The following is a 144,179-nucleotide window of genomic DNA, read 5'->3' as shown; positions in this document are numbered from 1 at the left end:
TCAAATTGCAAAATTGCGCGTCGTTTTTTTTTTCGTTGTTAGTTCGAGTACCACAGACGTTGCATGGTATTTGCGCTCACTTCAGAATTTATAACAAAATGAATTCTGCAATTGCGACCGGGCAAAGAAGGAAGACTACGTTTTAATCCGTAAATGCAATGCTTGCCAACATTCAAATAAATTTGAAAAATGCACCTAAATGTCTATAATAATTTGGCTTAGCAACAGGAATGTTAATTAGCCAAGTATCTTTCCAATGTGAAACGTTTTGTAGAGTCCACTGAACTTCATGCTCCACAGCTGAAGTATTTCTTTACCTTTATAAACGCAAGGTAACAAAAAACACTTTATAATGAAAGAATGCCATTTTCGTAATTCATTTATACAAATTTATAATATAAATAACCTAAAAACGAATGTCCGACCGATGCCTAAAGAACGAGTAAAACGCAGCTGTAAATTGTGGCTGGTACAATGTGGGAGCGGTGAATGAAACGCATTTAATTCGTTTTAAATTGTCAACACTTTAGGACATACACGGTATTCAGCCAGTGCAAACTGCAAAAGTGAATGAAATGGGGATGGCGACGCCAAAGCCCTGGTACTGACGGGCCACAAAAGAACGATAGGCACCCACTGCTGCAGACAAAGCAAAATAACGTCACCATGTACTCGCCAGAGTAGATGTGTCTGATTAGAACATCACGTTAAATGAAATGAATAAATAAAACTCCAAGCAAAGACAGCACACAGAAAAAACGAAGACGCGTTTTGCGCACCCACCCAACCAGGCTTCCCGCACCGAATGCTCGAAGTGGGAGAGCCAGCGCGCTCAAGGATTCAGCAAATAAAAGCTTTACAGCGGATTAACGGCAAAAGAAATCCCTTGAAGGAGCTTCGTCCAATGGTCCTCGGCGCAGAGAACTGTGCACCCTCCCGTCTTGAAATCAGTCGTCCCATCAGGCCTCGCAATTGCGCATGTGTGATTCCAAAGCAGCTGCATTTGGGACGGCAACAGGAGCTGCGTGACGACAAAGATTGATCTCGCCGCCACACGTGAAGCTACTCGCATTTTGTGATCTACAGGTTTTAAACGTCTTGGCAAGAAACCGTGGTAAGCTTGTGGTAAGCGAAAGGTATTCGTTTTTAATTCGCGGAGGCAAATTAGGTTGCCCAGTCTTACGATTTGACTAAAGAGTCATTGGCAAGGTGCAAGAAAACGCCATTCAACGATATTGTCGTTGCAATGTTCGAGCGGCAGAAGGACAGTGATCTAGTCTTGAATCCAAATCTACAGTGCCAAACCTAAAGTGTTGCTGGTAGAAATAAAGGGCCGTGACCTTAGACAAGAAGCAGCCGTAAGCTCCAGTGCTACAGCAGTCGATTTTAGCGCTATAGCGTTCCAGTGCTTAGTTTTTAAAATTTTCTGCTACAAGCCAAGTTCATCAATCGTCCGCAAATGGTATATTATCGCTTAGTACCGAAAGGCACGACTGGTCCGGCCAGATGCGAAAGCTGGTTCGATTCTGGAGTGTTGGTACTACCTTCTGAAAGGGCAAACGCGGACAATAAAGGTACGGCCTACACAAAATAAAAAAATACGTAAATTCATCAGGCGCCGCGATGACTAAATCGTTTTATTGATCATCGCAGCGCCGAGTCAATTATCATCATCGGTGCCCGTCATTACTCGTGAGCAGCTCTCTCTAGAGCTGCTTTGTCCTACCTCATCCAGTCACATTCTTTGTAAAATACAACACCACAGCATCAGAGGATCGACTCAGGCTTTGGTCTTTCCTCGTATTTTATATAGTACCGAAACCCGGGAAAAAGGCTTTCTGCGATTTGGTGTCATCCGAACTTTTACCTATAAGAAGCAGGATCCCTAGATGCCGACGACGAACCCTGGTGATGGACAGATCGATGGTGGTGCTACCCGAAGCCGAACGACGCGATGGGAGTACGAGACGACGATGACTCCTCACCTGTGACGATTTTCGGCGATGACCTCTGGCAGCGATATTCTAAACATTGAGAACTCCTCTGCTGATCGCGCAATGGAAGACTCAGCACCTTTTACGTACGAGCAAAGTATTCCTCTGCCTACGATCTGCCGTGACGAGCTGAATACGCAAAGAGGAAAACCACGATTAATCGCTCGAGAACTGTGCCTAGACGTGAAAGCAACGTTATACTTGCCCATACAGATCAGTGATGTTCGCGTTGTGCTGATGAGCTTTCTGCGCCAGTTACGAAAAAATGAAGTTGAATTGAGATTTTTGAATGATGAAATCGAACAGTGGACGGACATCGGGCACTTAGACCACGCATTTGCTCACGACATCGAATATGAAGAAGAAATTATGCATGTTATGATCCCATTGTCCTACTGATTGAAAGACAAAAGGTGTTAAACCATCGAACAGTGTCAAATCATGGAGACATTGCGTTCAACAAACTTCAGTAAGATTTTTACAATGACCGAACAGTGCTGCCGCCCATGCAATTTAGAGACCCCCGCGGAACATGCGTTAATTAGAGTAACCTCACCTCAATCATATTTCCAATCGCAAACAGGACTTGAGAGTGCGACACGTTTATTGTCTGGACTAGACCTTCAAACTCAAGGCGTCGTACTCTCGCGAGCGCTGAAAGAGTCGGCTGAGATGTCCAAGAACAAGACAGGCGGGAGATCATTGAATCTCATGACACAAGCAGAATCTCGGTATGGTGAATATATTAAGCGGAGACCATGGATTTAAAACCTGGAGAACTTCAAAGACAAGACAAGACACAAAAAGGAGGAGCAATGCACAGCGCTGAATTGTGGGATGCTGATTTGTTTAAGAGATATCGCAAGAGGATTGCTTATGTTCCTACCCGACAATCCTGTGTACAAAAGAAAGTTCGAGGAAAGCACCCTTTAAAGAAACAGTCTGATACCTGCAGCAGAAATGTCAACGTACAAAGCTACAGAAAGACGCAGAAATCTTTGGGAAACTGTTCTACGAGCAGGCAAGCTGCATTCAAGAACTCACATCTCAGCACAAAAGCGTCGAAGATTGTCTATGAATTTCGACCTGGCTGTATCGTCTGCACCGAAACTTCCGGCATGTGCTCAGAAGGCGGCCCCTGGGAGAGTTTGCCTTCCGATTACCTCAGCGGATCTCACAGAACGTACTTGATGTGCCCACTGGACTCGGACTCACCAAGCCTTCGTTGTTGCGGGGAATATGTTAAATCTTTATAAGCATCATTGCGGTGGCGATTCGATTATCATTATTGATGCCCGTCAAAGTCGCGAGCAGCTCTGCCTAGAGGTGCTTCGTCTTTCTACATCTAGTCGCCATCTTTGTCAAATAGAACACACGGCACCACCGGGACGTCTCTGCCCTTGGTCGTAACTCATTTTATAGCGATTGCGCAGTGAAGCTTGTTCGATTCTTCTTCGGTGATAGCAGGCTCGAGGGAGAGCTGCCAGCAGTTTCCGCAAATTATGTCAACGTTTCCAGTCAGATCTCTTATGGGATCCTGTTCCTGACAAGTGCCTGAATGGCAAGTGCCAGCAATACCCTAGAAGGCATATATTGTTACCCCAGATGAACTAAGCTGTCTCCGAGTATAACATAGATACAAGCATATGTGTTTATTTGATGTAGTTTTCAAGCTACTATTCGAATTTTTGGCGGCTCTCTCATCCCATCAAGGTGGATGGGGCATAGAATTTCGCCACCACGCAGCCAAGTTCAAAAATCACAAACAAAATTGTTGAGGATGTCAAGTCAGAGAACACTGACCCAGGAATCTTCAGTCGTTTTTCTGATGGATGCGAAAAGCAAAAACGCCCGTGTGTACGAGAATACGGCGCACGATAAGGATTCACAAGTGGTCAAAATTATTCCGGAGCCCTCTAGTATGGCGCGACTCATCGCCTGCGTTGCGTCGGCACTTTAAACCCTACAATCAATCAAATGAAGGAATCTTCAGCACGGTCATAGTAGAAAGGCGGGAGCCGTTCTCACGCTCGCCAAAGGCAGGAAATGTTTAAAGCTTGACCAACATTATAAAATGCCTAACCAGAGGAACAGCAGGAATAAGAAAAAGCTATAAAACCAATTCAAAACCTTATTTAGAACCAGATATCGTGTTGTTTGCTGTAGAACCAACTTACCCCAACACAGAAAACAAATGCCATCGTCAGGACCGGATATAAGGAAGTCCTCAAGTGCTCACTTTTTACCGTGGACAAAAATATCCTACAATATTGTGTTCATAATACTCAGTATAAATCAGGGAAGCCCATCCCTAATTGCAAAGGACGCGGCTGGAAATAAGGAATCTGGTAGAGGCCACCTCTCTGTAAACGAAACAAAGTGACGCCTTGATTTACATGTCACCGATAAGCGACTCGCCATAAATACTTTTCCTTGCGGAAACCGTTGAATCGAAACGCACGGAAAAGCGACAAGCGATTATCAGATTTCTTTCAGGAAAGTTCCACAACCGTTCCAACAGAGTATACACCGGCGCCGAGAACAAATACTGTTGAAGTCTCTCATTAGAGCATTCAAACAATATTACGCACCCAATATCTAAACTCTTCCTAAATATTCTGCTTACGCAACGAATTTCAAAATACGTGAAAACCAAGACGTGATCGTTCGGAAGAGAACGAGGCAGCCCACAAAGCCTAGAGGACTATGTACCCTGCTCACTGACACCACGATTACACACTTTCATCACCCCAAAAAATTTGAACCTTCTTTTTTACGCCAGTATCTTTCACGTGCAACAAGATAGTCGCAACACCAAAGAGTCGCGAACTGTGCTCAGGATAAAAACCAATGCTTATATAAACACATATCATCATCATCATCATCATCACCAGCCTATCTACGCCTACTGCAGGGCAAAGGCCTCTCTCATTATTCTCCAATTACCTCGGTCCTGTGCCAACTGTGACCAATTTATCCCCGCAAACTTCTTGATCTCATGTGCCCATCTAACTTTCTGCCGCCCCCTGCAACGCTTGCTTTCTCTACGTGGGCGAAAATGTTTGGTAGGAAATATGCGCCGTTAGCGTGCAGCTGCGCTAAATTTGGGAAAGAATGCTGCCTCTTGCACGCAACCACGTCATGACCGAGGGTATGTGCAAGCGATAACAACTGATCCATTATTGATTCTCCGTTTACCGCTAAATGTGGCATGCGTTAGACCAGCTACTCATCTCAAAGTGAGCGTGACATATTTTAGGGGGCAGGAAATGACCTGCGGCATATTGCCGCGAACCATGCATTGGGTTTGTTTATATTTGTTTTGTTTTTATATCCCACTTGCACCGTGTGTTGTGTTATCTCGGTCCCAAGTGACGCCGGCGTTCCATTTTTTCTTTCTTATGCCGCACGAGTTATCTCATTTAATAGGGATAATGTTTCGCCCTAACGTCTCTATTCTAGAATAGTCTTCTTTGATTTGCAGCCTTCTCGGTGTAATTTGACGGTTCGAGATACACCGGCGCCGAAAGGTCAATTGCCGCAGAGCAGACCCCGCAGAATTCTATTCGCCGACCCTCGCCTGCACACGTCCCTTTGTTTACTGCTGCTTCACCGTCTGTGGTGAATTAGTTATTCTTAGAGTGGTTAGGGGAGCACAAGTTCGGTCCAGTAAACTTGCTTTTCCTTCAAGGTATCTGCGTTTTCTTTGGCTAAGCGACAAATATGGAGCTCTGGAAACAGGGTTCATTTCTGTTCAACGTACGAGTATTTCATACTAAACAAATGTCATCTCACTCTATGTAGGCGGGGCTTTGTATCTTTCTCTTAACCAAAACAACAACATTCAGTGCAGAAAAAAGATTTAAGAACAATCACTTTGACACTCCGACACGATAGCCTTGTCTCCCAAGCTGACAAACATCGAGCACCCGAAATGTTTCCCGCCTACTTTAAGCCACACAAGTACAGATGACATCTGTATTTCCTGTGCGATCACAATTGAAAACTGTTGAGGCTAGTCTTACTCTATTCGCTGACTTGCAGTGGTTCGAAGGCCGGAGTCGCAAATGCAGCACGTATTTTCCGAAATGTTCCCTCACCTTCGAAGTGAGAGAGAGAGAGAAAGACTTTATTTATGGCCAGCAGGGAGTGGGAGGTCGGGATGCGCAGAGCCTCCACATCCCACCCACGTTCACTACGTCTTCGGGACTAGGCCCCGCCGGCGTCGGCGTGAGCGGTGCGCGAAAGGTACTCGGGAGTTCGTCCCTTTCCCCCCCGTCTGCGACTCGCTCCGCTTCTGCCTGGCGACAAATTTATCCCGTCAACCTACTAGATCTCCTCTGGCCTTTAATATACTGCTGCCCCCTGCCACGCTTGCATTCTCTAGGTATCGTCTGTTATCCTTAATGACCAACGGTTATCTGGCCTTTGCATTGCATGCCCTGCCCAAACCAAGTCCTTCTTAATTTCTAGTAATATGTCCTTCACACGCGTTTGTTCCCCGAGCACTCCGCTGGGTTGTTATCCCTTAATGTTACAGTGATAATCTGGTGTTCCATCGCTCGCTGAGTTGTCCTCAATTTAAACTGCACGCTCTTACTGAGCCTCCAAGTTTCTGCCCAGTAGGTTAGTACCGGTAAGAGGCAGCTGTCATAAACTTTCTCCTTCAGGGACAATAGTGGGCTGCCATTCGTTATCTGAGAATGCCTGCCGAATGCACTCCACCCCATTCTGACCCTTCTAATTAACTATGCCTCATATTTGGTATCCGGGGTCACTACTTGGCCTCAGTAGATATATTCGCCTACCACTCCCACTGGCTTACCACCTATCTCAAACTGCTCTGCTTCCTTGATAATCTTGAGCATTATTTTAGTTTTCCGCATAATACTTTTAGGCCTAGGATTCTACTGTGCATGTCCAGTGCGGTAATAATGCTTTGAAATTCCTCCCACTTGTTAGTTAGCAACGCCACGTCATCAGCGAATCTCTGGTTACTGAGGTATGCTGCATTAACCCTTTCGCCCACGTGTTCCCATTCCAACTTTCTGAATACCCGTTCTAAAGATGCTGTGAATATAATTGCAGAGATTGTGTCTGCTCCTCTGACGCCCTTTATTATTGGTATTTTACTGCACTCCTTATAAAGGATGATACCCCTGCTCTGCAGAGGTATCTAATGTACTCTCGGTGAGGAAAAAAAACGGACCAGATTTGGAGCAGCGTTATGCAAACACGTTTGGTGTGAAACTCGGTAATAGGGGGTCGGAGACGCCCGAAAGGCTTTCGGAAGCCTCTTCTGAATACTCGATAAAACAAAGGCAAACTTTCTTGTGTTATAACCGGTTGCATGAATGTCATGAGTTCGTTGACTGCGGACTCACGACAAGACTGGCTTCTCAGCAACGACTTCTCGGGACTTCCGCGGTAACACAAACGGACTGCTCGGTGCGAAAGGGCGTGATTATTTGGACAGTTACCGGTGAACAAGTGTTCGTGTCATGTCAGAGAGGCGTGAAATACCCAAAACAATTGTTCATCGCATTTAACCAGAGTATCGTCAACATGGAAAAACCTGAGATGGACTGGTACGAATAGTCCTGAGGATAATTTGGAGGAAGAGTGTTTGTGGGAGTGCCAAGGATAACATGAGCGCTACCGACCTAGAATTCTGGAGACAGGGGTCACAGGGGACGTGACCCAAAATTTCCCTAAAACTAGCTCGGCACAAGACGCTGGACACGGTACATGCCGCTGCGACGACCTCACTGAATGAGATTCCCGTTTACGACATCCAAGGTGCGTTCTTTGATTTGGTGAAGGGTTGGCAACGGTGCATCGACGCAAAGGAGCACATTTGGAAAATTTACGAAAAGACTGTAGTCTGATAACAAATAAAAAAAGAAAAAAAATCCGGGAACCTTGGGGACCTGCCTTGTGTTAGTACCTAGACGTAGGTGCCGCAGGAAACTTTTTTACTGAGTAAAGGAGCAGTCGGGGACAACGTAAATTCCTTCACGAACGACCTCTCCAGTGGTTGCGGAGACGACCAATCGTTCTCCGTGTTTAGAAGAAGGGTATTTTCTTAAAACACTGGAAATTACAAATACACGGTGGTATTTGTCATAGGCATATTTTTAATAAGCATCATAAGTACTAGATCTCTTCTTAGCTGCCATTTATGCAGAGTCGTTTCATTGCGGGGCAGTCATAACTACGTGGTGAGTTACTCTACTGATTCACCCTGCTTGGGTGTCACTGTGCCGTAAAAGTGTGGGTTTTCATTCAAGGGACTATCAATGCTTCGTGAACCCTTTTGCGGAATGTAGCTCACATGGAGGGACGTGTGATGTGATCAATTGAAGGGAAATACCACAGAAAATTTAAAAGATAATATCAAAGTAAGATGCCACACGCTCGCCACATCGCTACCACTGTGCTCCCTGTTGTCTCTTCAACTGTGCTTCAAGCAGTATCCCCTACCCCGCAGTCTGCTGCGGCACACTTTTTCCCTCCCTGCGAAGCACCGTTCCAACTTACTAGGGTCGACGGATGCCCGAGTGTAGCTACGTCTTCAATAAACAAGGTGTTCTTACGCTTGTGTTTTAAATCCCCTCCAACGTGGTATTATCGCGCATGCGCATGGGGCTGCGCTGGGAAGTTTCAATGCACATGGGACTGGAAATTTTCTTTTCGCTTAGACCTACAAAGTGTCGCTTTAAACCAGGCACTTACTACTGCCTAGGATTCTTCGAGGCAACAGTTTTGCATACGGATTTTCCTCTACAAGTACAAAAATTAGCATCGGTTGTGGCTTTTAGATTAGATAGATGCTTTATCGTCCGTGGCAAGTTATTCCGTTTGGGCATGAAAAAGGTGCCGTTGGAATACGCCTCAAGCACCAGAAGTTTGCAAACTGGCCGTAAGCTGTTCAGTGCAGGTGACATAAACACCAGGATCTCCTTTCTTGTGCATACATCAGGCTTATACTCAGGTATGGTAGTTGCTACCTTTAACGTTGATCGTAATGTCGATAAAGCAAATCACATGAAATCAACTTATTTTCAGTGGTAGAAAGCGACCAAGTTAGAATAAAAAGATCGCGTGAATGTTGCCGCTACACAAAGTGGTTGATTATGATAATAACTCAAAATTTGCTACCGGCTGTGAATTCGCGTCGGCAGTTCTTATCACCACTGAGTAATGTATCTGAATCCATATATTAGACTTAATAATATAGTAAGGTGCGGGCCAATAACGTTAATTGTAACAACGTGATTAGCAGTGAGAATTTATTCTGGTGAAGGCTGTAGGTGCTAACTGACCTTATACCTGAAACCACACTTCAAGCTTTTCAGCATATGGGGCCGTTCTACTGTACGAATTTTTTTTCAACAGGATTACTTTAAAACCTTCTATTCAGCTCATCAGTTGCTTCGGTTCGGAATTCACAACTTGCCTTTGTTGAGCTCAGTGTGTCTGGTTCCAGGATGGTTTGCGTAAGATTGTGGCAGGCCTGAAAGCTTGATCACTTCGTGTGGCTCAATGAAACAACCTTCTTCCGTGCGTAATTCTTACGTGTCCGCCATTGCCTTGATGGAACAATAAGAATACAATATCATGCTTTGCTAGCTTGATGTCATGATATTCTCCACACTATTCTTCTGCTCCAAACAGTAATTACGATGGAAACACGTTTTACCCATTAAATATGTACTTTTTCAGCATTATTTCACCTCAACCACCTTAACGAGCTGTGGACCCACGCCTCGCCAAAAAAATGGCCAGCCATGTTTGTTCAAAACGGACCGCAGTGATGCCTTAATGTATCCTCTAATGGGGCCAGAAGCACCGTTTGTCAATAAAGAGAAAAAAGAATTTTACTTGCACTTTTTGGAACTTTTCTGCCCGGAGAGGGCGTATTAGGCTGAAGTCATATCAGCTCACATCACATTGGAAAATTTTATCACCCGTGTGCCTGGCCTCAATTTTTCACCGGGGAGTTGTTTTCTGTTCTGCCTTTTCTTTTCTGCAACAGTTTGTGTGTAGTCTGTTTATTGATAAGGCCAATCTCTCCCGTTGGCTTGTCACGGTATTTTTTAAGCAAAAATGTATGTAGAGTCTACTAACTCATTCTTGTCTACAGTTTCTGGCATCCAGAAACGCAACTGTGTACATGGATAGAATTAGCGGTTTCAAACCGCCTTCATCTGGGCGCCTGCGGAAAGTTTCGTTTCTTTCTATCGAAAATATTGCTCAGTAACTTATAGAAGCGTCGGTTATCATGCTCCACTGGCTAGTGCGAGACGTTGGTTGGATAATAAAAACTCAAAGTTTCTTTATCCAGTTTTAGCATTCACAGAAGTTTCGAACGCGTTGCCTACCAGAATACGACCAGCCTACTGTTAGCGTCGGCTAATTTTGGGGTGCGGGTTGTATACACCGTGGCGACAGCGGGTCTGGGCAAGATTTCAGACAGTGTTGTGTATGGAGATAGAAAAAGTCGAGTGGGGTGAGAGCGAAAGAGGTTTGACAAATGAACAGATGTGAAAACTCACTCTGACATCAACTTAATACTTGAGCCCAGTTTTGCAAGCACTGAAAAGAACGCGGCGTGTCACTACTTAAACATGCACTCTAACTGTTGGTTTGGCTCATGGCACTTATTTAAGCACCTTTTCCAGATCTGTGCACCCCCACAGACCACAGGGGACTTTTCTTGACTCAAAGTTATCTTCCACGGTACCTCCACGAACCGATCATGACCGCACCTTCACATAGCTAAGCTCAGGCGGAGGTCGCTGTCCTTCCGTCCACGCGTTGCGTCTTCTAGAAGAAAGGTTTCCTTCCAACGTTAGTGTGCACAACGACTCACGCACAGCCGTCCGACGGTTTGGTAACAGTAAACATCACCGGCCTTGCAGCTACCATTTTCCAACAACGACCACAGCTGCCAGAACCCAGATTGCATAGATCTCAGCCTATAGATTGTTATTGCGAATGAAGAGACGCAGGCCACTATCCTTCACCTTTCCCAGCAAACATTTAGAGCAGGTGAGGGAGACGGACCACTTGGTCGCCGTCCGGTGTTGCAACCCCTGTCAATAAGCTACTATCCATGTTCCCGCAGGGCCATACCGCCCAACCTTCATTTCTAGGTGTAGCCTACGCGCAGTTTTGGCGCCGACTTCAGACCGAACCTTGCCACAACCAAACCGTCCTCCATTAAATGTACCCCATCGCATACATCCCCAATACTACCGAAACTGCCCCGGCACTCAATATACAGAAAGGACGTAGAAGGGGGCTAGTTGGTGGTTCTTCATGTTTAATTGCGCTAAGTATAGAGACGAACGGACAGTTACTGACAGGAACGAGGCACAAACTTGCAACTGTTTATTTAAAAAGACGACAGAAATAGGGGACACCTAAATGTACACGTATGGGCGGCACTTTGTGGTGGCAAAGTAAAACCGATAAAAACTAAAACGATAAAATTAAAACCAAAACATGAAGCTGCAGAGACAAATCTACTCAGCCTACAACAATACACGCAAACACTGGCAGGAAAAAGGGGGGTGACGGCTTGCCGTATCCTATCTTTCATATCATGGTGGCTCTCTCTGAATGAATCTTCGCTCCTCACCAGAAAGCAGTATTAATGGAGTGCTAACGCACCCTTCATCTTCTGTGAATATGTGAAATGTTTCTATGATCTAGTGTGTGATCCTTTCTTTAGCGTGTGCCAAAATGTGCGCGTTCTGAAACTGCGGTCCGCACTCGTGTGATTCCCAAATTTTCGCGTGATACACTCGCGTGATACACTCATCGGTTCCCAATAGACAATATGGATGCAGGATATTACATGAACACTTCGTGAATTTCTGGTGGTAATTGAATATACGCAAGAGAAAAATTACACATGACAAGATTCCGCCATCTACAGAGACACTGATGCAACGCCAATGGGTGCTACTTCTCTCGAAGTGTATACGAAGTAAAAACAAAATTTAACCATCAGGTAATAGTAAAGATGTGTGCCGCTGGTTCTCGGCATGTTCTGGGGCTACCTGGAGCTGGGGACTCCGTTTTATCAAACGAATTTAGCAACCCGTCGCAATTTAAAATGCATCTGGTGAAAGGCTATTGAACAGCTAAGACCATAACTCTGGCCTTATTGTCTATGATGCGGCCACCATGGACCTGCAACATATGTCCCGTAAACATGGTTGGACGGTACGCTTGCAAGCAGGAACAATTCAGTGAGCAGAGGTTCGCTTGCCGGCCGCGGCGGTCACATTTATGATCGAAACAAAAAGAAAAAACATCCGTGTGTACAATATTTCAGCGGACGTTAAAGATATCCAGGTTGTCAAAATTAATCCCGAGCCATGCTCTACAGCGTGCCTCATAGCCTGCGCTGCGTCGGTGCGTTCAGCCCTACATTCAATTGAGTGAGCAGAGGAAACGCAATGTTCAGCGGAAATTTATTTTTAACTATTATTATGGACCTTTACGGCAAGTGCATGACATCCGCAAACCAGGCATGTTGAACCTTTGCGTGTCCAAGCGTATGAAGCAACACAGGGACTGCAAACGCTACAAAGCAAACCCCCAAGACTCCTAAATAAACTCAATCGCCATCATATTAAACTCCCCAAAACGCCTTTTTAATAACTGCGACGGTTTATTAAAAAAAGTTTCGAGTGGGCTAATTGTTCGCTGCACATCGGAACACATAAATGCCAAAAAGCCTACTCTTTGCCCTAGCGATTGCGTTGTAATAATTTCCCGACTTAACTCGTATTTACGTTTTATTATTTTTCTCTCTTGCTTTCCCTCCTGCATCGTCTTGTCTTAGACTGTGTTATAGTTTGTATATTACATGAAAGGCTGCACGGTTTGTATAATGCTGAAGTACATGTAGTAGTTATTATAGTTTCTGCGTATTTCTTTTAAAAGTAGGTAATTTTGTTCGTTTTCATTTGTTCTCCTCCTTTTAAAGAAACAAGTTGTATTTAATGTGACTGTAATACTGTCCAGTGGACGAGGGCTTGCAGCTCTGTCAAGCTGTCGATTTCTGGCAGCTTTTTTGCTTGCTCCCAGCGTATTCTGCTTTGTGCGAGATGCAAATATTGGCAAACAAACAAACAAACAAACAAACAAACAAGCAAACAAACAAGAAAACAAACAAGCCAACAAATGAGCGAAAGGGCCGGCGTCGGTCTACGGACCGTCTTGTGAAGGTGGAAGTGATTGCTAACACACCTCACGCGAATGGGTTTATGGACTTCCATCGAAAACTGGCCGTCCAAGAAAATATAGGACATTGAAATAAAATCAAGAAACGATGCTAAAATCTTGCAAAGAAGCAGTAAAATTTCTAATCGTAATCGATGCCCCAATTAAACCACTGTGACATGAAGCAGTGGCGTTGTAAGTCATATGTATTTCGAAGTCGTTCGAAAGCTTCAAGCGGGAGGAGATCGGGAACCAAACATGTCCCAAAAGACTAGATAGAAAAGGCCTTTGAAAAAGCGTCTTGGGTTTAAATCGTTGTAGGCATTTAACTAAGCTCTGTTACTCAGATAATGGACTTACTAGGCATAGGAAGTGTTGAGGTGTTCTCACGGGTTTTTTAATAAACTAAACATTCGGCCAATAAGACATCGGAAAAGGGGGGTAAAATAGCAGATATAACGAATAACAAATATATTTCAACCTACAGCCACAGTAATGTGCAGCACTTCGCACATCCTGAGATTACGAGTTGCAAGTAACTCTCCATTATATTAATAAAGGAAGAAAAAAGTAATTGCTAGCCCCTTTTTCCACATTTGTTCAGACCAAGCACTGAGGTCAGGCTGCATAGCACTTGATGGCATCAAGAAAGTCAATGCAGGATGACGCTTTTTTGCTTGCAAATTGCATGCTGTGCGTACAAAGGAACCAAGTAGAATTGGGATTCGGTTCTCTAGCACCAAATTAGCGAACACTTCCACAGAGTTAAAGAGCGCGCACACAACGCAACTTTGATTAAGCTTTTCTGAAATTCTTGGTGAGAGTGTACGCTGCATCGCTAACAGATTCTTTTACCGCATTCCAGGCCCGAAAAAGCAACCCCAAGTTTGTACCAGGCGTCAGTTTTCTTAATATACACCCTGAGGCCAAGGACAGCGTCGTGGCACTTCTCCCGAGCCATAAAAATACGATTGAAGCTCTCGTTACTTCTGGAATTTATGCACTCGGGTTTCTCGACGTGCCCTTCGTCGAAGGATACGATGCCGGAGAACTGAAAGCTGCTTTGGAGGTAAGGGATGTGACTGTACTAAAGGCGAATGTCTTTGCTTTTCTTTGCGGGGTGATCACTTTGTATTAGAGTGATGACGCATCACAGCGGTAAATTCATGTGTACGACACTATACAAAGGCTCACTCATGTGCAGCTTTCCGGTTCATCGCTATTCTTCCAGAAGTAATTACTCGAAGTCCTTTAGCGAAATGTAAAGATTTTTAGCACTACTAATACTAAGGACAACAGCTTGCATTGGGCGAAGTTTGAAGTTCTCTGCTGAACTGTACTACGTTCCAGAGCCCAGGAAACTATCTCGTTAAAATGTATGGGCGGTAACCTTTGAGATCGAATAGGCAAATACTATTTAGAGTTCCCGAAAATTTTTTCACAGTGTTCATGTACAGTTCAACTCTCTGCTCTTTTCGAAAAAACTCTTTCCTGCAGCAATGGTTTCAGTAGGTTCCTGCCAACGCGGAATTTTCAGCCAAAAAGCTCGGGACGCAAGAAAAATGCGCTAAAGCATAGTATCGGTAGTACAGGAAGCTGGAAGAATTGGGAAAGGTAGAAAGAAACAGAGTAGCAGACCTTTCGCCAGAGAAACAAAACAAGTATTCGACTATCTCTTCGGCTTTCAAAAAATATGTAACACAATTTGAAAGGGGCAACCACAACTGTTCAAAAGGACGTTTTAAGAAACCAAAGACTAAAAGCTATGGAACAAATCGCCGGTAGTTAAGCATATATGCTGAGAAAGGGGGCCTCAAAATAACCCAGTGAACAGAAATTTTTAACCTGAAAGACATAACTTACCGCTCTTTTTTGGGTTGACACTCTAGCTGGGTGATAGAAAACGCTTGGAAAAATAAAATACGGTGAACAAACTCTTTCACCCGCTAATATATCCTAAAAGCATTTATTATAGACCAAATGACGAAATCTACCTATTGTTTATCGCGCAGGTATTTTAGAAGTAACATCCCTTCTTGTTGTCTCACAATAAAATTGCAGATCGAGTGAACCAATGAGGCGATATTCGACCCCAGGAAATATCACCCACTTTTTGTGTAAGCTATGCCTTCACCTGTGTGCACTAACGGCGCAACGTTACGAATTGTGCGAGTCGACAAAGCTGCCCTGGCCACGTTTCATATTTCGCCTTTCCTCATCCGAGGAAGCGGGGCCACGTGGCATCGGTGCTCAGGCATATGATAAGTAACAGCATAAGTCCATAAGGGTTGACGTATGGGTGGGCTCGGGAATTTCAATGTTTTATTTGGCGCTCCATACACCAGTAGACACGCTTGCACTCTGGCTTTGGAGTTTATTGTTGGAGTCATATATTTATAAATATATATATATATATGTATATATATATATATATATATATATATATATTTATATATATATATATATATCTATATATATATATATATATATATATATATATATATGTATTGTGTTGCCGGACATTATGCCCAAACGCAGAATATAAATCATCGCTTGCATTATGGACACCAAGGGGTGTGTTTCCCGTTTAGTCATGTCTGTGCACCCATCGTCGTTATCATCTATAAATGATCATCATCATCCCCTCGCTTCGACTGCGGACGAACGTCTGTGCTCGGCGATCGAATAAAGGCCTTCTTGCGAAACGCCGTCTCTCAATATATATATATATATATATATATATATATATATATATATATATATATATATATATATATATATATATATATATATATATATATATATATATATATATATATTTATATATATATATATATATATATATATATTTATATATATATATATATATATATATATATATACAATAGAGAACCCACATTGAAAAACATAACCATGTCTATTCTAACGTTTGGACGTCGGACCCATATTTTTCAAAAATACAAATAATGCAGATCAGTTGGGTTAAAATACATTTTAATTGTCGGCGGGGCAAGATGTTTAAAGCAAAATGTAGGCTTTACGCGACACAGAAGCATGCGAAGCCCCAGAACGCACCCCCTCCCCCTTACGTACTACTTGAAGCGACCGGCTTAAAAATTTGTTCACAAAAGCACCAAAGGTTACCTACCGAAGGGAGACGAATCTAAAAGATATTTTAGTGCATGTTAAAACAGGGCCTTCAAAGTAACCAGTCAAAGCCAGCTGCTCCCGTCGCAGATGTAATACGTACTGCAAGGCACCTGCAGACAGACTGCATTGTAAAAAGCACAGCCAAGTTTTACGTGCACTCCATTCAACATTGTGTATATGTTGGAATGCTCAATGTGCCACAAACAGTATATAGGCGAAACGAGTCAACCTAAGAGCCTACGTCTCAGCGGTCACCGGGCAGATACAATTACCCATTCCTCCATAGCTGTAGCGCAGCACTCCAACCAACCAGGCCACAATTTTAATGCCCTCAAGTTGTATATACTTCAGACAAACTTTAACTCTCCTAGGTACCGGAAATACGGAGAATCCTATTTATTTCACAAATTCGACGCCATGGAACCTGCTGGAGTTATTGCGTCTAGGGACAACTTGTAATCCTTGGGATATTCACAGATAATACAGCATTAGGCATTGTATTGCATATAATTTATCCAAAGTCTGTCATAGGAATAGGGGAATGGTTAGACTATATTTTACCGTTAGTGACGTTATATTAATATTTTTTTATTAATTACATAAGAAAGAGCGAAAAACCCGCGCCCAGAGTGGGGACTGAACCCACGCCTTTCAATTAGATCTCGTATGCTTTACCAATTCGGCTTTCTGGGCGGCTGTTTTCTGCTTCACTTTTTGGGGTAATTATATTTATAACCATTTATAACCATTCCCCTATGCCTTCTTTGGCATTGTAGACTGCCGGCATTCTTTCCTTTATTTCCTAACGAGCCCCTCATTTCCAAACCCTATTATCGGGCGAAAGCTTAGCGAGGGCCTCAGTTCTGGCAGCCTTGATGCCAACGTAGCATAAGAGAGTTTCCCGCCAGTTACCCGCTTATGACATGCTGTAGACGTTCGCGTCACGCCCCGGGGGTTAAAAAGAAGGTCCCCTTCACCCCGTGTAGTCTGAGTGGCGCTAGCTACCACCTTCAAGCGTCAGATGCAGTTGCAGTAAATATAAATACCCCAGAAAGTGAAGGAGAACACAGTCTCCCAGATAGCCGAATTGGCAAGGCATTGGAGATCTAATCGAAAGGCGTGGGTACGGTCCCCACTCTGGGCGCGTGTTTTTCTTTCTTTTTATCTCACGTAATTAATAAAAAATTATAATGTAACGTCAGTAACGGTAAAAAATAATCCAGCCATTCCCCTATGCTTTCTTTGGCGTTGTAGACTGCCGGCATTTCTTCCTGCATATATATATATATATATATACATATATATATATAGAAAAAGAAAGACACACGTCGAAAGAGGAATGGTATAACGTTTCGGCCGAGGGACCGGCCTTCGTTCGATTCTGACGAAGGCCGGTCCCTCGGCCGAAACGTTATACCATTCCTCTTTCGACGTGTGTCGTCTTTCTTTTTCTTGATATTTGCCGGTTTCTAAGAAACATTTGTTCTTGCACTTATATATATATATATATATATATATATATATATATATATATATATATATACGATAGAGAAGTCAAACTGAAAAACATAACAACATTTATTCTAACGTTTCGACCGGGGGCCGGTCTTTTTCAAAGATACAAACAGTGCAGATCAGTTGGGTTTAAATACATTTCAGTTGTGGGCGGGGCAAGAAAAACGTAGGCTCTACGCGACACAAAAAAGCCGCAGAACGCAAAAGGTGGAAAAAAAACAAAAAAAACGGGGGGGGGGGATAGAGGGCTGTTGGAGTGCTGCCGGGGCACAGAGGGGGAAGGGGCCTAATGAAGGCAGGCGAAGCTATAGGATAAGAGGAAGGCATTGCAAGGTACTGAAGTCACGACGGGAAAGCAAGAAGGTGAGAACTAAGGAGGGGCTCGTGTTAGCTCGTTTGTTGACCTGTTTCTGGCGGCAGGTGCCAGGTAGGGCAACCTGCAGGGTGTGAGAGTTTCAAAAATACAGAAAATATGCAAAGAACCAGAGGAAACTGACTGGTGAGGAGAAAAGGGTGGGAGAGCCCAGAGGTAATTACGGATGCCTAGTGCAAGCGTTAACACACATAAACAAAGGGAAAAAAGAAAAAAAGAAAACGAGGGAAGGAAGAGGGGGATTGGGATTAGCGGGAGGGACGCGGAAACCGCAGAGGGAGGGAGGTGCGGGGATGAAAGAGGTGGGGATGAAACTTTGACTGTGACAGTGCAAACATTGTCTACCTTCTTGAATGCACCATATGCCGCGCCCAGTACGTTGGTCAAACTGAGAATCCGTTTAGAATGAGAATCAACAACCACCGAGCACACATAAAGTCCCTACCACACCTTCCCCTATCTAAACATGTAAATAATCTAGGCCACCCTTTCCACGCATTCACAGCCACAGTGCTTCAGTCCAATTTCAAAACGCATTATGATCGTGAAGCCCGCGAATCGTACCTTATTTACAAGTTTAACACTGTCTTGAGCGGCATAAATGAAAACACAGGCCGATTTTCTTGCCTGCCCAATCAGGCACCAGAGAAGGCCGATGCAGCGAGCAACTGAGAAACTTTGTTCTGAAAGAAAAACGTTCTTACTTTTTTTTTAAATATGTGTACATATCTTACTTTGACTGTGTCAGTGTATTCTTGTGTGTAGTTGCCATACCACATGTACATAGATTTCACCATAGTACCCCTTGCTTTATATTTTTTTCTTTATTTGTATGATTATTATTTTGTGTCCTTTTGCACTGAACAATTGCTATCGGGTAGATAAAACCGCTTGTCTTTTCTGTGGTGATATTCTGTTTATAGTTTTTTCTGTGTATCTGTATGCGGGTATGCAAAGAAATATGATCTTGCGTGAATGCTCTTCAAAAACTTCATGTGGCACTGTATATTTCCTTTTTTTCTATGTGTTTTTAGCCTTATGTCCATTTATTTTCGGTATTTATGTGATCAAGCTTAAAATAGCGTTACTTTGCATTGTATTGTCCTTGCATTGCATGACCTCGTGGACGCCTCGTGGGCGGCTGCCACGTTTTTCGCAAGAAAACGTTTCCGCGATTTCACGCCATGTGAAACCACGTGTCGCTTGTTCTTTTCTTCGAACCTCTTTCATCCCCGCACCTCCCTCCCTCTGCGGTTTCCGCGTCCCTCCCGCTAATCCCAATCCCCCTCTTCCTTCCCTCGTTTTCTTTTTTTCTTTTTTCCCTTTGTTTATGTGTGTTAACGCTTGCACTAGGCATCCGTAATTACCTCTGGGCTCTCCCACCCTTTTCTTCTCACCAGTCAATTTCCTCTGGTTCTTTGCATATTTTCTGTATTTTTGAAACTCTCACACCCTGCAGGTTGCCCTACCTGGCACCTGCCGCCAGAAACAGGTCAACAAACGAGGTAAAACGAGCCCCTCCTTAGTTCTCACCTTCTTGCTTTCCCGTCGTGACTTCAGTACCTTGCAATGCTTTCCTCTTATCCTATAGCTTCGCCTGACTTCATTAGGCCCCTTTCCCCTCTGTGCCCCGGCAGCACTCCAACAGCCCTCTATCCCCCCCCCCCGTTTTTTTTTTTCCACCTTTTGCGTTCTGCGGCTTTTTTGTGTCGCGTAGAGCCTACGTTTTTCTTGCCCCGCCCACAACTGAAATGTATTTAAACCCAACTGATCTGCACTATTTGTATCTTTGAAAAAGACCGGCCCCTGGTCGAAACGTTAGAATAAATGTTGTTATGTTTTTCAGTTTGACTTCTCTATCGTACAGCTAACCTCATAGCCAGGAACCTTTTCTCTTAACTATATATATATATATATATATATATATATATATATATATATATATATATATATATATATATGTATATACATATATATATATTGGATATGTGCCATATCCAAATGTTCAAATAACCCGGAAAATAAGCAATACAATTCTGGGGTCAGCGTTATTACTCGAGCACACATATCTTGGCCGCTGTTATCACTTTTCGCCCCCGCGGACTGGTTACATTTTTGACGGCTTGCAAATCTATTTTTCCCTCCCTTGCACCTACAGTCGTCTTCTAAGCCCGGCTACCGAACCATCGGCGTTTATTTTCTCCGTTTTTCACTCTATTCCCTTCAGCAGCTTGCGTTCAGGTTTGGCTGTCCCCAACCCCCCCCCCCCCCCCCAATCACCCACTCAGCGGGAGGGAGACACCGACGACGCACGGGTTGTCGCTGAGTTGCAAGGTGGCAGCTCTTTACAAGGACCTGAAAACTCAGCCTAGCGCCCCGTTCTCGGAAGGCGTCCATCCGGCGAAGGAACTGTGGAAAGGTGGCGGACAGTTTCCTTTTGCACGACCACAAAACGTCCTTTAATTGCCTCAGCTCCGGGAACGGGCCAATAAACGGACTGTAAAATGCCTTGTTCGCACTTTCCGAACATATGGCGGGACACTCGCTTTCAATCAACGGAAATGCGATCCCCCCGAGCGTCTGGGCGTTTGCAGAGTGAGGGCTAGCCGCGGAAGATATGTTGCCTTCTCACCTTTGTTCTACAACCCCACTTTCGGACGCTGTTGAGCTTTTCGCGTTTCCGCCACCACTCGAATTCCTGTTCAGTGCTCTTTCTTCTTCCTTTTTTCCTTTTTCCCTCCAACTATCTGGGCGTCTCTATCTTCGTTGTTCATTTTTTGTTCATTCTTTTTTCATTCTTCTAATGAGGAAGATTCAAGCTTCATGTTTGTGTTATTGACGTATGTTTGTGTGTGGTATCGTTGGCCATTCGTAAACCCGCTTTCCACTTTCGACATATATGCTCTCTTCCGAAGCGACCGAAGCCATCATTCCTGTAGAAGACTTGTCTCGAAGTCGAAACGTCGAAATAAAGCCTCCGCTGTTGCTGTTACCGAGATTTCTTACTTTGGGTTCACCACGCCTTCAGCCCCATCGCCAGCATGCCAGTTATATTTATATATATATATATACATATTAAATTAGAGTCACCACGAAAAACATAACAATATTTAATACGACGTTTCGGCTGGGAACCATCCCTTTTCAAGTGAAGTACATAGGCCGAATACAGGGTATATGTAGGCTCGCAGGGAGCGCTGTGAGCACGTGGACACATTATTTCAAAAGTGTACAAGAAGGAAGTACAGCAAGAAACAAGTGGAAAGAAACGGCACTTTTCTTTGAGGACGCGGCCCCCTCGCTAATCCTCCCGCCTGCATTCTTGAACTTAAACGTCGCCTTCTGCCATTTTGCGTTCCCCAGTGTCTGGATGACTAATTGTCGATTCTACGCTTCCGCCTTATGCAGCAGGTTGTTTCCGCTTCTTTGGAGTGAGATGCCCAGTACCCCTTCCTTTTTTGTTTACTTTTCTTAATATTGCTGTGCGTGGGCGGGCGGTGGGTGAATGAAATACGCTTCCTAAGTGCCTCGCTTTTGCTTTTCGCCGCGTTGTATATTGAGATGGATTACCTGCGTGCCCAGTCATGCAGTACGTTTCTTTCCACTTGTTTCTTGCTGTACTTCCTTCTTGTACACTTATGAAATAAATTGTCCACGTGCTCACAGCGCTCCCAGCCAGCCTACATATACCCTGTATTCGACCTATGTACTTCACTTGAAAAAGGCTGGTTCCCAGCCGAAGCGAACGTCGTTTAAATATTGTTAAGTTTTTCGTTATATATATATATATATATATATATATATATATATATATATATATATATATATATATAAAGGTTAGTAGAGGCAGAGACAAACGAGAAAGACTTAGAAAATAAATATAAGTTTACTGACGTTTCAGAGAGCGGACTCCCTTTCTTCAGAGTACAAAATAAGTTCGTTTCAGAGCTATATATATACAGAAAATGTAGCAAGCGCGAGGGCAAGGTAAGAGGAGGGAGCGTTTGTACAAATGGATGATGGTTGGTGGGTAGCAAAAGAATGAAGGGAGAGCGGGAAAATTAATTACAACAAGGATAATAAGAACACACAGTCACGCGGTACGAACTTGGGAAAAAGAGAGAGAGAAGAACCAAACACAGAGAAAAAAAATAATAAATAATAAATAACAAGGTAATTTTCCTCCCCCGTGGCAACGGGGGTAAAAGAGGCGTCAAAACAAGATATCCCCATGCCCGTGTTTGACATGGGCAAAAAGATTAGTCACGCGGAACGAAGACGTTCCAAAGAAGATATGCAAACAAAGGGCGAACATCTGCCCATTCACACCCGTTCTAGGAATCCAAGTTAGGTCATTGAAACAAGAGACACGTGGCTTCTGTTGGTGGGAGGCGGGGGTCGCGCCCAAAAGCAGTAGGACAGGCAGTTTTGACAGGAAAGAATGTACATTAGTATACAAAGAGCGAAAAAAATAAATAAATAAAAAATAACCAGGTAATTTTCCCCTCCCTTGTGGCAATGGGGGCGAAAGAGGGGTCAAAACAAGATATGCCCATGCATGTGTTTGACATGGGCAAAAAGATTAGTCACGCGGAACAAGGAAACGAAGATATGCAATTGCACACAAAGGATGAACATCTGCCCATACACACCCGTTCTAAGAATCCTGGTAAGGTCATTGAAACGTGAGACACGTGGCTTCTGTTGGTGGGAGGCGGGGGTCGCGCCCAAAAGCAGTAGGACTGCAAAATGGCTCTGGTCTGTGCTAGTTGGTACATCTTCGGTGGGAATCAGCTTGAATACAACGAACACAAAAGAAAGAGGGAGTAACACGACACACTGCTGACTATCAACTGGAATTTTACTGACGAAAACACAGATATATACATACGAAAAAACACGAAAATTATAAAAAGCTTGTTCACGTCAGTCAGTTAAATGATTAGCGAAGATTACTGCGCAGAAACTCTTTTTTGGTACGTGACAGTGCTACAGACGGCACACTGACGCAGCTATCTCCAGCTTCGTCTATCGCCAATGCTTCAACTATCTCCCGTCCGATTCTACTTCTCTTCGGTCCGATAACTGCGATTTTGTTCACGTAGGCTTCGCAGGGGCAGTCCCGAACGTGGGTGGCAAGGTGGCCGGAAGGGGTTCCTTGGAGCGAAGCAGCATGCTCTCGGGCCCTGTCGTTCAGGCATCGGCCGGTTTGTCCGATGTAAACGGACCGGCACTTCAGGGGAATTTTGTAGACGACATTTTTGCTGCAATCTGCGTAGCTTGTCTGGTGTTTTTTGTCACAAACTGGCAACGGTGCGCACCTGTTAACCTGACGGCACATGCCGTAGGCCTTATTGGGGGCGGAGAATACGACCTTGATGCCATGTTTTTTTGTATGCATATATCTGTGTTTTCTTCAGTAAAATTCCAGTTGATAGTCAGCAGTGTGTCGTGTTACTCCCTCTTTCTTTTGTGTTCGTTGTATTCAAGCTGATTCGCACCGAAGCCGTAGGACTGGTAGTTCCGACTCGAAATGAGTGTACATTGATAGGGGAAAAAAGACAAGGTCAAACAAGTCATAAAAAAAAGAAAACAGGCAGGTGCTTGCGTATGACGCGGCAGCAAGTGGTATTCATCTGCCCGACGCATGGTGCCAGTTCAGGGAATGCCGAGGCGGTCAGCAACGAATATTAGAAAACAACAATATAAAAAAGAAAGAGGACACGAAAACAATCACACACGCTCGCGTTCACAAATTAATTACAAGGTGAGAATATCAAAGCTAACAATGGAACTGCAGCCTTCTACCCAGAACACAATGTCCAGACTTGTTCATCAAATTTGGTTCAGTGAAGCCATTGTGCTAAAAAACGTCGTGCTAGCACGAAACTATACCCAACTACGAGAGCTCGCCAACTAATGGGAGAATATTATTGAGGGAAAGAAATCAACAGGCATAACACTAGCCTGAGAAATGCAGCCGAAATTTTAATCGGAGGAAAGACAGGTTAATTTCCCATAACTTTAATTTATGCCAAACGACGCTGATTTAAACTTATAGATAAGGTAAGACTCACAAACCTCGCGATCGTGATGCGTTTTAAAACTAGATTCAAAAATTGTGGCCTTCAGTTGTTCACAAGAATGACCAGGAGTGTTAACATGCTTTGAGAGAGGCAAAGAAGGGCAGGTTTTTGCATGGGAGCGGTGATTGTTAAACCTCAAACGAAAGGGTGTTTCAGTCTGGCCAATGTATTGTTTGCCGCAGAGGGTGCATTCCAGCAGGTATACGACGTTGGCGGAATCACAGTTAAAGTTCCCTTTTACATTAACATAATAGTTTGAAGCTGTGCTGGCCGCGCGCTGTGTGGTGTTCATTTGTGGGTATACCTTACACCGTGGTTTGTTACAGGGCATGCAACCAGTAGTCTGTGGTCGGCTGATGCTGGATTTAGTGAGAACGTCGCCCAAATTTTTGCTGCGTCTATAAACAACACGTGGTGGCTCGGGGAATATTCTCTTTAGGCGTTCACTGTGAGCGAGGATATTGTGATGTTTGCTTAGTATGGAAGCAACTTTCGGAGAAGAGCCCGAATGGGTCAAAACGAGGTTTGTTTGTAGATTGGGTTTTGGAGCTTTTTTTTTCGGAGAATTTCGGTGCGGTTTAACTAGTTAGCTCGTGTAATCGCGTCATCGATCACCTGCTCTGGGTATTTTTGATTTAAGAGTGCGGTTTTAAGTTCTCTGCAGTTAGAATCGAAATCCGCCTGGCTTGTGCAGATTCGCCTAAAACGGTGAGATTGGCTGTAAGGTATTGCAGTCTTGCAGTGCCTGACATGGCTGCTGTGGAAGTGCAAATACTGGTGCGCGTCCGTAGGTTTCCTGTAGAGATTAGTCTGAAGTCTGCCCTGAGAAACTGTGACAGCAACATCAAGGAAATTTATGCTGTGCGTAGAGTAGGAATGAGAGAGGGAGATGGTAGGAGGCGCAAGGTTAAAAGCCTCAATAAACGCAAGAAGTTCCATTTCACCGTGCTGCCAAATCATGAATATATCATCTATATACCTTTTGTAGTACAATGGCTTCAAACTTTGGGCTGCGAGGAACTTTGTCTCTAGACATCCCATAAAGATGTTCGCGTAGTTGGGCCCGATTTTGGTTCCCATTGATGTTCCGCTGACTTGCACGTAATTGACACCATCAAACTCAAAATTGTTAAGTTCAAGGATAAGGTGAAGGAAAGTTTGAAGGGTGAGAGAATCGATAGGTTTGTCACCCGCCGACCCCTCATACGCACATGATACAGCGGTGATCCCATCGGCATGCGGTATGTTAGTGTACAGCGACACGACATCTAGGGTAACAAGTAAACAGTTGTTGGGAATTTCCATCTTCATGATATCTGAGAGAAAATCATTTGTATCCTTAATGAAGGATGGATAGCTGTGGGGAATGTCGCGAATGAGAGAGTCGACTTACCGCGAGAGGTTCTCGTTAACAGTACCAATGCCAGAGACAATGGGGCGACCTGGGTTGTTATTTTTATGAATCTTAGGAAGAAGGTAGAATCTACCGGCTACTGGGCTTAAGGGGATAAGAGAACGAGCAGTTGTTTCAGTTATTTCCTGATTTTGAACAAGTTCAGTGAGTTTTTCTTTTACAATTAGCTAATAATCATTAGTGGGATCGCTAGGGAGTACTTTGTAGAACGCAGATTCTGATAGTTGTCTATGAGCCTCGTTGACATAGTCAGCTTTGTCGAGGATCACGATGGCGCCTCCTTTATCGGCTCCCCGCCTCCCACCAACAGAAGCCACGTGTCTCTTGTTTCAATGACCTTACTATACTCGGATACAACTCAAGAAAAGTGCGGCTTTTCCTCATCAAAGGACCCCCTTCCAGCCAATGGTGTCGCCGTATCAACGTGACGTCGCGGTAGACCGCCTCCACGCCGCGCTCACGGAAGAAATCACAAAACATGTTCTTCCGCGCTTCCGGACTTCTACCAAAATGGCCGCCTCCGCTGTTCGCGTCAAACCGTCGGCGTCGTCGGGCTCTCTGAGGACGATTTTTAGTGCCGTTCAGTCGTATTCATTGTTTGCGTGTTGTGTGCAGTGTTCTTAACATGCTCGGTAATGACAATCGCTACGGTGTTTTTTCTTCTGCTTTGTGAGCGCTCGCGTTGCCGGTAAGCAGCCGCCGCTGCAGTTACTGCAGTACGCTGTATGATACGAAGCGGTCGTCGTCATCCTGTGCGGGCGTTTGGCCTTGAGCGTGAAGTACCGTTCTACCGTTTAGTACCTCCTGTGTCTGTGCTACCCACGTTATCGCACCAGTGTCTGCGACAGGGGGCGATAACTCCTTGTTTATTTCTCGTAGATTGCGCCAGCAAGTTATTAACGCCATGGACAGTACGCACGGGGCGAAACGCAAGCCACGCGACGGCGCGCGCTGCATTTCGTTAAAGCATATATGTCGAGCCGTGTGTCCCAAGTCCATGTCGGGCGCAAGCGTATTCGCCCAAATTGTGATCAAGTTGCCAAATACAAGAAGCAGAATTTTCGCACTTTTTGACCGTGAATGCGTACGAGCTGTAGCTTAGCTACGTGATGGGATTTAATATGCCACCTTTTCTATTTTTTTTCTCGGTTACGCTGAGATACCATTGTTAAATGTGTTAATTGCCACAAGTATGTTTTTGTCGCCTGTTTTTTGTTGGAGTGCCTTAAGTTGTTGTTTCGGACAAAAACCTTTGTGAATTAAATACGAATAGGCATCTGCTTTGAGTTTGCATTGTCTATGATAATTAAGATTCCACAGGAGTGTTACCACTGTAAGTTCAATTTCATTGTCCCGTTTATGCTTTGTGAATGAGCTGTGGTTCGCGATAGTGACATTGCATTAGCTAGATTTCACCGGTATGACCAGCTGCAACAATGCATGTGAAGACATGAAACGCAGCACTGAAATCAAATAAACCACCTTTCAGCTTTTTCTACACATGCGCATGCATGTTGTTCACCAAATCAAATTCTTGCATGAGATGTGCATTATTGAAGCTATATAGACACTGCCCGCCTTGTGTTTGTCTCTTAAGGAAGAAGCTGCTGCTGCAATGGTCATCTGCATGCACGTGCTCTAAATTCAAAATAGAGCATTCAGGGTGGAAAACAGCTCAGCATTTCATCCATTCTCACTGTTGCGTCACAAGTGGCCGCTGGAGCGAGAAGCTCGCTGCTCCAAGTCAAATAGCAAGCTGCTGCTTGCCACAGGACTGTTCGCAACTCAACTCGTGCAATGTCTACACATATATTAGGAGTGTAAATCACAATGACAGAACATGAATTGATGCCCACTTCATAACACAGGCAATGAAGTCTGTTTGAAGGGTTACGTAGTGATCTGCACTGATTGATGACATGTCGGTTGAGTTGATGCATGGAACCACACATATGGTACACATCGCTGCACTGAAACTGGTCAATGCATATCATACTTTTCTTGCTACGCAAAGGCAAAATCGGATCATATGTTCAGGAGGAAATTTATAATCTCGCCAAATATGCACTACATGAAATGATTCCCATACATGGGAGGATCGATTGAAACCAACCTTGTTTCCCCTTCCCAAAGCTTTGGGGATTGTTTTTAACATTGTGATTCTGCATTTTATCCAGTGGAGTAGGCAACAGATAAAACCTATTTATCCTAAGTCGTGCGTAAGACAGCAGATAGCTAAATAGAATCAAATTAGAAATAAAACACCGAAGCAACGTTTCTTGTCCTCACTGCTGTATCCTGTCAGATTTGGCTCAGACAGCTAAACAGACGCACTGCTGAATTATGCGTAGCAAATGAAACGAGCAATAAGACACTTAAACAGATTTATTTGTTCTCAATGTTCTACAAGAAGACAACTTGGCTCAGCCAGCCACACGGACACACAATGTTCAGTTACATGCTTTCACGTAGGCATTTAATTTGCAACTTTGTTTCTGCATCCAATACACGCATAAGTGTCCAAACAATGTAAAAAACGTGGGGTGAAAACTCGAGCTAGCGTCTTTTCCTGTAGGTGAAACTTGCCTTTATAGCCATTTATATAGTGTCGCACAAGGAGCCGTAGAGCCACACACTGCAGATGATTCTGCTTGAAGTGAATTTGCGAACTCGCTTGACTCTGCTTGCACACACCTCATGCTACACATGCGAATAGCCATCCTCCCTGTGCAGCGAAAACTATCGCATAGTGCAAGCGTGGCCCTGCTTCCAGAAAATAGTTTGGAACAGTGTGGGTTTCCTCTAGCTCGAGATGTACAATTTTTTTTTATGGATACGTCTGCCACGCAGTGTCTTGTCAGGACTGCATTCATTCGGCCTAATTCCTGCACCACACTTGCAACAAATGAAATCAGAAACCAAGCACTGCAACAGCCTTTTCTGATTCTCATAGCTACATATCAAGGCAACCAGTCCTGAGCCAGCACCACACAATACACCGCTCGGTTCACTACAGCAAATGATATCATGCATCGATTGTTGAAATAACTTGTCACCCTCACTGTCATACTGGAAAATCCCTGTCGACTCTACAACACAGCATACAACATTCAGTAATGGCAAATGAAATAAAAACCAAACACTGCAATTCCATCTTCTGATTCTCATAGCTACATATCAAAGCAATCAACCATGAACAAGTTACGCAGCACACACAGGCAGCTCAGTTAACTCCAGAAATAAGTCTTAATAACGCACACAAACAGCATGTCTGGTCTTCTCTGCTGTCTGATGGAGTTTCTTGCTCCTGCAGCTATGGAAACACACCTACTTAAGCTAAATTGCGCACTCCACACTAACTGAAAGGGGCAAAGGCGGCACTGGCGAATAGCTGGCCGCCTTACACATCTTCAAAGGACTCGATACCAGATAGGTCACTGTCGGAGTCCATGTCATCTTCATCCAGATGGATTATAATAGGTTGAACATGCGCACTTGCTCCACCGTCTCCCCTGAACTTTGTTTCAATGCTGATCACATGCTGAACTGCGTTTGCCCAGTGTTGAGCTGTTACCTTGGCAGCTTCTTCCCTCAGGAGCACCTCTACATCTGCCAGCTTAAATGTGACATTTCTGGCTGCGACACCTCGTTTCATCTGAGCCCATATGAGCTCAATGGGATTGAGCTCACAATGGTAGGGTGGGAGCCTAAGCACAATACATCCTGCCCTTTCAGCTGCACCGTCAACACGATATTTGATGTACCGTGTCTTTACAGAGGTCACAAGGCTGAGGAGCTCCTTTTTGAGCATTTTTTCATCCCAAGCAAGTCCTTTGGACGTCAGCCAGTCCTGAACGACCTGTTTGCGCGAAGACGTCGTAGGCACTGCTTCTTCCAGCCGCGAGTGGTACGAGGCATTGTCCATGACAATTACACTACCTTGTGGCAGTTGCGGCAAAACGGCGCCAAACCACCTTTCAAAGCGGGTGCCGTCCATCTCCTCGTGGTAGTCGCCGGTCTTCGTACCCCGAAAGATATCCAGGCAACCACTGACGAAGCCGTCCTCGCTGCCGATGTGCGTTACAATCAGGCGCTGTCCTTTCCCTGACGGCTGCTTCAAACCTGTCGTCAGACCACGCATGAAGGCGTCGTGGTGGGAAGCAACCGTCGTGTCCGTCCAAACAGTCGATAGCGTGTGTCCCGCATTCACCCAGGTTTCATCAAGGTAGAAGATTTTTCGACCTTCCATCCTGTACCTGGCGACGTCGTAGAGGTACTTCTGCTGCCACGCGACAATGTCGTCCCGCTCGATCAGCAGCGAGTTCCGGCCCCTCTTCTCATACCTGAACCCGATGTCATTCAGCAGGCGGCGCACAGTCCATGGCTTGAGAGGAGTAACATCGCCGCTAGCGTTGAAATCCGCAGCAATTGCCTTCACTGTCGGAATCTCATTGCTGCGAAAAAAACGATGCACGGACGACCGCAATGCGCACTTCGTGAAGTCGTCGTACACTTCTGTGCGTCGTCTCTTTCCGGCGCTTCGCGGGCGCTTTCGGGAGGGCGTCGCAACATTTCCGTCGTTATTTTTCATCTCCTTCTTCACGTCCATCACCAAGCTCACGCTGACTCCAAGAAGATCGCTCACGGTCGCGGCCGTTTCTTCAACGCTGCGCTCTGGGTGAAGATGCCGCAAACGAACGTACGCGTTCCGGATCATCTCCTGTCCGCAGCTGCAGCTGACACGGCCGCTTTTGTTTTTCTTGTACCATCGGCGTGGCGTAGATGGCAACGCACCACAATTCTCAGTCGAGAACGATGAAGCACATTCAGATGCGACTTCTTCGGGATCCATGGCGGGAAATGGGGCCGGCAATGCATAAAACCAGAAGCTGCCAGAAGCAAGCGGCTGAGGGAAAACCCGGAAGAGCAGAAATTCACCATCAGGAATATAATTGAAACTCGCTACTGCAGCTGACGATAAATTCTTTCACGCATTGCATTAAAACGGGCACATAAAAAATTTTAGCTAAGGTTTTTATCTCCGCTCAAAGTGAAGGCGCCCTTACGAACTACTTTTCGGCACGGACGCATTAAGGAAAGCGTGGCTCCGAGTGCTGCCCGCAGGTGCAATGCGGTCACCTTGATAGAGCGACGTCACCTTGATAGAGCGACACTATTGGCTGGAAGGGGGTGGTGGAAGTGGGGGATTAGGCGACGCCCCTTTTTTCTTGACTTGTACCCGAGTATAGGATTCCTAGAACGGGTGTGAATGGGCAGATGTTCGCCCTTTGTGTGCATATCTTCTTTGGAACGTCTTCGTTCCGCGTGACTAATCTTTTTGCCCATGTCAAACACGGGCATGGGCATATCTTGTTTTGACGCCTCTTTCACCCCCGTTGCCACGGGGGAGGAAAATTACCTTGTTATTTATTATTTTTTATTTTTTATTATTTTTTTTTCTGTGTTTGGTTCTTCTCTCTCTCTTTTTTTCCAAGTTCGTACCGCGTGACTGTGTGTTCTTATTATCCTTGTTGTAATTAATTTTCCCGCTCTCCCTTCATTCCTTTGCTACCCACCAACCATGATCCATTTGTACAAACTCTCCCTCCTCTTACCTTGCCCTCGCGCTTGCTACATTTTCTGTATATATATATTGCTCTGAAACGAACTTATTTTGTACTCTGAAGAAAGGGAGTCCTCTCCCTGAAACGTCAGTAAACTTATTTTTATTTTCTAAGTCTTTCTCGTTTGTCTCTGCCTCTACTAACCTTATTTTTTTCTGCTCTGTGTGAGTTTTTATCTTTTCATTCTATATATATATATATATATATATATATATATATATATATATAGCGAATCAGAAACAGACATGAGGGCTCGTTAAGAGTAGGCGGTAAAGGCCAAGGAAACCAAAGGGGAGATTGTTGTAGTTGATTTGTTATTGTTAAAACGGGTACAAATTTTTGAAAGGCAAAAAGAAAGTGGATAAAAGTATACCCGCGAATGTGATCCTACCCGGCGGGTAGTGGAAAAGAGCTTGTAAGCAACTCATAAAAAGTTTGAAAAAAGTCATCAACAGCTTGTAAACAACTGAAAGTTAGGTGATCGGTCTGCAATTCGTGAGGTCCTTGAGATCTCCCTTGTTGTGAATCGGAACAATGTTGCCAATTTTTTATGCTATGGGCGCTTTTTGATTCTTTAAGCATTTAGAAAATAGACAGGTAGCTTTCCCAGTACAATACCTCCAACCGCATTCGAAAGATTCGCGTTTATGTCATCGTTACCTGCCGGTGGTTCTATTTTCATTACGTTGTGAGCCTTTCTACCTCTTCTTTAGTTACTAGTGGGGCATCGCATGTTGGGATTGTACTGTCAGTAGCTTCATCTGACCTGATGTCGCTGACACACAGCCTGGTGTAGAATCGTTCTGCCGCCTGTATTACCTGGCACTGATTGTGCGTGATGTTATCCTGCACTCCTATGAGTACGTACGTATTGTTTTTGCGAATGACTATTTTATATTAGTTGCTTTGAAGGTTCCCCTATTTGCACCGCTACCTCGGCCACTGCCATGTTATATGCACGTCGTTTGTGTGAGTTCTGTAAGACATTGACAGATCGGCTAATTCAATCTGATCCGCAACGCGGGACACTTTCATGTTCTTACTTTTTTCAATGACAAAACCCGTCTTAGTTTTCCACTATTCCCTACATGTTGCTTCTGCCGTAGCTGCTGCTGACTTACTGAGTGCCGACGGTAGGTTGTCAATTAGCTTGACTACACTGACCTGGCTCGGCTCGTTTATTTCTTTTGAAGAGGTGCTTTAAACTCCTGCATTCTGGATTTAAGTTTATCCGGGGTGATGAGTTTTCACGAGTTTTCTTCTTCCTCCTATGATACTGAGCATTAGTTTGCATCTAACCATCGTATGATCCCTGCTGCCAATATTACGGCGGGTATCCGTTTTGCCAAATACCCGGGTTTTCACTGAAAAGGAAGTAGGAGGATGAGGAATAACATTTATTTTCTAAGGAAAAGGGCAGGGGGAAGTAAATTTTGTTTTTTGTGTACCATCAGGTCTTATATATGTCCATTTGCTATTATTTCGTTTGTAGAAGTCTGTTTTCATCAACCTCAGCTATTTCTATCCAAAACGTACCTGGGTGTCTTCTCGATTGTAAAGATTGCGCATTACAGATATTCCAACTTACAATTATCGTGTTTGCTTCTTAGTGACCTTTGCGTTAAAGTTTTTCATCACAATTGTGAACGCTGTTGTCTTCTTCATTGCTGATTCCACGTCTTTGTAGAAGCTTCCTACGGCCTCATATTCATAGCTGGTTGTTGGCGCACAGGCCTGTACTATCTGTGACCTGTACAGCCTGTTGAGATTGGTCAAAACAGCCGCGACTCTGTTGCTGATGACAAAAGCTCATGTGCGTTTCCTGCTATTTTTCTGTTGACGAAAAATCCCAAGCCCTGCTCTATCTTCTCTAAGGATCCAGTGCAGCCCAAATTATCACCGCTAATGAGTTCCATAAAGCATTATTGTGGCCTTCTAAGTTCGCTGGACCTCATATATTCCCCATAATGTCCGAAAGCTACTCTAGTAGTGCAGCTGAGCTTCCCTCGATGGACAAGTTGCGTGCATTGAACACTGCCAGAGTCAGGTTCCCATGGCGGCCTGTCCGTAGCACGAGATCCTTAGCACCCTCAGTCTAATTGCTATTCTGACCGCCGCCAAGGAGAGGTGCCCTAAGGCTGCTAGGGATTTATGGCCGAGAGTTGAGTTGGTGCGTCATAGGAGGTGGCGGCTTACTACTACTCCAGAGTGGCCAGATTCTTCGCTGGTGAGGGAGTGCTGTTTATATTCTTAAGAGCCTTCGTAGCATTTCTGAGCCTTTCTAATGTAGCTTCTTATCCTGGTTTGTGGTTACTTCCGGATCAGGCGGGACTACATACCTGCATGTGTTGGGCACAGTGACGCAGACGAAAATGAGAGAGAGCAGGAAACACTTCCCGCGGACGACGTTGCCGCGCGCGCCTGCAGTGGTATTTAGCCAGTGTTTGTCGGGTTTGCTTTTTATACGCGCGGTTTTCGAGGAATAAGCTGAGGCACTGACTTACTCATAAGAGATCCACTGACGCCTGGCCATTGTAAATGTAAGCCACTGCTATGCTCGAAGTATACAGGTGCCGGTCACTTCCCAAATGGCAGCACGGAGCCAGTGACACGCAACGCCACCGTGGGCAGGTACGTGCAAGACTGAGTAGGTTGCGTGCGAGAGCGCATTCGTGACTGGGGAGCACTGCTTTTTTGCCGCACAAGAAGAATCATATTAGTAGCCTGTTTTATGTTTAAACTAAATTGCGCTATTCTATATTAGTTCTGTCGCACAGTGCAGGATGATAAGACTGATTTAATATTGTAAACTCGTGGATGAGATGAATGGCCGAAACAAATTAGCGTGAAGTACAGAAGGGAAACCTATGCAGTAGTAGCTCACGCTTCCTCTAAATTGGCCGCACAACTTTCGCATTATCTGCATGTTTCGGGTAAAATGAAACAGCGATTTCTTGTTCTTTAGCCCCTAAAGAGGATGTTTTGTTGGAAATCCGATATCAGACGTTGAGTGAAACATCAGACGATGTTTCCACGCATTCGCCGATCCCTATGAGCGCACTTGCCGAAATACATTGCTGACTGCAGATCTACTGACTGAGCAACATGGGCGTTACATAGTGTTATGATCTGAATATGGCGCTTGGCAAATGCAAAAGTATGCAATTCACATTTCTGTGTGTGTATGAGGAGCGTTTATGTCAATGAATAGAACGCCTCCATTGAATACGACGTCTGGAGAGCTGAAAATCCATTGCTGATTTTGAAGTCAGGACTTCCTTTACAAAATCGAAATAATAAAAGGGTGGGCATGAGGCACACTGTGTCATCTACTTTTTATGTCACCGTGTTCGCTTCGGCAGAAGCACTACACGGTAGATATCACCCTCTTCAGCATGACAGATTAGGACAAATACGCAGCTTAGTCTTTGTGTTTGTCCCTCCACCACTAACCTTTACTGCTTTCTAGGTCAACCAAGGAAGCCAGATGTTTAAAAACACACCGCGAGGAAGGGAAGGAGGAAAAACTTTATTTCATTCGTTGAGTCAGTCCACGAATCCCTGGCTGTAGCTGGCCTTACGTGCCCTATTCACCAGCCGAAGCTGGAAGCAGGGGTCGGAGCTGGCTAGCGCCACCGCCCACTGTGAAGGGTTAGGGTTGGGATTGGGAGATAAGTCTGGGATGTTCAGGCATGCCCACAATATGTGGTACAGTGTTCCTGATGTGGGGCAGAAGATGCAAAGAGGGGAGTATTGCGTAGGGAATATTTTGTGCAAGAGCGTGTTGTGGGGGAAGGTGTTAGTTTGGAGCTGGCGAAGCATAACTGCTTCCTCTTTGGTGAGTTGTTTAGGTGGGGTAGGAAACTGTTGGCGGCATAGTCGGTAGTGAGAGAAGATGTCGCTGTACGTTAGCAGGGCTTGGCGCATATATTTAGTGTGGGTGGTTGGCAGAGGGTTGTGGCTGTCCTTAATGGCCTGGTGTACTGCTTCTCGAGCCGCGCTATGTGCGGCTTCATTGCCGAATATGCCTGAATGATTTGGTGCCCAGATAATGCAAAGGGCAGGTAGGTGAGTTTTGTTTTAGGGAATATGGAGGGCTACTGGGGAGAGAGAGCCTTGCAGGAAGTAGCGGGAAGCCTCTTGAGAATGGGTCAGTATGGTATTGTAGTCGCTCTGTGTTGTGATGGCTGCCATGGCTATTGCTGCTTCCTCTGCAATGGCGTTCCCAAGGTGAGGACAGTGGCTGTGGCTTCGCTCTGGAGTGTATTATTTACCACTGAAATCGCATAGGCGTTTTTGGTTGCGTTGGGAGAGGCATCGGTGAAAGCACACCATTTTGATTTGAAATGGTGCCTGAAGATAGTTTGCGCGGGCCCTTCGTCTTCCAATGTGATAGGCAGGCTGCCTATTTCTAGAAATTGGGGTAACGCGGATCTGTTTTCTTATAGACAGTGGATTACGTATTCTGCATCTGGAGACAGGAGGCGATGAATATCCAAGGCGCACAAGGGTCGCACGTCCAGCATTAGTGAGTTGGAGCCGTTTGAATTGGGAAGTGCGTTGCGCCTCACAGAGCTCTTCCCAGGTGTTGTGTAAGCCCAGTTGCAACCTCTTGGCGTTCGATGTGCATGTAGGAATTCCGAGGGCCCTCTTGTGTGTTTGTCGGATAAGAATATTTAGCTTTCGCCGTTCGGCTGGCTTGAGGGACAGGCAAGTCATACCGTACGTAACACGGCTGATAAGCACGGCTTGAATGAGTCGAATGAGGTCTGGTTCTTTCAGTCCGGTCCGTTTGTGCGTGATACGGCGAAATAATTGGTTAGCTGAGTCACGGTGCGTCAAAGTTGTAGGATTGTATGGAAGCCCGATCCGCCCTGTGGGATGGTGAGTCCGAGTATGCGCAAGTTGGTAATAGTTGGAATAGAAAAGATTTAAATATGGAGTTTATGGTCTGGTACTGGAGAGGGTCTGTGCTTTGTGCGTTGTTAAATGGTAGGGAGGGCCGATTTTTCAGGGACGCATGTGAGACCGTGTTCCTGTAAGTATCTGCAAGTGCAATCAACAGCTGTTTGAATGGCTTCTTGCTGGTCTCCAATGGATCCGGTTGTTGTGCATAAAGTTAAGTCATCTGCGTACAACGCATACTTCAGGCCGGGTATGGTAGAGAGTTGCGTAGATAGATCTTTGATAGCTATGTTGAAATGGAGGGGGAAATGACACACCCCCGTCGGGTACCACGTGGAATAGCGGTAAATTTAGGGGAGCGTATGTGTCCAAGTCCCATTCTCGCCGTACGCTCTGTTAAAAACGCTTTTACGTAGTTAAAGATGTTCAAACCGGGGTTGAGGGTGGCGAGGCCATGTAGGATGGCGTCGTGAGTGAGATTATCGAACGCGCCTTTGATATCTAAAGCAAGAATGCAGTATTTTTTTGGTTTTTGGGAATACGAAGGTTGATGTCTTCCTTTAGTTGAAGGAGAATGTCCTGAGTGGACAGGTGTGGTCTAAAGCTGTACATGGTATTCGGTAGCAATGCGTTGTCTTCTATATAATCAGTCAATTGAGGGTGAACGAAATGTTCCACGAGCTTACCGACGCATGAGGTAAGAGAAATAGGACGCAGCTTTAAAAGCGAGACGGATTTCTAAGGTATTGGAATAAGTGGGATGTCGGAATGGCGCCACTGTGGTGGGAGCGTGCCGTGGGCCCAGTGGTCATTAATGTATTGGAGGAGATTCTCAAGAGCCAAGTCGTCCATATTTCGGAGGAGCGTATTGGGGATGTGGTCGTGTCCCAGCGTAGTGTTGTGGATGAGTTTGCTCAGTTCGGCTTCGAGTTTGTCAAGTTCGGGTGTGTGTCAAGTGTCAAGTGCGGCATTGTGACTGCCCGAGTGCACCAGATATTAAGGAGAAAGTTGTTAAGGGTCACGTGCGATTTTATTTTGTAAGCTGTCAATTAAGTCTTGCTCGGTGCCTGGGTGTTTGTGTATAAGGCGGTGTATGCGCTGTTCAGTGGCCGATTTAGTCTCTTTTGTTCCTGGCCTTACGTGCCATGTTTTACGGGTGCCCAAAGTGCCCCGCAAGCAATCGCAGAATTGCAACCAATTGTGTTGGCTTAAGGGTTGTGCGTATTCTTCAGCTTGCCGTGTAAGGTGTGCAATGTGTCATTTTATTTCTGATTTGTTTGTTGCGGTTCCAACGCTTGATGAGGCTGTTTTTCGCAGTCCACAAGTTGTTGAGGCGTTGGTCGACGGCTGGATAGTCGGTAGTGAGACGGAATTCTTTTGAGTGGGCTTTCAGTACCTCCGAAAGAGCGGCCGTCCATCTGTAAATGTCTTTTATTTCTACCCACGTTGGAAAGAAGCAATCCATCCACAAGAGGTGGATGCAACAACGACACAACAGGAAGCTAAGGCAAAAGGTCGCCGATCTCAACCGGACCATACAGAAACACTGCACCGCACTCTGCCGCCAGCGGTGGGCAGAGGTATGTAGTGCGGCGGACAGACAACTTCACACAGGGAAGACGTGGTCGTTACTACGCCACCTATTGGACGAGACCAAAACTAGATCCCACCAGCGCGACAACCTTAGCAGGGTCTTGAACAAGTCAATCAGAGGGCTTGGTCAGGAGGAGACGTTGAAGCGGATCGGTGACAAGTACATACCGGCCCACCCAGACAAAATACATCCCGACAACCAGGGTCCCGCAAACGACGAGTTGGATAGATACATCGAACTCTGGGAGGTTCGTGCAGAGGTCCAGGAACTGAATTGCCGCTCGGCAGCAGGACCCGACCGGGTGACAAATAAGATGCTCAAACACCTCAACGAACCGACTTTAGCTAGCCTCACGGCCCTGTTCAACAGGTGCTCGAAGGAGGGCAAACTACCCAAAAGTTGGAAAATAGCAACGATACTGATACCCAAACGAGGCAAGCCCCCAGGTATCGAGAACCTACGAGCAATTTCCTTGACATCATGCATAGGGAAGGTGCTTGGGCACGTTCTCATGATTCGATGGCAAGCATACTTGGAAGAGAACGACCTTTACCCCCATTCGATGATCGGATTTCAAAGAAAATTAAGCACACAGGACGCCATGTTACAGATCAAGTCGGAAGTCATTGACAACAAAACAAGGAACAACTAAGCCATAGTTCGATTGAACTTAAAGAGCGCCTTTGACAAGGTGAAGCACTCTGTGATCCTTTCCCACATCAGCGCCTGGCGGATGGGGGAGCGCACGTACAACTACGTGCGCGACTTCCTCTCGGGGCGCACAGCACATATTCAAGAAGGAGACCTTACTATGGATGAACGGAAACTAGGAAGTGTGGGTACCGATCAAGGATCGGTGATATCACCACTGCTTTTCAATGTAGTTATGATTGGAGTGGCAAGACGACTGGAATCAATACCCGAGGTCCGACACACCATTTATGCGGACGACATCACGCTATGGGTGCCGGGTGGATGTGATGGCCACATTGAATCCTCCCTGCAGCTAGCGGTGGATGCCATAGAACAGCTACAAGGCACGGGTCTGGTTTGCTCTCCGAGCAAATGGGAACTACTAATCGTCCCGCCAATGTCAAGACTCCGGCAAGAGTGTACAATCAAATTACGGACCAGCAACGCGAAAACGATCCCGGAGGTGGCTAAAATGAGAGTGCTGGGCTTCCTTATTGAAAGGAATCGCAGAAACTACGACGCGGTTACCCGCCTGGTGGTCAAGGTCACGGCTGCCTCGCAGCTCATCGAACGAGTGGCAAACATAAAATCCGGCATGCGAGAGGACAGCCTACTCAGGTTGATCCAATCTATTGCAATAAGTCACGTTGCTTACGCCGCGGCCTTCCACAACTGGCTACTTTAAGAGCGTAACCGACTGAACGCTGCCATAAGAAAGTCATACAAGGCAGCCATCGGTGTTCTCGACATCGCAAACACCGAAAATCTTCTCAAGCTGGGAATCCATAACACTTTGGAGGAAATAATGGAAGCCCAGCAAGTAGCCCAGATCGAGCGGCTCTTAGGATCGAAGACGGGAAGATCCATCTTTGCCCGACTCGGAATGGAAACGGCATCCACCACTCGTAGCCCCGGCAAGCAAGAAGAACGAGACATCCCGGCTGTCATGCGGAATGCTACCAGAGTCTATCCTCTACCCAAGAACATCGACCCGACTCACAACAAGGATAGAAAAAAGGCCAGGGCAAAGGCCTTGTTAGAGCAGCACCTGAGCGCTCCCGGCCCCAGATTCGTAGACGCTGCAGAGTACAGCGACCGCCGATGCTTTGCAGCAGTAGTCATCGACGCAAGGACGGGAGACACGGTGAACGCTGCAAACATCTTTACACGAGAAGCGCAGTGTGCAGAAGAGTTGGCCATCACCCTGGCCATCACGGACCCAGAAACAACGACCGTGCTAAGTGACTCCAAAATTGCAGTGTGTAACTTCTCCAAAGGCCGGATATGCTGTGGAGCTGTGTGCTTGCTCGAATCGGTGAACATCGATGGACGTAGGTTAGCAGTTAAGTGGTTCCCCGCTCACGCAGGGAACGATGTGTCAGAATCGGCTGCCAACCACAACGAGACGGCAAATTCAGTGGGGCGAGAATTAGCAGGCCGCGCGGCTGTAATGGATTCGTCTGTAGAGGGGTAGACGGAGACAAAGGATAGGTACGATACCTTTCAGGGTATCACTAAGTATTACAGGAGTAACAGGAGGGGGCAGGCACCACCTCACCCCGAGTTGACTAGAGAAAGAGCGTCCACGTTCAGACAGCTACAGACAAATTCATTAATTACCCCGGTCATTAAGAAACATATCCAACCAGAACTCTACACGGAGCACAAATGTGTGTTGTGCAATAACACCAGGGCAACAGCCACCCATTTATTATGGGATTGTGAAGGGCGACCAGACGAAGCTTCAACCAGGACCGACAGTCCGCCATTGTTACAAGACGTCATACGCAGTTACCACAAGGACATTGAACTCTCAGCCGTCCAGCAGGTCCTAACGGCTCTCGAACGGCAGCACCCGTGACAAAGCTGCGGGCCGACGCCCTCCCTTCGGGGACAAGGGTGTCTACCTCCGCAATGAGTAGCGAAAGTGTTGCTTAGTAGAATGCCACCAGGATCGACGAGTGGCTACGTCCGGGCGTAGTGGAGACATTACGCCTGTTGCCAGCGATCATTAAAGTCTCTTTCACTTCACTTCACTTCCGCGGTTAGATATTTGCGAAGGGCGTTTCAGTACGTGAGTCTGACTGTGCGATACTTTTGAAATATAACACATAGAAATCAACCCTTAGAATCCTGCAGCGCAGCTCGGTGACAGTCAGCTCGCATTGCCGAATACCACAAAAAATCAACATTCCACCCGAACTTTAAACGTTGGTAGTCTTCAAATGATAAAAGTGAGTCTGAACGAGTAGCGTCTATATGCCAATATCGTCTATATCTTCAAGATGCAAATAGAGCCAGATTAGGCATTCCGAATTGAATGGGAGATGTGACAGCGATATTAGCGAAATGGTCCGCTAGCTCGTTGCCGCTGATGTCCGTATGGCCAGGGAGTCAATACAAGCGTACCTCTTTCACGCGCCTAGGAACAAAAAATAGTGTGCGGTACAATGGAGAGTCGGAAGAGGAAGGTAATGCCGATATAACTGCAACCAAATCGCATAATATGATGATTTTTTATACATGCTGTGGTACGTTGCATAGAACGAGAGCTATTGGTAAAACGTCGGCCGTAAAAATGGGTGTGTCATCCGGGATTCATAGCGAATAACTCCAATCTAGAGAGCGTGAAAAAATACCAATTCCAGCTCGTGCACTCGCGTTACATGAGCACGTCGTTTCCTTCGTCGTCTTCTTGATACTTGATGTGAATAATATACAACAATATCAGCAATCTGCTTTTGGAGGCACTGGGGAGTGCACGCGATCACTCGGGAGAGCACGCTATCTCCCAAATCGCGCGATGGAAGTCAGAATTTTGTTGCTCCTTTCAAAGCAGTGTCCGCAGAATTCCAAATTAGCATTGAACTTTATAAGCACCTTTCTGTGGTGGAGCAGTTCCACAATACGCTGGCCGGGCAGAATCGCGTGCCATTCACTCACTACATGAGGGCCTTGTTCAGCGAAGCCCGCTTTAATTCAAACATCACCGGTTGGTTCTGCGTCTACCACCATAGGCGCACACCAATCACTCGACAAGCCTTTAGAAGATAGGCTCCAAATGTTTTCTGTTTGTGGTTGTTCAGGCCGCGTTTTCTCGTAGCACGGAACTGGAAGGCCACCGCAAGAACTGAAAGCAAATGGTTTTCCGCGCAAGCAAATGTGGTCCTCTCTCCAGGTTGCCGGGGCGACTCTTTGGCGCAACAAGCGTAATTCGTTTTTGAGGGACACCTTCCCAGCGATGGCGTCGACGAAGCGTCAAATCGCCGATGGCATGACTGGTTTATGGAGCAAAAGTGTGCGATCATCTTATCGCACGGTGACTTCTTTATTCTGGCATACATGGTTCGCGAGTGAAGGCGGCCGGCGCTTTTAGCTGCGAGAAGCTGTTCCTTAAGACCGCAAAGTGACGAACCGTGCATGACAGTGAAGTCTGATGTCTAAACAAGCCACATGTTACGGTTGGTAGGACGGATTCTTCAGCGCCCACACCAATTTTGAGCTTCACAGGGAGGAGGTGTACCAGGACGGTCTTCTCCCTGGCCGGCGAATCTTAGTGGCAGGGAGTTCCAAGGAAGGCCTGGTAGCTTCCAGACCCTGATGCTTCAATATTGTTCAACTGATTTTATAAGGAGACCGAAGAAATAGCATCCTTATTTGTGACGTGAGTTGCAAATAGTGATTCGGCAGGACCGAGTCACCATGGCTTTCCATCATTAATACACCACCAACAAGGTTTCGGAATATTGTCTTGCTCTGCACGTGGAGGTAACCTGCATTCACACTGCCGTCGGCTACGAAAGTTGGTTTGCAGTAGGCCTGAGTTGCGGTCTCCCTGATGAAACTTCGTGGAATTTCAGCTGGCCAGGCTGTAGCTGCACCTATTGGTGACGTATGCTTTCGACCTGTTGGATAGACTCAAACGCTTCCTGAAATATAAGGCAGCCGTCAATTCGCAGTCGCAGTGACAGTTTGTGTTATTGAAGTGCAGACTACCATCCTGTCGTAGAGGTTGGCACCGTAGGGTCTCGTAGGGTGAATAGTTTAAAGCACATGTACAACACTCAGAAAGTGTTCCACGGACTTGCAGTCTTGTTGGAAGCGCGTGTCAATAACGGCTAGTTTCAATATGGGGTTTCACCGCAAAATAGAGTAACTGTCGAACTGCTGCGGCACGACTTCTATGTTCCCGGATTTGTCTTCAAAATGTTGAAGGCTTCTAAAAAGCCTTCTTTGTGGTCGCCATCAAGTAAAGAAGCGCATGGACATTGTCAAACCTGGCTTTTGTTAGAAAAAAGACGCTATGTGGAAACACACCAACAGCTTTTTCCGGTTCGGCCATTCTGGAGGAGCAGCACAGTTGAAAGGTTTTAGCGAATAGATGGCGAAGGACCCACTGTGCAAGGCCGGTGTGCAGGGCCACGCCGGTGTGCGGTGGCGCAGATTGCCATAGAAGTGGTAGCCTCGCGATAGGGAGCTGTTCCCGCGAGTTCACAGGGTAGATTACGGTACTTTTGGCAGCATGTTTAAAATCGCAACGTTGGGTTTACTTTACCCTGGCGAACAGTGGCCTGAGCTGGCTCTCAGCTCACGGGAGCGCCTCGCGCGGTGACGGCTTGTGAAGCTAATTACGCTAGTCTAAAGAGAACGCTTCTGCATAGCAATTCCGCGTGGGTATTCCGTACAACGGGTACCTTAATAAACTCTCAGCAGCAGTTTGTGAAGCCTGACTTTAAGAATAACAGCGCTGAGTCTAACCACATGGTAATGGCATTTTACTATGAATGCTAATGCTTTTTATACGCGAAGTTTGCAGCCAAATAGCTGTCTCACTCGGTCACTAAAAACTTATCGAAAACTGCGACATATAGCGAAGCCTTCTTAGACCCCTAAGTAGTGGTTTTGTTAAGTTACTACTATCACGCACATCCCGATTCTGATCCCGGTCGCCTCACCTCCTGTAAAATTGCCGTCCTTTCTGTGTAGTAGATGTGCTCCACCTCGCGGCGAGCTGCTCAGACGGACATCATACTGGCTCCACAAACGCAGACAAATTTCTTCGGAAATTTGTGACTCCGACCTACTTCAACGCACGCATCATGTTCATAACGTTACCAGGAGCACGAGAACATCCAATGTGAAGGTGTAGGTTCAACATTTTTCCTTTTACTGCCGTTGTTTCGAAGAGATGCGGATCTGCCAACCCTAAAACGCTATCGGTTAGGCATTTCCACGACATCAGCTACCTCACAGCCGGAGATGGTCCCTGCCCCGGCTCTCGCTACGCCACCCAAACTGACCGGTCATCTATGGCACCTTCGAAAGATACTACTCTTCCTCTACGGACGGCACATCTGGAAGTCGTCTTAAGAGGATACAACTGCTACCGGAGATAACAATAACACCCCAAATGGGATCATAGTAACAAGCCGGGCTCAACACTGCAGAATAAAATCACAAGCGATCACGCCAGCGTTGACCTTGACACCTCTGAAATCAACTTTTCGCCTCAGCCACCCGCCGCCCAAGCAGGAACTGCCACCGATGCCCGCCCATGAATACAAACGGGCCATCAGACCTCCCGAGGCCTTCCACTAAGCCAGGTAATCTCTATGGCTTTCGCGGATCGTTCTTGGAAGCTGCAAATTCCCTCCTAGAAGACACAAGAATGGGAGTCCGCATCAACGGAGAAGAGAACAGCCTCACCGTAAACACCCTTCTCAAGACTATGTGCGGCCCTGGGCAAGATAAAAGACTTCCATTTGGTAATGACTCCTTTGAAGTTTCGCCATACGAGATCTCCCCAGTTAATTTCTGCAAACGTACTTACCATGAAATTAACCTTGATGCCACGCGCGATGAAATATTATAAGCCATCTGAACTCCAGCATTCGAACGACTAAATGTGCGCATGTTGGACATTTCTACAGCCATCGTAATAACATTTCTGGTGGTGAAGGGGTCGTTAATGATCTACGTTGGCGGGGTGGAGACGAGGTGCTACCTCTACAAGCGAACGGTCGCCGACTGTCACGTGCGCCACAATACCGGCCACAGGGCAGGCGTGTGCCAAATACCCCCATCAACGCCAAAATGCAAGGATTGCGGTGGTCAGCTGGCTTGACAACAGCGCGAGTGCTGCCCCCCATGTACTCTTTGCGGGGGCACCAATCTAAAAGCAAGTAAGTCATGTTCAAAGAGGTTCCGACCACCGACCAACCTGTCTGCCCACGAGTGCCAGACAGCCGCCCTCACCGTCCGTGGATACTTTTGGAACGAATCCAATCTCCCGTTCTGAATCCTAGAACAGGTGAGACAATTACCAGGCACCAACTAAAAGCGCAAGACAATAAAGACTTCGCTCCCGCTCCCTATCCAAGCATGCCGCCGAAACAAGGCCACCAAGCACAACTAGAAGTGGGGCATTGCCGAGGACTACAGTCACTATCTCAGGTGAGCCTGGCACAGGGCGACTCTTCCAAAGATCAAACCCCCCTTTACCACTTTTACATAACACAATTGCAGGTGCAGAATGCTGGCCTAGTAGAGGAGAATGCTAGTGTAAAAGCTTAACTTCCGTCACTCACAGTGGAAATATCTGCGATGCCGGGTTTCTTTTAGCACACGCAGCATAATCAAATCCTGCATGCAGTCTTCCCCACCCGAGAAACGCAAGCGGTCTGAAAAAGCTTCAGTCCCGCCGAAAGAGCAGCATCACCACCATAACGAACAAGCCAGATCTTGAATACCGTCCCTCCAGCAGACAGAAGAATTAACCCGAGCGACCCAGTCTATCTAGGCTACTCTGTGGACAAGTGACCGCATGCATAGTTTGGCTAGAGGCACATATGACCCCGCTCCTACTTCCTCAGTACTGGCACAGCAAGTAAACCGGCCAAACGGCTGACCCTCACCTAAAAGTCACCCCTCTCCTCCCCTCATAAGGCAGCACAACGATGCAGTTGGTAAACAACCTTTTGTGTCGCAGTGGAACTGTCGCGTATTCAAGGTTAAATAAGGTTCACCCACCCAGGACTTTGCGGCATCATCGACCCCACTTGAAGTCATCGCTCATCGCAATTCAAGAGACTAACACTTAGGTCTGCCTTCCTAGCTTCATCCTATAAAGTACACAAAAAGGCAATGGTCTCGATTTCCTTTTATGCGAGCGACGTGTTGCCATTCAACACCCCCTTTAAAAGTCAGAGCCCTTCAGAATACTTCTAGAGTTAATCCTGAAAGTGTTTAGGTGAAAACGCACTTTCTTTCTGCTTAACATCTATTGTAGATCGAAGAGCTCTACCGCGCCCTGAAGCACGTCATAGAGCAAGTTGCCCACACGGTGGCCAAACATCCGCTCCTAGTAGTGGATTACTTGAATGTTGGTCACCCCGTCCGGGGATACACCTATACCAACCCCTAGGGCAGAGCGGCGCAAGCGTTTGTCATGTACCAAGATGTCACCCTTATAACTGACCCTCACCAAAGCACAAGCATAAGCAGCTGCGTGCCCAGAAAATACCCCTTACTAAATCTTTTCCACAGTTGTCCCCCATGCCAGCTGACCCCACCTAGGTGAACATATGGAATGTTTTGAATCCATCCGGTCCACTACAGTGGACGGAGCAGATGATCAGGTAAGGATAGGAACCGCGTGGATCGCTGATTGGACGACGCTGAGAGACTTTCGAGGGCAACAAAACCAACCGAAGGTTCCCACACCCCACCCAGCATACAAGACTGGATCGCGGCAATCCCGCTAAGACGTGTAGGAACACACCACACCACACGTACTACAACCACTAAAAAGTGCATCGACCGTCAGCTTCTCCACATGTGGGAGGCCCGCCGTAGACGCTTAAGTAGGCGGATAAACAAAAAGTAGTTAAACCTGGATGTAATAACCACTATGTAAGGAATTCCTGGTTTTAACAAAGTTTTTCAATTCCTCACATCCAGCCACTTTGAAACTCTTGTGTTTGTGACCTCTATATAACTAAGGTGCTGCGACGGTTAACCTTGATTGATTTGATTGATTGTAGGGTTTAACGCGCCGACGCAACGCAGGCGATGAGGCCCGCCGTAGTGGAGGGCTCTGGATTATTTTGACCACCAGGGGATCTTTAACGTGCGCCGAAATCTCGTACACACGGGCGTTTTTGCTTTTCGCCTCCATCAGAAAAGCGGCCGCCACGGCCGGGATCCAAACCCGCGACCTCGTGCACAGCAGCGCAACGCCTTAGCCACTGAGCCACCGCGGCGGGTCACGACGGTTAACCTTGAAGTACCGAATTTGATACGCATATCAGCCGCCATTTTTTTGCACTTACATGTAAAATCGGCTGAAGAAATGCAATAATTTAACGAACATAGCCCTACCCAAATCTACCAAGCGTTTCCAGTGGCGGTGTGGTGTTAGGTGCTAGGACTGCCTCTCGGTGTGTAGTCGCACTTCCCTTTACCATCTGGGGTGTCGGTTGGTGAGCAATTAGTTCTGCTGCCAGACAACGGAAAGGTTTCACAACGAAAGTGTCTCATGCCAGGATCCACCAAATCTGAATGACGTCACTTCCGTCACGAAAATGGCATCGCCAGAAAAATGTGGCTGTGCCAGGATTCCAGCGGGGTGCTCCGTCGCCGCAACGGGAGGTTCCGAACTCTTTACCCACTTTGCTACGAGCTCAAGCACAGACAGCCGTATGAACGCGCGATATATCTTTCCTATTTCGATGGTGCTGCCGTGTAAGGTCAGGTGAAGGGAAGTAGCACATCACGATGCTAATGAGCGCTGACAGTTGGCGCCAGCTGAGCTCGTCACAACGGCACTGTCTGCCGTACACTCCACGGAGCTGGACGAAGTTGTCGCAAATTTGCGAAAGCGAGCCGCCCACCCACACCCACAAGAGCGCCCCGCAAATCATGTTCTTACGCTGCAATGAACCGTGAGTTCACCAAACGATTCGCTGGAAACCCTTCCGGTTTTCTTGGCATGGTTGGCAAACGCGAGTGGTTTCATTCGGGTTTACGCAATGCTCCGGTGCGTGCAATCCAGTGTCTACTGTTGATAAGTCTGAAGGTGCCATACGAGGAAATATAAATAGCGACATGCAGGTTCATATCGAAGCAGACGAAACGTTTAACTGATCCTGCAAAAGCACATCTCACTTTCGTGTTTTATCGATTCTTATGAATCAACCACATTTTGTATTTTCTAAAGACAAGCTAAGAATTTTAAATGGCGTCGCCGCTGCGAAGAAAAAAGAATGTCGCCGCCCCTTAGAGTTTTACAGTTGTACGTAGAGTTGTACGTAGAGTCGTACAGTAGCGCCCTCTCGCCGAGTTTGAGTGCCTCAAAAAACATCAGGTTCGCGATAAGGCACCTTTCAGCGTGCGTTTGGTCCTTCAGGTGGTTTAGGTCACGAAAAAGTTTCAAAAGAAAAAACGTATCTTTCAGTTACGTCTGTAAATACTGGAATAAGCGCCTGATTCTTTAGAGGGCCGTGTAGTGACAAAATTCTTGGGTAAGTGGCAGGCTCAAATACCGCTGTGTTTCACTGCGAAATATGTCCTTTAGTGGAGGTCACCATCACTGATGTGTACCATTTTCGTTTTATTTCTGTTTCATTCACGCGAGCCTTAACGCAAAACCTGCATGTAACGAAAAATTTCGAACTTTTGTCAACTTTGTTATATCCCGCTTTACCTGTATAACCGACATGCATTAAGCAGATCACACAGCTCACATCCGACGCGCTCCGATACGAGGCTATGCTCTGGCGAGAGAATACGGTCACGCTCTGCGACGTGCCAAGGGGAAGGTTGAGCACTCTCTGAACCTGAAAACCGTTTTGTTACCTCTTTAATCTAGCTACCAGCAAGACGGAATCACACCACCTTATAGCCTGAATCATCCAACACCCCGAATAATGGCGAATCTCCTCTATATTCTCTGGACTTGATACCTCCCAAGCAATTCATCAGAGTCTCTCCCACCATATATTGGCAGCCCAAATCCCCTACTCAATGAGGACATCTATTTTGATGTGGTCCCGCCAGTCGTGAGTGGTGTCTGCATGCACACGGCACGGGTAATGGACCAAATCTCGAACGAAGTTCTGGTCAGTTTCGACGATCAATCTCTGTTAGACCTCACCTGCTCCATTAACCAGTAATTGTGGGATGGTATTCTTCCAGCTGAAATGAAAATGGCAATATTCGCCTAATGCTGAAGACGGAAAAACCAGCCACCACAAAAAAATTACATCCCATTTTTCTAACGTCCTGCTCAGGGAAGCTTCTACAGCATATAATCCTCAATGAACACCGAACACCAGAAAGCCTTCCCGGGATCATGGTAGACTTAAGCCCCAATCTCCCCACGCAGGACATCTTGCTTCAAATCTAAGAGGAGGCAATGGTGACGGCCCCACTCCTTCTACTGTTATTTCGGCACTAAACCTTATATGCGTACTGGACAATTTAAAGCACACCTCCATCTTACTACAACCAAACTCTCGTCTGCGTAGCAAGAACCTGCTAGTACGTCCGACACTTTCTCGACTACAGACAAGTCATCCTTAAGGTCTGCGACCACGCCACACATCTTTATTCTCTGGTTGGGTTCGGCACATCTCAGGTTGCACCCTATCGCCCCTACAACATAACATCCCCTGCTCGGCCTACCTTCCCTCCTAAAGAACGTATCGGGTATCCGCCACAGCCTGTATGCGGACTACATCACCATCTGGTCTGCCACAGAATCTATTGGGGAAATTAGGAAGTGATAGCAGACGGACGCGGGCGTAGTGAACCGCTACCCGAAATCATATCTTAGATGTGCCTACATGAAGTCTTTAAATGCTGCTGGTCTCCCCCCGAAAAGGTCATCCACCTGCATCTCTGACAATCAACATCCACATACGGGGCCCTACCATCACCCCCTTCCAACAAATCAAGATCCTTGGCGTGACGTTCCAATCTGGCCACACATCCTATATTATATTCAACAAGCCTAAACCCACCAAAGAACAAGTCCCCCAGATGATCAGGTGCATTTCCTCCAAGCTGACCACACATCTTATATTATAATCAACAAGCTCAAAGACACCAGAGAACAAATAACCCGGAAGGTCAGACGCATTTCCTTTAAGCAGGCCACACATCCTATATTATAATCAACGAGCTCAAACCCACCACAGCACAAGTAACCCGCATGATCAGATGCATTTCATCCAAAGTGTGAGGAATGGTGGAGGGAGACACGCTTCAACTATTCCAAGCATCCGCTATATCATGGAACACCTACTCTGTACCATACGCTCTTTTGTCCAAGACAGAACTCCAGAAAGGACAAAAAATATTCCTTAATCGGACTCCCCGTAAGCACCTCCACAGACCGGCTCCTCAAACTTGGCGTCAAGAACAATGCAGACGAATTAATCAAAACCCACCTCTAAGTCAGAGTGAAACTGGGAGCCTCAGAAGTGGGCAGAGCCGTTCTCTTCGGCTTGGGACTTTCAGTCCAACTTCAACATTCACCTCATGACTTACAAAGTATGCCACACACAATCCGTCAAAGCCTGATTGCTCCCCCTATTAAGGGCAACGTACCCAGTGCACCATGCGGCGAACGAGAGGCCAGGGACAGAGGAGTTTCGAAACATTGCAGAAACAAACGCGACACTGTCTAAAGATATGCTGCCATACATGCCGGAATTAATGGCACGACCGATGTTGTACTGATGAAGAGCACCACACCACTCTCACTATACCACAGCACAACCCAGTACAAGTGGACGAAGTGGCCATGGCCCAAGCCTTGTGTCAAACCACAACTACTGTCATCATCATTGACCCACGGCCGACTTCCCGAAATTTTGCCAACAGGAGAATTCATCCCTCAACACTCAAGATGTTTCTCGCCAGTCTTCGAAACGTTCCATCGAGATCATTCACGCTCGTGCTTACCATCCGGGTAACGATACCGCCCATGAGCCATCGCGCGAGAGCGATGTGATAACTCTAGCGAACACCCAAGCACTATTAGCCGAGAGGCTTGTCCGCAAGGGAGCCTGAGCTCATGCACGCGATAGTCACGTATCAAGAAATCACACAACACTGCCGACTCGAGAAACATTACCCCCTTGGCACACATACCTGGCGAAAGAGCTGGAGAGATTCGCCTGTGCTTTTTAGATGAACACTTCCCCGTCAATCACAATAAGTAGCAATGGTTTCGTACCTGTTCCCCCTTTAGTGTGCTTCTGCGAGGAAACCGGGACACTATCAATTTGTGAGAGGTTGCGACGAATCCTCAAGTCCTGCCCCGCCCGCCCCTCAATGCTTATCCCTCCCATGAATTTTCGGAGGGAGTCTTGGCCAGCTCCACAATTGAGAATCAGCGTCAGCTGGTCGAGATGGCTCTTGGATGCGGCCCGAGGTCAAGGTGTCCTGGGCTGAGTTTACCACTGCAATTATTCCAGTTTGTTTTTTCTAAATAAACCTTATTTTACGAGTAGAAGTAAACCCATTCATGCTCCCGCCTTCTTATGTAATCACGTATTTAAGATGCGATAACTGTAATGCTCCAATCGCAGAGCACTCTTATCATATTCTTTCCTGTAGCATTTTGCAATTCATGGAACAGCTTTTCTTCGTACGTAATCCACGTTGCACAGAGAAGATGCCTGCGTCTCGTCCGGCCATAAAGGTTTTGTTGCGGTGAAGCCTCTTTATTCGGCACTCACTCTCCACTACTTGTCGTAACCGCCGACGCGTCTTTCACACGGTTTTATATTGTTGCCAATGACCGATATCTCTTTCACATTGTCCGGAATCGTCTTATAGTAGTTCAAACGCCATTATCAGCGCATGCACTATCGACTCGCTATAGAACGGGCACGCGTAGTTTGCTTAGAGAAAGCAAGGCGCGAATCGAAGGGGCTTTGTCGCGTAGAGAAGTTAGAGTGTACGGGAAATGACTAAATCAACGACATTTTTTTAAGAACAGGCCTGAATTCCAGTGGGGTTGTTAAGAGGCGATGAACGAGGAGCCGAAAGCCTCCCACGACAGCAACGTACGGGAAAGCGCTACAGGAGGACGTGCAATCCCGTTCTTGCCGCCTCTGGTTCCACCTTACCCAGAAGCTGCGAAATCTTTCTGTATAGTGAGAAACTTTGCCTTATGGAACGTATATGTGAGGCAGCATTGTGAGGCCAGTCGAAGATTAGAAGTGTTATGTTTTGGGCGGTCCTTCGACTTCGAGCAGCTTCGCCAGCCGTCCTTCGTAGATTCAGCTTGGATGGCTTCCGGAGGGACATTTTGTAGCATAAACTAAACTGGGGAAGGTTGAGCAGTTTCGCGTGGTTCCTGGAGAGCCGTTCCGTGCTTGCGCGAGGAGCAGTGACGTCACAAAGAGAACAGAATGTTGCTCACTGCCCGGCATCTCTCACACACCCCACGCGCCCACCGTCTTCGCCGACCCCCATTGCGCACGTGGCAGCCCGGTACACTCGGTGATCATGCGATGTTGGGCCAGGTGGGGAACCGATGGCTCGTGCGTCGCAGCAACTTCGGCGTGCGCTTGTGGAACCAGTTTAGCACTGGGGCAATTGGTGAGGCTGGGCCAGAGCCGCTTGATAAATATACGTGTGTCACATAATGCGTATACCGTGTGTCTTTCATTGAAAGAGAAGTAAGCATGGTAATCATGGTAATCCCCGAAAACCAGGAAAGCTAAAAATAACGAGCTGAACATTAGCTAACGCTATCTATATTCTGGCATAGCTGAACTAAGCCACTGCTAAGTTTTTCACAGGGACTTTTACGTCTACGCAGGGAGCATCGCTGGTTGCCGGTTTTTGTGCGTGCACGAGTGTGGGTGAAGAATGGAGGGGGCGTGTACGTGCAGGGAGGCTGCTTGCGTTCACCGTTGAGATGCCCGTTGTGCACGTGGGAAATTTAAATGTGCACATTTGACGGCCCAATGCGACGTGTTATCTGTCTTCTGTGGTTGAGTGGATCGCGTTGGTGTATAAAAGGTGCAATACCTACGTCGTGAGAGGGAACCGGGCAGGCCTATGATTTTACGCCAGAATAAAGCTCCAGTCCCTCAATTTTCTATTCAGCTAATTGGCTAGGAATCACGGCCAGTCGAAGATTAGAAGTGTTATGTTTTGGGTGGTCCTTCGACTTCGAGCAGCTTCGCCGGCCGTCCTTCGTAGATTTGAGAGCCATAAATATTTTAGTTAGGATGAAAAATTTAGTTAGTGCGCAGTAGTTGTTTCTTTGGAGAATGTCGAAATAAGAGTATGGTAAAATAACCGGTACAAATATTTCAATCTGCAAAATTGTGTCTACCTCTAGTCCACCTTTAATCTACCGGACAGGTTGCGCATTTTTTGTTTAGTTATGAAGAATATACTCATTTTAGGCATTGTGGCTCAAAGCTAAAGTATCAAATGTCTGTTTTTTTTTTCCTTTTGCAGGTGTTTTCACAATCCCTTAGTAAGGCTCCAAGCAGCAGCAGAAGAACGTTTCTCGGTGTACGAGTCCGCACTGAAAGGCAGATAACGGCCTTAGTTAAACTCGTTGACGACATCAAGTAAGTTTAATTTGTAAATATCGAGGATAATAGGAATAAGCGCTCAATTTCCTCGCTTGCTTAGAGGCGTAGTTGAAGCTAATAGCGTAGGATGTTAGAAAATAAGTCAAGAATGGTTTAAAATACCGTCAAAGGTATAAAAAAGTAACCGAACTGGAACTGGTCGTTCTACTTTTGTGAACAAAGAACAATATGACAGATATTTCTATTGAGAAGAAAGTTTCGTCACGTAATTCGCTCAATGAGAACGAATTATAAAACAAAGTAGGGTCGTCCGTCACAATGGCCTCTATCCCTATTATCTATCCTTCGATCTTATCCCTTTAATCCGCTTAGTTAGCGTAATTCCAACTCAGGACTCACACAAACGAAAGAAGCACAAAGTAACCACTGCGTCGGGTAGGCTAACCAACAAAGAAAAAGTGTTTCTGCTCACTGTTGCACTATGAATACGATACTAGAGAGTTTATGAATGTACAAGAAGGAGCGAAATAAATTTTATTTGATAGAGTCAGCGTTGTGATTCGTCTTTGGCTGGAATGGTCGGTGATTAAATTTAGGGTTAGTTGTATAAAAGTCATGAACATCCAAGTAGCTATTACTCTGCCTACTGGATCCCGCTGTGTGAAAAGAATTGAAATTTCTATTTATGCCTAGATGTGAGTTTACGGTTCGACGGCTTATTATTACTGCTAAGCAGTATATGTCTAACTGCCCCCCCCCCCTTACACTTTTCCTTCCGGTGTGATCTATATACTCGGCGCCGCTCCGGGGCTCCTCCTCAACACCTCTGACACCTCTTTCACAACTATTTTCCCCCACGCCCATACCAAGCCAGCTTTATCAATTTACGCAGTCGGCCGGTAACGGCTGTAGTTCGATTTTCAGATGATTGCGACAAATAAACACAAGCACGGATGAGCGTTAAAAAATGCATTGACGATTACCACACTTATAGATATTAAATTTGTGCGCAGCGTGAGCTATAGTCTTCTAGGTCACGGCGCATTTCTGCGGAGTCTCAGGAAGTGTTCGCGTGATCAGCCAAAGCACGGCGGCGTGCGATACTCTGTTACTTCTCAGTACACCACCACCGCTGGCCACCATGTTGCGAAGGATGTTTGCTCCTTCCGTACAAATATCACGTGGGGAGGATTAGCCCCGCACATGGGAGACGCGAGCATTTTGCTGCATATCGCTTTTTTACCTTCCGCGCAAACGTCACGTGATTTCGGTAGCGGAGAATGGAACAGTATCTGGGGAAAGCGTCAGCGGGATGGCGCTCTTTGGTCGTGACGCATGAGAAGAGTGAGGGCAAGGCAGTGACAGAGATCAGGCCGTAGCACACGTGTCATAACCCACCTCACCTTTCTCTACACGCTAATCTTAGTTTTCCTCTTTTGTTGCTGCATTGTTTGCTCACTCGGTTACGCGGACATAAACATAAGCGGCTCCTGCGAAGCACAGGTTACGGCTTCCTAAAGGCTGCCCGCTAAAACTACCGAAACCCGCCATCGCCGTTTCCGCTCAAACTTTACTTTCCCAAGCAGCTGCGAATCCCTCCCGCTAAAAGAGAAACTTCCCCAGTTGGAACACCGGCTTGTCCGATATTTCTTTTTCAGCTTGGAAGGCCTCATGAGCGATACTTTCGCAATTTTCTTTCACACCTATGTACGCGCCATCACCGGTTGCCCGTTTATGCGTGCACGGTTGGCGGGTAGAAAAACAAGGGGCGTGCACACACAGCTTGGCCTCAAGCCGCTACCGATAAAATGCCAGTTGTGCTGGTTGGAGAATTAGGAGTAGAAATAAATGGCTCAATGTGGTTAGTCATCTGTCGTGTTTGATGGAGTGGTTCAGACGTGGGTTGATGCGTTACTCAGACATTTTATACAAACAGTACGATGCATACGAGGGGAAAGTAAAACAGACATCCACATGTTTATACACGAGAATACAGCTCAAGGACTTCCAGGTTTCAAATCGTTATGGAATGGATGCATGCCCTTCATTTTGAGGAAGAACAAGAATTGAAGCGTTGGCCGGAACACAAGCGCGAATGGGCGCAAAAAGAACGGAAAGCTGGCGTAGCTGTTACCGCCTCATGTTCAGCTCGTCGAGTACCGGCGAATCCTTCCCCGGTGAACAGGAACGTGCCCGCTTGGAACGCCCGCTTAGAACGCCAGTGGGAGTCAATAATACTTCTTCATACGGCTTTCAGGGTATATTTACGAACGCGTGTGTCACTTCTGAGCACGCGCACATGGCCGGTTGGTGGTTTGGCGTGCGAGGTTTGTAGTTGAGAATAGTGCCACATAAGAGGGTGACGTGCACGCGCAGCCATAGGTTCCTTGCCCGTTCTGATGGATGGCATGCCCGTTGTGATGGTGCGCGGTTTAAACACGGACGTTAAACAGGCCAGTGATACCTGTCCGGAATACTTCGTGGTAGAGCGCATTCGGTTTGGGCGCTAGGCTATGCTCAGACTATCGACACAAAAGTCATATCGTGATCTATGGACGTAACAAAACGGCACGTCACGCATTTTAGTGGGGTGAGACGGGACATGACGTCGTTCTTTATAGTTATTACGACAGTTGCGGCAACAGTTCGAATGGGACCTTACGCAAACAGTACGATGCTAACCACGCGGGAGGGACGCAAGCAGCTCCATGTTTATGTGCAAGAACAGAGCTTGAATCTTTGAGAGGTCCATTGTGCTAATTTGCTCGGAAGTATTCTCTATCCCCAATTACAATAAACGGGTTTTGTTTCGCACAATTCCTGGACTATGTGTAGGTTTTCAGGTCATCCGTCATCGCCGAGCGGAAGGGCACTACTTTTTTGACGAGTTTCGTGCGCAATAAAACCAGTTTGAAGTTCGACTTACTCCTCGTCTTCCTGTCTGTGCCATTGTCGTTTTTTGCGCATTTTTATAGGATGTGCTCTTTGCATCACCACCTTTAATGGATAAAGCTCCACTCAAAGCTTTGTTTTATGCAAGAAACCTTGAAGTAATGGCGCGATGTGTAAGCAGATCGTGTAGAAGAGAAGCTGGCGGATGGTGATACGCGGAATTAACCAAGCTGCCTGGGATTCTCTAATCGCAAGTCTGAACATCTTGGAACTTTTCAAAGCCAGCAGATTGATGCCCCTTCGCACAAATTTATTTTGTCGTGTTCCGCTGCTCGCGCCATCTACTGGAACCTGTTTTTACATTCGAACTTGGAGCAGTGCCCCGAGGGATGGCGCCAGCACTTTTTGTATTTTCCCGGCGTACTTTTCGTTTCCTATCGAAAAAATCAAGATGCCATTGATTTTCAATGAAACAACAATGCAAACATCATTTATGTCTTAATGTCTTGCATCAAATATGCTCATGTTTTGTTTGTGGTCAACAATGTGTACAGGTTTAAACATCACCAAAATATATCTTAGTTCACGAACGGTTTGCCTTTAGGCACATTGCCGTGATGTTTTCATCCCAAGCAGCAGTGCCGTTTTCTATATCCTGTTGGTTCGGGGGGTCATATCTTGTGCGAAAGATGCCACGCATTTCACTGGCTGGGTTAGTAGCATTCATATTACGTAAGTGTCGGTTTCATATCCTAGATAGGAATGGCTAGTCACGCACGGGCGCCCACACAAAGAAGACATCTAAGGTAACGTCATCATAACAAGACCGATGACGAACAGTTTAAATAGCGCAGACGAAAATACACTAGCTGTTGATGTTGTAGCCCAACAGTCAGATCGCAGATAATACAAATGACAGCAAGAAACCAATGCCCTCATTACGGCCGCATTTTTACACCATGTCTCAGTGTCAACCCCATAGATCGTCGCACGGCATGCTGCAGGAAGTGGGTGATAACCAGTTGTGAAATCACCACTCCTTTACCGATGCCTTAGCGTGCGCTACAGACAACTAGGTAACGTTCTGCGCTCGCAGGCAAGAGGAAGATGACGTATTCGCGATGAGTGAGGTTCCTTTTTCTGCAGTTGGGCGCTGTCTTGACCTATGGTCTTTAAAAAAACTGACGGAATTTAGTGCTTGGAGAACAATGTCCACTCCTACTCTGACAGAGGGATCGGTAACTAACAAATTAAGCCGAAAACACGGAATCGCAAGATAAGTGTGCAAGATCGCGGTGTTAGAAGTAGAAGGGGGTCCGTTAACGTCGAAAAAGAACCTGCAAACTTTACAGTCCCTAACGTATAGTCTAGTACTGTTTTCGAATATGGACATCGTGGTGGAGAAGAAATAACGAGAACACAATACAATCTGGAGAAGTAAGACTGTTCTGTCCTGAGGCCTAATTTGTTAGCCGCATTTAAAGAATGTGATAATGAGAATGTCAACGCGTTCTCAACAAGGCCAGAAAGCACTGTCGGGATTCATTTTTCAAGATAACAATCAAGAATCCTCGAAGAATGTGGAGACGATTGTTCTTTGTGCTTCATAATAGCTAGAATGATTTCCTGTGTTTCTCTTTTGTTTGCAACCAGCCTGAAAAACAGTTTCAAGAGTGTTTTGATAGTAATTATGTATACACAGGACCCTTAAATTTAATCAAACGTCTCAGGCAGCACATCTATGGCAAGCATTTTTAGACCAAATAGATCCTGAGGCATGCTTGACAAAACATAACTTACTTAGGATGATTACAAAGATTCGTTTAAATCAAACGCAGGTTCGAACACACTCTCAAAATGATTACAAATGGAAGAGACGGACAGAAAAACGAAAACAAAAGAGCACAGAGTGTTAAAATTGCAAAGATGCAGAAATTGCAAACAGCTGGCGTATGAGCACTGCAAAGACGGGGCAGTCAAATGCAGTGAACGTCTGATATGCCCACTTTGGGAAAACTGAGAGGAGAGAAGACGGTAGCAAGCGAGAGGAAAGTTAAGCCAGGTGAAGGTGCAACATTTAGGCTTCACTGGAAAATTTTTTGTGGCATTTGAAGCCAAGCAGGCAGATACAGGTCCAGCTTAGTTTTAATCAGAGAGGTCGCGGAAGTAGATCTCGAAGCAGATGGTGAACAAAAAGTCTTTGTCGAAATTCCTCTGCATTTATATGAAGCCAGAAATATCCCGTCAATGAGAGGGAAGCACGCTTTCAGTTGAGGCGCGTCAAGGGAACGAAGCTGCGGCTACTACAGTAATGCCATGGAACACCTGGGAATAGATAGACTGCGCAGACAAAGTGCTCTAATTTTGTAGAGTAAAGAATACTTACACAATAATAAAATCAATAATGGTTAACATTTTATGTAGTTAATATAATCCGCGTTAACGCGTATAGCAAAGTAATGATTAATTTGCACTTTTGCTTTAGCATTATACTGTTACACTAGTAATTGAGTGTTACATGCTGGTTCAAAACAACCTATGGAGAATATTCGGCATATCGGTGGGCGTTATGGCGATTTATTGTAACTCGCAAATCCCTTTGGATCCAGCATTGCAGAGGAAGGATGGCTGTGATTCAAAGAAGAAAGGATAGTCATGCTGCAAAGGTTGGTGAAACAATGTTTTCACCAATTCTACCCTTTCCACCCGCCGCGGTGGCTCAGTGGCTAAGGCGCTCCGCTGCTGTGCAAGAGGTCGCGGGTTCCATTCCAGGCCGCGGCAGCCGCTTTTCTGATGGAGGCAAAAAGCGAAAACGTCCGTGTGCACGAGATTTTGGCGAGCGTTAAAGATCTCCTGGTCGAGAAATATAATCCGGAGCCCTCCACTACGGCATGCCTCAACACCTGCATTGCACTGACGTGTTAAGCCCTACAATCAATTCTACCCTTTTTGGACACTTCAAGAGGTGTCAGTCATAAAGAGTCGCTGCACTGGCGTGAATAATTTCATTTAGACAATCACTCTGGCGTCCTTCGACCATGCATAAAGAATTGCTTGTTGCGCGTATTTCTACTCGGACCAAAACTGAGCCAGTTCATGAGATAAGGAATCATACTTAACGCCTTGTTTCAACAGACACTCTACAGGAAACCAACGTGATTCCGAACAAGAAACCGTAGATCTCACCGAGGCATGCCTTACCATGTGCGCACTCTCCGTCAACGAACAAGAACTATCTGTTATTTAGAAAGAAAGCAAGAGGCAGGGCCCCAATACAAGCACTTTATCCGTGATTGCACCATATAGTAGATAAAATCTTGTACCGGGACCCTGGTACGTTACTAAAGGTTGAATGACAAACCGGGATATGTGCAAGCGAAATCTTAATTAGTCGGACAATACAGTAGTCGTCGGCTTCCGTCTAAAAAGGTGCCGCCATTCATGGCATAGAGCCGAACAGATCCATGACTCCCGTTCATTGAGGGCGTGCCGGAACTGTTTTTCAATTTGGCAGCCTGATGTCGGAAAGCCATGATGTTTTCCGTGTACTAAAGGCAACTGGAGACGACGCTTGCAGTCATCTCGCCTTAAAAAAACTCACAGGTGACGCCATTATGTTTATACGTCGCATGGCTGAAGAAGTGAGCGCTGCGCGTGAATCACAAGTATTCAAAGGTCCCAAATACCGGAACGGCCTCATCGTGAGAGAATCTGCCACTATTGGCTGGCCAACCTTGTCCCAGATACATTTGTACTTTGCTAAAAAATGGGTCCGGCATCGCTCAGGCGGCCATGTTCTCCAAAGCAAACGCTTTGATTTGCCCGATTGAGTCTTAGATCTTTCTATTAAGCAGTATTTGTTACACTGGTCGTAGAAAGCCTGCCTTTGCCTACGGTAGTGGTCCTCCTTCGGCGTCCTCAGAGCGTAGCGGCTAGCTCGTCTTGAGTATCAATCGATTTATTATTATTATACACAGCCGATGAGGCTCACATACGTAGAGGGCTCCGGATTAATTTCAACCATCTGCCGATCTTTAAGGTGCCCCGAAGTCTCTGACACATGGGCGCTTTCTCATTTCTCCTTCATCAGACAAGCCGCCAACGCGACTGTCTTTTTCAGTTGCCTTCAAGAACTGACAGCTCATATACACGAAGGACGAACGAAAAACCACGACAGCCGCCGCCGGGCTGCCGACCCATTGGGGCAGGCATGTACCAGCCGCAGCGGTGCAGCAAGCTGCTGGAGTGCTCGGCTGTGTCTTACTTAAGCGGCAAAACCGGCGGCAGCCAACGCCAATTTGTTGAGCAGGACAGAAGACGGGGCCTTGTGCGCAGCTCCGTAACCGGGCCCAGTGAGCCACGTGATGGGCTAAAATTGGGCGTGGCACCTCCGCGGTCAAATTAATATCAAATTGACTACGGCGAATCCGGTCAACGAGATTAGCAAATATTTTCTTTAAAATCCGTAACTATATTTGCTCACCGCAATCATGTGGCAATATTGCCAGCTGTCTTACCCGATCTCCCAGGCTCTCCTGTCGCTATCAGTTATTCGGGCTGACATAGATGAAGAAACCTAAAAGCCTGAGCCTACAATCTGCTTCGCGCCCACGCGCCAAAGCCGTCGCCTGGGTCTCTTGTCATAGCTTCTAGACGCTACATTGTTCTATGAAATGATTGAAGCCGGAACACTGCCGAGTGCTGAACGCATGGCAGCCGACAGGTCTTCCTCCACTGCACCAGGCACCGCCACAGCGGTCATTATTCTCGGAACCATTAGTCTTTGCCACCAGGAACCGCCAACCTCTACCACTATCACTACAACCGCTATCCTGTTACACATCACCATCATTAATAGCAACATGACACCGCCGCCTTCCACCCAGACCTTCAGACCATTATTCATCACAGCTGCACCCACATCACCATTCACCTCGTGGTCCTCTGCCTAAAAATTGCGAACGTAGATGGAATAAAATCTGATTGCTCATAGGCTTAACACGCCGACGCTAAACAAACTAATTAGGCACGTTGTAGAGCAGGGATCTGGATCGATTTTGACAACCTAGGGATCTTTAACGTGTGCCGACATGTCGAACACATGTCAGTTCTCGCATTTTGCTTCGGTCGGAAAAGCAGACGCCAAGGCCGCGAATCACGCGTCCTTGGGCTCGACAGCATCAAGCCTTAGGCACTGACCAACCGCGATGGCTGGAAGAAAAACTAGAGGATGGCGCTTCCGAAGGTACTGCCAGATTTTGAAAACACTGCTTGCGTCAACCACAAAGAGAAGTTACGCGGACGTCGAAACTAATGCTGTTTCTGGGAGCCTGTTAATTCGTACAGGGTTGCAAGCGTGTATTGTAAATACAAATTTGACATATCGGCCTCACAGGGACATGATGCCGTCAACTTTGTCTTTACAGGTCTCTGATGAAGAGATGTTCAGTCGGCAAAATGTGTACGGAACGTGTTTCAATAGCCGCAAGAAAGCGACTGTCTGAATCACTCGTACATCAATGCGATCCATGGGATCTGTTGGGATTCTATAGTTTTTTATATTTCCAAAGTTATGTACGATTGGGCACATGCTCTCCCGTCCGTGACAATGATTACTTTCCTCCTCGGAGGCTGACGTCTCTTAAAGGGCCCTGTTACAATCCCACACTCGGTCGGTATGTCCTTTTCCCGATTGATTGGAGCCGGAGCGTGAGGCTCTCACTGCTAACGTGAGCCTGACACGACAGCCCCGGATTATCCCCACCAGTGTGCTAGTATTTCCTTCGGTCCCCAGTATACCCCACGGCGCACCTGGCACGTATTGAAACTTCACAGATGCAGCCCAAAAAATATTCACATCGTCTTTCGAAACGCACTGTAGCAGAAGCAACTCGCAAAGACTTGAGGGGAACTCACTAGCAACGACCAAACATTTCCAAATGATTCGCGCCAGTCCGCTTAGCTACAACTTAAAATGCGAGTGCTGTATACAGAACGGTTTATGATCCAGCATCATGGAGTTTGAGTTGGGCCGCGCGTAACACCTGTCTTCATATTTGTACGTGGAGTAGCCAAAACACTAGGAAACATTTTCTTTGTTTTCCCCTCGTGTCATCCCACCCTCGCTTCGAGAGCGACAATCGCGATTAAATAGCCGTGTACCAGAGACTACAATACCAACAGAAAATGCTGTAGAAATAACACTGGAAGTGTACTTGGCCCAAAGGAGGATGCGGCTGACCTCGGCGAACAGTGCCTCGCAACAGCACGCCCTCGTACGCAACGAAGCAGCGCCCAAGGCCTCTGGAGATCTGCCGAAGAACTTTACTGGGGAACGTACTATGGGCAGGGTCATGGCAGTTCATATTGTCTGGACTCACCAGGTCTGGCCTCAAGGTTGGCTTTGACACTGGGCTTTGGAATGAGCACGTCCACTGCAGACCGGGAGTTCGGCCGGGTGGTCGTTATCCCAGAGGGTTTGAGCGACAGCTTCAGGAGTCGATGCAAGGCCGCGCTTGGGACGAGGGTGTGAACCAACCCTACAACCTTATTAAAAACATGAAGTGGCGGCAGAGCGAATGAGGATTACCATGAGAGATCCATATTTGCAACTATTTACAATTCTGTCATCAGAAAACCCGAGCTGGGTATGCTTCATGGAAGTCTTCATCTATGTCAGTAGACCACAGCACTGGGTACAATGTCCACGTTTGTTTTATTATCGCGGTAATACGTATGCTTTGTTAATATTCCAAAGCTCGGTGAAATTTTTTGGAGAGGGGCTGCTGGCGTTGGGTATTGTTTTCATATGAAACTAATGCTATACTTTTGTTCATCGGCAGGGTCATCAATGCTATTATCCTCCAGGTTCACAACGCCGAAACGCTAGGGGCTGGAACCATGTGCCACATCCACAGCATGACATACACGGGAGAGGAGGGAATCGCTGCATCAAAGGAGGTACCCACCTATGTAAGTGTAACTGTGCGCAAAATATAACTTGTTGCTTCGGGGTTTGATAACAACATAAACTATTTTGTTGCTTGATGAAATGCATCATTTAAAAACTTCCTCCTTGAGCTATTCGCATGTTACTAAGCCCGTCAATAATTTTAAACGATTTGAAAGCGCGTTGTTTACATTTACGATACTTTTGTTATATGGGTGTGGGTGAGTAAATTTCACAATTTGTAGCTGTTGTGGGCTTGTATATGTGCTCGTTCTTAGGACCAATTTTGGTGTGGTATTTTGCTTCAAACTGCTATACCTCCCGTTGGGTGAATGTTTGTGGCTAGGCACGCTTACATACAAAAGTATCGGTAAAAAATATTACAACGGGAGTGGCAAGGTGGTAGGGAAGTTGGAAGTCCAGAGCTGACGAAGGATGTGGTGGCCGATGTCACAGTGCGTTCTCTCAGAGAACATCCCATCGCGATCTAAGCAATAAGATCAATAAGATCAAGCAATAAGATCTAAGATCCATTCTATTTTCCTTGTACATAAACGACTTTCCATCAATTTTGGAACACTCACAGGCATTAATGTACGCTGATGATACGGCTCCTATTTTCACAGGCGCGACGATCGAAGAAATTCAGCCTGAAATAAACCACGATCTCTGAAGCGTACTAGCGTGGTTCAACAACAACCGTCTCTCCCTTAATCTTGATAAAACTAAATACACAATCTTTCACTCTAGCGAAAACAATTAGGTTCCAATTTGTTATCTATTTCCTTAAACAACAAACAACTTCAGCATGTATCTTCCTACAAGTGTTTGGGCATCATCTTCGAATCAGATATGCACTGGAAGTCGCAAATCCAACATGTCTTGTAAAGCTGGCTTATGGGGGTCATATCTTACTAAAAGCTTGCGAATGTTTTGATTTGGCCTTACTACGGATGTTGTACTTCGCTTTTGTCCATAGCCACTTGAGTTACAGCCTGGAATCCTGGGGCGGTACTTATATCACATATGTGAAACCGGTTATTCTGATACAAAAGCGCGCCTTAAGATTTGTGACATTTTCAAATTCAATAGAACCTAGCAGACCTCTTTTCCAGCTCACACGAATATTACCCTTCACCCTTGTGTACAAGCAAAAAATTACTCTAAAAATTTATAATATAGTGCAACATAGCGATCCGTTGCCGTTGAGTATATTTTACTCCCCTAAATTAAGCACCTGAGCTGCAACTAATATCCAATTTAATTTGCCTGTTTGTCGTAACACCTACGGACAAAGAATAAATCAATTCAATGCCACCCATATTTGGAACAGTATACCTAATAACGTCAGGAATAAAACTAACGTCTCTCTGGCTTTAAAACTGCATCTAATAAGTGTGTATAATCAATGATCAATTGCCTTTCTATTGATATGTTACGTGCATGTTCATTATGTATGTTATAATATACGATGTGTCAAATGTTTTGTTGTGATGTGTTAAACGTTTGATATGTTCATTTCCCGGCTTTTTACTAACCATTGTGTTCGTTTTTGCCGCTGTAAAGATAGCGTATTTAGTATTGGACCCACGACTAGCCAATTGGCTATGGATCCAAACACTGTCATGAATATTTTTATAACGGTATTACATGAATAAACTGAACTGAATAAGATCACGGTTAGCCTTGTCGCGCCAGTAGCTCATGAATGCCCTCATTATCTAGAGCCTCGCTATTCTTCTTCCGGGACTAACCTATCGGTTGCAAAGATAATCACCGGATACTTACACACGCTCCATATCCTCTTCTGAGTGTCTGGTCTTTGTGTTATATGTATATCCCCGTTAGGATATTTCGCAGATAAAGAAGTCAAGATTTTTAGATGATATTTTGAGGAGGGTTGGCGGTCATCTCTTGGCCAATGATGGCGCAAGTTTGTCCAGTTCTTCCTCTTTTCACTCTTTCTTGCCTGACGTATTAGCCAATGAATGTACCTATACCTATGAAGCCGGTAGAGCCTACTTGCTGTAGCATTAACGGGCTACTGAGAACTAACGCTTTCCCTTTACCGGGCAAAGCCAAGCGGGAGTGGGTGAGCAATAGCCTGAAAAAGTTTATTTTCTGCTGCACGCCTGCTCGATCTCTATCCCCTGTGACCAGTGACATATAGTGTATCTAATCGCTTACACCTACAAAAGAAGCAAAAGCGCAGGTAATGTCGAAGGATTTAAACTGCAGGGCATGAGGGGAAAGGAACAAAAGTAAAAGAAAAATCTTCAACCACCTTCCCCTTGTGGTTGCAGCCCGAGCTCTTGGAACCGCCGGCGTCTCCAGAACGCTGGGCAACCAATACATGCCGGTCCCGGTCCGCGCTCTCACTCGGAGGTTTCTCTCTTTTCGTCTAAGCGCGTAGAGGCATGTGCTCAAGGTCTCCAGTACCCCTGAAAATGTTGCATTTGTCTGTAGATGGATGCTGGGTCACACTAGCTGCGGATCACGCCATGGGGAATTTAATGCTTCAGCAGCCACCACAACACCGACTGCCGCTTGGTTAAGGTTCTGGGGGTTATGGCGTATTCTGGATTTCTTATCTCAAATGCTCAATTATGTATCAAAAGGACATTTGCCTAACGTGCAGAATTAGCAAAGCAAGAAGTGCTATAAACGATAGCAACGTAAAAGCCGACTCGGTTGGCCGCACCTGGATCGTTGTTGCTGGCACACCTGTTTTCCAGAAGGCCAAATTGGGGCAGCCCGGCAAAGATTTTTACCATAGGGACTGCCCTTCCAAAAACTGCTAAATATTATTTTGCAGGCTTAAGGTGGCACCCGCCCTCACACTATATACAGGGCGGCAAACAGAATACATGCCTACGGATTCCTATTTTGGCTAGTTCATTATAACCGGCTAATCGTTTCATCCCCCTATTCTAACATTTTTGTGAGGAATACGCAAGTACCGAGTGAATTGATTTGTTCATAGACTTCAACGGTCTTGGTGTCGCAGTCGTCGTAACGGCCAGCATCTTCGTATATCACATCCTCGTATATCCGGAACCTTACTGACTTCGGCCATCGATCGAATCATAGCCTAGCCCGCAAAGGGCCCTTTCTGTTCTCAATGGGATGGTAGTAGCGACACCGCCAACGCTAAGCCCCCATGTTTAAGCTATGATAAACTGTGGCTATGTGTGGAGAGGTGGAGAGCTGAAGCCTCGAATGGCCGCAGTGGGAGCGGGGTAAAGCTTCCACTGATAGGCTTCCTGTATGTTTACTAGGTCACCAGCTCGGGGACCTAACTAACCACCAGTTCGTGAACGAAGTACAACCGTTGCCTGCTTTTAGTCTTGTGTGAATACAAAAATCAAAGCCCCAGAAAATCCTGGTCGGCTCTTCAAACTAGGGCGCCCGATGTGTTGTTTCGTTCTCTTTAAATGAATTGTTTCCCTAAGCCGCATACTTACGCGTAAGCTTGGGGCTTAGGAAGTGTGCGGCTCGCCTGTTTTTAAATTGCTTATTATACAACAGCCTGATGTTTTGGAGAATGCATTTCTGATTTATAGGTATATCTAGGGCTATATTGAAAAACCCCACAATAAGAAAAACAGAGAACCGGACAAGTCCTTCTCGTGAGGCAAAAAACCAACAATAGGCTTTAAAATCCGTTCCCAAACCTGCGTGTTAGATCTGAACATCCGCGTCACACCCAATGGTTAGTCTTAACAGCTATCAGGGAGTGGTTTCTCAGCTATATCCAACAAATGACACGACAGCCAACTTGCTGGAAGGCGTAGAGGACCAGAGTGTTACAGCACTAAGGCCCATAACCATTGCAAGAAATATCAAGCAAATTGCGAGCAAGAATCTATTCCTCACATTGGACAGCTCTATCTTCTAGAGCGCATAAAGTCATGCTTTAGCGTGGACCCACCCACGCCAATATCTGAAATGCCCGGCACTGTTTTACGTTCCAAATTGCCGCCATGATTCCGAGTTCTGCCGAGGTCAACTCACCTTTGCCAACTGCTCACAAAACGACCACCCCACAGAAACCTGTAATACAGCGAACTTCATCTTCCGCATCTTCCAGTTGGAAGCTAATGCGGAGAGCAACTAGAAAAGCGGCTGGTAAATGTAAATGTCACAGAGAGCATCACCTTCCCAGAGGCTCGATGAAGGTTTGCCTGTTTCCCCGTTCGGAAGTACACCAACTCAGCTCGCCTGGGGGTGGAGCGGCGTCTGCTCTCAACGAGCACACAGGTCCGCAAAACGGATGTGGTCCCGTTTATGCCCCTGACTCGGTTCTCACCGCCCGCCCAAACCAGCATCACACCGCAGTGCAAGCCTGCGGCGGCTGTGGTTGCAACAAAAACAGAATAATCCAATGCCGCTTCTTTCGTCTCCCCTTCGCCGACCACCAGTACTTACTTACTTTAAATGTTCCCTAAGAATAAGAAAAACTAAATAAAAACGGGAAAAAACCTGCACCAGCTAAGATAAAGCAGGATAATGCCAATTAAAAATAAATGAACAGGAAGCAGAGGCTCCAAAGTCTTTTAGAAGTGAAGCTAATAATTTAGAAACAAACAAAAACAAGAGACTCGTGCTTCTTCAGGGGAGAACAGCACCACACAAAACCGGCACCCACCCCACTCCACAGTGAAAGGAAGTCTGGTGCCTCATACGACATCCTAAAAAAGCATCCCCAAAGCGCACCCCACCCAGCCATCCCCCTCCCCCCAAACAGTTCCTACGCCCTCAAGGAAAAGTCCTGTCCCTGTCCATGAAACACAAATCTAGAGCACATGATGGACAAATATGGTCCACTCAAACCACAGAGCGAAGTTCTAATCAGTCCTCCCCCCCACACACAAAGTCCCTTCTGCCACAAAAGGTTCGCAAAAAACACAAACAACAGAACGTCCCGCACACAGCCGCCCAAACCAGTCACGGCATCAGACCACCCGTCCAGTCCGACCCCACTGCCACACAAATGCCACTCCCACCGTTCGCAAGGAACAGAAACAGTTTAAGAATACTACCCCTTTTGCTGTCCCCGCACTGCAAACACAAGTCCCAATCAGTTCCACCGCACCCGCACAGTCACGCCCCCACATAAAGTTCGCAGGGTTCGCTAGGATGCGCCAGCCTGCCACAAGAATTCGGCCACCCCAGTCCAGGTTAGTCTAAGCACAATCACTCAAGTCCGAAAAAAAGAAATCTTGCACATTCAAAGAGGCACCAGCACCAGTGTTTGCTCTCGTGTTGCTGAAGAGAAGAGCGTCGTCGCCGTCCCAGGTGACGTGAAGGCTTCTTCCATCAAGCACGCGTCCAGCAGCTCTTATTACTGAAAGCGCCGAAGACTCGGACTTGGAGGTCACCGCAGCGGCACCCTTTCCGCCGCACCGCCTCCGCCAATCCCGGGGATCCCGCCGCCCTGCGTGGTGGCGGCTAAGACAAAGGGCACGCGAAAAGGTATCCCACGGAGCCCAATTTGTCTGCAACTTCTAAGACATCAGGTGACGACATGATGTTCAGACCATTCCCGACGGCGAAGCAGAGCAAGGAAGTAGTTATGACGTCGAAAACCCCATAGAAATAAAAAATGCCCAGAATGGCTGCACCGACAGACCATTGATAAGCACAAACACATTCCAGTCGCTCCAAACTACAAATAATAGGAGGAGATATACCACAAGGGAAATAAATGCAGAGGCATCTCATGCCCTTGATAATGACAAGTGATATTGCTCTTCAATCAGCAAAGTGCGATGCGGCTTTAAGAGACACACTTAAAGAGCAAATAAATTTTTAAACAGGTACATGGTAATTTGGAATGACTGGGATTGTTACACACACAATTCGGTCAATCCGGCCATGGCCGCACGGTAATCTTTAAATGCTACTTTGTCAATTTTAGCATTGTTACTGAGGCTGCAGCCTTCCGTACATTGTGTGTAAAAGGCATATCACAATATACACGTATTATACACCCCCACAATATCACGTCTAAAGCTTTGACTGTGAGGATCAGGTAGAACAGATACTTGAAACTGCCTTAAAATAGGCGACCTCGGCGCAGATAATTCGCTTTGAGGCTAGACCAGCAGCGATGTCTATGGCTGCCTCACCGAAAAAGTTTTAGCATCCTCATTTGGATACCGCTTTAAAAAACAGCATACATACCATAATATACGAGAGAACGCTTATTCACACCCTGACTTTGCAATCGGCTTCGGAGTTATTTTTTGCTCTTCAGTGGGACGTGTAGAAAACACATATAGTAGCAATCGCTTTCTGTCCACATTAGCATATATGCGTAAAGGCGGAATAAGTTTACTGTCCCTTAAGATTTATTAAGCTGCAGCGAAATGGAACGAATTGTGCAGGGAAACGTTCTGCCCACACAAGATTAATTGGGTAGTGATAAAATATGCTTCGATTGTGTGGTCCCCATCCAGAGTCGCCAGGTTTGGCCATTTGGCGACAGATTGGCGACTTCTGAACTCTCGCAGAGATTAAAACTTTAGCGTGGCGACTGGGCTACTTTCTTGCTTCTTTGAGTGCTATCATTATTTACGTCAACCCGGAATCTTCTGACACCTTTAGAATCAAGAAAATTTTGTTATTTGTTGGTTCAGTGCTCTTTCTCTAACCAAGTCTTCTGTCAGAACAAGAAAATAGGCAAAATAGAGAGGGCGGAACACGTTTTGTCGATTTTTAATGCGGACAGCCGTACCTCTACGAAGTTAGAGAAATTATTATATCCAGGTCAGCAGAAAACTCCATGGCTACTACAGGCTGCACAAAGAAACGTCCCAGGCTACTACTGGCTCCTGGCTAGCCCAAGGCTACACAAAATACTGGCACCGCTAGGCGTCGAACTTGGGGCCGAAGGGAAGCAGAGAGAGAGCCGGTTATAGTGGCTGCTAAGCTACGCCCACACGTGGAGACTGGAAGACAGACGGTGGTTTGTATTCAGAGTCTAGGGACAGGGAGGACGCTCTTTGGAGGCTACATATGAAACAAGAGTGAGGGGAAGGCAGTGATAAAACACACACCCCAGCCGCGTCTGCCGCCCTCTTTTATGCCCTGGAAAATATGCTGCTCCCCGTTTTTGCTTTGCCGGCGCTGCTGCGTTCTTAACGCCGTCTGCGCGAATTCAAGTTAAGGGCTGGCAGAGTCTCTGATTTCACTCTTTGTAGAGGCATGTTTGTGAATTCAACTGACTCCGCATGGTAACAGGTTTGGGTGCCGTTTACATTCTCGCAGACCAATTTCCTGCACAGCATGAATTGGAGCCAATTTTTTTAGAAGCGAAGCTCCTAAAGCCGTGGGTCTGTCCATCCCTTGTGTCGTGGTACGTGACCGCCTAGTTCGATCACTCACTCGCAGGTGGCGCTACGTGACCGCCTAGTTCGATGACTCACTCGCAGGTGGCCCTACGTGACCGCCTAGTTCGATGACTCACTCGCAGGTGGCGCTGGTGTGAGTGACGTCATGATGACGTCACTCGCACGTGACTGACATTATAAAAGGCAATCACTGTTTACGCGCTTCCTCTTTCGCAACGAGTCACCGGATGGAGGAGGTGGTTGTTGACAAGGCTGCGGAGCGGAGGGCGCGCAGGGCGGCGGCAGCGCGCGCTCGCCGACAGGATCCCGCCGTGCACGAAAGAGAGGCCGAAGCATCTCATCTAGAAAGTCGCGCTTAAACCGCGCGTAGGCAGCTTCGGGCTGAGCTCCCTTGATGCGTTTTGCAGCCGCCTTGCGAGCTCTCACTGCATCGGGGTTTGCTTGCCGATACGAGCGCTTGCTTGCAGCCTCACGAACCCTACAACAACAACAACAACAACAAACGAACAAGAACAAAATAAAGTTGATTTGTACAATGTACGCACACAGTCTTACGCCTTTCTTAATGATGTAATGGGCGAACTTTCACGGGAGAGTTACGGTTACCGATGATCTCCCCCTCTCGAGCTTCGCCCCACTTATCATCATTCATTCCATGGATATGGCGTGATTTTTTGCTCTGCATCGGGTGAACTCGAAGACTTCAGGCATCGCCGTCAATATGAAGTGTGATGCCTAGGTAGCTTAGGACTGCTTGAGAGTCCATGCAGGGTTAGGAAGTGTATTTTATTGTTTTTGAATACGTGCGGTAATATAAGGAGTCTGGCAAAGGTAGGAAAACCAATGTTCGGCAAGCACAGGTTCTATAATCATTGATACGCTTTAAAAACTTCACTAAAAATAACATACTTTACAATTGCTAGTACACAATAAAAACAACTGTTATCTTCTCGTTCTGGAGCATTTGTTATCCAGTTTCGCTACCTCGTGAACGCTGTTTTACTATACGCATGCTATCGAAACAAAATCACTGGCATAGTTTTTCTCAGAATAATTTTCCTGGCTACTTTTTTAAGGTTTAGTTGAAAGTGGCGACTCTCCTAGCTACGTACGGCCAGCTTCCGGCTACGCTTTGTTGCGCGGACATGGCAACTCTGTCTATACTCAAAGTAGTATAAACCTCAATTGGGGCTAATCCACCTACGAAGAACAACATTCATTTTCGAAATTTTAGGCGCATCTCAGCACACACTGAATAGACAGCTAAATTGGGCTGGTACCTTTTTAGGCCAAGCGAAATCTTCTAAAGCGCCACTTTTTATGAATTTTACAACACAAGAAAAAATTTGGTTTAAATGAAGAATTGTATAATCTGACACCTCAGAACGGATCAGCAAAGTAAATATTTTGAAAAGGTTTGACCACGTCCTCCTAAAAATAACTGATTGATGTAGTCTTTTTTCTGCGAGCTCTGGATGAACGGAATTCGTTCCATTTGCACTGCGTGCAGCATCTTAAATTTTTGACTACTGTATAAGTAACTTGGTGTAACCCACTCCTCGTGTGACGGTGAAAAACCGCCTGCAGTATTTTTTAAGGAATAAATTCATTTATAAAAACATCAAAACGACACTATACAGCCATAAAACCCCTACGTGGAGAAAAAAACCAAACTCATCACGGTGTTTATTCTCGAAATTACCTGAGAGTCCACCCCAAGGGTCGTGTTAGCGTACCCACCCAACGGAGGTCTTGCTGCAATGATGACTGTATGGATGCATTGGCGGAGGGCGCGGAACAGGTTTGCATCCTCTGTCGGTACGTCACCTCACAGTATCTCGTATCATTCGAAAGGAGAAAAGCATTTTGGAAGCGTGTGCACCGTCAGGCAAAGCGAGATAGTTCGCGCTACTGCCTAACATCAATAAATTTGTACACAGACGAACACTAGGTATGGACACGAATGGGTAATCTACAGGGACAACAGACAAACAGCCTGAAAACAATTAGCACAAAAGGAAACACAGAAATACACACAGTCTCTATAACATTTTTTTGTGTCGGTACGCAATACTTTTTAGACCCGTGGGTTATAAATTATTAATTTCTATAGTAATGTGACCAAGTGAGTCCCGCCTAAATCTAAACTGAGAAAACAGCACCTGTGTTGCGTTCTTCAATAAGCGTGCGATTCATTCGGACCCTGATACGACTAGTAATGCAGTATCATTTCCTGTCAAAAAAGAACACAAACACATCGGCATTTAACGCAATACCTGATATTTATTCAACACCCTAAAACACCTAAATAAAAACGGCGGAAAGCGCTCAACCTTCCTAAGCCATGGTAACACCAATCCCACGGTGTAGAAAAATATCTGCGTCTTTATTCAGCTGTAGTAAGGTCCCGGTTTGACTAAAGAAGCGTCGTGTAGGTCGCAACAAAAAAGTCTCTAACCACTCTATCCCAGCGCTTTCCAGTCTCTCCGAGTCAATATCCTTTACAATAATTGCAATAAATGGATCATTTACCCACTGGTAGTGTACATAAACTTCAATTATTCCTCACAACTCATGTCTGTGAATAGCCATTCTATTAATTCCACCGTCAACGATAGATGCTCAGCGCAATTCTCTCAAATCGCCCATCTATGTCTGTCTCTGACTCTGACAGTTGGACAAGAAGCATCTGAACTAGCTCGCTCCCTTTAAGCCCCTCTAAAATATATATTACTATATATATTGCTTACCAACCTTCTAACGCCATGGCATCTCTCGCATGTGTCAAGCGACTTTTCGTTAAGAAAAATGGAAATCTAGTGTAAACTACTCCGAATCAGGAGCAATTGTTCTTTTGGAAGGAAAAATATTGCTGCGTAGAAATTTACAGTGACGCGTCCAAATCTGCATCCGTCAGCTGATGTGCGGCGCGTTGTCCCCACTTTTCTTCAAGTAGAACCATGAATGTAAACACTGAAACCTGTACAGGAGAGGAATGTGGCTTTGTTTTGTGTCCTGCATCACCTTGCAAAATTCATTATTCACACAGGTTCTCTTAGTGTTGAACGCCCGATTTACTCATGAGAACTGCCTAGAACCATTTGTTCAATCTTGCTTTTAGGGATGCTAAGTAGGCATGAGGGTTAAATCTGTAAATAACTCTATTCTGAATTCCAGGACACTGTGACATCACTGACACTGAGGCCACAGATCAAATGGCTGTTGCAAACTGCTTTCACAAACACAGAAGACCCAACAGTACACTACTCCGATCACAAGACGCACATCAAAAAACACCTTCTGAAACATGCCAAACAGCCTGGACTGAACTGAAGCAGTTGACTGAACTGACTTACAAAACGGGCACACTGAAGTATCTTTTGCAAGGTTACGGACAGGCCAAAGACATAACAAGCACTTCCACGTGGTCACTGGTTCCTTAAGACCGTTGTGCAGTATATGTGGAGAGGGCATATCTGTTATGTACATCCTAAATCAATGCAAAGCGCTCGACGCAACATGCCATAAACACTCTCCCGAGCTATACAGATACAACATTTCAATGCAATAATCATACTTCTTACAAGCGCTCTAATGGTTTAGGGTAAGGGTGCTTATAAATTCTTGGTAGACATTCCGATTCCCGACGTCATTTAGTTCACTCGTAATAATGTCCTCGCCCTCTACACCAGCCATCTTCATTGTATTTTATTGATTTTATTTATTTCTTTGGTACTCATTCTAGTTGATACCATTGCATCTCTCATTTGCTTACCCGCTTTTCCTTGGAACTCTTTAGCCTATTTGGCCTAGCGCCACAAAATACGAGCCGTCACTACATTATGGCCTACATTCCAAAGCACTTCAATTGTTGCCCCATCTGATTTCAGGTTTGATTTCGTGCATACATGATCTATGACCCCTTGCATCCCCGTCGTTTGGAACTAGTCATAGAGCTTTTTGTCACCTTCCTCAAAATATGTAGGTCGACTTTAAATCAAATCTCAATAAAGCACAATTAAAGCCCAGGTCAAGCCCAAAAATTTCTGTCTAAACAGCACTTATACAGGTAATCAAATCTTGCGTGGTTGCGCAAAATTGTGTATAATGGCTTCTTTAGTTCGCTGCGCTACTAGACCCACCTGGTTGTTACCGCGCTCATTTTTTTTACTGGATAGCTTTTTTTATATATTTTGCTCTGTTCCAATGAAACCTTTCATTCTGCTGCGCGAACCTTAGGGTAATTTGTCTCGCAAAAAAGTTGCTCTCCGCTATAGGCTTCGTTTTGTGGAGATGTAGGCCTCATTGAACCAATCTCGGGCGCGTTAGCCTTATGGTGACATATTCTTGGCTTCTTTGCAACGCAATTTATCTTCGCCCTGCTTTATGGTTTCTTAATTGGCTACCTTTTACTCCTTCCTTCAGGTTTACTGTCTGGTGGCCTGCTTTCCGCCAGACGGTTCAGTCATACATAGAAATTTAAGTTTGGTATTCTCTGCACTTTGAGAGCTTTGTAAAGCGCTGTAGGGCAAAAGCCAACCAATTTTAAGTGCAATGCACTTCTTAAGCGACCCAGAACCTGCGTCCACCGGCGATGTCCGCGCACGTGGAGATGGGCGCGCGCAGCCTGGCCGCTGACATAGCACATACCCACGTGGGGGATTGGCCAGGAGTCTCCTCGTCTTCCTTGGCAACGGAGGGAGATGGGCGCGCGCTGCCTGGCCGCTGACATGGCACATACCCACGTGGGGATTGGCCAAGAATCGGGCGTGAGAAGGGCTAATGCACCTGCTTAAAGGAGTACTGACACGAAATTTCAAAGCTGAGATCCGCTCTAGCTATCAAGTACAACGACAACACAAATAGGTGTCTGTGAATAAATGCATCTTTCTTTCTTTGTAGTTTTGTGTGTGTGTGTGTGAGATCTCTGTTTCGCGAACATTACCGAACCGCGCAAATTCAACTCGTGCATTTGCACTTTCACATTCTTCCCCTCGGGGAATTTTGTGCATACCGATGTGGGACAATTGCTAAACTTATTTCCGTGTTTCGTCTTGTTTCAGCGTCATGCAGGTGGGCTGAACCTTGGGAGTTGAGACCCTAATAATTTTGTACTTCTCTCCTCCGGCGAGACGCTTCTTATATATTTTTCTTTATTCGGAAGCCGAGGTTTTGTTTCCAAAACATCATGAGAGGCGCTCTCAGCGCCTGCTACCACACGTTTTCTCTTTTGGTGATTTTGAGTCACGTCAGTTGTTTGGCCACGTTTACAGATGCCACAGCCCACACAGCTGCGGCATTCACAGACGTCCTCAAATAGGCATGCTTGTGTGGTGTCTGGCAGCCACCCCTGAATCACACTCTATAAACGTCTCTTCTAGGACTACTGCTTATGTTTATATGGGCGTATGTGTTGTTTCTCAACTGTCTGAAATAGGAGGAAGTGGAAGGATTTGTGTGCTAGTCCAAAAGGAAAGACTAACCGGCATGAAGAGGAAATGTATTTACAGTATTCCTGGAACATCATACCTAAGGCCGACGCGTTTCTTGCCATGGCTTTGATATTTGTTCTCTCTTTACAGCCCTTTGACGCACTGAAAATAAAGGGCAAAGACAACGTATTTCCGCGTTTCATCAAATGAGAAGAGACAGATAACTTTTTTGGTCTACGCATTTTGTAGTTGCCCAAAGTAGGCTATTGGTGAAACAAGAGGGAAAATAAAGGTATTGCATGAAATCAGGACTCCCGGCAATGTGCATGACGTTGTGGGAGCGCAGGCCGGACAAGATGCGGTTGAAGATCAGTCCAACTCTTCGAGGTGTATAAAATGTGGGTGGTGAAGATTGTAGGGGTAGAAAGGGGGTGACTGCCTAGTGCGCGCAAACAATCAGTGAGTGTGCGTCGTGTCAGGATAGGAGCCGCGCATCTGAAAAATGTGGGTGCCAATTCAGTGATATTCCGCGTTACTAAATCCTTCCAGATAGAGACTGTCTGTACCTGGCGAACGGAATACTTTCGCGCCATGTAGGGTGAGTAGTGAGCATACCTCTTCAAAGTTAGACCAGCTCACTCAAACTCGAAAAGTTATTTTGGAAATGACCTTTCACTCAAACTCAGACTCGCTGCTGAGCAACTAATCTACGTTTACGCAAACTCAAACTGACAGCGCCCGAAAAAATCTATGGGCCTCCGCACACAAAACGGGTCCGGAAATAGGTCTGGTTGAGACCTTAAATGAGCTCAGAACTCACTGGGACTCAGAACTAAAATTCCCCAGAGAACTCACTTATGGTACCAACTCAAAATGTACTCGGGACTCACTCGGTCTCAGAACTCAAAATAAACTCAGAACTCACCTTGGAAGTCCATGATGACTAGCGCAGCTAAGAAGCAAATGTACGCATGTAGTGTATATTAAAACTTTGATGTGGGCTGCATGTTTCTGACAAAGGTTTTCGGTGGAAAGTGTGTTTGGGAACCCGAAAGAAACAAAAGAAATTGAGGAAGAACGCTTGGGCTCAGTTCACAGCCATTCGAGCTGTTTAGTATTAGGGTTCCGTCCATTACTGTTCAGCCTCTTTAAAAAACTCTTTGGGGCTAAACCAACTGTTACCACGAATGTGTTCAGCATCAGGCGTTCATTAAGGTGCATTTGTTTGTTATTGTATGTTTCATTTATTATAGGCCTATAAGCGGCTGCTTGCGAAGGAGGCATCCGTCGGGGCAAAAATTTCAAACTCACTCGGACCAGCACTTGACAGGAAATTTAGAGTGTGGTGTGCATCTTCTATTATGGCTATTTTGTACCGTAATATTGGTTAAACGGCGTGAGTTGGTACGCCATGACGCTGAGGACCTCGAGAATAGTCGAGTATGCTGAACATCTAGGACGTATGCTCCGATTCTACACTACCAACAGATGTCTGAACTTCCATTAAATACATTTTACGAAATACAGGGTGATCAAAGTTAAGTCGACGGGTTTTTTTTAAATGAGGCGCTTACATTTACGAGAAGACCACCTGTACAGTGAGGTTGTGCGCACAGGAGGGCACAAAAATAAGTGGGAAATATTTTAACTAACTAAATTGATTAATTAACTTTTTAGTGGCTCAGTTCTCAGGCATGTTTGTATTAGAAAGTTGGGCGCATTCGTGTTTCTACTCCGGTTCATTTGGCAGAATTGTTCTAGCGCATTCGTACTCCCAGATATCAAACTGCGAAGTTTAATTGCCGTTCGCATGATTACGCATGCAAGACCGTCTGTACCGGCTAAAAGCTCCTCCCTTTTGTGACGGGCTAGCTGTGTACGGTGTTTGGTTCGACAACGTGGTGGAGGCACAAATAAAAGTGATAACTGGCTCCAATTTATTTGTTTATTTATTTATTTATTTATTATTTGTTTTATTACCCTACGAGACCAGGAGGCATTACATAAGGGGGGATACATACAGAACGTTACTAAAGCATAAGTAAAACAACATGCCAGGGAGTCATACTCGTAATCAAACTGACCAATAGCACAAGCAACATTGCTAATTACACAGTAAGGAATAAACACAGTAAGCAGTCCGCCATACCAGTAAACTTATTTCAAGAAATAGCAATAAACATTCCCTGCGCATGCGTTACACATTTAATGTCAATGGTGGCTACAAATTATTCTCAACTTCTAAGTAAGTAAGTACAGAAGAATGGAAAATGGAGGGTTAAGTAATAGCGACGATGTTTGAGGGCAGCGCGTTCCACTCGTTTATGGATAACAGCAGAGGTAACAATTGATATTTCTTAGTGCGTGAGTGTATGGGATTGAACTTATATGCATGATCTCCGCGATCAGAAACGTACGGAGCCGGGTGAATGAATGATCGGGAAAATGGCGAGGCACCATGATATAAACTATGGAAAAAACGAAAGCGGAACAACTTTCTGCGCGTGGCAAGCAGTGCAAGGTTCAGAGAATGCTTCAGAAATGTTACATTTGGTGGCGAGAATGACAGGAGGTGATAAACCGAGCGGCTTTATTTTGCGCCGATTCTAGCATATCAGTTAATATTGCCGTATCTGGATACCACATGGTTGACGCATTAAGTTTTCGAACCGTTATCGCAATCTGGCGTACTCGGAACCGCTATCGTAACACAGAACAAAAAGGAGGAGCTATGCACCGGTCTTGACTTCTAGCGTGCGTAATCACGCGAGGGGCAATTAAACTTCGCAGTTCAATATCTCGGAGTACAGACGCGCTAGGAAAATTCTGCCACATTAAACGGCGTAGAAACAAGAATGCTTCTAACTTTTGAATACAAACATGCCAGGTTAGTGTAGCCACTAAAAAGTGAAATAATCAATTTTAGTTAATTAGGCCACCTACATCAATGTTCACCTTCTAATTATGTTTCCCCCTCGGCGCACAACCTCAGCTTAGAGGGGGTCTACACGCAAATATGAGCGCCTAGTTTAAAAAAAAAACCTGTCGAATTAAATTTCATCCCCCTGCATAAAGGCAGCGAGGACTGGCCTGTCGGAGCACCACTAACCCTGTTTAATATACTTTGTCACCTCAGCTATCTTGGTCCTCCACCCTCACACTGTGAATGTAAATGACAAAGTGGAATCAATATTTCTAAATGCGTTTCTAGGATTTCACTACAAATGGCTAATCCAATATTTGGAATAGAACAATATTTCTTTAAATAGGTTTCCTTTGATGCGTTCGCGTGGTTTCGGTGGCTGCATAAGCATGCTGTGTAGTGCGCTGGAGGCCTCGCCACATTGTTTCATTCTAAAGGGTGCACCGTTTCACTGTGCCAGATTAAGTGCACCCACGGCTACAGTGATTCTTGCCTGAGGTTCTGGTCAGGTATTGGAAATTCCACGGTTGTGTGTGTTTTTTGCGCGACGCTGAACGAAGACTGCGGGAACACCTTGCCCACGTGCCGTGATATCCTTTCGCGGCCGTTCATCACCTTGTGGTTGTCTCAAGGTTTAGCAAAATACTAAAAAATCTTACAACCAACCTGTTGCTCGCCCCCTTGTATTTGGGGTGGTGTGGGCGCTCTTCCCGGCCCTCAGTATCCTCCAAAAAGGATCGCATAGTAACGTACGCATGTACGTACTATAGGTGGCTGTCTGTTCGTTCGCGTGTTCGCGCGTTTGTGCGGCGGGCACGCGCGAACTACCTTTATTGCTGGTTTGTTTATTTTGATTCATTTATTGACTTTTTTATTGATTGGACGAATTGTGCTAAACGAACGTGACAGCCAGCAGAGGTCAAGGTCCAAGTGCTTATTATAATAACTGGACGAGACTCCGAAGTGAGCTGAGATGCACCGCAGTTTGCACACGGAAACAAGCACGCCGAACACTTTTCCGCGCGCCCCCTACAGTCGCGCTCACCCACCTCTTAATTTTTGAGGCGTAAAATGTCATTAACCGTTTGTAGAAGCGGACGAACAACCAGCCAGCGCACGCCGTGGAGTGCCTTCCCAACACTCTCTCCAACCTTCCTGGATCCCCCATTGTTTATTTGAATATTATATTTAAATATGTATATAGACATGTATTTATATATAACTATTGTTTATTCTACAAGATGTGAGCCATGGAGACATGCCAACTGCGGAAGTGATCGTCAGAGACAATGGTTTGAAGCCCTGCGTGATTTGCCTAGGCTACATGTGTCAGAAGGCAATATGGGTATTTGTTGACCATTAAAGGGAGCTGGACGTATATACTAAACATTTAGATTACGTAGGATGTACTGTCATATTCCTCGCTTTGGCGGACAATACAACGCCTTGAGGAAGCCATTATATTTTAATGGACATCTCAGGGTGAATGTGGGTTGGCATGTTTTTGCAGCAACGGTGGCTCATGTAAAACCAGCCGCGGTGGCTTGCTGGCTATAGCGCTGAGCTGCTGAGACAAAAGACGCGGGTTTTATTAAGGCTGCGGTGGGTGTTTTTAGGATGGAGGCGAAGAACGAAAGCTTCGTGAACTGAGAATTTGGAGCAATCAAGCGATCCCCTCATCTTCAAAACTTATCTGGCACCGTTTACTACTGGAGGCATCATACTCCTCATAGTCACCTAAGCTGCTTGAAATGCTAAAGCTAAATAGAAGGGTAAACTGGTTATATATTATATACCTTATAATTCCTAGGTAGCCAGCACTCGCCTGTGGCCGAGTGGTCTGGATCGCTAGGTATGTCATTGCAGGTGTTTGGCAAGTCACAAGTTCGATTACCCGCGGGTACATTCTTTTTTTAATAAGTTAAATTTAGTTTTCGCGGATGTTTTCTGCGCTGAGTTCACCTTTTTTTCGGCGGCAACGTTCACTGCTCCACGAACTAGTTCACAGACCGCGCGCAGGCTGACACTGCCGCCCTAGCGAGTTGTCGTTGGCGCGTTGTTGCCATAAGCACCGACTGCTTGCGGTCAGTGGGCACACGCCAGAATCAACAGACCCTTGGCTTGGTGCGAAAACGCTTTTTACGATACAGGCAAGAGTAAGGCAAGCTCCAAATATGGTGGAAAAGCGCATGGCATTTGAGCGTCTGCGGGGACGCGGATAGCGTTCATCCACTGCGTAGGCCTCGGCTAGTGATTGCTACGATTCCAAGCCGTTCTGTGAGGCTGATCGTATGCATTTTACTGCCGACAACTTGGCAGAAGCGCGAGATGACGATTACTGAGGTATTAAAAATGCCCATCCAACGACGCCGTCGGATGTCAAGAACGATGTTTTACAGAACCGAAACCGAAACTTGTTTGGTTGCTAACCTTGGGCATCGTCCAATCACGGTGCGTCTCCTCCCGTCGTCACAGCGTTTAGTTGGCGCGGCCGCCGCAAACCGCGCATGGTAGTTTTTTTTCTTTCGCGCTTTGTACAATAGTTACCCACTTGTCAACCGGATAAACGATGAAAAGTGTGCTAATTTTAGCCAGTCTACGCAGTGCAAGCAAAAGCAGGAGCTTGACAAATTCACTTTAGTGTCCCTTTATGAGTGGTCGCAACAATTTTTATACGCCTGTAAAAAAATGCAGTTTTGTTTGTTTTGGTGAGAAGTGGTATTTTAAGCGCACATATTAGCCACCGCCTTCCGCTTGTCTCGGAAAGAGTTTAACTAGGGTTTTTTGCTCATTTGTGTTCCAGAAGGATGCCAAGGATGCGGCGGACGCATTAAGACAAAATGGATTCAAGGAATACGTGATCATGTCCAGCTCTGCAGGCGCCATGCTGTACACAACAAAAAAGAGCGAGAACTACAACGGCTTCGGCCAAGAATGCCGCTCTGCGGAACTGGTACACGTTGGGGTGCTTTGCGAATTAAGTACTACGATATTTTTCCCCGACCAGACAACAAAGTCAACCAACTACGCGTTCATCGGAAGAAACGGCACAAAGCATTTTTATACCGCTGATGACCAGATCGACAAGGTACATCATCCAGGAATGATTTTGCCCTCTTTCGAAAATTTTAATACCGGTTTTTATGTTGGCTAACGTAGTATATATAATAAAGAGTAAATGACAGGACGGCAACTCAAGTATTGACTACAAACAAAACAATTTACACGTATGTAAGAGACAGAACGTGTGATAACGCGGGTTGTGTTTATTCATAGAATTAAAAAAGCCACTCGAGTGGAGCATGTCATACTTTAATATCGCTGGAACACTGTTATTTCCTCTGAAACCAACTGACGTATCATTCTATTGCTCAGCAACGAGGTTTATAACTTCCACACAGTTCGAAGTTGTTCAAAGCCTTCCTCAGGGACCTAGCTGCCAGAGTACTAGTTGGTAAAGTTGATATTAAACGTAATTTTGTGTCAGATTGTCGAAATGGTGCCTCTAGACCCTTAGCACTACAAAAAAGGTCCACGGTAGGGATCCACTTATCGCAACAATATGCTTTTTGAAATGATCTCTTCGTAGCAGTGGTTTCTAGATGTATTTTTAGGAACGGCGGCGGAAAACGTCCACATGCAAAAATATAATCTTCAAAATGATGTATTGTAGCCGACCGATGTTTGCGATCTGTAGGGGAACGATAAATAGTCCTAATAAAGGAACAGTTGAGTCATTACTCCCAAAAATCCGTGAGTCATTACTCCCATGGGAGACCTGTCGGTTCCTCGGGAAAGTTCGTAATATCCGGCAAAGTCGGAATTTTCGGGGTCCGAAAAAACAGTCGGCTACTGTATACAAGGGGTTGTGTACAATCGAAACGAGTAGGGCGAGACGGGAGGTTGAAGGAGGGAGTAAGAAAACCAAATGGTAGAGCCGAAGGAGTAAGAGGATGATTTATGAAGAATCAATGACGTCTTTCGAGTAGGCAGCGTCAAGGAGCGTAACGAGATGGTGTGACCCAGGCCGAGTTCATCTCACCTTTGCTGAGAGCGAGCCACGACACTTATGTCCTAATCACGCCCTCGAGTGCGCTAATGGTACATCTCTTTTCCTTACCACTGGCTCCTCCAGTCTTCTACAGAAGCAGGTCTGCAACGCTGGCCTCACTAAAAGCGCACAGGGGGGCGGACGTATTCAACTGCCGCATGTAACCCTTGGCCATCGCAAACGTGCACCTACCATTGTAGTCGCTCCGTTCAAATAAAGGAAGGACAATTTATTTGATCGCGTGGATGTGAATTAGGCTGAGCATTCGATTGCTTGAGTTGCGTGTGGTTCACCATGCTTTGTATAATATCCACGTGATGGATAAGAGAGTTGTTCCTTGATCAGCCAGTACTTTTACTACTACAATGGCGTAAACGCCCGTGTCGCGAGGCCGCGCGCTCGAGTCTGTCAGCCATCATCACTAAAGCGCAGCTTGCTGCCTTGCCTTGCCATTCCAACGCTGGGCTTGCTAATTAGGTGCATCACCGTAGGGCAGTGAGGCAATCTGCTTTTTCTGGTCTGGGAAACACGATTTCGCGCAGTGAAACAAATTTAGTCAAGCATACCAAACTAAAATTTCAAGTCGGGGCTTTCTCTTGTCAAGAGATTAGAAACATTGTAAGTGCACTGTTGCGGCTGCTTAAGGCGAAAAGACTATTTTTTACTGCGAAAAGAAACAAATACAGTAGTAGCAGTGCGTATGGTACGCAGGCACGTCTCGAAGCGCCGTAACTTTAACCACCCATAACTTTGATAATATTGCAACGTGTTTTCCACCAGTGTTGGTGCTCTTTCTAAGCAGTCGGGTTTACTTAGTTTTAAAGAAAATGAAGACAGGACTTCTTAAAATTTTGTCGTTACGCAATTTCAGGAAAGACTACATTAGTCAATTTTTGCGGATATTGAAAGTTTCTTAGTCCTTCCAGACCAAGTTTTATTTTGAAGGGAAATGCTCTTTTTCAAGGTTTTCTTGAACGTTTGGACGGTATAAGCTGACAAACATTAAAAATAGCTTCTGATGCAGGTCCAGAGCTATACAAAGGCGTTCTTTTTATTAGGGCATAGAGAAGTAATTATTTTTACAGCGAACAAATTTTAAGTTTTTCTTCAATATTTTAGTTAGCTTGGAGCCTACAAACAAAAACGAAAACTTGTACGGTAAGCATTTATAGATTTCCAGGTATGCGGTAAAATTAAGATTTCGGTACTACGGTACGCGCCGACGTGAGATGCGTCTTTACTGGAACGTTTTTCCTTTTGTAGATTTCAGCTGTAGAAAACAAATAGTGGTTGCACATATAGCAAGAGCTATTTTCCGGAAACCCAGCTGTCCTGCTTTCGTTCTAGAAGATCTAGGGAAGAGATCAAGGGTGGTCCTCAATAAAGAACCCCATTTTTTATAGGGCCAGGCATGCGTTGTTTCACAGATATGTTTATAAAACCTGATAAACATTACTTATCACTTGCAACTTTGTCCCTACTCCAGAAAGAGAGAAAAAGAGCTGATTTTGAAGAACACTCTTGCGTCGGACAATTTCATGTTTTTTTTTACAGTTTTGTTCAGTGCAGAACGAAAAAAGTTCTTTCAACTCACTGTTTAGTAGTGTAACTTTGGTTCCAAATGAATTTCAACCAAAGCTATCACATTTCGCCGAGCATAAAGCCCCAATTTGAAGAAAAAACTCCAACCATCAGAAAACGTCTGTCACGGGGCCTACCTTTGCAAGTTTTTCCTCGCAAAGCATGGAGTTTAGAGGAAGACGGACTTCACTTTTGGGAGATTATACCTGGTTTGCGCATAACTCATTATTAGGTCAGGGAAAACAAAAAAAGAAACCATGCACTTAAATTGGTAACCTCTCGTATACAGCCTTTTACTATACAGCCTTAACCCTACTTCTTGTTCTGTAAGTGATATGATTAACACTTGTATGAAACGTTTACAGCACCACGTCCTGGGCATGCCCGCCTTTATTGACTTGTTCTAATTCATTCGCCATTGGTGGCATTTCTAGACTGCGTCCCTCCCATTACATTCGAGTGGGGCCAGAACGCAACTTTGAGAACCGGTCCATCTTAGTGTGGAAACCTGGCCATTTATTTTAGTGTCAGTGTAAATGCGACTTTTCATACTACGAGATTGTGCGCCGACCTTCCCAAACCATCCAGTCACGAAGAAATGTTATGTAAAAAGGTCTTTAGTGCCGCTTTATTCTGCACACATCAGCTAGCTATTCTTGTTCCAGTTCGTCTTTATTGGCTTTATTTTGGTCTTTATTTAGTCAGGGCAGTATTCCAGGTGCTCCTTTGAGGTTTTGTGGCATTAAAAACAGCGACGCCCTGTAGGAAATAGTAATTTGTTATGTCCGCAGATAAAATTAACAAGAAATAGCTGAGCCTGCGCACATGAGCATTAGCCACAAGGGGGCCGTGCAGCAGTTACCAAAATGAAGAAACTACCTAGCACTCGTGGTGAGTGCCTCGCGAACACCGCCCAGTGTCCTCTCAGGAGGTTTATCTATCCAAACATACCCCCTTAGGTCGCCAAGATTGCAGCGACCGCCAGGCAGTTGAAAAAATCAACGAGATGGCCTGCGGTCGTGTTTGCATTGCTCGCGGTGACCGCCGAGCGACCTGCGCGCTCGTTTGTCAAGCGAAGCATACCGAATTAGAGAGATTGGCCAAGAATACCCCCCCCCCCCCCGAAAAAAGCTCCAGCGATCACTGTTATTATGGCAATATTTGTTCGGAAGGAGAAACATTCCAGTGTTCGCCGTAATCGTGGCAACACTCACTAGGAACGAGTAAGACACGTGATAGTGTACGTCCCCCAAAGCTGATGTGTAATGACTATCACTGCCAAAAATTAAAATAGCCTCAAACTTATAGCAACAATGATGGAGTAAGGGTAGTTGCATCAGCAAAGAAGAACCGAATCGCCTGCAATCGTGGACTCAAACCTTCGTGATGGTTGTGAAGATTGCGTGCAGCTTCCCTGACTTCAAGTCGTGGGTGTTAGAGCACGCTTCATTACCTATTTTATTTTCGTTTTTCTGTTTTTGGTGATTTTGTACGTTCTATATTTCTTCCAACGAATTACTGCGATTAATATCCTAATAAAATATCTGTGCTATGTTAATGTTCCCTTTTTCCCAAATCCGGGGCGGTACACAGATGGCCATCTGCATACCTGACTCAATTTCTGATATCGTGGTTCGATTTTTTGTTCCGAGGTTCATTGTCACATTGGTTTTGTGAAGGGGTAGTGTAAGGATGAAATTGTGAGTTTCTGTTTTGTAAGTTTTTGGTGTGCGTTTTCTATATACACCTTGACGAGGTAGGTATATTTAGGTTATAGTAATAACAATATTTGCTAAGACAGTCAACCTTGAATTTCTTAAAAATTTGTGTCGTTACAGGGCTGGTGTAGCTGGGGTACACCAGCCCTGCTAATAATGCTACGCATTAATATATTACTAAGCTTTGACCTCGCTCACCAACAATTTATTAAGTTATTTACCAATTGCCTTTCAGTGGAAAGGAACAGTGTACATGAAAGCGTCGGATGGATGGGCCATATTCAACGTGGAGCAGGATATGTACGGCAAGTGTCCTGACAAAAAGCCCGGTCAGCTGGTGGCCCTACTTGCCAAGGCCGCAAGAACTCCTGGAGGCTGACAGCTGCAAACCCTGTGCTGCGCTTCCGCCATCAGAACATCAAACGACTTTGACAAGGAACTTAGTACTTTTATCGGAAAGGGCGGGTGGAGGCGGGAGGCTTATCTGCGAAATTCCTATACTTTGCTTTCATCTATTTTTGGTTATCAAAGTCATAGTTGCATTGCATTTTTCGCCCAACCAATTGCGTGTGTGTGTGTCCGATTTGGTTTACGTGGTCTCGAGAAGTGTGCGAGTGTACTTGGAACTTAATACTCTTGCGATTACGGTGACGACGACGTACCCGCGCCTGTTAAAGTATCGTATCGAGCATCTCTAAGATAATATTGTCATGTAGCCAAAGATGACGCAGCTGGGTCCTGATTCCACCCAACCACCCGTTATAATTATATATATATATATATATATATATATATATATATATATATATATATATATATATATATTTTGTTGCAGATCAACAGGATAGTTAGAATTTACCTGGGGAGACGGTCTAGCGAACGGGAAGACGACGTGGGAGATCGCGATATTGACTGGTTCTGAGGCGTGAATAAACTTGTGTTGTTCACTCGTGAAGTGATGTGTACTCGTTAATATTTGCCTTACATTTTTGGTGGCAGCAGTGCGATAGAGATGTAGACCCACAGTCAAGCTCGAGCGCTCCACCAGATGCCATCTCTTGTTGCCGCGCCTGCACCCAGCGTCGGGGAGTCCCCTAAAATAGAGGCGTGCGATTACAAACCAAGACAGTGGCGTGTTCTTGCCACATGGACTCAGGCAGGCGAATAACCTGTCTACATCGCTTCCCGGAGGCGGTTTCTCTGCCTAAAGTCTGTCGAGACCCAATATGTCCCACTTTTAGGCTATGTCCCACTTTTAGGTTAACGCTGCAGATCAGGCTCTGGTGAGCATCATGTTCAACAATCGGGAATTTCTAACCTTGTCTCAGACTCTGCTGCAATGAATCAAGCGTACTGGGGCCAACAAGAAGCGCTCTTTGGAAACCTCGTCAGTCACGTGGACCTCCATACGTGCGTCATCGATCTATGCCTGCTTTGCCCTTCGATGCCCAGTGTTGCGCCGGAGCACCAACTCAAACAACATTTTTTTTCTCTCGCACTTTGTGGTTTTTCGTCATTTAACACAATATGTTGTAGACAAATGTTCCGGGACATAAAAACTTCAACAACGAGAGGGCGGATGTACGTCCTTGTGCTAAAAAAGTCTTGTTGATGCGCGTCAGCTGCTTGCATCAAGCCCGGGGGCTGAATGAGCAAGATGCGGGTAAGCGAAATAGAACGATTTCGTTTTTATTACAAATGATAACAATACAAACCGTACGTTATTGCCTTCACTTTACACGTAAATACTGCTAATCAAGGTAGCTTTCTTGCTCAACTGATATATGGAGAGCAGTTCCCAGTGTTTTCTAGTGCCCTGTAGGTCATTGTGTCCGTCCTAATGAACAGAATATTTTTTTCAGACTTCATATTTGTAATGTTCGAAGACCGTGCAGATCATAACAATGTTTTCACAATCTTAAGAAAACGACTTTTTGGGCTTCACAGGGTTGTGGATGCCAACGATCGCGCAGCTAGCCTGCCCAATCCTCTAGCAGTCTTGGAATCGTCGTGTCTGCTGGTTGCCTCAGCAGTCAATGCACCCATCTTGTCGACCACGCCTGTTGTAGCGTCGTTGGCCACGCAGCACCAGTGTGTACCACTTCTTCCAACCGTTGTTGATTTCTCTACATCGTGGACATTATTTGAGACCGTTCCTCTGGCCAGTAGTTGGTCTCGTACTGACCAGGCTCGTGTTCTGGTGGTGGGGTACGCCCCCCACCCCGCATGTACGGAAGTGTCGTCCAGAGTACACCAGGCTCGACAATTCCAGCTTAATGAGGTTCATGGAAGACCGCTTTTTCGGTGCTCATATTCAGGAATCCCATTTTGCCCAGCTCAAGCGTGTCGAACAGCAAGGTATGACTTTTGAAGACCTTGCGAATTGCGTGGAACGGCAAACATTCACGTTACTGGCCGGCTTTCCTTATGCCAGAAACGATCTTACGGGTAACATTCCGCGCTTTTTGCGTCTTCCTCGTCCAGTGACTCTCCATGCGGTTTTGGAATTCCCGCTCGAAGCTACAGCTCTGGAATTGCCTGCGGCGGGATTCCACAGCTGCCAGTTGTTCCCAGCAATTCATGTCTTACAACTCCCGGCTACCTTACGGCAGGTTTGGGCAGCGTCTTCCTCGGATGGGTGGTTACCTACGTGATGCTTCTGGTCACTATGCGCTTGTCTGTCACCGACGGCCAGATTTTTTGTCAAGCGCGGGTCGTCGAGGGCGGCAACTCGCGTAACTTACACAGCCTCTCGCGGGTCACCTGAGTTTACTTCAAGGCGTACGGAATTGCATGTACAAAGTGCAGAAGTCCCCGAAGCCACCGACGCAAATATACATAAGGGAAACCCTTCAATGTTGTGTGTGCGCCTAACGGCTGCAGGAGTGCTGGACAATGCCGCAGCAGGGCGGAGGTTCCCCATGACTCTCATTACGTGTGTTTGGCCGTAGTCTTGCTGGCGAAATTACTAAACGCTTTAGTGGACCCGGGTACGGCCGTAAAGATTTTCCAACCTTCAGTCTTCGCCCTTGCATTTCACTTAATCTTAGCCACCATTGGAACACGCTTGCTTGTCTTCAACGAACCTGAGACACAACCGATTAGCTAAGCTCTCCAGATGTGCATATTCTCGGAAGTATCCACCGTGTCGAGTTTGTGGCAGCCGAGAGCACTATTGGGCCGTTAATCGTCGGATGTGGCTGCTCTCGACAGGCTGGTGTCGAAATAACATTTTCACCAAAGCCTAAGTTCATGCGGCATGAGCATGTTCCTACGCGTATGCGAGTTTCTCGTTCCTCTTGCCTTCCTGCACTTATGCTCGCTTTCATTGTACGTCCCTTACTGCGTATGCGTGCAAACTGGGAAGCTCCTTTTGATCATGTCTGCTGGGGGTTTTCCGCTCCAGGGCCACACAGAAGTTACATCAGAACGACGACTGCTGTCAGCAGAACATGTTTACCGCAATGGCAGGGACTTTGGTTGAAGTGGAAGTTAAAGGCAACATAACTGTAGTCGGGTTGTTGAAGCAAATGAATTGTTCAGCCCCAGTTAAGGAAATGGTTTCCCCTCGCCGCCTTTTGCTCTGCGTACGCGGCTGAACAAACGTATTTGTTGTCATTCTCAACAACCATCTGGTGACATTGAACCATAGCCCCCGAGTTGGCCAAGGTTCATTGCAAGACCGTTCAAAGCGCAAAACTTAAAACGAGGGGCGACGAGAGGCACAGGGACAAGCGCTTCAAAGTGCGTGTCCCTGTGCCTTTCGTCGTCTCTCGTTTTACGTTTTGCGCTTTGAACGGTCTTGCAATGGAATACCAACTTGCCCAGAAATCCACCTTAGCCAAGGTTCAGACATATCAATGACAATGATGACTACTGTTAGGCCGTGAAAACCAGGATATGACTCTGACCCTTCCACTCCTCCACTCACATAGAAAACATTTACTTCGGCCTCAACCTTACCCATGCCGACGTCGAGTCCTTGAAGAGATAGATGAATGTTGCAACAAATGGTTCATGTTTATCAACGTTCACAACACATGACGTCATTCTACACGCGTCAGTTCTAGTCCACTTACAAATATTTCTTACGTGTCTCCGCTATTTATCCTGTCTCCTCCACTAAATATCTAGGTCTTCACATGTCTCATCCCTCCACAATGTCGTCCCACTTAAATCACAATACCAGTGACACAAACCGAGCCCTTGGCTTCCCACGACGTAACGAAAACCTGGCTTCATGCACCGTAAAACTAGTGGCCAACGAAATATTTGTGCACCGTAAACTTGTGTTCGCGTGTGCAGTATGGTACTTACCTTCAGCTTACTTATGTAGTATCCTCTAAACTACTCAGAACCGTGCGGCCAGGTTTATCTTTTCCAAATATTCATACCACACAAGCGTAACCCACCTGAAATCTGAAGCTAAATTGCCCAGTATTAAAACACGACGTAGAACAGAGACTTTGCCTCAGGAAAATTCTACAGCGCGTTATCAGGTGACAGCCTCTCCTTAAAACCTGCTCCTCTTACATATAATCGCATCAACCACTCAAAAGCACGTCATCCACTTCATGCGTGGACGACTGCCTATATTCATTTTCCGTTTGCACTGCCATCAACTGCACCGGCCCTCCCTAAAGTGTCGTAGTTCACATAAATCAGGCGCAGTTCAAAGCTGCAATCAAAAAAATTTTACTAATAAATCCTATGTGATGTACATCCTATGTGTTACCTAGGTGATTTTCCTGTGTGTTACCTATGCGCTTGTTTGCAGTGGTTTTATGTATTTTGTTGGTTTGTGTTGAACGTCATTTCTGAACATAGCGTTCTTGAAACCTTTTCAATTTGTGATTGCTTGTTAATTATTATTTTTATTCCGGATCTGTAATTTTAAATGCGCAGCATTTCTTAGGCTCGCCTGGTCCTCCGTCGTTGATGGTGGCGCCGTCCACACTCACACTGCGCATGCGCAACTCTCCTCCTTACACCCACAGCTCCGCGATACTAGTTTATAAAAAAAGAAATAGTTAGCGGCGCCCGGTTTCGATCCCACGACTTTCTGGCCGCAACGGGATGTGCGCGGTGCTCGTCCCACTACGCTACCAATCCGGACAGGAGCGAGTGCTACGAACGCGCCTTATGTCCTTGACTCATTCAAAATACGTCAAGAAGCTACTGATACAACGAAGGCACGCGAAGCTGAACGTCAACGGAAACGACGAACTGAAAACTTTAGAGGGGGATGCTGAATTTCCCGTGGGAAAGCTGTGGCGAGAAGCGCCACGCGCCTTGCCACTTAACCAGCCCCGTCCGCAGCGCCTCTGATGCTGATTGTTGCAGGATGCCACCACTAGGGATTGGCCAACCAAAGAATCCATCACGAGATAGGTTCGCGTTCAACCACCGTCGTCATCTCCCCGTTGGGGAACCGCCGAAGAAGTAGAAGAACGAGAAGACAAAGCTGCGAAGAGGAGGGCGTGAACATTGCTCTCAGCCGGTGCACCAATGTCAACAACCTTTATCTCACCAAAGCTGACGGAGACTACCAATTCTACCACAGAGACAACATCCACAAGAACATGATGGACCAGTTTCGGCGCCTCGAGAACCACCGCCTACTCACCGTAACACAACAGCACTTGCGTGCCTTCGCCACCGGTGTGGACCCGGACGCGGAATTCCCTCTGGCGCTAGTAAAAACCAGATCACTCAACATAACGGCAACACACTGGAACCACACGGAACCGCCACGATGCTTCGCATCCTCATCAGGGTTCCCCACGGGAAGATGTTGTAATTTTTTTTTGCGCTTCACCCCTCATCCATGGGAGTTTTGGAGGTATCTGTAAATAAATAAATAAATAAATAAATAAATAAATAAATAAATAAATAAATAAATAAATAAAAATAAAGATTCTTCTCGAGAACGGCTGTCACTGCAATGCCTTGTCTCCCGCTGCACTCGGATACACGATGTGGGTTCAACATCAAATCGACACTGAAGCCCGTGGTGCGGTAAGTCAACCACGTCGCTGTGTCCCACCTACGGAACGAAGGGTTATGCAAGGGCACGTCGCTCTTATGGTAGAGCATGATGACGAAAAGGTGAAGAGGTAGCAGTGGCCTGTGTGCCGATATTCTAACCAAACTTTACCAAAGGTAGCCCCACATATTAATTTGAATGATCCCGAGCGACGTACATATTGAGCATGTCTCCGAGAGTCGTGCATGGGGATCTGCCGGTAGCCATATCGCAGGTCTAGATTAGAGAAATATTTGGCCTCTTGTAGACGGTCTATCGCGTCATCCACGCCGAGCATCGGCTAGACATCCTTCCAGGTAATCCTATTCAAAGCGCGAAAGCCCATATCAAAGCGTACCGGAGCCATCCTTTTTTCTCACAAGAACACCGAGAGAAGACTACGGGCTCGAGGACGGAAGAATAATGTTTCGTTGAAGCATGTCTATGACGTTTTCTTTCATGATTTTTCGTTCCGACGGTGACACACGGTACAGGTGACGGCGAACAATGTGGGTCCGATCTGTCGGAATACGATTCTCTGCCACGGACGTCGGTCCTAGGTTGGTGGAATTGCACTCGAATAAGTTCTAGCGTTTTACGAGCAGCGCAAGTAGGAGTTTTCAATCGTACGTGAGAAGGCCGTCGCTAATCTGCGTGCCACGGTGGAACGTGATGACACAGAGCAGAAGGGAACCAGAGACCTACTTTCATCAGCCACAACGAACGCGAGCGTGATGCCTTCAAGGAGAAGTATCGGATAAGAAGTGATATTTGTAGCGTTGAGCGGCGCAGACTCATGTTTAAAACGGACAAAACCGGTCGCGATAACGACCCCTTAGGGAATAAAACATGCAGATGGAACTATTTACCTATCACCATTCCGGATTTGGGTTGAGTGAACATAAATGATTGTATCGTGGCCAGGGCATGAAATGTAAACGGCACTTGGTCAATTTCCTTCAGGAATGTTGGCATCTCCTGTATCTGCGATTTCAATTTGGAGGTGCTGACATGAAATGGCAGCGGATGCGGTTGACAGGAAGCCCCAGGCCAAGATAACTTAACGTGCACAGGGTGACAACACTGCATACTGAACGTGATGGCGAAGTTGATTAAAATTCATACCATGCAATATACAGATAGCTTAATCGTGCTGCTATTGGCGCCATGCAAACGAGATCCGCTGTAGGGTGTTCGAACCACGGAGCAAGATATAAAGAATAGCGCCGACTGTGGCCCAGAAAAATTCTTTTGCTCGGGCCGATAATGTCCACGCGCCGCCGGCCGCCCAGCTTTCCCTTTGCTCTCTTCCTCCTTCGTTTACCCTCTCGTCGCTGTGCCTCTGTACATGGCTCTTCCCTTCTTCGCTCTCCCCAGAGGCGTCGGTTCTTTCGCAACGACGCCTGTCATATGCCAGTCCTACTTTGCAGGAGGAATGCCTGCACGCGCGGAATTTAAACACCCGTGCGCAGCCGGAATAGACGGCGCAGATAATCGCACGCCACCGCATACATGGCGATCGCTTATTCCCTATCGGGGGGCGTTTATTCTGACATTATGAAGACCCGCTACAAATATTGTACTAACCCAGCAGATGTAAGACGCAACTGAACGACGACGACTTTAGAATCACCAAAGAATGAGCAAGAGTAATATGAAACGCCACAACATGCAGTCTAGCGTGATTCTGCTTACGACAAACCGATGCAGCGCAAAAATTACCCTCTGTTGTTGGCCCGCTCTCCGGCCACCTGCTTAATTATTTACGCCGGTTCTGCGCACGAACAATGCTTACGAGGGTCGCCCGGAGTCTCCATCGGCAAACGGCAATGAGACGCACATTTCTGTGCCAATGACTGAACTGGACGGCTGACCTGTTGTAATAAGTGTACAAAAACACTGTCACATTGATAAGGCACCCAAGAATATCAAACGCAACCTTCATTGTAACCCACACCGCAACTTACCGCGCGATGTTCACTGTCGCTCTACGGTCGTGTTATCTCGTCGATAACGCCGTGGACTCCAAATAAAATGCTACGATTTGTACGGCTGCAATTTTGGGCCTACGAGAGTTCCCGGCGTTTTTTTTTTTTTTTGCTTTAAGCGGTTGACCACCAAAACAACCGGCTCGTCAAACCTTTTTCTTTTGGCGAGTCATCACCACAGAGATATAGGGTCCGGACAAATTCAAATATCGCGAAATGAAGGCTTCTGAAAAGACCGCACTGTCAGGGCGTCGATCTTGAGCAGATTGCTACGTCGCGGGCAGTCGCGGGTGATGTTATCGCGTTTCTGTTATTTTCTGATGAGCGTGTGAGTGCCGGTCCGTGTTCTAGGCACACTCTGTTTTGGACGTAAGTTGGAGAACGGCGTGAAAGCTGAGGCAACTTTTATAATCGCTAGTGATCAGAACCAGTTGCTCATTTCGCCTTTTGTAAAACCTGTTAAAACACAGCCGAATTGGTGTTCACAAATTTACAAACGGTGTCACATTTTCGGCAAGCACTGCGCAAAAGGTAGTGTTTGTATAGCAGCCATATGTCTATATGTGCGCCCTACATTTTGTTTTCCCGCCATGCAAACCAATCCTTAACGCATTTTTGCCGTGCCGTACGACCACTCAATTCCTTCGGGTTCGGGTTCCCAGAAGGTGCTGTCGAACAAGTTAATCAAACCGTGCGAAGGAGGAGCGCAATGAACGCGAAGCGGCGCCAACGCAGGCCCAAAGCACTCCGTGTCCAAAACTACCGTCGCCGAAGCAGACGACAAAAGCCGACGAAATGCGTTCCGCCAACGCACCCGCCGGCGCACGGGGAACGCCGGCCGCTTAGCCGCCGGACCATTCGCTGCGCCATCTACATTGCGATCCGCGAGTGGTGGACATTAAGAGCCCGCAGGAGAGAGAGAAGTCGGCGCTCCTGTTTATCTTGCTCCGTGGTTCGAACCCTGTGTAGCCGTGCACACAATTTCATACTTATCACCGAAATACTGGCCCAAGTGTCAATAATTCCATCCACACAAACACTTTCAACCAAACGTGACAGCATGTTCAATGAACGCTCCGGAGGCATTGTAAGTTTCCTTCGTGATGCAGTTTCCCCTCACAAAACTGCATTAACTTGTTTTCCGGGTGCTTGCCAGTGACGTAGTTCGCAGGCCGAAGGGGTGAGAGTGCGCGGTGGCCTACCGATGGTTAGCGGCGTCGCATATCGCGGGGCCTATGAGGAAAATCGGTTGGTTGCTCGGGCGGCGATGGTGAACGGCGTCGCGAAAACGGATTTGTACGCGTCAAGTAGTCGAAGTAATTCGGGTTCACACATTCGCGTTCTTTGGTTGGGTATTCCGCGTCGTTCGTTACGTTGGCGGCGTTCGACAAAATCGGGTGATGTGGCCCCGGATGGCAATATAATAGCAGACTGTCGGGCTAATATTGGGGTCCTTTCTTGACGGAAAATAAGTGAGCGATGTTGGCAACGGAGGCAGCGCAACCATAAAGCCGGGCGGGCCCTGTGGCGACCGTCGCAGGGCGGATATTGAATGCGACCGTTGCCGTAGTTTCTGCATTCCTGTCGGCAGTCTGTAATTATCTGAAGTGGTTTATTCGAATTTTACACGTTGTCGGCGTGCGATGGCCGCTACCTCGGCTTCATCAATGGTTTTGGTTTTCACGGTCGCAATGCGAACGACATTGCCTGAGCTGTCAATGACGCTTACTGATGTGGCTGGATGGAATGCGAAGTGGGCCGCGTTTGTAAATCTTACATGCGGGTAGTCAGAGTACTTTCATTGCTGGAATGGTACCCACGCTTGTCTACGCGGTGTGTGATGCTTAGGGTGCATGTTTGCAACCATGATGAGCCTGCGGATGTCCAGCGGCACAGATTCTAAACGAGAGTGGCTGACATCCGCAATCCGGTAGCATAGCTGCTTCAGCACCACTACGCACAAAAGCAAGCCAAAAAGACCGCAGACGTCCCTACGTCGCTGTGACGAAGTCTTGGTCTGGACGCTGGTTAGCACTCGAGGCCTGTGCTACAAATGCCTACACCGCTTCCTAGGTCCTTACAAGATTCTTGAGGTTACCTCTACTGTCAACTATCGCGTCACCCCTGTTTGCGGAAGTTGGAGGCGTCGTCATCGCGGAACCGGGATTGTCCACGTTTCCCTTTTCCTGGCTTTCGAACGGCGTGATCTGCAGTAAATTGCGCCCCGGGGGAAAATCAGTGTCAGACCAGTCGTAGCCTCGTTTGTGACCGAATTTATTTATCACAGTGGAATGCTATCATTCCCGCCGCTGGCTGGTGGCCACGGCTTCTTTATCTCCGCAAATGCTCATAATCACCGACTCTCGTTCTTCTTCTATCAACATCGGTAACCTGGTTTGTACGCCATCTCGCTGCCTTCCAGCTCGGCTTAAGAAAGAAGCAGTTTGTGCACACTGGTCTAAATTATTCTACCATCAGCCGTACAATATGTATATATAAATAGACAGAAATAAACGTTTGCAGTCAAGAATGTCCAGGAAAGAAAAGGGTGGAATGCGGTATGTCCTTGACTATCGTTGAACAGATGCCATTTTTTAAGAAAAAAAAAACTGAGAAAAAATCCTGCCTGATATATATATATATATATATATATGTATATATATATATATATATATATATATATATATATATATATATATATATATATATATATATATATATATATATATATATATATATATATATATATGTATATATATATATATATATATATATATATATATATATGTATATATATATATATATATATATATATTCTAGTGCCGCTACAACGAAGTCCGCTTCAACAAAATTTTCAATGATTTGGGCTGGGTTTGAAGAGTTATTTTACAATAAAAAAAGCATAGCACCAGCTATCTCTAAGTTTTTATACATTCAGGACGCTTAGTTTCACCGAAAACCTGCACGGTGCGCCCAGACGGCCACCCAATACAAAAACAAAGTCATAGGTGGGCGCCATTGTTTGATGGTGATAACGATGGGGCGATCCGTCGTTACATGATGCGCGTGCCGGGTTCACCAAGCCGGAGCTATAGCGAATCCGTATCCAGTTGAAATCGCGTGAATATGGCGCAGCACCGTCATGTATGTGTAGTGAGCAGCTGTCCTTGCAGTTTTCCTTCTACAATTCTTCAAAGTCAAAAGCAAAAATAAAGTTTTCGTGTTTAGTCTTGAACCCGCGTCATCCTATCCTATCTTATTCACGAGCGTTTGGTTGCCCTAAATGCACACGCTCGCGGCTTTCCTGCCAAGGTCAGTGGCTGCCGTGCCTAGTCAGAGGATAAGATAACGGCACCGTTCCTCTCACAAGCGGGATAGGGGCTTCCACCGCCTAGCAGCTATCGGCAAGTAATCAGCTCGGTGGAAACGCCTTGTTGTGCAGCAATACGCTTTGCGCCTGCATTTCTTTACCTCTCCCCTCCTCCTCAATATCCCGCTCTTTGCGTGCTGGTACAAAAAACAGATAGTCACTGGTATGTTTGTTATCTCAATAAACACGACGTTACTGCGCGTAACTCCTTTTTCTAAACAGTGTATTATGCTGCCAATGATGCGAAAATATCCGGGGCCATTTTTCTTTCCCTTCCGTGCTGTGTTTGGGCAGATTTCGCCTCAACGAATTTTCGCTTCAACGAAATTTTTTGCACGTCCTGTCAATTTTGTTCTAGCGGGATTCGACTGCATATATAATAAGGGTTGGCAGTCAAGAATACCTCGGAAAGCAAAGAGGGAAATGCGGTAGGTCATAGAAACAGATGAAGAATTTTTTGAGTCAGTAAGAAAGTGGTGAAAAAATGCCCGCCGGTTGGGATCCGAACCCACTACCTCCAGAATTCCGGTGCGATAACCACTACGCTACCGGCGGGGCTGCGCTCTTTCTCGGGTATTTATGTTATGGTATTTTTTGTTTCCTGCACTGGGGGGTGGTATCCAGTGCCACTTGGACTACTCGGTGTGAAGGGGACCTTCTCTATAACCTCAGGGCCGTGACTCCAGTGTCTACGCCAAGTCGAGAGTGCTCGACTAGCGTTGAACCCTCTTAAGCTACCTTTGGCACCAAAACTGCCAGAACAGAGGCCCTCGCTTCGCATGTAGCGAATCAGAAAGGGGAAATGAGGGGGTCGGTGAATTAAGAGAGAATTGCGGTGAATTATACAGAATAGCGTCGGTAGCGTAGCGGTTATCGCACCAGACCGGTATTCTGGAGGTCGTGGGTTCAGATCCCACCCTGCGGGTATTTCTCAACCACTTTCTTTCTAGGGAAAATTCTTTATCTGTTTCTATGACCTACCCCATTACCCCTTTGCTTTCGGAGGCTTTCTTGACTGCCAACCCTTATTCTATCTTAATTCACCACGCTAGTCGACCACTCTCGACTTGTCGTAGACACTCGAGTCAAGGCCCAGGAGTTAAAAAGAAGGTCTCCTTCAACCCGAGTAGTCCGAGTGGCGCTGGCTACCACCCCGAAGTGCAGGATAGAAAAACACCTTAAATTCCCGAGAAAGTGGTGGGGAAACAGCCCCGCCGGCAGCGTAGTGGTTATGGCACCAGACTGGTATTCTGGAGGTCTTCGGTTCGGATCCCACCCGGCGGGCATTTTTTCACCCCTTTCTTTGAGTCAAAAAATTCTTCATCTGTTTCTATGGCCTACCGCATTCCCCCCTTTCCTTTTCGAGGTTTTCTTACTGCCAACCCTTATTCACCTAGCACCTAGCCCTTCATTTCCCATTTCTGATTCGCTACACACACACACACACGCACACACTATATATATATATATATATATAGCAAAAAAAGAAAGACACACGTCGAAAAAAGAAAAGGTTTAACGTTTCGGCCGAGGGACCGGCCTTCGTCAGAATAAAAGCAGCGGCTGTAGTCACACAGCATATAAATGTGATCGTTGCAAGGTCACGTGATGGGATGGCAAAGTAAGCAATTCAAATGCAATATACCGAGGCCGCATGCGACATATGATTACACCATATGACTACATCCATAAGCGCAAGCAGCACAGCATCTAACTTCAGTTTAAAGATAAATGGGAACTATACTTGCGACACGAGCAACGTGGTTTATCTACTTGAATGCGATATCTGTAAAATGCAGTATGTTGGCGAGACCAAAAGCCCCTTCCGGCAGCGGTTCAACAACCACAAGGCTCATATTGCTACACTACCTCACCTTCCGATATCAAAGCATGCCAATGTCGCGGGCCACTCATTTAACCATATCAAAGCAACGATACTTGAATCTGGCTTCCGTACGCATCATGACAGGGAAGTCCGCGAATCCTTTCTTACATATAAATTCGAGACAATAGCACGTGGTTTAAATGAAAGCTCAGGAAAACTTAGTTGCTTGCATCAGCGACCGTATCCTCTTCTCTCTCCCCTTACTTTTTGTGCGCGTGTGTGCTTGACAGTGCTGATTTCTTATACTGCACGTGCCGGACTTATTATTATGTTGTATTCATCCGAAAAGATTGTCGCATGCGGCCTCGGTATATTGCATTTGAATTGCTTACTTTGTCATCCCATCACGTGACCTTACAACGATCACCTTTATATGCTGTGTGACTACAGCCGCTGCTTTTATTCTGACGAAGTCCGGTCCCTCGGCCGAAACGTTAAACCTTTTCTTTTTTCGACGTGTGTCTTTCTTTTTTTGCTACGACTTGCCGGTGTCCAGGAAATATTTTCCTGCAATATATATATATATATATATATATATATATATATATATATATATATATATATATATATATATATATATATATATATATATATATATATATATATATATATATATATACGGACCAATAAAATTTTGAAGAAGGTAGAGCACACAAGAAAAGAAACTTCGAACACGGTAGAAACAACGATTGTTGTCAACGTTTCAGGAAAGCGACTTGCCTTAGACACGGCAAACCCTCGCCTGGCTCGCAGGGTTTATATAGGGGTAGGTCCCCAGGTGAGAGGAGAGAAGTGGAATTGAGAAAGCGGATTGGTTTTGTAGTGTGTAGGCGGAGATATTGAGGTGGAAAGAGTCGCTAAGTAGATAAGAGGGCCGTCAGTCGAGGGTTCATATTCCGGGAAATTCTTGGAGAGAAAGGATGAGAGGGGTTTGTTGCCCCAATGTGCGGCCTACGGAAAGGTTCTCAGAAACGGCGGAAGGTGAACAGGCGGTGCGAGGAGTCCTTATCATAAGCTGTATGCAAGCCCAAGGACAAAAGATAAGGTAGAGAAGGTAAAAAACAAAACAAAAAACTAGGTCAAGAAAATAAGAAAAGAGAAAAAAAACAGAAAAACCACACACCCACAAAAGAAAAAGCAATGACCGCAAAACTGAAATGGCACGTGTCGCAACAGCAACATTCCTGGAACAAGCCTTTCCTTAAACTCAAAAACTGAAAGAATAAAGTTAGGGGCACTTGCGGGGCACAAGACAACGCGGAGCAAAAACGACAGACCAAAATAAAAATAAAATGGAATTCCATAGAAACGTTTAGGGAGATGTCTGCGTTAAGGAATGAAAACTGAATTCAGCTAAGGAAGGAAAACAAAAGGAATTAGGTGGCCTCATAAGGAGCAGGGGCAGGGGTCATATTCTTTGCATAAGGTACAAGCAAGACAGTGCCTAATGCTGTATCCCCTGTGAGTACCGCAAGGATTCCCGGTTGCCCTTAAACACATTAATTCCAGCAGGTTACATGGTGTTGAATTTGTAAATAAATAGGATTTTCGGTATTTTCTTTCCTTATGAGTCTTCAAGTTTGACTGAAGTATATACAACTGAAGGTCATCAAAATTTCGCCTGGTTGGTTGAAATGCTGCGCTACAGCTATGGAGGATTTGCTAAGAGTATCTACCCGGTGACCGTTAAGACGTATACTGATGGGTTGACTCGTTTCGCCTATATACTGTTCGTGACACATTGAGCATTGTAACATACTGCCGCGAACCATGTCTTGGGCTTGTTTATTTATGTTTTGCTTTTACCGCCCGGCGGTCCAGTCTGTGTTATCTGAGTGGCAAGGGAAACGCGTGTTTCATTCTTTCTTTCTATGCCGCATTTGTTATCTCTTCTGATAGGGAGAGCGTTCGCAACTAACGTGAACCGCCTAGAATAATCTTCTTTATTCTGGATGTAAACGGACGGTTCGAGAAACAGTCGCGCCTTAAGATAAATAGCCTGCAGAGCAGATGACGCGACATTCTATTCCACTCACCGACGCCGCCGACGCACGTAACTCTTTTTTACTGCTGTCTCGCCGCCTGTGTATTCTTTGATTGGATAGGGGAGCACAAGTTTGCTCCAATAAACTCGTTTTCTTTGAAGACAACTGCGTCGTCTTTGACTTTGTGACATCTGGTGAAGGTGCTGGGAACACACCCTTCATGCTCTCTACAACCTCTGGAAGCCGCCAATACAGTCCAACAAGAGCCAGCCTCTGCCTGCAAGGTTTACCACCGGAGCTCGGTCTACTACCGGAGAAAGCGAAGAAGAAAGCTGTTGCAACCAGCACAATTGTCAACCAAGCTAATCCTCCCGTCGCTCTGCAGCAACCTCAGGCGCACCCACCATTCCGAGGATCCCCTGGTGAAAACCCAGAAGAGTGGCTGGAGAAGCTGGAGCGCGTCCGAAGTTTCAACCGATGGGATTATGAAGAGACTCTGAGGGGAGTGTTTTTCTTCCTCGGAGACTCGGCTCAAGTCTGGTTCGAAAAGCACGAGAGCTCGCTAACATCATGCAGCATGTTCAAAGCGGAATTTTTGAAAACATTCACAGCTGTCGTACGGACAGAACAAGCTGAGGTGTTGTTGCAGACGCGAATCCAACACGCTAACAAAAGGTGTTGTGGTGTTCGTTCAGGAAATCAAGATGCTGTTCGAACGAGCTGACCCAGAATTGGCAGAAGAGAAGAAGGTGCGCTTTCTGATGCGGGGAGGTAAACTAGAGCTCTTCGCTGGACTCATTCACACCCCCTCAAAACCGTCGCTTAGTTCGTGACAGAGGCTTCGATGATCGAGAGGAGCCTGGACATGCCTTCGAGGCAATACGATCGACCACTCAACGCGCTTTTGGCGAACCCTGCCAACGCCCCTGGTTTCGCGACGGAAGACTTGCTGGAAACGCTCCGCGCTGTCGTTCGTGAAGAACTGAGGAGGCTTTTCCCAAACACGCCGCAACCAGAGATCGCCTCCATGACCGACGTGATCTGAGAAGTCCAACTTCTACGCCGTCCGAAGCACCCCGCGAACCACAAGCGATGACCTACTCCGCGGCTGTTCGTCCACCCCGACCTGCTCCAACCCTTCGTCAAGAGGCCTCGTCGTACCGCCGCCTACTGTTACCCGCCCGACACCCTGTAGTCCGAAATCAGACGCCGAGAAAGACGGAAGTATGGCGAACTCCCGATAATCGTCCGCTGTGCTACCACTGCGGAGACGCCGACCACCTACCGTCGCTGCCCATAGAGGAGACTCGGTCTGCGTGGTTTCTCCGTCGACGCACCTCGCCCTCTCACTAGCCGACTACCGCGTGAGATTGACGACTACCTATCTCAAACTAGCCGTGGCCCAGCCCGTTTTCAACGGTTCGCCGTCGCCCTACCCGTACGAGTCGGCGACCCCCATGTCAATGTTGACTTCACACGTGGAAAGTCCCCCAGCCCACACAGGGAAAACTAAAGGCAGCAACTTCTGGAGGGGAAGTTACACAAATGGGAAAAAAAGAAAACAGTAATAGTTTATTTTTCATAAACTGTACAAGGTTATGGCGAAAGAAAGGGAAAAAGTTGCACATAAGCAACTTGACCGGCCCTTAAAACCCTCCAACTACGCAATGGCGCGCCGAAGACTGTGATTCACGACATGCCCTCATCCCGACGACTCGACGGAACCCTGACGAGACTCCGGAACATGACGGCAGCTACACGGCGCGAAGGGTACCCAACATGGCAGAGACGGCCGCCGAGAAGACGACGACAACGACGACGCAGAGTGCCCGACCGTCAACACGCACAAGCGGAGTTGCGACGCCCCGTCACATCCGGAACTCGAGGAAGGCGGGGTCCGACGTCCACTTGTCCATCGACGGCTTTGACGTAGTCACCCTCATCGACACGGGAGCCGAGTACTCGGTAATGAGCGGCTTATTCGCGTCGAAGCTGAAGAAAGTTACGACAACATGGGACGGTCCGCATGTACGCACAGCAGGAGGCCATCTCGTAACGCCAAGTGGAACGTGCACATCACGCGTCACCATTGGCGGCACCACGTACCCTGCTGAGTTCGTTATTTTGCCTAACTGCTCCCGCGACGTAATTCTCGGAACGGACTTTTTGACGGACAACGGCACAATAATTGATCTGCAGACCAAGTCGATTACTTTGTCCTCCGATCCCTCCGAGAAGCCGCAGCTGAACCCCGATCACCGTGCTGCTGTAAGGATCGCCGACGATCACGTATCCTGCCACCCCGCGCAAGCTTGATGATCGCCGTCTACTGTGAGGATACTGCTCCTGACATCGACGCTATCGTGTAGAGTGACTAAAGGTTGCTTCTCAACCGCGGTGTCTCCGTGGTAAGAGGCATTGCGCGCTTTAAGCAACGCCAGTACCACGTTTTGGTCACCAATTTCAACGAGGAGTAGCAGCATCTGAACAAGAGCGCTGTAATTGCGTTCCTCGAAGAAATGCAAGAAGAAAGTCAAGTGATCGCGGTCGCCAAATTTGAACGCGCACGCGCAGATTCTCGAAGCTGCCGCATCCTTTCGACGTTTACCCGGCGCTGCCGCAAGAAAATTGTGACAGATTACTGGATTTGCTGCGTCGCTACAGCGAATATGTTAGATGCAAAGAATCTCTTAGTCGACCCTCCATCGTCCGGCGTCCGCTCCTCTCCCCGTCTCCGCACCACCTGTGATAACACCGCTCTCTACCCTGCTTCTCTCCACACCACCTGTGCGCTAGCGTGCGCCGTTCCTCCTCTCCACACCACCTGTGCGACACGTGCGCTGCTCCGCCTCTCCCTTCTCCACACCAGATGTCCAATCACGCGCATGCGTGCTGCTCCTCCTCTCCACTCCCTCTGCTCTGCAAATAAATCCGGTCAGGGCTCCGCTCAGTTGCTTGTTCGGTACTGCGCCGTCCGATGACAGGAAATGGACGCCAACGATTCCGTCAGCGAACTGGCTGGCACACTTTCTGCTAGCGCCAGCCAGCACACTGTCAGAACCACGACCACCTCGGTAGACAAGGCTGCACAGAGGAGAGCTCCCGACGCCGAACGTAAACGGCAGCGTGGAGCAGTGGATTCCTCGCTTCGATAAGGAGAAGCCGCTCTGAAACGCCAGCGGTGAGTAGCTGATCCAGATTGCACGGCTTTGCATCCCGTCGGGGTTCCCACGTGTGAAGATGGTGTAATATTTTCGTCAAACTCAAAATCGCGTCAGAGACCTATAGGAAGCACCAAATTATCACCGAAGATGGAGCCCGACCTTCCCGACAGTCACCGTACCGCGTCTCTTCACACAAGCGGCGATCCATCCGGACTCAAGTCTACAACATGTTAAGCGACGGCATTAAACAGCCATCGAAAGGCCATTGGGCTGCGGCGGTCGTACTCGTAAAGCAAAAACACAGCACATTAAGGTTATCCGTTGACTACCGGCGACTGAACAAAATCACCAAAAAGGACATGTGCCCTCTGCCACGAATCGACGATGCCCTCTAACATCTCTGTCATACCAAGCACTTCTCATCGATGGACCGGCTACTGGCCACTATCGGATACTGGCAAATTAAAGTGGATGAGGGAGTCCGAAAGAAAACTGCATTTATAACCCCGGACGGCGTATACGAGTTCAAGGTGATGCCTTTGGGGCTGTGCACGGCACCAGCAACATTTCAAAGAGTTATGGACACTGTGCTAGCTGGCCTGAAGTGGCACACTTGCCTCGTATACGTCGACGACATTGTGATATACGCCCGGAATTTCGACGAACACCTCGCAAGGTTGGAGTCTGTATTTGAGGCCATTCGTACGTCGGGGTTAACGCTTAAGCCTGAAAAGTGCCGTTTCGCGTATGAAGAATTGAAGTTTTTGTGCCACGTCGCCAACGCCGCGGGAGTCCTACCTGTCCCAGCAAAAACTTCAGCCATTGCGAACTTCTCCAGACCGAAAGACAAGAAGGGGGTGCGAAGGTTTCTAGAACTGTGCGCATAATACCGGCGCTTCCTCGCAAACTTCGCACGCATTGCAGCGCCACTCGCACGCTTACGAAAGATAGCACGCCTTTTAGCAGGCAAAACTGCCAAAAAAAGGATTCTGCGAGCTGCAGAAACGCATGTGACGCCTGCCCGTGCTCGATCATTTCGACGAAAACGCCGAAACGGAAATGCACATGGACGCCCGTGATATGGCTTTGGGTGCCATCCTCGTCCAAAAGCAAAGCGGTTGCGAAAAGGTAATCGCCTATGCCAGCCTTGGTCGGTCGAAGGAGGAGAAAAACTACTCTGCCTCCGAGAAAGAGTGCCCGGCTATTATATGAGCCATTTCAAAATTTCGCACATACGTGTATGGTAGACTGTTTAAGGTTGTGACAGATCACCATGCGCTGTGTTGGCTCGCCAATTTGAAGGACCCCTCTGGCCGCCTTGGGCGATGGAGCTTGCGCCTGCAGGATTTCGACTTTACAATCGTCTGCAAATCCGGCAGTAAATACTCCGACGCCGACTGCCTGTCCCGCGCCCCAGTCGACCCACCAGTACAAGAATCCGATAAAGACTTCGCGTTCTTCGGAGTCGTTACGGAGAGTGACCTAGCCGCCCAGCAGCGTGCCGACCCTGACTTGGGCGTCATGATCGTCTACCTCGAAGGACGCAACGTCACCATGCCTAGGGCGTTCAAAAGAAACTTACCAGCATTCAGCCTCAAAAACTCCGTGCTCGTTAAAACAATTTCAGCCGCGGAACGAGAACGAATTACCTTCTTGTCATCCCGACATATTTTCGTGACAAAATAAATAAATTCCGTCATCGTCCATGGGAAGGTTTTAAGCGAACCACGTGGATGACGTCGGGTCGCGTGCGTCGTCGTGATGTGCCGGAATCACAATCGGGGATCACAATCGGAGGGGGGGGGGGTGGGGGGGGGGAGGGGGGAAAGTGTGTCATGATGACCCGTCTCCCGGACATCTCGGTACAGCTCGCACAATTGGAAAAATCAAGGCGAGGTACTACTGGCCCCGCCTTACATTCGAAGTCACCCACTACGTCCGCAGCTGCCGTGACTGCCAGAGACGAAAAACGCCGCCGTCGAGACTGGCCAGACTTCTTTAGCCAATCGCCGTCCTATCGAGGTTTTTCCAGCGGATTGGAATGGACCTTCTAGACCCCTTGCCTACTTCACGATCCGAGAACAAGTGGATTGTCGTAACGACAGACAACATAACACGCTACGCAGAGACGGCCACACTTTAGAGGGGACTGCACAAGAAGTCGTGAAGTTCTTCATAAGCGAAGTTTTGCTGCGACATGGAGCCCCTGAAGACCTAATCAGGGACCGCGGAACGGCCTTTACGGCGGAGATGATGCCAGGAATATTACGGTACTGCAACACGGATCACCGAAGAACGACGGCGCAGGAGCCTCAAACGAACGGACTAACAGAACATCTGAACAAGACAATCGCGGATATACTGTGAATGTACGTCGACGTTTAACATAATATTTGGGACGAAGTGCTCCCGTACGTCGTGTTTGCGTACAACACGTCTATCCAGGAAACTACACAGATGACACCGTTAAAGCTTGCCTATGGAAGACTGCCGACTACGATGATTGACGCCATGCTTCCGCAAGTAGGAGACGACGACCTCAACCCCAACGTCCAAGGATACCTTACGCGGACGGAGGAGGTCTGCCATCTTGCTCGAGTACGTACAACGGACACGCAGCTGGTGGATGCCGGCCGCCACAACCTCCGACGCCGAGACGCCGAGTACCACCCAGGGGATCGTGCGGGTTTGGACTCCCATCGACGACGCCGGCCTAGTGAGAAGCTTCTACGACGGTATTTCAGACACTACAAGAATCTACGACGTGTTGGCCAACTTACCTACGTAGTGATCTCCGATTGTGATTCCGGCACATCACGACGACGCACGCGACCCAACGTCATCCATGTGGTTCGCTTAAAACCTTCCCACGAACGATGACGGACTTTTATTTTTTACTTGTTCAGACTGTCGCTTATGTTAGCATCGGGTCGACGCACTCTTAGAGGGGGGTAGGAGGCGGGTAATGCCGCGAAGAACGTATTGGGTTTGTTTATTACATGCGAAGCATCTTTTGCTCTCGGCTCTGTCGTCTGTCGTCCCTCCATCCGCACCTCTCCCCCTACACTATAAAAAAGAAATAATAGTTGGCGGCGCCGCGTTTCGATCCCACGACTCTCTGGCCGCAACGGGAGGTACGTGGCGCTCTTCCCACTGCGCTATAAAACCAATACAAGACCAAGTGCTTCGAACGCGCCTTATGTCTTTGACTCATTCAAACTACGTCAAGCAACTGATACAACGAAGGCACGCGAAGCTGGACGTCAACGAAAACGACGAACTGAAAACTTTACAGGAGGATGTTGAATTTCCGGTGGGAAAGCTGTTGCGGGAAGCGCCACGCGCCTTGCAGCTCAGCCAGAGAAGAGGGCGGGTAGCGGGGTAGGAGAGTGAGCACGCAATAAAGAAAGACGAGAACCAGGAGGTGTTCGATCAGGCAATGCCGGTGTCGGTCTCTTCGCTGTCTTTACATTTCTCTACATTTCTCTGTCTCTACATGGGGGTTCGCACTGCGTTCGCAACCTTGCTCCGATAAATGAAACAACACAACGGCAGCAGAATGGAACCTACAGGGATGCCCTATGATGCTTCGCATCTTTCTCATGGTTCCCCACGGGAAGATGGTGTATTTTTTATGTTTTGCTTTTGCCGCTTGGCTGCACCGGTCTGTGTTGTATCTGTGCCAAGGGAAGCGCGTGTTCCATTCTTTCTTTCTATGCCGCATGTGTTATCTCTTCTGATAGGGAGAGCGTTCCGAACTAACGGGAACAGCCTACCTTTTCTTTTGACCTGAGGCTTGCAGATAGTTTCTGATAAAGACTCCTCTCACCGCCTGTTCTGCTTCCGCTGTTTCTGAGAACCTTTCCGTAGGTCGCGCGGCGGGGCAACAAACACCCTCCCATCCTTCCTGTCCAAGGATTTCTCGAAATATCAATCCCCTGCTGACTTCTCTCTTACGGACTTCGCGGCTCAAACTGTACAGCCTTCTCTCCACCTCCATATCTCCCCCTATATACTCCCAAACCAATCCGATTTCTCAATTCCACTTCCTTCTCTCATCTCACTTGGGGACCTACCCCTATATAAAGCTTGCCAGCCAGGCGAGGGGATGCCCTGACGAAGGCACGTCTCTATGCTGAAACGATGGCAACAGTAGTGGTTTATACCTTGTTCGAAGTTTTCTTTTCTTGTGTTCGCTACCATCTTCAAAAACTCTTGGGCCATATATATAGGGACCATCAAACACATAATATATATATATATATATATATATATATATATATATATATATATATATATATATATATATATATATATATATATATATATATATATATATTATGTGCTTGATGGTTTCAATTCCGTGCAAGTCAGCGGAACGTCAATGGGAGCCAAAATTGGGCGAAAATACGCGAATATCTGTATGGGATGTCAAGAGTAAAACTTACTCGCAACCAAAACTTTAAAGCCAATGAACTGCAAACGCTATATAGACGATGTATTGATGCTATGGCAGCATGATGAAGTGGAGTGTTTTACGTTTATTGTCCCGTGACATTTACGTTACGGGGTGGGGACACGGGCGGGGGGACGTCGTCGAGTGCTTGTAGCGGCGGGTATGGGGCTGCCCGACGCGGTTCGTGCACCCTCGATGATTCCACCGATGCCGATGAGGTGCAAAGCTGAAGACAGGGCGGGGATGACGAACCGCACCTTCGCCAAATGTAACGTGGCGGCAGAGCCAATGACTCGAAGAGGGTTGAAGGATGAGGAACGATCTATTTACAGAATTTACAAGGCGGCCTTAACAGCGCGCGCTAGGACTGAGCCACTTCTTTGTCGTCCTCGTCGTTTTCTGTGATGAGCCATCACAGTATGGGGCATTAGCCGCCTAGGTGTCCCGTGCCATTATTGAGGCTTTTAACTTTGCGCATCCTAGTATCTCCATCTCTCATTCCTTCTGTACGCACAGCATAAATTTTCTGGTTGTTACAGTCACAGTTTCAGAGGGAAGGCTTTGGAACAATCTCTATAGGAAACCTACCGACACGGGCCAGTATTTGCTCTTCCAAAGCAGCCATGTCAGGCACTGCAAGACCGCAATACCTTACAGTCCATCTCACCGTTTTAGGCAAATCTGCACTATCCAGATGGATTTCGATTCTAATTGCACATAATTTAAAACAGCGCTATTGAATCAATAACCAGAGCAGTTGATCGATGACGCGATCACCTGAACTAAACAGTGGAACCGATACGAAATTTTCCATAAAAAGCTCCGTAACCCAATCCCCAAATAAACCTCGTTTTGACCCATTCGGCCTGTTCCCCGAAAGTTGCATCCTTACTAAGGAAGCATAACAATATCCTTGCTCAAAGTGAACGCCCAAAAAGAATATTGCCCGAGCCGCCATGTATTGTTTGTTTATACGCCTCGAGCGCGGCCTGTAGGGGTGCCACTGAAATCCCCCTAGCGGCCCGTTTCTAAAGCAGCCGCGGGACTCCGCGCCCCGCTTCCCATTGCCGCCGCTGCTTTTGCGGCACGTTCACGATTGAGATTTACCGTTTGCAGGCGTTTGAAATCCATGTTTATGTAGAGCAGTCACTCTGTTCGAAAATGGGGTGTGTTTACGAGAGTGTAGATGTACCTCACGCGATTTTAGTGTGGTATATTCGGTCTGTATAAGCGCCAGGTGTCTGCCACAGGCCAGCGTCGCGGAACCGGCGTATGATGGAGCCAATTGTAGTTACACTGACCTGAATTTACTAGCCATGCCTCCGTAACCACCGGTTCCTCAGATATTCATGCTACGGCTATACACTACGATTTAAATCGGTTTTGTGCGCTTACATAATCAGCGGAGCACTCATACCAGACAGCACGCCAGTTACGTTTGCCAATTTATACCTCAGATATTGATCACCACCATTTACAAGCCAGTCTGTGTTAATTTCGGGAATATTCAACAAAAGTACGATGGACAATGCACAATTATACTCGAGGATCAGCACACGGCAGAGTCGTCTTGTCGTGACGTGAGCGCCCGGCAACATTCATCTGCTACATATATCCTCTGCGAGCAGCGCGGAGACGGGCTTAGAATATAATCCGCGTCCGCGACTAAATGCTTCTTCGAAATATCGTCATATGGCACAGGGAGCTCGCACAATACAGCAGAAATTGAAATAAGAGGGCCTTATCGCATACCACACGTTTCCAACGACACCATTCATCGCTTAATTGTTGAACAGCCTACCCTGTATACTTCCAAACATGCGTCCGCCGTACACTCAGCTTTTCGTTGAAGTAGAAAAACAAAAGGAAAGTGAACGCGAGATTTGTGTGTGGAATTACTATACTGTTCATTGCTTTATTCCGCTACGCATTTGTACACAGCGTCCCCCACCTCCGCCTCCCCCCCCCAACCGATGTCCCGCCAAAAGCTTTGCATTTCGCGTATAGTTGGTCTAGTGAAACCTACCTGGCTGAAGTTTCGACGAACGTCTTTAGCATGACAGAAGCTGCAATGTTCTTTTTTTTTCATTTCTGTTGGAGCTATTATGTTTCTTAATTCCGCACTTGCGCAGCATTTTTTTCCCGTGGTTTCATTAACTTGCCTTGGTTCTTGCTATATGGCGTGTGGGGGCACATATTTAACGACGCACAGGCTTGGCATTTACTGAACATTTTCGCATGGTTTATATTCTTATAAAAGCCATTAGTTATTGTCCGGGATTGGGTAATCACATCCCCGAAACACGTTTTTCTGTGACGTATATATTCGAAACGAAGCCGCGTTCGTTGTCCACGCTGCAAAATGAAGCCAACCTCTCATTATGCCAGTTTCAGGTCTGAAAAAGGCGACAGTAGAATTCATTTGTGCGTGATGTTTTGGAGGTGACATGGGTGATATGTTGCTACCGTCGCCGACGCCCGGAAGAGCGGCGACGAAGCACGCAGAACGGCGTCCCAGGTAGCTCTTGCAGGCGATCGTGTACTCTACGAAGACGCAGCTGCTTTTTAAGTGACCTAAACGTACTCATTGCCTATAGACGTCACCATAACAAGTTTTTTTTAGGTCGCGGAAAGGCGAAAAGAAGCGAAACAGAACCAAAACACTGCACTAACCCCTACCAGCCACGCAGTGCAAATCCCGTCAACGCCGCGGAGAAGCGGCGGCAAGCGGCGCAGCGATCGCGAAGCTCGATGGGTATAGTGAATGTCTACAGCGACATTATGGCATTATTTTAGGGGCTTCACAAATGAAGATCATCATCATCATCATTCAGAGTTGTTTCATGCGGACTGTGGCTCTGATAAAAAGTGAGTTTTCAGCAATTTTGGCGGTGATTATTCAAAAATCGAAGTAGCGAATCGTGAGTGTAACCTTTCGAGAATCCCCGAGGGAAGTTTCAGACATGACGGACTTGACTCACACGTGAAACAAGCATCGCAGGACTTGACAGCAGGGAGGTAAAGCGAGCTCCGAGACCGTACCAATCGTGGGTGCTGACATGATACAATTCTCATGGTTGCCAGATCAATTGTATTCAGCCTTCTAAAAACTTCTGCCGTACTTATTTTACTAAAAGAAAGAACTGAAGCAAAATAGTTACAAATAATTGCCTCAGTAATTAAAACTAGCTTCATAAAAAACTTTTAGTGTAATTAAGCTCTAATTAGCAGAGAAAGAGTAAGTCCGTAAGTCAGTTTTGGTTTCGATTTTTTTAAGTGTGCTAGGAAGTGGCGAGGCCCTTGTGTGCGCAGTGTGTGTGTGTGCAGTCTCCGGTTCAGATCTGCGTGCGTGCAAAACTTAAGTTATACAACTCGGATGCACCCGCTGAGCAAGTGCCTCCCCGGGCGCTTGCGAGGCTGTCATTCTTTCTTCACGTTAAACACCTTATCTATTGCCCCTGAACTGACGCCGGAACAGCGATTCCGATCTGACCTTGACTACCGCAAGTTCACTACAGGCTACGGAATGGCAGCCAGCGATCGTTCCCGTTGGAAGAGAAATAAAAGGAGCTTTTATAATCGTTCGGTTCCAGTTGTTTTATTCATGGAACTTCTTACAGCTCTTCGTGCTTCGAACTTTTGCGCAATCGTTCGTGAAGGCAGAACAAAAAAATAGGTAACAAAATGCTGTTTCTTTTTTAATCAGTCACAATAAATGAATAAGTCAGTGTTCTCTCCTCGCGCGCTCTGTGCGGTAAATTACTGCCCATTCAATACTGCGCATTCAGTCCTGCAAGCTTTCCCTTTGAAGTGGTGGAAAGCAGCTAGAACTTGACGAATACAGACAAAGGAAAACGGGACAGGCCGCGGACTGTATTTCGCATACTCCCTTGGCATGCATTCTTCCACTCTGTTGGCCTGCGATCGACCGAGCTCTTTCGTTCCAGTGCTTCAAAGCGCCGCGACTCACCGGCAATATCAGCGATGGCCCATGGTATGTTTTTTTTGTGTGTGTGTGTCAATAAAGGTTTTACATTGAGCTAAAGCCACAGTTCACAACACTTTGTTTGAAAAGCATTGAGCGACTCGCAAAATGTCACAGAATGGAAAATAAAGCGGCACAGCGCAAAAATGCACGGAGATCATACGGGGACTCATTTTTCTGTGCGCCCAGTACGGATCAGCTGACTCCTTGGCGTCCTCGCGCATGCGATCAGTCGCATTCGAGCTTGTGCGCAAGTGTTGTTTGAGCGTTGCCACATCTTGCTAAAATAGTCTCAGTGCATATAAGTCACACGTACGCTAAACAGAAAACACGTTGGTTACCTACCCACAGGAGCTGTCGGTGCCGCCTACACAAAATCCGCCTGGCCAGCGGTCCGCCATGTTACAATTAATCCCGGCATGCTTTGCTAGCCGGACGCGGAAACGCCACAGTAGCACGTTGCCAGATTGCAACCCATCGCTTTCGCCGTTTTTAGTAAGCAAATGCTCAGCTGGCAGCCTTCAAATCGTTGTATCATGTCTGCCAGTGTGTGTCGTACGGTTCCAATGAATTGGCTCAGCGGCGCGCTTTCCCTCTAGAGTCAGTATATTATCTCTATGCTTGACAGCCCTGGGCGATCCGCGTACAACAAGAGACCACAACTCGCCTGCGGAACAAGAAAACAACGACAACATCCCGGGAGAAGTCTCCAAAGGTGAAGAATACAAGAACAGCAGGCAGTGAGCGTATATTTTTTTGCATCAACAGGAATATTGCATCAACAGCAAAATTAACCTAGGTTCTGTTTCATACCGACGTCTACGCGACAAAAAAGGTATTGTCGAAGCTGAAAACTACATGCAAACGTTGCGAAATGATCGAAGGAGGAATCGTAGAGCTCGAAGACAGTCTGTGGACCTTTATTGCACGAAAAACGCCCTCAGAAATTGAGGAAAAGCCCAAAAAGTCGTCATGAAAGCTTGAGAAAAAAACAAAAAATAAGCAAACATGGGCGCAGCCCTATTTCGGAAACAGCGTGGCTAGACCAGAAATACGGTTCCGCCAAATTTGGCAGGAAAAAGAAAAAGCGACTTAAGGACGCAGCAATTAACCCAACTGAAGGAGACGAGGAAGACTTTGCAAAATGAAAAGAAGTAATAGAAAAAAACAAGGGAAAAGAAGACAACCAAGAAAGTGGAGAAAGGACGATGCCAACATACATAGATTACGAGGACGGGAACAGTGAGCCCACTCCATCGTGCTTCGACAGCCCAAGCAAGAAGAACGGAGGGGCAACAGATAGAGAAGATGGGGGGCAGAAGCCCAACTTCTCGAAATACATAACGACAACAAAAATGAATGAGCTGTCTCACTGTGCTACGGCCACGGCCCAAGGCAAGCAGAACCAGAGCGGTGGACAAAACACGGCAGAGGACTACCCACCCTTGGGGAGCTCAGGAGAGGGTGAAGAGGCTTCCACTCTGAGGAAACGACTTCAAGAAGTAGAAAGGAGAGTCATAAAGAAATATATTGATCTTGGAGTCCAATGCAACAAAAGCACAAGAATGGCATCTTGAACAGATTCGTTATTAGAGGACTTCCTCAGCACGAGAAAGGTGTGTCTCGACATCGTGGAGGAGAACTGTCGACTTCGAGGCAAAGTGGAAGGTCTTACTGAGGCACTGGCAGCCCAAGGTCAAAGACACACTGTGGACTACAGCAAGGCGTTACAGAAGGCCTCCAAAGTTCATTATTTCGAAACAGCTAAAACGACAGATGAGCAACCAACAGGAGCACTTATTCTTACTGCAGCCAACCTAAAACGAGCTGCACTAGAAAACGTGATTAAAAGGAACGTCGACCCTTGCCAGCTTGGTCTCAGGAATGTCAAGCTCCGCCATAGCAAGGAAGGAGTTATTGTGTCGTCTATGTCCGCAGAAGGGCTGAAACGACTTGAAGAGCACATAACCAAGGACAAGAACTTAAGAGACGTAGCAGCATGAAAGCCACGGGTATAACTCCCGGAATTCAAGATCGTCGGCATTGAGGATAACATCGAAGACAAAGAAACCATCGAAAGGATAGTGGGCCAAAACAACATAAATGCTGGAAAAGAAGTCATTGAACTCATAAAGACGAGGAAGGGAAAATCAGGAAAAACAGCGGTCATCAAAACGGGAAAGAAAACATACGAGCAAATGAAAGAAAGGAAGCATCTCTAGGTCAATTGGACACGCTGTCCGGTCTTCGATAATACTTATGCACCAAGGTGTGTGAAGTGTGCAAGGATCGGACACATGGAAATCCACTGCCCGGCCGACAAGGCGGAGTTTCGTTGTGTGCGGAGTGCAAGGAGACACTGTTATAAACACTGCAATGCAGCAGAAGAGTGCTGTGCCTCCTGCCTTGAGCTGCAGGACGTGACCGAAGAGGACGCCTACCATACCATGATGTCTTTTCTGTGCCCGGTGTACGTCCAGAAGAAGAGAGAGATTCTTCAGCGCATTCTGGTTCAAATGGAGCTCCCCTAGCGACGAACCGACTAGACCTAGCTGTGAAACCCACCTCAAGTCCTCATATTCACCCGTGAGCACACCTAACTACAGGAATAACCTACGTACGTTGTAGTACTTGGAAAATTTCGTTTTGTTACAAAGTGATCCTTTCAAACTTGGTTTCCTAGAATATTACAACTGTTTTTCAGGTATAACTGTCGCCGAAGTAGTGCCTTTAATACGTTTAGTGCTTGAGTCCAAAATAAATCAATTCCCTGCAACAAGTAAGTAACGGCGTGCGAATTTCTAGCTAAGCATCTGATTCCACAATCTGGTATGACAAGCTCAAAAGAAACCGGTAATTATTATGACATTAAGAGTTTCAACGCAGAAGTTTCGAACCATAACTCGTTTTCTGGTATGCACATCAATATGAGAAGTGGTAGTAATAAGATAGATGAACTGGATATGTTATTCCACTCAATTACATGTGAATTAGACATCTTATTTCTTACTGACACTTGGTTGACTGGGAGTGACCCAATAGACGGGTACCGTTCGATGCATCTGAGAAGGGAAAAGAAAACAAGCGGAGGGGTCAGTGTATACATAAAAGACACCATTAGTTTCATGGGTATTGAAGAATTTTCGGAAAATACCGATGATTTCGAATGCTTGGCTTTTCACGTACGGAAAATGACTGTGTGTAATCTATAGACCTCCGACGGGTAACAAAAGAACATTTCACACCTTCTTGGAGAGGCTATTGACATATGCTTGTTCGCGCAATGAATTGTGCACTACAATGGGTGATTTGAACAACGATATGACCTTGTAAGAATGATCGTCTGTTGAACTAAAAACCTTGTTACCTTGTCATGGTTGTGTTAATCCCATACTGCTACCAACTAGAATTGACACTAACAGTGCCACACTTTTGGATGTCTGTATATCGAATTTTTGTGATTGTGAGATATCGACAGGAGTTCTGACTGGATATCAGTGATCATTTTCCACTTTCCTTCTTTATCGAGACTCATTCTGTTATAGATGAACTATCCCCTCAACAGCGATTTTTCCGTAAGATCAATAATCGCACAATCGAACATTTCCAGAAGTAGTGGAATCGTTAGATTGGTAAATCGTCTATCGGGTGAGCGATGCGAATATCGCTTGTAGTGTTTTCCTTGAGTCCACAGGAGAATGCTATGATGCAGTATTTCCTCTACAACCTGCAAGTAAAAGAACCAAAAGGTGCGAAAAGCCTGGATGGATCCAGATCTGTATAAACGCATAAAAAAGAAAAATGCTATGTTGCACAATTTTATAAAAACGAAGGGTCCCGAAATACGCAAGGCGTACTAAAGTTCAGAAAGAAGCTACAGAGCGATTTAAAGAGAGCGAAAAGCAAAGATGAAGAACGGCTATTTTTCCACACACGAGGCATGCCTAAGTAAGTCTGGGACACTGCTAACAAAATAACAAGTAGAAAAACAATAACACAGCCGCGATTCACGCGTTTATCTGAACTGATTGCAGGGTTTAACGCGCCGACGCAACGCAGGCGATGAGGCGCGCCGTAGTGGAGGGCTCCGGAATAATTTTGACCACCTGGGGATCTTTAACGTGCGCCGAAATCTCATACACACGGGCGTTTTTGCTTTTCGACCCCATCAGAAAAGCGGCCGCCGCGGTCGCGAATCGAATCCGCGACCTTGTGCTCAGCAGCGCAACGCCTTAGCCACTGAGCCACCGCGGCGCGTAATTCACGAATTTAAGTGGAGAGCCGGTAGAAAGCCTTGAGCTAGCCAACTATATGAATACTCATTTTATTGATGCTGGTGCGCACTCAACACACACTGATAACGGCGGCCGCGGCGCGACTGGCATTCCACGATTGTCCAGCTCTATCTTTTTGAACCTATGAACACCACTACCGAAGTACGGGACCTTATCGGAAAATTAAATAATTATGCAGCGGCAGGAGTTTACGGGTTTTTATCGAGTGTGATTAAACCCGTGGCACTAGAACTAAGTGACGTGTTAGCGTACATTATTAATCTATGTCTGTCTATCGGTGTTTTTCCTGAGGAACTTAATGTTGCTAGAGTGACGCCGATTCATAGAGGGGGAGCACACGACAATGTATCAAATTAGAGACCCATATCAGTCCTGACAGTTTTTTTCCGTGGTATTTGAGGGAGTAATCTATAATGGGCTATCGACTTTCTTTCTTACACACAATGTAATTTCGAAGTATTCATATGGTTTCCAAAAATCTAAATCAACAGAGCAAGCATTACTGTATAATAAAGATAAAATAATTGCAAACATTGAAAACGGGCAGTACACAATTGGACTGTTTTTAGACCTTACAAAAGCACTTGATTCGATAGATCATAATATTTTGCTAAATAAATTGGAGAGGTATGGAATACACGGCGTGGCAGGTAACATTTTAAAAGTTACTCCCACCTCCCCTCGCGGGAACCCCTGCGTAGATGTGACGCATAGGGGGTTCAGTTGTTGTTTTCGTTAGGTTGATTCTCCCATCGCGTGAAACGTGCCGTGAACCCCCTGCCGCAGTTATGACGCAACGTGGCGCGGCTATAACGCAACACAATCCAACACAAACCACTTTAATCCAATCCAATCCAAATCCAATCTAATCCAATCCAATCCAAGCCAAGCCAAGCCAATCGAATCCAATCCAATGCCGCTCGCGAGAGAGTTTCGCTATCGGAGAGGAAAGGGGGTGAGCGGCGGAGAGCGCAGCTCGCGCGGCGAGGAGAATGGGGGAGGTGTGTCAGCGGACAACAACGCCGTATGGAGGGACAAGGCGAGTGAATGAGATGCAGTCGCATCTAAAACCTATTTCACTCAAAGAAAGCAGTTTGTTCAACTAAACTCCATTGCATCAGACATATTAGAGCTAAAACAAGGTGTCCCGCAAGGCTCCAAGCTAGGCCCGTTACTGTTTATAGTTTATGTAAATGACATCATAAACATAGAAGGTCCGCAAGAACTTGTAATGTATGCGGATGACACTAACGTTTTCTTCACATCTGATAATATAATTAAACTTCACTCCATGGTGAATGTTTACTTGGAACAATTATCAAATTCGTTATTAGATAATAAATTGCAACTTAACGATACAAAGACAACTTACATGAAATTTAGGCCGTACAATAAAAATGTCGAGACGAAAATCCCCATTATATTCAACGGAACCAAGTTAAACTGAGTGAGAGAACAGAAGTTCCTAGGTGTTTGGTCTCAAGAACAACTTCCGTGGAATATGCATATTGCTCAGCTGTCGTCCGAACTATCTAAAAGTATAGGTACCATATATGTAATCGGCCATGTGATAGAACTATGGTTGAAACAAAACTTATACAATGCTCTCATTTATTCGAAACTATGCTACGGGATTTTTGTGTGGGGAACCACAACTAAAACTAATTATAACAGGCTCATTGTATTGCAAAAAAGAATTTTACGCACATATTTAGATTATCGTGGTTGTTACGCAGATTTGAGGACAAGTCCTTTATTACTGAATATTCAATGCTTCGGGCTTACCAAATATATTGCATGAAGGTTCTACACACCATTTATAAGCAAAGACCCACAATCAAGTTAACAATAAAACTTCTCTCTGCCATCTCAGGCATACAATACGGCACGCTCCAAAAGTAACAACGAAGTATGGTGAGCAATCTTTCCTGTACCAGTCAACTGAAATACTAAATAAATTAGGAGAAAAATTAAACTTCGACGCCAGTGAACTTACGTTTAAAAAACAGGCCAAAGAAATGTTACTTCACCAAAACGCTCCCAATACTGATGTATAATTAAGGTTTCGAAGTATATTTTTACATGTTCCCGTAACGGTAGAAATTAAAAATTACAAACAAAATATATTAATACGTAATTGTTACATAGTAGTGTAACTGATGAAAGATCATGCGTACAAATCACTGCGTTTATGTATGCATTGTGATCCCTTTGTGAATTTGAGGCCTATGCTTTGCATAATACATAACAAATGTAGTAATCACTTTTTTTGTGCTATTTCTCTATTACGATTGTGCTATCATGCTTAAATTTGTGAACAGTCGTGTTGTTATGTAAGCAGTAAATCGGGTGGCTGAGGCCTCTGTCTGGCCACGTTCACCTTTAGTATCAGCATCACCTTGGGTTTTTGACAAGAAAAAAAATCAAATAAAGAAATCAGTGCTGCGGTTGCTAGCAATATGGCGAACAAACCAAAACACGAGCCGCTTGTATCGTGTGAGCTGCGCATGCGTCGTGTGTATCTGCCTTTTACTTGTCTATATTTCTGTACCGCTTGGCTGTGATAATGCAGCTGCCTCACGAATATATATACGGGCATGCTATGACAAATAAAGGCTCTTCCTTTGTTGCTTGAACGTTGAGTGCTCACAGATGGACGCCGGAAAATGGTGTCAGAAGAGGGATTACGTTTCCCAAGGCAGTAAAAAGAGGCAGAGGGGCGTCGTCATGCACCTTCATGATGTAACTACAGAAGCCACTGCTGCCATTGGTGCTCTCGGAAAGTAAAGAGAAGAACTGGAGCCTTTTTAAGCAGAGGTTCGAGCTGCTCCTGCAGGCAATGGAGCCATGGAAAGAACCGAGGTCGGAGGCAGCCAAAACAGCAGTCCTGCTCAGCTTTGTAGGAGAGGACGCCTTAGAGGTATTCAACAACTTTGACTTCTTGGAGAACGAAAGTCAGGAAGATTATGCAACTGTGACGAGAAAGTTTGAGGCATACTGTCGACTGCAGGAGAATGCCGTATACGAGCGTTACGTTTTCCGCTCGAGAACGCAAGCGGAGGGGGACCGCTTTCAGCATTTTTCCAGGGACTTAAGGAGGCTTGCACGAAGCTGCAATTTCGGAACCTTGAGTGACTCTATGTTCAGGGACCAGATTGTCTTTGGAACAGTTATTCCGAAATTGCGTAAAAATTCTCAAAGTTAAAGACCTCACGCTACAAAAAGCGGAAGACATTTGTAAGGCAGACGAAGTATATCCTGGGGAAAATAATGCCTGGGTAATACAGTGAAGGAAGTAGCGCCGATCAAGATGCACCGGCCAGCTAAATGGGCTGCGTGTGAACAATGTTCCGAATGTGCCGAGGAATGTAGGGCTGAACCCGAGAGAGCAATTGCGCATTTTGAGACACGCAGACAATTCAGGTGCTCCCGGTGGAATCGTTCACACGAGCATGGGAAATGCTCAGCATTTTGCAAAACGTGTTTTCTATGCCGGGGCGCTAACCACTTTGCTTACTGCAGCAAGAAAGAGCCTCAAGTCAGTGAAGTACGCGACGAGCAAGGTGACTTTGACATCCTCGATGTCAACGTTGGCAGCGAAGCTGATCGGCTGATCAATGCAACAGTGGCTTCCAAACAAGTGTCTCATAAGGTTGACACAGGCTCCAAGCCAACTTGTTGCTTCAGTCTGTGTCCCAAAGCCTCATCATCACATATTTACCCTTAAGAGCTCCTGACGGGGTATTAAATAAGGGGGGGGGGGGTCGAACAAGCATACACAAAGGCAATTGCAGCCCAGGAACATAAAGTAGGATACGATTCAAAAATTGGAATTACAGGGCAATATAATTAACAGAACTAGTTATACAACTAATACATGATTAAAAGTGGCATAAAAATGTGAAAAAAGCAACTGGTTGCACACAGAAATTACGACAGTGCGGTTGACAAATGAGTTTCGAGTAAGGTTTTAAACTTTAGAGTATTACGCTCATTGGCTATTGCATTTAGAAGCCGATTCCAATCCTCAATTGTTAACTGAAGAAAAGATTTGTTGAAAGCCTTAGTTGAACCTGTTAAACTTTGGACACTCAAAGAATTAAAGAGACGGCACGGAGTTCGAATTGGTGGAAGGAGCTTGAGCCATGTAAGTGAGCAAAATTGAAATACAATTTGTGAAATAAACAAAGGCGTGCTATTTTTCGTCTAAGTTCCCGGGAGTTGAGAGACAGTGATAATTTTATAGTAGTAGCACTTGTGCGGAAATTGTATTGGGAGGTTATGAATCGAGCCGCACGATTCTGAATGGCTTCAAGGGCGTCTATTAAATAGGATTGGTGTAGATTTTAAATCGGAGAAGCGTATTAGAGTTTACTGCGGACGTAGGTTTCGTAGGCGAGTTTACGAACTGAGGGCGGGGAGCAAGGGACCTTCTGGTGAAACCTAATGTTTTGGAGGCATCGGCCGTAAGCTGTGCGCTATGGTCAGTCCATGTTAGTTTGCTGTTGATGCGTACACCAAGGTATCGGTACGATTCTGCTAGAGCGAGGTGGTTAGGCTGCAGGGAATAAGTATAATTTATGTTCAAACGCCTCCGGGACACTTGCATATATTTAAATTAAGCAATATTAGGTTGCATCATCCATAAAGAACCCCAATTTTCAATTACGTTTAAATCATTTTTTGATGGCAAGTTGATCACAGCTACCACGTATACGGCGGTAAATGACACAATCGTCTACAAAAAGACGTATGGAAGATGTAACACTTGAGGGAAGGTCATTAATAAAAAGGAGAAATAGGAGAGGGCCAAGGACGGAGCCTTGAGGTACGCCAGATATTATATTTGTTGTCGAGGAACGGTGACCTCCGATGACTGTGTATTGGGATCGATTAGTGAAGAAGGCTTATATCCATGACAGTATGAGCGGGTAAGGATTAAGGGAGGAAAGTTTAAGAATAAGTCGTTTATGAGGAACGCGATCGAACGCCTTAAAAAAATCGAGGAAGATGACATCGGTTTGAAATGAAGAGTCGAGGTTTAAGTGCAGGTCCGTCGTAAACTCAAAAAGTTGTGATTCACGGGAAAAACCTGGGTGAAAGCCATGCTGATTTTATAAAAGAAGGAGTTGTTTTCAAGATGGGTTGTCACGCTAGAGTAGATTATATGCTCAAGCAGCTTACAAAGTATAGAAGTTAAAGAAATTGGACTATAATTTGAAGGATCCGACCGACTACCCGCTTTAAATATTGGAGCTATGCTGCTTAGTTTCCAGTCATGCGGAATCGTACTGCCTTTTATCGTCTGGGTGAATATTATTTCTAATATGTTGCTGGAAAGCGTTAGCGTGCCTTTAGATATTTTAGCTGTGATTTTATCTGGTCCCGGGGCACAAGATATTTATTGTTTTTCTATAAGTTTAGCGATACCCGAGGCAATGATACAAATCGGAGGCATTTGGGAGAAATGTTGAATAGGTAAAGTGGGGCTATCAAAGTCATTTTCACAGGTGAGAACGGACAAAAAATATGTATTCATGACGTCAGATCGTTGGTCTTGCGGTGCCTCCGAACCGTCAGAATTTCTCAAAGAAATTTTGTGTGTGGTATTTTTTCGGTGTTAGGAGATTCCAGAATTTAGGGGGGTTAACGCGTAAAATGTGAACATGTCATGGTGATAAAAGTTTTCTTTAGAGCGTCGCAGAAAGCGCGTGTAATCATAAAGGCACCTGAAGTATTTAGAACACTTGGCTGCAGTAGTGCAGCGCTTTGCCTCTCGAAAGAGGCGTTTCTTCCTTTGCGAAAGTTTTTTTAAGGCAGTAGAATACCATGGTTGATTGGAATTGCCGCTAATACGGATAAGGGGAACACACTTTTCGATCAGCTCTTGAATTTTATGTTTTTAAAGTAGCCAATTTTGTTTGACTGTCCTCTGAAGGGCGGAAACTCTAAAAAAGGTGTAGAAGTTTTCAACATCGGTGTTGATGCCAGTGAAGTTTCCTTTCTCGTAATCCCGAATTTACTTTATGGAGGGTAATCGACAAAGAATCGGAATGCGCATGTCGAACAAAACAGTTTTGTGGTCACTTAGCCCGAGTGCACGATAACGATTCAATTCGATCAGGTTTCGAAGAAAGAACCAAATCCAGAGTTTTAATGCCACGTGTCGCCATATTGACTGCGTGGGTGAAATTGAACATTATTACGAAATTCATAAAAACTTTTGAATGACGGGATGGTGCGGACAGGTTCTTCCAGTCGATGTCAGGAAAGTTGAAGTCGCCGCATAGGAATTAATTGGACCGAGGAAAGCGACAGTAAATATCAAACATGACGGAGCGAAGGTTGTAAATAAACGAGATATTGGAGTCAGGAGCTCGGTAACACGCTATAAGTATGTTTGTACTAGAAGGAAAGGATATATTTACGCAAAGAATTTCATGAATGGTGTCAATTCTAGCATGGAAGGAAGGCAAAGCAGTTTTCACAAAGATTAGGACACCACCACCCCTACGCCCGGTCCGGTCAAGTCTGTACACGTGTCGAGATGTGTTATCCTGTAGTAGCTCTTCGTCTCTAATCGAATTATTAACCCATGTTTCTGTTAGTATTGCATTGTCGGTGGCAGTATCTTCCAAGATGGCCTCAAAAGCTGCCCTTTTGGGTAAATAGCTTCGGACGTTCGCAAGTAAAACTGATCCGGAATCATAAGTAGGGGGGCGGTCTTTGCGTACAAATAAGGGCGTTGTGGAGGGAAGCTTGTAGGCCAGCCATGGCTGCTATGGTTTCTGTTCGATCACGGAATCGGATACCGCTTCGTAGATATATTTTTTGTCTCCTATGCTTAGGTTATCAAAACGTATTTTGAAATCAGCTTTTGTTTCTTGGCCGAACTCCTTAAGTTTTCTGCGGGCAAGGCTGAAACGTGCGCAGTAGTCTTCACGGATCGAAAAATCGGTGCCTTTAAGTTTAGGACCAGCGGACAGAATGTTGAATTTGTCTTTACAAAGGCCTGGTTTGACAATAATTGGGCGATTCTTATCTTCCTGGTAACAGCCTATTCTATGGGCTCTTTCAATGTCTGTAGGAGCGATAAATACGCCGAACTTCTCGGAACAGAAAGAAACTACGCTTGTTTCCGACTGGGACCAGGTTTCATTCTTCACGTCCGGGATTCCAAAAAAAGCAAATTACATCGTCGAAGTCCGCGTTCGGAATCGTCACATTTGTCGGCAATAGCTTTGATTTCACATGATAGTTCCTGAACGGTTGTGGTAGCTTTGGTGCTAGTACTGCCATCAGGGGATGGAGAAGTACCGATTATCTTGTCTAAAGCGTCAACACGACAGGAAATACTGGCGACCATACCTTCGATGTTCGACTGTGCTGTGTGAATAGCGGCTAGCTCGTCTTTCAAAATATTTTGTACTGGTTCCAACTGCGCTATTCTACTTGCGTATGATTCAACTGTTGGAGCAAGAGTTGCGGGACCTGGGTTGAGTTCCACGTCACAAGAAAGCATAAGCAAACGAAAGGTCAGTTGAGACTTCACACAGTACAAAGATAACTGCTAATACAGCAATCTACGCGAAGCGTCAAGTGTGTCAGAGGGGCACGACACCACGAACAGAAATGCATCATTTGCACGGCAGCACTCTGAGTGAGGCAAAAGGCTAACCTGCATTCGAAAGGGCAAGTTCCTGGCCGAATTTGACGCGGTTGCGTGCCCCATCTGGTCCGTTACAGGCTGTTGCTTCTGAAGACATGACGATGATCCCGCGCAGATAGCTGTCCCGGGTTGACAGGTGAGGAACTGATTTAGGACTGGAAACGGAGATAGTACGGCCTCCTTCTGGTCTGTGCCAAAAAGGGCCGGAAGCTGGCAGGCCAGCTCGTCGAAGTCGTAGTCCAGGAACGTAGTGGTGCTGTCTGCGCATGCGGGTGAGGCTGTAGCCTACAGGAGGAAAGCCTGCATTAGAAAGGGCAAGTTCATGGCCGAATTTGACGTGGTGGCGTGCCCCCGAATACCAGCGAAATCGAGGTTAAGGAAAAGCTCCTGTGTTCTGCGGTCATACAGTGTCGACGCTATAAAGCATATCGGGGTTACTACGCTACAAGTTGTCGGGAACGGCCACAGCGGTTACTTCGACTTCTTCATTGTTAACCAGGAGCAACCAGGACATCCTGGGACTGTCGGCGAGCGAAGCCTTCGGAATGGTCTCTCGTCCTGTCGACGTAGTGAATGCAAGCAGCACCGCCCAAGTGATGACAGAATTTGCCGAGTTGTTTCAGGGCATCGGCTGTCTAGCACGCCAGTGCCACATGGGTCTGCGGGAGGATGCAACACCGGTGGTCCAACCGGTATGAAGGGTGCCCCAGGCGCTGCCCCAGCTCTTGCGAGAGGAACTGTACCGCATGGAGCGTGAAGGCATTGCTGTCAAAGTCAGCGAACCGACGGATTGGGTAAGCCCCTTTGTCACCACGAGAAAAAAAGATGGTAAACTGCGTGTCTGCATTCACCCCAGGCGCAATAATAAATGCTTAAAACGAGAGCACTATCAAATGCCAAAAAGAGAGGACATTGAGGCTGAGCTGGCCGGTGCCAAGTTATTCTGTCGCCTCGACGCGCACTCCGGCTTTCATTCCTCTCGATGAGGCTATTTCAAAGGTGTGCACAATTGACACGCCGTTTGGGCGCTACCATTTCCTAAGGCTACCTGTTTGGATCGCTTCGGCACCGGAGGTTTTTCAAAAAACCATGAATAAAATCTGCGACCATGTGCTAGGAGTGCGTGTAGATATCGACGATATATTGATATGGGGTAGCATGAAGGAAGAGCACGACGCCCGCCTTCGCACAGCCTTGCAGTTGGCCAAGAACGCCGGCCTAGCGCTCAATGCTGGTAAGTGCAAATTCGGGGTCACCGAAATCGATAAGCCAAGACGGGATCAGACCCAACTTCGCAATGACAACATCATTAAGCGAGATGCCGCAACCAGTTGACAAAGCCGGCGTTCACAGACTGCTAGGGGTGGTCGACTATTGTGGTAAATACATACCACATATGGCGCAAAGCACGACGCTCCTGCGAAGCCTCCTTAGGGAAGACACCATCTTCGAATGGTCTGAGAACTATTCCCGTGAATGGAAATTTGTTTGCGCGTTACTGAGCAATGCACCGTTGCTAGCCATTTTTGATCCTACTAGGGAAACAAAGGTCGTCGCAGATGCTTCAAAAAACGGCATCAGTGCGGCGCTCCGTCAGCGTTATGATGACGATTGGCAGCCGGTAGCCTACACGTCTCGCGACATGACCGAGACAGACCAACGATACGCACAAATAGAAAAAGAGGCAATGGCGAACACTTTTAATAGCGAGAAGTTTTTCACTTCGTATACGGCCGCAAATTCTTCATTGAAACGGACCACAGACCGTTGATAGCAATTGCTTCGAAGGCCATTGGTGACATGCCACCATGACTTCAGCGATTTTTTCTGCGCTGCTCAGATTCGAATATGTTCTTTACTTTGCCCCAAGCAAACAGCTGTTCCTGGCTGATATGTTATCTAATTCGCCGCCAGTGGAGCCAGGCACTATGGATTACCTCACCGATGATGTTGACGTTAATGCAGTGAGCGTTCCTTCAGAACTGGTATGCAAGAAAATGTTTGCTCGTCTAGATGAAGCAACAGCCGCTGACCCAGATTTAGAAACTGTGCTGCACTGCATGAGAAACGGCGAAGACCTAAAAGGCTGCTTGAAACCATTCATCTCAGAGTTGACCAAAGTTCAAGGGATTGTGCTGAAAGGAACAACGGTTGTCATCCCTACGACTTTGAGAGGTGAAATACCAGGTCGCATATATGAAGGTCACATAGGCATAAATAAGTGCAAAGCAAGGGCCTGTCGGCTGGTATTCTGGCCCGATCAGAATGGGGACATTGAAAAGCTGGCGAAGCGCTGCGCTGTTTGCCAAAAGTACGCGCGCAGGCAACAATGTGAACCGATATTGCTCAGGCCAACAGCAGAGCATGCCTGGTACAGAATTGGCGTTGACATCTTTATGTACGCCGGGAGGTCCTACCTGTGCGTGTTTGATGCGTTTTCGAACTTTCCTGAAGTCGAAATGCTGCCGGACACAACGATGAGCATTGTCATAAATAAACGTAGCTCAATATTTTCTAGATACGAAATTCCCTTAGAAGTCTGCACAGATAATGGTACCCAGTCTGCATCCCATGAGTTCTCTTTGCTTGCTTCCAGATATGACTTGCCTCCAGATGTGCCTTCCAGTACAAGACTCCCGCGGTCAAACGGGCTCGCAGAAAAAGGAGTTCAAATTGTCAAAAGGGTCATTAAGAAGACTGGTGAAAGGAAGGAGGACTTGTGGCTTGGTCTACTTGGCTATCGCTCGACGCCACTAGACGAAGGCCGTTCTCCAGGAGAATTGCTACAGGGAAGGAGATTGCGTAATCGGCTGCCGGACTTGAGGCCATGCTCTGGACGCCAAGACTTCGTGCCCCAGTCGTTCAAACAGAGGTCGTCGAGAGGGAAAACTCTTCCAGAACTCAACAAAGAAGCAATCATAAGAGTTCGATGCGATACATGAAATCGCGAGGCTCGTGTTTTGGATAAGGTGGCGCCAATGTCCTATCGCGTCCTTACAGAAGACAATTGTGTGCTTCGACGTAACCGGCAACACCCTCTCGCCACACGTAAATCTTTCCAGAGGGACGAAGTGAATGACTCATGCCACGACGAAGACATGTTCCAGTAAAATTCGTGGTCGCAGTCAACGGTACAACCCGCATCAACAGGAAGTTTGCCAGTGTCGACGTCAACCCCAACGCTAGAACACCAACCAAGGCAGTCCACCCGGAAAAGGCGAAAACTCACTCGCCTTCGTTACGACGAGGACTTTAACCAAGTCACGTGCATATTGATGTCAAAGTTCTAAAGTCTCATACGGAGTGAGATGTATCGTGTTAGCTACGCATGCGTCGTTTGTATCTGCCTTTTGCTTATCACTATTTTTGTACCGCTTGGCCGTAATAATGCAGCTGCCTCACGCTATATATACCGGAATGCTACCCCAAATAAACGCTCTTCTTCTTGTTGCTTCAACGCTGCTTGCTTACAGCTGGACGCCACAACACCGCCAGCAAAACAGTCCATTCATCGCCGTCGTCGTTTTCTGTGCCGCATCACACGGCACGTACCCATGCGGAGAATTTACGTGTGCGACCTACTTTATTATGGCGTTATCCCACCGTTGCGTACGTGACAATATGAAGCACTGTTAAAGGCTTACAAAAAACACATTCTCCCGCAGACATTTCAGGAGACCAATATCGTCTCCATGCCAATGTGTGCGAACGCAGTAAAGCTACTGTCTGTAAAGTCGTATAGGCCAATTAGTCTAGCCAACGTCGACTACAAATTTATTGAAAGTCTTAGCTACACTGTTGCAAAAATAATTCAGTTTTTGTTAGGGACACATCAAACTTGCAGTATTAAGCACCCACGATAAGTACCAATGGGCACGTCACCACAAGTTTTTTAAGTGCTGTGATACTTTCTCCTATCGTTTGGCGAATGTACAGCCGGAGCGGGACAAGGCTTTTCAACGGGTGTCACGTAACATATTTTTCAGAATCTTAGAGTGTACGAATCTTTCGTCTGATATCTGGGAATGACTAAAGGTGGAATATGCCAGATGCAAGGCTAACGTAATAGTTAACAAAAAACTAAGAAGCTATAAAAGTTGGTTGTACGGTCAGGTAACGCTGTCCGTTATCACCGCTTCTTTTTGCAGCCTATCTCGAGCCTTTTTTGCAAGAAAATAAAGCATGAAGGAAAGGCGGGGTTTGCATTACAGAACACTGAATTCAAAAATCGCATGCCCACAACGTATGGCTGTTTTTTTTGTCGCGATTAAAAGAGCATAAGCGAATCAGTTAAGGTGGGAAGTAATGTTTTGAAAACTCCAGGGCTGCAATTACCTAGTATATATGTTCGGGATTTTGGCACGGGAACCGGTGCTTAACCCCTCCTGCTTTCGAAAGCACACAGGTTTTAAACCACTTTGCGAACAAAATACTCTTGAGTGCCTCTGGAGCGTTGGGATGACGCGGAATGTTGAAACAACGAGACGGAAAACAAGCAACTCGCAAGGTCGTAATTTTTCTAATAATGCCCGTACCCCTATCTCTAATTATTTTGACTGGCCAAAGTGTTTTACGTGCTCAAAGTATTCTGTATGTCATGTGTCAATGTCCGCAAAATGCACAGAGAATTTTCTCTTTTTCTTGGTCTTCCAGCCCGGAAAGGACAAGTCGCGCTAATATTTATTGGTCATTCATCTTAACGGCAAATTGCCGCAAATGTTTTCCTTGTTAGGAATCAAAAACTTCCCATCTTGTGCACGGTAATTCGAGTAGTATTGATAAACGTCCTACCTGACTTTGTTGTGTCCTGAATTGATGTTTTTTTTAGTGAATTTAAAGGATATTTGCCAGAAGTGGTTCTGTCTTGAATTTCTCAAAGTACGCTTTTCTCTTGAATACCTGTGTAGTGCTTCCAGTTAGCGTCTGTGACAGGACTTATTAGACGTCTTTTCACCGGTGCCACTGTATACGATTTGATACGGTACATGCACTCGGACAGACGTTTGAAGGAGAAAAAGGATGCCTTTTGAAATGTGCAATGAAGTCCTTTTTTATAAAATACACAGGGAAACCCTCTCCATAAATACGTGGTTAGCACAATGGGCAGCTTTTTGCCGTAGAAAACAAATTGCAGTCTGTGCAACAAGCAAGATGCTATTATTCATGTGTTTATTGACCACGGGGACCCATTGCTTCACTGCGACTGCCCGGAATGTAGGTTCAAGAACAATTTACGCATAACACCCCACGGGATTATTTTCCTACCAGTGAAAAATTAGGGTGGTGAGCCACGCGATTTGAACAAGGCCTCATATTATATAGAAGACGAGAATGGCAGTGCGAAATGTGGACATAAATGCTAGGAATGTAAGGAAAAACATCATCGAAAGCGGGCAGTATATAAACAAAGTTCTTTGTGCAGAGCATGAACACCATGAACGCCAGTACTGGATGATTTTGTGTTCTTTGGTAAGTTTTAAAGCAGCTGTTCCATCCAAGTAGGGTTGATGGACTTTAACATTATGCGCTGATGTGTTATGTTTGGTAAACATGTCTAAGCAGCCAATAAAAAATGCGCTCTTTGCCGTCTGGGTACCCCACTGACTTTAACACCGCAGATCTACCAGACACAGGCTTTATTCGTGCTTGTGCCGGTCATTTGCTTTCTTTATACCGTTATACTGAGCTTAGTGAAACGCCGAAATCATCGAATTGGAAATATTTTTGCTGTTTCAAACTTTCACTTCTTGCTTCCCAGCAGTACCAACAATTCCTCGCAAAATATTTATTTTCACAGGGTCAACGCTTATTTGCCCTCAAAGAGGTGTCTTGCACGTACGTTTATTAAAAACTGCTGGAATTTTAAAATGATTCCCATGTTCCACTCTCCAAGAGCGAAACCTGACTAAGAAAGTTCTTGCACCTCTACAATAGCAATCCTGCGATAGATATGAAAGCCCCTTTCTAAAGCGCCACGTGCCTAAAACGCCACATTTTGTCCCATGCAACGTGCGCCACAGTGACTTTACAAAAAGTAAACTGCCTCGATCTTGTCAGGATGGCGCTATGGGATAGACGTGCGCTCTGTAACTCGAGGGACCCGGATTCAATTGCGACCCACAGAAGGGCTTTTTTTTTCTTCAGTCGCTATATGTGATTTTTATCATAATCATCATCATAATCATCATCATTATCATCATCATAGTTTAGGGAAATGTATTGTGTTACGTTGTCTTTCCTGTGCTGATTTTTCTCACATATCTACTACATTAGTGAGGCATATAAAATTTGGCTATAAAACTTTATGCTTCTACGACTTGATGCTCACCCAAACAGCAACTATGATGGAATGAGAACACCACAAATCCTGTGACTGCACGAAAGTCCGTAACAGTCAAACAACGACTTTACCGTTGTCTGACTGATTGATTGTTGGGTTTAACGCACCGATGGTACACAGGTGATTAAGCGCGCCGTAGTGGAGGGCTCCGGGCTAATTTCGACCACCTCAGAATGATTGACGTCCGCCGGAGTCTCGAACTTAAGGGCGTTTTCGCTATTCCTCTGGAACAGAAAAGCGGCCGTCGCGGCCGATAATGGAGCCCGCGTCCATGGGCTCAGCAGCAGAACGCCATAGCCACTGAGCCAAGGCAGGTTTTTCCCTCTTTTGTGCGGTGCCGATTCGGGCTAAATACTCTTCTTGCCTGCGCGTCACCTTACCCTTTTACGAGATCAAAACAAAAACTCCGCTCAGTGCAGTGTCAACAAGCTGGACCACCAACCTGAGTCTAGTAGCAATATTTGCGTCGTCATGCGATGTTTCAAAGACATAGAAGTGACGTTAGAGGAAAGGATCGGTCTTTCTTCGGGTAATCCCTTTAAACAAAAAAACATCCTTACTGGAATAACTATATATTTGCAAATTATATTATTGTATTGCACTGTCCACTACATGGTTGTGCGCAGATATGCCAACTAGCACTACCGTCCTTTTGAGTGAATTAAATGCTCATAAATTGTCTAGGATCTCTAAAGTAAAAGCGAATTAGGCTAGAAGAAATGCGAGCTCCGAGTGCTCTTACACACATGATGTATACATCTCCTCCGACTCTGCACATCCACACATCACACGGTATACCCCTACTGCGCAACGCAAAGAGGGCATAGAAAGAAGAAAGATCCGCAATATTTTTATTTCCTCAAGCTACCTGTGACAATTACTGATCTCAAGCAATGGCTCAAGTACAAAGCAGCACCATTCATGGCCCCTCTCTTTATTTTGTTGAAACGTCGAGCAGCCTCGGCCTCCTTGAAGCCGCGGCGCTTCTCGACAGTGGAAGTTGACCAACAGAGTTTGTATTGGTCAGTTTTAATGCTTCTTTGCCTCTGTGGCCATTAGAGCCACCAGTGCTCCCGGCTGGGTCGTTTGACACTTGTCGTACGTGTCCAATTCGACGTTGAAGATGGCCCATCCATCAGACTCCTTCAAGAACGTTGTTCCCTTAAACTGAAAAGGAATTGAGAAACGTCTGGTTAGAAGAAAGGGTGTGCGAAGGTGGTCTCCGTGATAATTGCTGCGCTTAGCCAAGACAGGGCCATTTCCGATTACGAGAGACGCGTTGTTGTATGCAACTTCAGGCATGAGCCTAACGGGAATTGACGGCAATACAACTTGATATTTATGAACAGACTAAGATTACTCACATCCTTACGCACAATATTACTCACATTACGCACAGCGGAACCATTCCACACCAAGCTATACGACCGCGGCTGTAGAGTATGGCAAAATACTCAGCCTACAAGCTCAGCTTTCGATGTTAAGTGCTGTAAATGAACTGAACAGCGATGTTCCTCGAATAACTGAAGAAATAGGAAGGGCGCTTAAGGACATGAAAAGACGGAATGTTGTAGGCGACGACGGCATACCCTGGGAGCTTTCGACGACGGGTGCAGATATAATATTACAACTGCTTGATAAATCTTAATGACAAAGTTTAAGGTATTTAAGTACCCACAGCCTGGACAAGGCACATGCAGTTTTAATTCACAAGAAAGGAAATACCAAAGATGTAAAAACTACACACCCGTCTGCAAACTGTCAGTTCTATACATGCTGTTTAACGAAGTGATACTTCATGCATAAATTACAGCCAAGATTTGCAACAATCCAGGAAACAGGCTTCGCTTAGAAAAGGGGTCTCTATAATGGATGCCATCCGTGTCATCGACCAAGCAATGGAAAAATTCACAAAGTAAAAATATTGCATCCTAACAGCCGTGGATGACTGCCGACGATTTATTAAAACTCAAGATGTAGGAACATGGGCAGTAGCAGTGGCCACCGTTCGACGCGTGAGGTGCGCTCGTGCCACAAAACCCAGTGCGTTCCTCGCGCGCACATCATCGTTGTCGTCTTCAGGCGACGTATCAAAAATAAACTGCTTTACATGTAATTTATACCATACAAAAACCGTTTGATTCGCCTACTGTTACCGCAGCAATCAGTGCCTCAAATGATCAAGGAATAGAGGAGACCTATCAAAGACTCTTAGATGACATATATTGGAATGCACGGGAAATTCCCGATCAGAATGGTTGTGCGGCTCAGGGATGCCATCTCGCTAAAATTGTCCACGGTAAGTTTGGAGAGTGCATTCATGTTGCTTGAGTGGGAAAACGTAGGTTTACGGATAAACTGGGACTACTTGAACCAGAGTTTTGGAGCCGACATAATCTGCTCAGTGAATCTGGAGAACAACTCCAAAAAGTGTTAAAAAAAGCTATTTTCGCTGTCCTATTGTAATTATGTACGTCGCATAGTCATACGAAGGGTTTGGTTCCTCGTGCTCACGTTGCGACTTATTTTCGGTGGAAATTCTGTGTTATATGACAATGTTCGTATGTACATGAAGAACTGGATATGTACTAGAAATGTAATGCTGGGACATAACCTGAACCTACAGTGAGTCTGCAGTGGTAGAAACCAGTTGTTGGCTACGTGTCTGCTTACTTCTCATTTGTAATCGCTCTCCATGCTTTGTCTGTGTCCGTGTTTCAACCTACGTGTGGCGAGAAAGCTCGCCACCTATCTGTTTGCCTCACGGCTATCACGGTGCCATAGGGTCTTCGCGCTTTTGAAGAATATGAGGTTACGTGTCGTGTAGTAACAACAAGAAAAAACCAACACTTGTTCTAGGCTTTTCCTGCTTGCGAAAGTCCTTACTCTACAAGGAATGCCACAGAGGTTTTTGCGTGGCAGCGGAGCCTGAGGAATCACCATGTCGGAGGCACCGACGATGTGCACGTGACGAATTTGCATCCTCAACGCGTAGCGATGGTACAGATGTTAAGTGCAGTTTAAATGTCAAGCTTCTTTGAATATGTCAGAAACATAACTCTTCGGACCGCTATTCACAAACGTTATGATGACTGAGAAGTGATTGTTACGTTTCAAGGACAGTCCACTGAGAGGAGATGGGCCAAAAAGTAGAAGACCAGAAATTTAAATATAGGGCCAAGAACGGTCTAATCAAGGAGCATGGAAGGAGCCGCCTTCCATTCCACCTCTAACGTAAGGCGTCATCGGTCATATATGTAATCGAGATGTGGAGCCCTACACGAGTGCCGAGACAGGGCCCAACGGCATCAATGCCAAATATGGAAAATATTTGGTAAAAGCGCGAGAGCCCATTTCCGATTGCCGCGACGCATTCCAACAGGGCACCCCAGGAGACGGAGGTGGAGCAGGCAGGAAAGATTTGATTGACTGAAAATATCTTTATTCACAAAAAAAGAAAAAATCAGGGAGGAAAGAAGGTGGCTATCGTAATTCCGGGGTTCCACTATCTTCCAACGCCGCTATGGCTCTTTCCACCAGTCATTGCTGGCGGGTAGGATCAACGCTGCGCAGATTGGCCTCCCACTGCTCCCTTGACGTGTTTGTGAGTGGGTATGTTAGTGGGTAAGTGGGTAGGTACTGGCTTTCCCACACTCTGTGGTACGCGTCTGCCCTTTATCGGCACTGCGGGCAAAAAGGAGAATATAACATGGGGTACCAGCAGTGTAGTGTAGCCCGTGTGGGTAATGTGTCTTTCTGTAATAGCCTGACAGTGTACTATCTTTCTTTAGAGAGGCTTTTGTCCGGTGGTGGAAAATTTCTTCCGTTGAGTCTCAATATGCTCAAATATTCGGTGAAGGTTACGCTCACCATGTCCAAGGACGAAGATTGGTGCAAGAGGGCCGTGAGAAGATGCCCTCGGGGTGTGGCATTGGCGAAAAGAAGAAGCGCGGGGAGGTGATGCTGCCCGTAAACCGGCATCGCAAACAAATCCTGGTCGGGAGCTCCCGATGCCACATGTGTTCCAGACTCTGTAATGACCCCAGACATAGGAGCCAAATGCCTTCACACTGGGTAATCACACCATCAACTCACCGCCCGGCAACAACCACAATGGTGACTGTACTGAGACCAGGCTCTGCTTCATCGGATTGATATCCACCGCTCAAGTAGGTCGGCAGCTCCGTCCCCAAGAAAGAAAAGCAACACTGGTCTACCGGCCAGACAACGAGCGTTAAAACAGCGTAGACGGCAGCAAGCCCAGCGCAACCGGGTGGCAACGTCAAATCGACGTCCTCGCATGAGTAATTATTTAGCCCTATAGTTGAGTAGGACATCTTCTGTGAATTTGTTAGGTAGAGTTTAAGGTTAGAAATGTAAAAGTCAGTCTGACTAGTTATTTTGGTGATGGTTATGATTATTTTTGTTAGGGGTTTACGTTTTGTGTCGTTTGAGTGATTGTTTGCGTCGGTGATTTAATCTGTGATATAAATTCGTCCTGAGTATCGCCCGTCTTGTAACTACCTTATTTCCTGGGTGCCAAGACGGAATGTGACATTGATCACTGCGTCATGGTATTATTCCCGCGTCCCAGTTTAGATATTGAAAATGAACTGAACGACAAATAGCGAAGAAAAAGTGTGAGGGAAAGATCAATATTCTTCTATGTAAGATTTTTTGTTGAAGATCAGCGTTCGTGATGGTGCAAGAAATATTTCAATGAGGCCTCCTGTTGAATTCATGCTATAAGTGCCTAAAAGTCAAGGATCTGCAGTTATGTCGCCAATTTAAAACTTTAAAATCATCAAGATCGGATCTCGATACCTGTTAATCACAAGGGATGCAGAGAAACGCGTCTTACAACTTATAAAAAATTGTCACACAAATTGCTACAGCATCTAGCCACTGTGCAGATTTACGTTGTGACCCGCTAGAAATCTTTGTGCAACGATGGCTACGCCGCCTCAACAATGTTTGCGGTCATGCGGATCCTTTCAAATTTATGTAAATACTTAAAAAATTTGTTGTCTCTTTTGGGTGGGCTTAAGACATATGTTGTCATAATTCTTAAGACATACCTAAAAAATCTGTTGTCTGTTTTCGACGGCTTAAGAAAAATGTGGTCACATTTCTTAAGACATACTTGAAAAATATGTTGTCTATTGTGGGGCCTACGAGAAGCCCACTAAAACACAACATATTTCTCCCAGAAAGTTTTAGGGCTGCTCATGGTGAGAGTTGTTTTTCGTTTTAATTGAATTGACACTACATCCCGTTCCTTCCGGTGCGATGTAAGCTTCTACTTCTCCATTTTAATGTCTTCATCGCGCACCCTGGAAGTTAACAACAGTTCCGGTTGGTTGCACCAAGCACATTCTCGGGTGCCCGTTGACTAAGCCGCCACGTCATAGGACATCTATAACGGCACGGGTGGCATAGGCGGTTGACGAGTGGCGGGATTTACTCCGGGACCTTCCGTGTCCACCTCCAGCGTGCGATAAGGGGCGCTTAAGGCCGGCTGGGTGGACAAGGTGGTAGCAGCTTTGCCATGATGTGTTTCCCAACTTAACTCGTGCGGGCTCCCGTTGTGGTGCGGTAGCGTGTTGAGGCGTCATTGTCTACCCTGGGTGGCGGAGGGGGTAAGTGGTAAACGTCAGTTGCGCAGCACTGTCGCTGGCGATACCACGTGCATCCCTTCCACCAGGAAGAAGCTGCTTTGCAATATCATCATCATCATCATCATCACCAGCCTATCTACGCCCACTGCAGGGCAAAGGCCTCTCCCATTATTCTCCAATTACCTCGGTCCTGAGCCAACTGTGACCAATTTATCCCCGCAAACGTCTTGATCTCATCTGCCCATCTAACTTTCTGCCGCCCCCTCCAACGCTTGCCTTCTCTAGGGATCCACTCTGTTATCCTTAATGACGACCGGTTATCTTGCCTTCGCATTACATGCGCTGCCCACGTCCATTTCTTCTTCTTAATTTCTACTAATATGTCTTTAACACCAGCTTGCTCCCTGACCCACTTCGCTCTCTTCTTGTCCCTTAATGTTACACCTATCATTTTCCGCTCCATTGCCCGCTGAGTCGTTCTCAATTTAAGTTGAACCCTCTTATTGAGCCTCCAAGTTTCTGCCTCGTTGGTGAGTACCGGTAAGATGCAGCTGTCATACACTTTCTTTTTCAGCGACAATGGTAGGCTGCTATTCATTATCTGAGAATGTCTGCCATATGCACCCGATCCCATTCTGATCCTTCTAATTATCTCTGCCTCATGGTTGGGATTTGGGGTCACAACTTGGCCTAAGTAGATATATTCGCTTACCACTTCCACTGCCTCGCGACCTATTTGAAACTGCTGTGCTGTCCCGAGGTTATTGATCATTACTTTAGTTTTCTGCCCACGGTTCTACTCTGTTCGCGTTCTTCCAAGATTCCGGTACCATTGCGGTCATTAGGCATTGCGTATACAGGTTTGCCAGTTTTTCAAATACAATTTCTCCGCCATTTTTCAAGAGGTCTGCTGTTATCCGATCCTCATCAGGTGCTTTGCCCCGTTTCATTTCTTTCAAAGCCTTCCTTACTTCTTCGGTCGTTACTGGTGGGATGTCTATCTCCTCTGAACTACTGTCTCGTTCGGCATTATCCTGTATGTCCCGGCTACTGTACAGATCCCTATAGAACTCCTCGGCCACTGTGACTATTTTGTCCCTATTTGTGATGACATTGCCTTGCTTATCCTTAAGTGCATACATCTGATTTTCCCCCACGCCAAGACGTCTCTTCACTGCTTTCAGGCTACCTCCGTTCGTTACAGCGTATTCGATCCTGTCCATATTATACTTCCGTATGTCAGCTGTCTTACGCTTATTGATTAACTTCGAGAGCTCGGCTAGTTCTATTCTGTCAGCTGCGGTGGAGATTCTCATGGTTTGCCGTTTCCTGATAAGATCTTTCGTCTCCTGTGAGAGTTTACCAGTATCCTGTCTAGCCACTTCTACTGCACACTCCGTGATAATGCGTGTAAAGTTGTTGCTGGCTTCCTGTGTCGTACCCTCGGCTTCCTCGTTAAGGGCGGAATATCGGTTCTGCAGCGCGATCCTGAATTCTTCTACTTTACGTCTTACTGTTAGCTCATTTATCGGCTTCTTTCGTACTAGCTTGTTGCGGTCCCTCCTCAAATGTAACCTAATCCGAGATCTTACCATACGGTGGTCACTACACCTTACCCTTCCGAGCACTTCCACATCCTGCACGACGCCAGGTTTATCCCCAATTATGAAGTCTATTTCATTTTTGTGCTCCCCATTCGGGCTCCTCCAGGTCCACTTCCGACTCTCCCGTTTACAGAAGAAGGTATTCATTATGCGTAGGTTATTCCGTTCTGCAAGTTCAACTAGTAGGTCCCCCCTGCTATTTCTACAGCCCAGACCATAGTTCCCAACTGCCTTGTCTCCAGCCTGATTCTTGCCTACTTTAGCATTGAAGTCCCCCATAACTACGGTATACTGTGTTTTTACTTTAGCCATTGCCGATTCCACATCTTCATAGAAGCGTTCCACTATCATCATTTGCAATATCATCTCCGGTAAAAGAGGCAAGCTCGTCCGCGCCTCGGGGGATATGTTCTGAAGGGCCTTCTCGACAATAAGCAGGGAACAGCATGGTGAGGGACCTTCACGACTACTCAAAAAGTTTCAGACATCACGCAATATTCCCGATGTGGTCCCGAGCAGCCCGTACATGTGAAGTTTTGGAGCCATACTTGTCGGCCGTGTAGCCAGCCCTCTGTGGCGTATACCGCACAGGTATGTCTGCGGCGACAAGGCTTTTTCCGGGCTATAACCGATGGCAGCTAAAACAGTGCCGTGGGTTAGGTATGCCGGGACAGACTAGCCAGTGAATAAAACGTGCATTGGCATATTGCGGAAGTTGGAAAGATTGAAAGTGGGAGTTATGTGATTGTCTGAATTTTAATGTTTTGTGCACAGGAAGGCGCCTCACGGTGATGCGTCCTGATCATTCCGGCTTTATAAGACGTCTGCACCAGTTTCACTTATCATAATTAGCCTTTATAACACGCCTTGAGATCTCTAAAGATAACGGGTGCTATAGCCTTAACCTCTTAAAGCTATAATCCTTAAGGCTCTAATCCTTACGGCTTAAGATTAGGGGTTTAGCCCTAATCTTTAAGGCTATAGCCTTAAGCTCCATATTTTACATGCGGGCTAAAGCAAGAATTTGCGGCTTTGTCTTGGATGTTTAATTCTTGCATAATCTCTCTTGTTTATTTTTTTCGCGTTGCAAGACCAACCGATAATGGTATCTACGAGTTTTTATTTTTCAAACACTAATGCTGTGGCAAGATTCTCTTCAGTTACATCTTCAATACACGTACGAAGTAATCTTCCTTTGTCGAGCTAGTTGGTACGGTTACAGTGAAAACTCGTACGCTAACACACCTTCTGGGGCATTTCTGTATACTAAACACTGATGAATTGAACAAAATTGGCTCGAATTCACGTGGTGAATGACGTTGGATGGCGATGCTGTAAACGACACCCACATAGACTATCCATGTGACATCATTGAAGTCTCACATGTGGGGCTTCAAAGAGTGAAACCAGCGAGTCTTCCAGCCGGTACTTGGGATTCGCCGAGCGTGAAGGCGTCCTGAACGCACGGCGCCGCAGAAAGAAAACTGAGAATAACATCTTCGAAGGGTGACGATGAGGGCGGCGGGTGCGGCTACCTTTCTCAATGTATCCCCCTCACTCTGGTTTTATGTTCGGCCTCTTGGCACTGGCCTTCTGAGCTCAGTCAGCGGTGTAGCGACGCTGCCTTGCTCCGTCCGCTATCAGCGCGGCGCAGAACAGAGCTATTGAGTTATCGAGCCAAGAAAAAGTTGAAGCAACATTTATATACAGCATGCACAAGTATAACAAGAGCGTTACATGACTTGGAACGAGACGACGCCACCGCTCCACTTGGTGCCTCCGAAAAGGGCTGCGCTCGCTTTGCCTCCAGGCGGAATTGTATACCCACAGGAGACCGTTGCACCCGCGAGCGATTTGAATCGCTCCAATTACGGCTCTCGCTGGAAGAAGTTTGAAATCCGACGAATGGAGGTGAAGTGGTTGCGTCAGCCGAGCCACCCCGGTAGGGAAAGGGAAGGCGACCCCGTCGCCTTCTCAGTGAAGCCGCCTCCAAGCAAGTAGCAGCATGTCGGTTCCCGGTCGTTCGCCCGATGCATGATTCTGCCCAGCCGCTACACGGGAAAAGGAAAGGCGACTCGGTGGGGATGCATGTTTGGGTCTGTCGGCCGCGGGTGGTTTGGTCTGGTTTTGGACGAGGCGTGAATGACGGCGCTGTCGGACCGTTGCCCCGTGCATCAAATTTGGGCCGGGGGCTCTTGCACAACAGGCCCCAAAAAAGTGCCCTCCGCCTCCTCAGAAGCTGAAAACAAATCGATATCTTCCTCCCCGTCTCCACGTGCGGCCGGAGCTTAGTCGATAAACCGACTGGCTCTCCCTCTGTGTCTCCATTAAAGCCAAGGTTCGATTTTTGGCGGCGCCAGTAGCTAGTCTTGGTCAGAGTGTAATACGAATATATATTGGTATGAATCGACATGGTTTATGCAGAAAGCAGTAACCAGGGGTGTTTGTTTTTATAGGTTGACGCTGACACGAAAACTCCCTCGCTAGTTGGAGGTATACTGCTTCGCAGGAATACAAGATGATCTGAGAGGCAATGCGCCGAAGGAACCGCATCTTTTCTCGGGCTTTAAAAGTAAAACAGGCAAAACTTGTTACAATTGTGGTATTACATTCGAAGAAATAAAAAGTAGTAGCATTCAATAGCAGCCCTTGCTATCGCCGTGTCTGAGACTGTACAAAACCGAATAGGCGCAAGGGAGTGTTCTTATGCGAGGCGTATGCTTTGTCGAGAAAGATGATATGGTTCGCTCTTGCCGTACTAAAGGTGTTAGAACGGTCAAGAAAAAAATTCCGGACTGTATTAGACTGGACCTCTTTCTGTGTGCTTTATAAACATCCTCCTTCATATATTGTCAAGTTTTTAAAATTAGAAATTAAGTGACCTCTGCCAGAGGACTGGACAATTGCATGTAAGTAAAGCGAAGGATATAGGTCCACAAGCGTAATTTTGAATTATTGATCGGTTACGTGGTCCGACCCTGACGTAAAAAATGTGTCGCACGTCCACCGCAAAGCCGAAACAATACATATCAATGTTCATTTCTACAAAAAACGACCCCAACACAGTAAATGCTGACGCCTCATAACTCCCACGCAGTAACGAAGTTTTCAAAAAGATATTCCTAAGAAATTTCATGCTCGCGCAGCTCTCAATTCTATTCTCAGATACGCAAAATGCTTTTTAAAAGACCATTCAGTTGTTATTGTGACACGTCATGCAATAACGTCTTTGTGAATTTTTTTGCGAAACTGGCAGACAGTAGAACATGTTACCTGGGCTGTTGTGTGGTGGCATGGAAATGACTTTTTATGAACTATTTCGAAACTTAGTTATGAGTTTACAAAAATGAAGCCTCTTAGATGTCTTTTCCGCGCGGCAGTGTGTATTTTTTTAATATTTCATTACATTTTTTATGCCTGATCTTACCTACATCTTATCTGACGTTTCTGTGAAAATACAGTGCAAATGGAATGCGCTCGTTATGGGACCTAAGCTACACAGTACTGCTAATTGTACATTTTTTTAGACTACACGTTTGAAATACTCTATTCCTCCAGTTGAGATATTCTTCCTCTAGTTGAGAAATTGCCTTCTCTGATATTGTCGTATGTTTCTGCGCTTCTTTTTACATATCCCTGTAATTCCTTCGTGGATCTTTAGGGAAGATATACTTGAAAATAAAACGTTGTTGAGAATATCTACGTTTTGTCTAAGATGTGCTACGCCATAGCGTTACCTCGATGCCCAGCGAGCGCTTTGCAGTGAAGTTGCGGTATTTACTTCTAGTCTTCACGAGCACTGAATATATCAGAAGTTAGGAAAACGACCACTGAGGGTATTTACTCCCACAGCCCAGGAGAGACAGTGGCCCTCTGGCCTTCTGCAGTTTTAGATCTTAGCCGGAAAGGTTGCGGCTGGAGGGTGTTTTTTGTTTGGGTGAGAACCCGATGGCGTCAGTGTTTCAAAGTGTTCATTCTGGAATTTTTGGGCGAAACCTAACGTTTTTATTTTTTTGCGAGGAGAGATAGGCGGTGAGAGCTTGGCTGGGGAAGAAAGTGGCTTTTAAGAAAAGGGGTAAACACAAGGGTGCAGCTGTGAAGCCTAGGGCCAAGATGCAACCGCTTCATTTTGGGTGGAAGTTTCTTCGCCAGGCGTTAAGGTATTCCGCCATCCGCCAGCTGTAAAAACGATCTTTGAGATTGTTTAATGATATTTATGCGTTCATTCCGTACTTCGGGCAATCGCGTTGCCAGAAGGAAAGCTGAAGCTGAAGAGGCGGCAATCGTCCTTGCTGTCTCCTCTACTGATGCTGCTACTGCACTGACAGACAGCCAAAACGCCTGCCAGAGCCTATAGGACGGTACAGTTTACGATGCGGCCAGGCCAGTGCTACTGCACAGCGCCCCGCTGAGACAGATTCATATCCCATTAATGCCAGCCCATCTGAAACTGAAATAGAACTACATGACGCACGACCTCCCGCTAGAAATGACACGCACTTGAGGCGCAATAAAACGTTGCCTCGAAGAGATTTGCTCCTCTTCTGACATAACAGAATGAACCCGACACCAACCTTTAAACTGGCGAACCCTTTTCCACCCATCGACACCTATCTATCGAGCAGGTACACTACCACCATTCCTTGAAAACGAACACCTTTACTAAACTCATAAGGCTGTGCCGCTACTCCGAATATGTTCCCTGCACGGACTGCAAACAGTTTCTCTTTATTGGTGGATTCGCACCCCCAATGCTCTCACCATACCGAATTAGTTAGTATCCCGAGATGTGGAGGCGTGCCATGTCCAGCTTGTCCTGTTGGACTAGCTACAGCTGCTGGAGCGGGCAGTAGTGCCTGGGGACTTCACCTCCTGAAGAATCCGGGCACATTTTCCCAACATTGATTAATTGCAACGAGGTGATGACGTGTCATCTTAGTAAAAAAACTAATATACCTATGATTTATACTCTTGCTTTAATACTAGCGCTGCTCTGAACGCAGGAGACAAGCCCTTTTTGTCTAGTGCAGCTGGTAGCTGTCATTACAATTATTTCTTTTTCCACTTTTCGTCCTATGTTCAACACGTAAACATTAGTGCTTTTCGGAGCCGAATATTTCCTTCTTGGAGATTTTGATCGATGGACTCATATTCTAAAAGTACGTACCGTGGTTTTTGTGTTTCGTTTCCGCAGACCACCCATACCTCATCATTTTCTCTATACTTCCAAACAACGCTCTTATTTCTCAAGCAACCTGCGCTTGCCTAACAAAGCGAAGCACTGCCCTAGGAATCATCATCGAAATCTTTCTTTCTGATGTCCAGTTTCACCGCCATGTACACTTCTACCCACGTCTTAGCTTCCATCTTTTCCTCTTCATTTATCCATTTCTAAATGAGACGTAAAGAATAAATATGTACAATAAGGGTGAACAACGAAGATGTTTCTCGTTCTCCTTCTCCTTCTCCCTTCCTGTATGTAGGAGGCTCATGCACTCACAAAGATTGCAAAAACAACAAACTGCAAAAATTGATTCTTTGTACATTTGTTTATGGCGTTCACCTTCATTGGAGCATTTTTTCGGTATTTATATTGTTACCATGGCGGTTCACCGGCTGCAAGTTCGTCTATCGGGGAACTGTGCGATGTTCACGGCTGCCTAATGGAGTATGGTTTTTATTTTATTCTATGCGGTAAAGTTTCTGCTATGGCTCGATCTCCGATATGCAGCTTATGA

The 144,179-nt window shown here is 46.2% G+C and overlaps 1 protein-coding gene across 1 annotated transcript; it reads left to right on the top strand.

Moving 5' to 3' along the window:
• Positions 1 to 37,070: 37,070 nt before the first annotated feature.
• LOC144167909 (uncharacterized) lies at positions 37,071 to 39,274 on the top strand. Its single transcript, XM_077697042.1, has 2 exons — positions 37,071 to 37,246; positions 38,620 to 39,274. The coding sequence occupies exons 1-2, from the start codon at positions 37,071 to 37,073 to the stop codon at positions 39,272 to 39,274; spliced, it is 831 nt and encodes a 276-aa protein (XP_077553168.1).
• Positions 39,275 to 144,179: the final 104,905 nt, after the last annotated feature.

Source organism: Haemaphysalis longicornis, unplaced genomic scaffold (assembly GCF_048455015.1).
Source record: "Haemaphysalis longicornis isolate Haplotype H1 unplaced genomic scaffold, Haemaphysalis longicornis Haplotype H1 scaffold_2, whole genome shotgun sequence".
In the NCBI taxonomy this organism is placed as follows: Eukaryota; Metazoa; Arthropoda; class Arachnida; order Ixodida; family Ixodidae; genus Haemaphysalis; species Haemaphysalis longicornis.
Note: the sequence above shows the minus strand (reverse complement) of the source record. Positions and strands in the feature narration are given on the sequence as shown.

Bases quoted from the DNA above. Each gene is read 5' to 3' on its own strand.
- LOC144167909 (XM_077697042.1), top strand. From the start codon at position 37,071: ATGGCGCCACTGTGGTGGGAGCGTGCCGTGGGCCCAGTGGTCATTAAT. The intron at 37,247-38,619 runs GTGTGTGTCAAG...TTCCCACATCAG, and splicing joins TTCGAGTTTGTCAAGTTCGG to CGCCTGGCGGATGGGGGAGC.